The following is a 122266-nucleotide window of genomic DNA, read 5'->3' on the forward strand; positions in this document are numbered from 1 at the left end:
AAGAGGGAGGCCTAAAGGTGATCCTCATGTAGGATAAAATTTGAGACTCACTGGTGTAAAGGAAAAAAGCGTATGATTTAAACTAAGAAAGATATGGTTTCAGTTCCTACCTAAGCTCTTTTAGTTTGCTTATGCTACCAGAATGCAATATATCAGAAATGGGTTGGCTTTTATAAAGGGGATTTATTAAGTCTACAGTCCTAAGGCCATAAAAATGTTCAAACTAAGGCATCCAGAGAAAGATACATTGACTCAAGAAAGGCCAATGGGGTCTGGAACACCTCTGCTAGCTGGGAAGGCACGTGGCTGGCCGTTGCTGGTCCTTTGACTTCTGGTTTCAAACAGCTTCCCTGGGGACATTTTCTTTCTGCATCTCCAAATGTCTCTGTCTATGTCAGCTCTGAGCTCTCTCCAAAATGTTCCTCTCTTAAAAGGACTCCAATAAACTAAACAAGGCCCACCTTGAATGGGTGAGGTCACATCTCTAATCAAAAGGTCACACCCATATTTGGGTGTGTCACAACTCTATGGGGACAACTTAATCAAAAGGTTACACTCCACAGTATTGAATCAGGATTAGAAGAACAAGGCTTTTCTGGGGTTACATCACTTTCAAACTAGCACATCAACCATGTGGTTTTGAACATGTCGTTTAATTTCCCAGAGCCATGGCTTCCTTATCTGGTTAATAACTTATGCTCTTAGTTAGTCTTATGAGTATTAAAAAACTACCTGTGTCACTTGTTAATTTATTTATTGGCCATCTGCCATCTCCAAACAATCCAGATGCATGCTTAAGAGAATCACTGGTCTAGAGGATATCACAATTTTGCAGGGCCAAGTGTGAAGTGAAAATGCAGGGACCCTTGTTCAAAAATTGAGAATTTCTAGGTGGTGATAAAAGCACTAAACCAAGTGCAGGGTGCTACTACACATGGAGCTCTATATGACTGCACAGATCGAGGAGATCTACAACATACAATCTTGTACGTACATCTCGTAGTACAATTTTGTACTACAAAAGCGGAACGAGTGATTTCTGCCTGCATCAACCCACAACTTTTCTTTAGATGGAATTTAATAGATAAAGCCATACAAGTAGGCTAAAAGCAGCTCTAACCACCCACCCAGATTACCAATCTAGCCATTGCCCACCATAGATAGACCATGCTCAAAATGCCTTACAGGCAAATTAATTCACTTTGGAGCCAGAATGTTCACTGGAAAAAATGGATAGTAAGATCTAGCTTATTGGGTTACTGTGAGGATGAAATGAAATAATATATGTAAAGCCCTGGCATATATAGGCACTTATGAAATATTAGTTCTTACATTCCCCTCTCCTTGACACACATGATTTTTGCTTCAGAAAACAGACCAGTGCTGAATACAAAGGCAATATTCAATAAATAATTAGTGGTTGATGGAAAAATTCATCAGAAGATGTACAAATTTTATTTTTAACACATTTACATGTACCCAGAAAGTAAAACAATCCTTTGTTGAATATTTTACAAAATGTTAACTATCATCCCTGACTGGTTTGTAAATTCTTATATTTCCATGCTGACTTTTTAAAGTATAATTTGGTAGAATACTTGGTATTTTCAAAGCATTTCACATCTATTAGGCTATTAAAGTCACTAATAAGGTTGAAAGAACAAATATTCTTATTCCCAATGAAGAGATGGGGTAGACTGGGCCAGATAGATTAAGAGACTGCTCTGAATTACACACCAGGGTAATTTAGTATACACAAAGCTGGGTCTGACATTCAGATCTGCAGACTTCTTGTTCAACATCTTTCCATTAAACCAAACTACCTCAAACAAGCAAAAGTATACCTGTAATATATATACAGGAACTTTTTTTTTTAATTGACTACAATAGTATGAATGAGGCTATTTCTTTCCACGCCGAGCTACAGTGAGCTCTGGAAGTTTGCTGAATGGAAAAAATACAAGATGCTTATGACAGCTCCTGGCTCATAATAATAGCTGCTTAGCAATGAATGAGTTTTTTTTTTTAAATAAACATTTTAAAGGAGCCACTTCCTCCCAATGAAAAATTAAGGACGAGGACAAGGTTCATTATTTTTAGGACTGTTTCCATTTGGGGCCTAGCACATCATGCTGAAACTACTGCCTCCCGTGGTGCAAACCACACTTTGCCTGCCAAACTTATGACTCAAAGGCCCTTTAGGGAGTTTTCACAGGATCGCAGCCACAGCCCGGGAACCCAAAGCTGTCCCCACGAGAGGCAACCAACCAGCCCCCTAAACCTGAGGTCCGCTACGCGAAGCGCTCCTTATAAAAGGCGAACGAGCAGGCAGCGCCCCCTTCTGCTCCCACCCCTTTACGTCTGCGACACCCAATCGCTTTACGGTGTCGCCGCGATCGGCTCCTGGGATTGGCCAGGAACCGGACTGGCGGGGGACCGATATACGCGGGTCCAGCGCTGAGACTTGTCCGTCACGTGTGGCAGCCGGGCCTCCCCGCGCGCCTGCCGCGGCCGGCAGTGGGTGGGGGAGGGGGCGGGGCCCGCGCGCCGCTGCGCCTGCGTGGTGGGCGTTCTCGGCGAGCAGCTGCCGCTGCCGCCGCCGCGTTCGGGGCTAGAATTCGGAATCCCTGCGCCTCGTTAACAATGAAGCAGAGTTCGAACGTGCCGGCTTTCCTCAGCAAGCTGTGGACTCTCGTAGAGGAGGCCCACACCAACGAGTTCATCACCTGGAGCCAGGTACGGGCCGGGGCACGGCGGCCTCGGGGACCCCTGAACGGCCGCCTCCTCTCTTCTCCCTCACCTCGGGTTTGTCTCCCGCGGCCTGCGGCCCGACGCGCTCTGCGAGGCCTGGGGCGGCGCGGCGCCTGGGCGTTCGCCCGCGAGGGGGACCCCTGGCATTGTTCGCGCGGGGTGCCGCGGAGGCAGGGCCGGGCTCCGCCGCCTCAGGCCGCGGTGGGGGAGGGGCGGCCCGCGCGGGGCCCGGTAACGGTCCGGCCGGGGGCGCGTTCGGAACCGGCGCGGGAGGCGGCGGCCGGGAGCGCAGGAGCACGTTCCTGCCCACGCACCCTGCGTGCGCCCGCGTGGCTCGCCGAGAGCCCGGGGTCGCCCGCGCGGGGCTCTGTCGGGGGGGATCTTCGCCTCGGCACCTGATTCTCCTCGCAGAAGCGCGCACGGCGCTTTACGCCCGGCGTCTGCGGAAAGGAGGCAAATGTTCAAACCGAGGTTACTGCGTTCCAGTAGGTTTTTGAAATATTACGTTGAAAGTGAAAAATGATTCTTTGAGGACTCTCGGCCTTTTGTACAGCTTTTTAATGATTGTTTTAATAGAAGTGTGACTAGACGGGTGATTCAGTAACTTAGGAGCTAAAATGAATCACCAAATTTCACTCCACTTTACGAGCTGAGTGATACATGAATGTCTTGATTACTGATTTGATCCCAGCTCTGCCACTGAACAAGGATGACCGGAGTCGAGCCCCCAGGCCTGCCTCTTATCAGGATGAGTGGGTTGCCTAGGAGAGATGGAAAGCCCCTTCCAGTTCCAAATACTGAGATTCTAAGAGTGGGTAGATATTTACATCAACCGTGCATTTACGTTAGGATCCACTCCTAGGCTGTTGGGATCAGTTTGTACTGGGAAGTAGATTTCTCCTATTGTGAATAATCAGTTTGGGATATTTTCCTGTGTCGAGTTCTGGAGAAAAGTAAGTGAAAAACTACCTGCACAGTGCCTGGCACTTGTTATGCTGAGTCAATGTTATATCCCTTCCTCCCTTTTCCCCCCATCAGGAAACACAATATTTAGTACATGTAGTTTGGGATACTGTAGCACCACGTTTTGCCTTGTATTTCTGTCATTTGTCCATTTTTTATCTCACTCCTAGGATTTAATTTTCTTGAGGTCAGTATGGTCACCTGGGTCATCATTTTAGCCCCGGGGGACCTAACGTTATATCCTATGTTCTGTTCTTAAACATTTGATGAATTCTGTACAATTCTACAAAGAAAGATGGAAGTAAGGAAGCCAGGAGCCAGCATGTACTTAAAAATAAGCAGATGTCTCATGCTTCTCATCAGTCAGAAGGATTAAAAGTTGACAAGAATGGATCAGCACAGGCTGCTGTTATTCAACCATGTGTTCATGATAGAGATTGGACTGAGATTCTCCACCACACTCCACCCTCCCCCAACTAACTTGATCATACCGTTTTGGTTTGTATAAGCCTTATTTTTGCTGCCTAGAAATGTTTCCCAAATGCGTTGGTTTTATTTAAAGGATATTATGTCAGTGGCAGGTCTAATATATTCTCATTAACCAAAATATCTTGATAGTATTCTTATTTTATGGAAAATGTCAAATGTGGAGAGTTTCATACTAATTCATAAATACATCATTTATGAATAAACAGTCACGTAAAATCATTCTTGTTTGTCCTGTTACTAAGTCTAAACTTAGCTTTAACTATGCATTTTCTAATACACCAATGGGATAATTAAAATTTGAACTCCATGAGGGAAGGAACGGTGTCTATCCCCGTGATAAAATAGGTGCTTAGTAAATGTTTGATGCATGGATGAAATCCCCATAGTAGATGTAATGGAAGTGGTAAGAATGATAAAGATAGAATTATCCCTGAAAAGAATCTAAGAGATCATCTTGTTTAGCATTATCCTTAACGTAGATGAGGATTTGAGGCTTTTTACAGTGTTTCGATTACTTATCCATTACACAGCCAACCAAGATTGGAGGTAAGACTCTAACATAGATGTCCTAGCTTCCAAATAGGCTTTCCATCAGCAGCACTACACGTAATGCCTGTTGGTAGGATATCTAGGTTTATACCAAAATGTTGTTCCTCCACTTTCACAAGTCTGTGGACAACTCTGGATAAATCCTATCTAGGACTAAACTAGTTACTTAGGGCTGCGATCTCTCACTGTTGCTCTTGGATGCGTTTTTCTAAAACCCATGTTAACACTGAAAGGTAAAATTTGAATTAAATAGTGATGTTAGATGGAAGAACAAATTAAGCTGCTCCCATTTTTTAGAAGTTGCTATTTATGGTTGCTTCTGGATTTCTTCAGACTCGTTTTGCTAAACTTACTGTTGAGGTAATTTAACATTTATACTATCTAAGAGAAAATATATTAAGTTTTTTTTAGACGCAGCAGATGTTTTGGAAACCAGGCAATCAATCGTCTATGTAAATTTTTTCTAGTCATGAAAAATAATTTACTTGTCTAGCTTGAGTGCAAGTCAAGGGGAGTAAACTACTAACTGAAGTTTTGAAAGCTTAGCTTAGTATTTCTGAAAACTTTAAGATAACTTTAGTTTTCCTTGAAACATATAATGGGACAGAATTGAAAAGTGAATTTCTCATCATTAAATGTAGAAATATATCCTGAGCAACCAAAATTATTATACTACATGTTTTGACCCTAAAATAATAGAAACATCTATATATTCAGAATGCCTTTAAGAAAACATATACTGTGCATATTTCACTCATTCCCATAGTCTTCCCATGGAAGTTGCTTTTTTTTTTTTCCTTTTTTCTTTTGGGACATTTTCTATAGCTTCAAAATTTTACATAGCTATTTTTGGCTCTGATTAGGAAGTCTACTGCGAAAATCAAGGGCAGAAATAGTACCGTCAGACAAAAGTAAATCTTTTAGATATAACAGAGTCCTAAAGAAAGGGTAGGGATTTAGATTTGAAGCAACTGTGGAAACTTGATAGGGGAAGAGGTTGTAAAGATTAAATGGAAGTTCTTGCCATTGATAGTGAAGAACAGGCTTTACTGTTAACTGAAATTTGATACTCCATATATGTTGAAGTTAAGCGGTTTATAGGGAAAGAAATGGAAGGTCTTTGCCAGTTTTCTTACTTCTGTCCTTGCTGTTCAGATTGCTTTAGAAGAACAAGTGATTTCCTCTAGAAACCTTTATCCATATGTTTTACCTTTTATGTGCCCTTTCCGTCCTCAACTTTCCTGTCCCTCTCAAATTTAGTGAAGGTAATCCGGAAATAGGTGTGAGGGAAAGGGAAAAAATCAGAATTAGCCATTGTTTTCTGTCTTGGGTTAATTTGAGCATTAGGCCCTTTAGATTTCCAAGTGCTAACACTGCATTATTACAATATTCCTACTCAAAAACAAGAAAGGCCACAAAATGTATCAAGATAGAGGTAAAAATCCAACTTAGTTGGGCCTGCAGAAAAGTTGAAAGATTCAGTGGCAAGTACTTTTTACTTACGTGTATTAGAGAGAGAGAAGTTATAGACTTGTTATAGAAGTGTTACAAATTTCTCTTGCTAAAGTGTTTCAAGGTGATAGGTTTGAAGTATTAGACTACTAGTAATAAGAATATTTGTGGTGTTTTAAACCAGGAGTGCCAAATGGTTAATTTGGGCAGTAATGAATGTTAGAGCACTTTAAAAGCATGCCAGCATTTGTTGATAAGGCTTAAGGAGAAACTGACCATCTCTTCCACCCCACCCAGTGATCTGCTCCTGGTAAAATGTTTAAGGACCAGGGAGAATTCTGTTGTGTATTGCTTGAACCTCACAGGTTTAAGTGGCAATACAGTGAAATTTTACACTCCAAGAAGTTATTTACTAGTTTTATCGTGGAGACTGAAGAAGTACATGAACAGAGACTCAGAATATGAGTGAAGGAGGGGTATATGTGTATACAACAGAGAGAGCAGATATGAGTGAGACACATTTCACTTCGCTTGATATAATCCAAAAGTTGAAAATTCTAAAAGTGTAATTCTGTCCATTATGACCGACAATTCATTCTTTCAGTCAGTCACAAATATTGCAACTCTTTTATAACTAAGCAGTGTGCTAGGTACTGGGAATTCATTCAGTAGTAAACCAGAGTCCTTGCCTTCATGGTTCCGTTTTACTGGAGAATATTGATAATTAAAAAGAGAGAAAACACAAATAGTATAATTTCAGTTAGTGATAAGTACCACGAAGAAAATAAAGCAAGATAAAGAGAGAGTGTAGCAGTCAGGGTCCAAACAGAAAATAAAAACCACCCAGTATTTTTAACTGCAAAAAGTTAAAGAATTTCTAACTATAATGGGGGAATTGGAGTAAAGAAAACTTGGAAGGATATAGGAATGAGAGATTTAAGGAGCAGTTACTACTGCTAGGGCTGAGATAGAGCACCCTGCTAACACCCCTCCCCCACTCTCCACCTAGCTAAGATTCAGAACTTGTTGGAGAGGGTATGGTCATTTCTCACTGAATGGCAGAGAAGACACTGGTGCCGCTCTGGTGAAACTTAATGAAAATTGTCCTTCGGAACTTGTCTAGAAATATGACCTCTAGGGTAGGGGTTTGCAAACCACTGTGCCATCTGTTTTGTAAAGAAACTTTAACTGTAACACAGCCATGCCATTTGTTTACGTATTGTCTATAGCTGGTTTCCTGCCTCAAAGGTAGACCTTATGACCCACAAGCTTAAAATATTTACTGTCTGGCCTTGTAAGGAAAAGTTTGTCGACACTTTCTCTAAGAGTGTCATAGAAAACCATTCATGGGGAGATGTCTTGCCAAAAGCATTCTCCTTTGAACCCCCCCCCCCCCCAAGGAAGTAAGGAGGGTGCCAGGGGAAGCTGTTGGCCGTTGGATACTTCGAATTTACCATATGCTATCAGAGCTAGGTACTGGATGAGCTGCCTGTGCTATAGAAGCCTGCCAAAAACACACTGGAACCAAGAAGGAAAACGCCTTCCTCTTACCGTATCTTTCTAGTACCCTATACTGACAAAGGTTTAGCCCTAGAAAAGGAAAGATATTTAAAGGACCTATCACCATTTTTGCAAAACAGACAAGGAAGAATGAGTTTGGAGCAATAAATTGATAACTGGCACATAAACAGATTGGGAGTTCTAGGTATTTTAAATAGGTTGACAAGGAAGTCCTCTTTGAGGAAGTGACAATTAGGCAGATACGTGAATGATTAGAAAGAATGGATATGGGGAATGGCAAATATAAAGGCACAAACATAGCATGTTCAAGGAAGCAAAAAGGCTCATGTTGTTGGAGTATCTTTCAAGAATGAAAAAGTAGTACACAGTAAGGTTAAGGATATAGGCGGGAGCAGATAGCATAGGACAGGCCTGTGATAAGGAGATTGGAGATAAGAGAACCAGTTAGAAGACCACAGTTTCCCAGTATGGTATTGAAAATAATGGTGGCTGTGACTAGGATAGCGGTACTGGAAGTGGTGAGAAATAGTTGGATTTTATATCTACTTTACAAGGAGTGACGTTAGGACTAGCCAATAAATTGGTTGTATTTGAAGGGGGACGGAGAAGAACTAAGGATGACTTAGACTTGAGCAACAGGATGAATGATGCCATTTGCTGAGATAATTAGGACAAATACAGGTTGAGGGGTTTGTTTTGACCATATTAATTCTTAACTAAAAGTGGGTCACTGGTATTATTTGAAAATTGTTTCGTTCTGTTTCAATTTCATTGACTTCATTTAGTCATATGGCCACACCTAACTTCAAAGAAGGTGTGAAAGTGCAGAGTTAGGAAGGAGAACAGAAATATTTATGAACAACCTAAACAACTTCCACCCTTCAAGATTGGAGCTGGAAATAAATATTTGTAGGTGGAAAAGCTATGATACTGGATAAGATCATATGGGGAGACATAGAAAATAGAAGGAACTGAGAGATGGGGTATTCCAATACTGAGAAGAAACAGTGAGAAAGAAAGAAAACCAAGAGAATGACATCGTAGAAGTTAGTGGAAGAAAATGAATCAAGAAAGAGAGAATGATCAACTCTGTCAAATGCAGCTGGGTGATTGAGTTGTATGGGGTCAGAGTTGATCACATCATAAAAATCATCTTAATTTAGGTATAACCATGGATTGACTTGAATTCCATGTCATAAATTTGAACTCTGACTTATAGGTGTTGAAGAACCACTGCAGTTTTAAGGAAGAGAGGAATTTTATCCAACCTGTTTTTTTTAAACTTTTTTTATTGTATATTGTAACATATATGCAAAGCAAAGAAATAAAAAAGCAATAGTTTTCAAAGCACTCTTCAAAAAGTGGTTGCAGGGTAGATCCCAGAGTTTGTCATGGGCTACCATATGATCCTCTTGTATTTTCCCTAGCTGCTCCAGAATATAGGATGCTAGTGGGCTTAAATACTTTTTTATCATCACAATCAACTTTTTTTCCCTCTTTTTTTTTTCGTGAACAATAATATATATACAGAAAATTATAAATTTCCAAGTCCAGCACCACTGTTAGTTGTAGAACATATTTTAGACTTTGACATGGGTTACAGTTTCATAATTTTAGGTTTTTACTTCTAGTTGCTCTAAAATACTGGAGACTAAAAGAGATATCAACTTAATGATTCTGCATTCATTTTTATTTGTTAAGTCCTATCTTCTATGTTTAATTCCACCATCACCTTTGATCTTTCCATACCTCTCATTGGGGTTGTTTGGGCTATGACAATTCTAAATTTTTGATATTGGAAGGGTCTGTCACTAATATGAGGTAGGGAAATGGAACTATCTGATGTTCTGGAGAGACGGGTTAGGTTTTAGGACTTATCTGGGCCTCCCATCTGGAGGTTGTAGGTTTCTGGCAAATTACTCTAGTGCCTAGAAACCTTATGGAATCCAATCTATTTTTAATTTATTAAGTTAATCTTGTCTGGATTGCAAAGATGAGATACTAGCTTCTAGGAGTCCACTTACCAGGTATTGACAAGTCCTGGCAAGTGGTGATTGAACTCAGTGGCAGTGAAACTTACAAGAAGAAAGGATGGCAAACAGGGCTTTTATGATCGGTTGGGTATTGTGGAGAGAAAGGAGAAGAGTCAAGAATGACCCTAAAGTGTTTGACTTGAGTAAATTTGGGGAGGGGAGATGTTTAAAATTGGTGCTGTTTACTGAGTTAAAAAAGAAAGTAACACAAAAGAAGTGAAATTCATTTCAGGGCAAGTTGAATGTGAGGTCTCCATGAGACATCCTAAAATAAATTTCGCAAGAGTAGTATGGGGAGTAGAATTTTGGAAAATATCAACATTTAAAGGATAAAAAAAAAAAACTTCTAGAAATCAGTGTCATGAAAACCAAAGAGTATTTTATGGAGGAAGTATCAACTATGACAGTGAAATGAACTGCCTCAAAACATCTATTAAACATGGCTATTATGATGCCATTTTCTTTATTTTATAAAATATATTTTATAGAGCCAGAAGAATAATGACACACGTGTCATAATGCATAATATAACAAACATCTGTTCATCTACCAACTCTGGAAGGAGAATATTCTCTGTTGATGAAATTTTAGTTGTTTTCAGAGAGCTGCTATGAATGTTCTTGTTCACCTCCCCAGGTGTATATACCTACATGTAAGAGCGGAATTGCTGGAAGATAGGGTATGAAATGTTGAACCTCAGGATAGTAACATTTGTTTTCCAAAGAGATCAAACCAGCTTATACTCCCACTATCCTTGGATGAGATTTTTCGTTAGTCCAGATATTCTTTAAAGCCTGCTATCATTTTTCTTAATTTTTAACGATCTAGTGAGTGCAAAGTGTTATGTCACTGAGGACTTACATTTCCCTTAATATTAATGGGCTTGAACAACTACATGTTTATGGGCCATTTGTGTTTCCTGTTCTGTGGAATGTTTATCTTTCGCTCATTTTTCTGTTGGGTGGTTTGTTTTTATTATTTATAGGAGTTCTTTCTGTATTCTGGATATCTTTTTTTTTTTGTTATGTGTTACGTGTATCTTCTCCCAGTTTGTGGCTTGATTTTTTTACTTTCTTTTGATGAGTAGAAATTTTAAATCTCAGTTATAGTTTAATAGAAAAGTCTTTTTGTAATTTATCCTTTTTTATTTCTTCAAGATAGTTTCCTCTACTTTCTCTCCAAGGAGAGAAAGATTATATTCCATCTTTCTTATTTTTTTTTTTGTAAGTTTTAAAAGTTTGCATTTCATATGTAAGTCTTTAATCCACCTGGCATTGATTTTGGTGGGTGGTATGAGTGACCCAACTTCATTGTTTTTCATATAAGTATTTAGCTGTCCTATACACTTTTTCAAATAGTTCCTCTTTTCCCCAGTGATCTGTATTGCCATCTTTGTCTTATATCAAAATTACATGTAGATATTATGGGTTTTTTCCCTTGGTTCTCCATTGGAAAATTTATCCTTGTGTCAGTTTCATATTATCTTATAAGTACCATATGTTCACTGTTTGTGCAATGTCATACTATCTTAATTACTAAAGTTTTCTAAAAAGTCTTGATTTTTGTAAGACAGATCCAGAATGCTTTGACTATTGTTGGTCTCTGCGCTTTCATATACATTTTAAAATCCAAGTTCCCAGTTTTAAAAACCACTGTTGGAATTTTTGTTGGAATGGCCCTGAAATTTTTAATTAAATTATGGAAAATGAATACCTATGATATTGAGTATTCCCATGAATAAGTCATACTGCTAAATTCATTTTGTTTTGAAATAGTTTTATTTTTGCAATTAGGTCTTACACATCTTCATTAGATTTCATCCTGGTTATCTTCTAGATATTGTAAATAATGTGCTCCTCCTTTTTAAAATTTACATTTTCTAGCTGTTGCTGGTAAATAGAAATGCAAGTGACTTTTGTATATATTGATCATAAACCAATGAGCTAATCACTTTACTGATTTGGTTTCTCTGTATGTGCAACCATAGCACCTATGAATGACAGCTTTGTTCCTTCTTTCAGGACCTTATGCCTTCAATTTTTCTTTTTTGCAGTGGCTCAGATCTCAGTTGTGGTATAAATAGAAGCAATAATATGAGATTCTTGCCTTGTACTCAATTGTAAAGGGAATGTTTTTAATGCTTCTTTCCCACGTACATTACTAGGCATTCAAATTTAGAATTTTACATATATCATCTTGATAATAACGTCAAACTTCACTGGATGGGGGAGGGGTTTGCTAGGATAGAAAAGGCTGGCTTTAGGGGTCTAGGAAATGAATTTGAAATAGACAGTGGGTTTGGAACATACTGAGATAAAGAACATTGTGTAAAAAAATGTTAACAATGGTAAACTCAAGTTTGAAATTTGAGGAGGTCAGGAACATAAATAAATGTGATAATCCTCGTGCATAATAAAATCAGTAATCCAATACACGGTACGAATGAGAGTCCTTGAGGAAAGCGTGTAAAAGGTGTCATGATCGCGGATAGGACCCTGGAAAACATACCTACCTTTTATTGATGGGTGAAGAAAATTGAAGGGGATAGGCAACCCAATGGAGTATAGTACCAAAGCCAAGAAAGAGAGTATTTTACTCTACTCAGGATTTAGAGGAAAGTAAGGGAGAGGGAAAGTCCTTTTGAGATAGGACAGACTAGAGCATATATCCCATGTATTCTGAGAGGAAAGGACTCAGTAGACAAAGTGGAAGAGAAGCATGAAATTAAAGGAAAAGAGAAATGGATGAAATTTTGTAGAAAATTTGAGACAGTGATATAGGAATTCTGCTAAGCTATTCAAATACAAAACTGATATGTACCTGAAGTTAACTTGCTGAGAGTAAAGGATCAAAGTGGATTTTGAGGCCTTGAGATGTATGTGCATGTCATTTAGTTGCTGAGTAAAAATATGACCAACAGTATTGAAGGCCCAGCTCAGGAGTAAAGTAGCCTTACTCCAACACAAAGATTGGTTACACTTGTTCACAAAAATAGACAGACTAAATGTAACTACTTAACTGTGACCTGTTGTGATCTCTTAAGGGTTTTGAAATCAAAGGGTGACATTTTGATATATTGGCTAGTCTTTTCATAGAAAAGTAACTAAAATGATCAAGGAAGAAGTTCCAGAAATCACACAAAGGCTTAATGGAGTTATGATTAATATCACAAATTGTGGTATCATAAAGCAGTGGAATTAGAAGGAACTTAGAGGCCTTTTTCCTTATGTAACAACTAGGGATACTAAGGCATAGAGAAGCAACTAATTATTCAATATCTCAGAACTAGTAGTAGATCTGATTTCCTGAGATTCATCCCAGACTCTTAGCCATATTGTACTGCTGCTGATTTCTGGGTTCTAGTGCTGAAAAGCAACTTATATAGAAAGTAGTCACTTTCATAGTTCTTGCTAAATTTAATGAAACATTCCAGAGGCTAAAATTGCAAATAATTTTAAAAGTGGCTTTGATATAAACAGTGGACTCTTGAGTGAGACCATAGTGTTATCATGTGTATTTCTAAAGTAAAGCATGGTGATGACTAACAATTCAAACAGTACTTCAGGGCACAAGGAAGAATGTAGAAATGCTCCTTTTCCCTATGTGCCATTTCCACTTGTCAAAGGATTTGTTTTTTTGTTGATTGTTTTTTTCTTAAGTGTGTGTGGATTCTTTTCTGGGAACTATCCACAATAATGAATAGCTTGTGAGAAATATATGTATATGCACCACGGTCATTTTAATTCAGATGTGTTGATTTTTGTTTGGTGGTTTCTGGTGTTTGTATTGTTACTGTTAAAAAATAGGGCTAGAGTGAATTTCCTTGTGCCCTTTTTTTTTTTTTTTTTTTTGATTTGTGCAGATATATCCTATGGATTAACTTCTTTGCAGTGGAATTACTTGGGCAAAGATGTATGCATTTTTAATTTTGGTAGTTATTCCCTAGTTGCCAGTAAATAAATGTTAAATTTTGCAGTCTAATATGTGAAAATGATTGTTTTGGCGTACATTTCTTCAATTATGAATGAGATTGGTCTCTTCTAAAATTTCCATTAGGTTTTCTTTCTTAATGATTGGGAGGTTTTAGTTAATATAATTAACCCTTTGTCATTAGTGTTTAAAATGTATTCATTATGCCAGTGTCTTTCTACTCTATTGAATGATTTTTATTTTTATACTCTTATCACAGTTATGATTAGGCTTAGACATAGGTAATAGAAATCCAGGCAACAGTGGCTTAAATAAGATAGAAGTGTATTTCTCTGACCTGTTTACCTGGACTTATTTACTCCATCTCACAAAGTGGTTGTTGGAGCCATAGCCATTAGCACCAAGTTCCAGGTGGGAAAATAGGATGTGGGAATTTGACATTTTGATCTTTTCTCCTTTTAGGAGCTTTTCAGTAAGTCTTAGCCAGTATATTCTACTTATATCTCAACTGCCAGTCATGTTATTTGGCCACCCCTGTTTGCAAGGAATACTGAGAAATATAGTTGAAGTACAAGAATGTGCTTCTGTTAGTAAGGAAATAGAGGAGACTGGAGATTGGGTAGATAGCTAGCAGTCACCATAAATAGATTTATTCATTTTTATCTGTATGCCTTCTAAGTTTAGTTTATAATGTTTCCAAAAGCTTATTTTGTAAAGAGTGAAATAACAGTGAGTTAGCATTGAGCCTTTGTATTTTTCCTCCAAAATGGAAAGTTTATTAAATAATCTCCCTTAATGATTTTCCCTCCTGAGCCAGCTTTACTTACTAACAATTAAGTTTTCTAACGTATTTGCTGCTTTTTATGACCTCTCTAGCCTGTGCATTCGTCTTACTATCCTTTCTTTAGTGTAAAACTCTTGTAAATACTATGATTTTATAATCTGTATAGGGCAGGGTTAAACAATTTCCCTCACCCCACTCCCTGCCAATCTTTTTCAATATTTTCTTGGTTGCTATTACATAATTACTTTTTAAATAAGCTTTAGTATCTAATTGGTCATGTTAGGTTCTCTTTATTTCCTCTCAAAAACAATTTTTTTTAATTGTGCAAGAGTTGAATATATTGATTAATTTAAGAGAATTGTCAACATTACTATGTATTTATTTTGTCCCTTTGTAGTGTTAAGGTTTTCTTAACAATTCTTTCTATTTTTTAAGACTTATTGTTAGATACTTAATCTTTTTCTATTATGGATGGGGTCTTTGGTACCATTTTAGTTTCAAACTTTTTTTGTTTGTTTAGAGGAACACTGGTGACTTAGTTTAAATACCAGCTATCTTACCGAATTATTTTCTAGTTTTTCAGTAGATTATATGGCTATGGTTATATCTCCTGCAAATAACGATGAAATGCTGCTTTCCTTTCCAAATTTATTTTATTTGTTTTTGTCTAATTGCATTGGCTATACTTTAAAACAGTGTTAATTATGCTGGCTACGTAGTGTTTGTTTGTTTGTTTTTCTTGTTTCTGATTTAATGATAAGTCTTCTAATATTTTACCATGGAATAAAGTCCTGGCTTTTGATTTGAAACATACTTCTAAGCTTTTGAGATAGACATCGGAAAGCTTATTTGCAGTTTGACATTGACTCTTGTTGCCATTAATGGTAATGGAAGCTTGGTCTGAAGGTATCGTGGAATGACAGCCCATGACCACTAGAGTTTTTGAGTTTGCCCGCAACAGTTTTTAAGTTCGTTATGTACCACCATGTGTCAGAAGACCTTAAATAATTGACATTTTGTTTTGTTTTAGAATGGCCAAAGTTTTCTGGTTTTGGATGAACAAAGATTTGCAAAAGAAATTCTTCCCAAGTACTTCAAGCACAATAACATGGCAAGCTTTGTGAGGCAACTGAATATGTGTGAGTATAAATATCAGTTTATGTGGAGTCTGCTTTTAACCACTTATTAAACGATTTTTCCCCATAAGACCGATAAACGGCATTCCATATAAGAAACACTAAATTTAACTTTTGTCCATTTTAGTCATTTGAATTTTGAATCTTTTTCAGATGGCTTCCGTAAAGTAGTACATATCGACTCTGGAATTGTAAAGCAGGAACGAGATGGTCCTGTTGAATTTCAGCATCCTTACTTCAAGCAAGGCCAGGATGATTTGCTGGAAAACATTAAAAGGAAGGTGAGCTATTGTTAACATGAATTAATTAATTAGGGCATAGCCATATTGTATGGTTGGCCAAGATTTTAATTTCACCTGTTGTAATAAGATTGTATAAAAATAAACGGATTTTCTTTATTGGGATGACTTAGACTTAATAAATCTTTAAATTGCTTCTCTTCATTTTGTTCTTTCCCTGAGCTCAGCTATACTGAAAACTCAGTCTTCAAACACTTTCTATAGGGAAGGCAAATGTTTACATTCTGAGAGAAGAGTTATTGGCTATAATGGGATGACTCACTCCTAATTTTGCTAAAAAATACGTAAGCACCTACTAGATTTAGAATGTCAGCTCCCTTGGGAACTTTATATTTACTGCTGTATATCCAGTACACAGAATGTCCCTGGCACAAAGTAGGCACTTAGTAATGCATTTTTGAATGAATGATATATTTTGTTGAAATAAGATATTTTTACCATATCCATAAAAATGGGAGGTAAAAAGGGTGGTGGACCATGAAAGCCAGTGGTGTAGCATGCATCTATTGCAGTGTGAATTTAATTAAATGTGGAATGTGGTAATAAAGAGGCTTGGGAAAATTACTGAGAGTTTGGCAGAAGCAAAAAAAAAAGAAAAAACTCCTAAGATATTCCTGTTCATGGAAACCTCCCCACATTTTAAAAACAAACTTAAAACCCTGATTATTCCTTGCCTTCTCTCCTTTTTATACATGAATTTTATTCTTTCCCTAGAATCCTATCCTAGGATTTTGAAACCAAATCTCTCTTCCTGAGCATACTATAAAACCTCTTATAATAGGGAAGCTTTAAATTATAATCATGGCAGTTAGTATTTGTTTTTGGTTTTGTTTTTATTCCTAAATTTGCTCTTTGAAAAGGTTTCCTCTTCAAAACCAGAAGAAAATAAAATTCGTCAAGAAGATTTAACAAAAATTATAAGCAGTGCTCAGAAGGTTCAAATAAAACAAGAGACTATTGAGTCTAGGCTTTCTGAATTGAAAAGGTAAAGTATTATTTCCAAACATAATTTTAATGTGGGGATTGGGGTGTGGGTGTGTGTATGTGTGAAGAATTGGAGGTTTTCTGGTGTTTTATGTACTTGTATCACATTGCTGAAGCCAAGATTATAAGTTGTTTCTCTGCAAGGATTGACTCCTTTTATTTTGATTTGTGTAGACAAATTTGCGTAGACAAAATTGTGTGGACATTACCCCAATATTACATTTTAATGATATTGGTTAAAAGAATGTATAAACTTAAGGCATATCGAAATACTTTGATACACAAGTCTTACTGATAGAAACAGTAAGTCTTTAAATTGATATAGAAAATAGGATTCTACTTAGGTAAGCTCTCATAGGAATGTCACACACAATTGAGGCTGCACAAGCCATAAAATACTGCAAATGTTACCCATCCATTCTTTTTGGAGATTTTTTAAAGACTACCCTGTGTCCGCAAGAGGCTTGTTCCACAAGAGGCTTGCCCTACTTGATTATTTTTTTTATATAGACTTCAGAAAGTGCAGTTCAAACCCTTTATTAACAGGAGGATGCTTTTTTTTGTTTGTTGTACTACAAGTCTGGGCATCCTTATTTTAATTTGCCACAGTAAAGCACTTAATATGTAGGTTGTCTTTGATGCCTTCTCATCATTATCAGTGTGCTAACATTTTCTAACACATTGTACTTTCAATAAAAAATGGAGAATGAAGAGAAACTGTTACATAAATTGTTGGTTTGAAATACTACTAGATATGCTTTTGTAAAATATAAAGCATTTTTGACATTTGCATATGCTTTTGTTTGAAACAGATCTCAAGATGGTTTTAGTATCTGACAACTACAGATACTAAACTACAACACTTAGTTGGCTTTGATGCATACCAAATTATCTGTGTGATCTTGTGTGAGTCCTAATATCTGAGCCTGAATATCCTAAACTATAAAATAGAGATGATGATAATTCCTTTCTTAAAACATTTCAGAGAAATTTAAATTAAATAGTATACATAAAAGTCTTAAGATAATGCCTGGAGCAAAGGAGGTACTGGGTAGGTGTCACTTAAATTTAAAAAGTGTTACCTAAGGTGTTCCACAAAGCCTGAATTCACTTTAGCCATAGTTAAAAGGTTAGTTTATCTTTCACCCATAAAGTAATGAACCAACAATGTATCTTGCAGTGGATTTTTAGCCTTGACAACAAAACACAAGTCACAAAAGAAAAAAAATGATAAATTAGACTTCATCAAAATTTTGAATAATCTACGCATCAAAGGACATTATCAAAAAAGTGAAAAGACAACCTATAGAATGGGAGAACATACTAGGAAACCATATATCTGATAAGTATTTAATATTGAGAATACAGAGAATGCCTACAACTCAATAACAAAAAAAAAAAAAACCAAGCCAATTTAACAGTGGGCAAAGAATTAGAATAGACATATCTCCAGAGAAGATAGACATAGAGCAAATAAACACAGGACAAGATACTCAAAAGCATTAGCCGTTACGGAAATGCAACTCAGAAGTATGGTGAGTTCCAGGAACATAACAGAATAGGAGAGGTCAAGTTCACTACTGCTCCAAGTAACATCTAGAGAAGTGAGGGGAAGGCTACTGGGACAGCAATTCCAGGGTGTAGGTGACCTGGGAGAGTCTTCTGCACCACGTAGGGAGGCCTTGCTTGCAAAAGCTGCAGAATTGAGACATGGAGAACCAGAGGTTGTCCAGCTGGTGCAAACAGCCTAACGCACCCCTTTCAAAATGGAAGCCCAGAGCCCTCATGAGGTGCATGGACAGGGAGATGGGGACAAGGAAGCAAGCTGAGCCACATTCCTTGAACCTGCTGTCTTCATGCATGCTGCCCCACCCCGTGATTCTCTCCATGCACCTGAACCCCATCACCAACCCCACCGTGCCTGCCTGCCCTAGCCCGACCTTACAATCTTGCCCCACCACTCTGAAGACCTGTGTCCAGCCCCTCGACCACCACCTTCCCCTCCCTGTCCCCTGCAGACAGTTGTCTGCACATTCGGGCTGTGGGCGCTCACCCATCCCCAGCCCAGACAGTCACATAAGCTTGACCTACCCACTCTGAGCTTTGCACGTGTATATCGGCGTCCAGACCCCGGATATGCAGACACATACACACATACTCCCACCATGTCCCCCCAGCTCTGGGCAAGTACTGACCTGTGTATCCAGTCCACACTCACCCCCAGCCCATGCAGACACAACCCCACCCTTTTGCACCTAAATTCTATAGATGTGGACACCGGGGTCCTAGCCTCCAGTCCAGGCCTGTGCACAGCCACATCATCCCCTCTGGGCAACCACGCATGCATGCACTGACCTCTTGATCCCTTACTCCACTAACCCTGCCCTGCGCATTTGCACACCCTTGCCCCACCCTCTGGCACAACTGCCCCTGACCCACGTTCCACAACCTCCATGACCTGTGCCCCTCCCCTACACACACACATCCACATCCCAGCCCCCTTGGACCTCTCCCCTTGTGCTAGGACATACTCATGCCCTGCCCTCCCTGTATCCCAACCTCTGTACTCTGTACCCCACACCCAGATGTCCACAATCCCCACATTCCAAGCTTCTATCCGCATCCTGCCTGCACACCAGCCCCCATGCACCCACACAATCCCCCATCCGGCTCCCTATATGCCCTACCTCCGTGTTTCCCACACTACACCCTGCTTCTGTATTCCAAGGCCTGCCTGAGCTGTGCCCCACTCCCACAGCCCCTGCATTGCACCTCTATGGCCCTGCACCCCATACCCCACACTCAACAGGCACCAGGTTAGCATCTCCAACCCATGCCTATACCTGCGCCACAACCTATTAGTTCACTGTTCCCCACCCCACACCCAGCATCCTGCTCCAAATCCATCCGTAAGTACAAAGCTCTAGGCTACTGAATGAAATCAACTTCCAGAGTAACCCTATCAAGATATGTACATGACTCAAAGGCAAGAGAAGATCTCTAAGCGTATGAAGATTCAGAGAGATATAGCCCAGCTTAATGAGCAAATTAAAATATCAATGGAGATAAACAGACTTTGGAACACTAATCAAAAATGTTCGTATGACTCTACTAAATAAAATGAAAACAAGACCAAGAAAACACTAGAAGATAAAGAGGAATTTGAAAGAATAAATTAAAAAATAGCAGGTAGATTGAAGATGCTGTAGACCACATCAAAAATGAACCATAAAACAGCAGAATTGAAGAGGCAAAAGAAAGAATATGCAAACTAGAGGACAGAATAACTGATTTCAAACATGCAAAAGGCAAAAAAGATGGAAAAAATTGAATTGGATCTCAGAGAAATGATAGAAAAAACAAAGTGCAGAAATAAAAAAAAAAAAAATCAGTGTCCCAGAAGAAGAAGAGAAAAGGACTAGGAACATTAATTGAGAATATAATGAGGGAGAACTTCCCAACCATTATAAAAGACATAAATAAGCAAATCAAAGAAGCCCAACAAACTCCAAATAGAATAAATCCAACTAGGCAGGACACATACTATTCAGTCTGTCGGATATTGAAGAGAAGCAGAAAATCCTGAAAGCAGCAAGAGAAAATCTACTACATACAAGGGAAACCACATATGATTGAGTTTGAACTAGTAAACTGGCACTATGGAGGCGAGAAGGCAGTGGTATGATATATTTAAGATCCTGAAGGAGACAGGCTTCCAGCCAAGAATTGTATACCCAACCAAACAGTCCTTCAAAACTGAGGGAGAGATTAAAAATTTCACAGACAAATGCTAAGAGAATTTGTCAACAAGAGACTGACTGTACAAGAAATACTAAAGGGAGTTCTGCCAGCTGAAAAAAAAAAAAGAAAAAAAAACAGGAGAGGGAGGTCTGGAGAAGGGCATAGCATTGAAGAGTACCAGTAAGGTTAAAAAAGAGAAAGATGGAGAAGAATTTATAGATCTGACAAATAAAATCCAAAAGATAAGGTGGTGGATTCAAGAAATGCCTTTACAGTAATAACTTTGAATGTTAACAGACTAAATTTACCAATTAAAACATGCAGATGGGCAGAATGGATTAAGAAATATAATCCAGCTATGTGCTGTTTGCAAGTGACTCATCTTAGGCACAAGGATGCAAATACATTGAAAGTGAAGGGATGGAAAGATAAGTTCCATGCAGGCTGTAACCTAAAGAAAGCCAAAGTAGCTATACTAACATCAGAGCAAATAGACTTTAAATATAAAGACATCATAACAGACAAAGAAGGATATTGCTAAAAGGATCAGTACACCTAGAAGAAATAACAATCATAAATGTCTGTGCTCCCAATCAAGGAGCTCCAAAGTACATGAGACAAACATTGGCAAAACTGAAGGGAGCATTAAGACGTTTTAACAATAATAGTAGGAGACTTCAGTAACCACTCTCCTCTGTAGATAGAACAACCAGACAGAGGATCAAGAAAGAAATAGAGAACTTAAACAATTTGATAAACGTGTTAGACCTTACAGTTAATATATAGGGTGTTACACCGCAGAACATCAGGATGTGCATTCTTCTCTAGTGCTCATGAAACATTGTCCAGGATAGAGCATATGCTGCAGCACAAAATGGGTTTTTGTAAATTTAAAAACATTGAAATTATTCAAAGCAGTTCCTCTGATGGCAGTGGAATGAAGTTGGAAATCAATAACCATCAAAAAATGAGAACTTTCACAGATACATGGAGATTAAATAAGACATTCTTAAACAATCAGTGGGTCAAAAAAGAAATTCCTAGAGAAATTGGTAGCTATCTGGAAATGAATAAAAATGAGAATACAGCAAAAGATGTGCTGAGAGAGAAATTATTGCCTTAAATGTTTATATTAAGAAACAAGAAAGAGCAAAAATTGAAGACTTAACTACTTAACTGGAGGAACTCAAGAAAGAACAGCCAACTAACCCTAAAGCAAGTAAAAGAAGAGAAATAACAAAGATTAAAGATAAATTGGAAAATAAAAGAATAATGGAAAGAATTAATAAAAGCAAAAGATGTTTTTTGAGAAAATCAGTAAAATCGATGGGCAGCTGGCAAGGCTGACAAAGAAAAGAAGCAAGAGGATACAAATAAACAAAATCAGAAATAAGAGCAGGGTCATTACTAGGGACCCTGAAGAAATTAAAAAATTCATAAGCGGGTACTATGAATAACTATATGCCAGCAAATGAGAAAACTTAGATGAAATGGACAAATTACTGGAAACACATGAACAACCTACACTAACACAAGAAAAAGTGGAACATCCCAGCAAACCAGTCACAAGTAAAGAGATTTAAGCAGTCATCAAAAATCTTCCTACAAAGAAAAGTGCAGGGCCAGATGACTTCACGGGAATTTTATCAAACATTCCAAAAAGGACTCCAGTCCTGCTCAAACTTTTCCCAAAAATTGAGGGAAAAGGAACACTACCTGATTCGTTTTACGAAGCTAGCTAGCATCACTTTAATACCAAAACTGGTTAAAGAGGTTATAAGAAAGGAAACTAAGGCTGATCTCCCTAATAAACATAGATTTAAAAAATTCTCAACAAAAAACAAATCGAATCCAACAACTCATTAAAAGAATTAAACTCATTAAAATTGATCCAACAACTCATTAAAAGAATTATAACCATGACCAAGTGGGATTTATACTAGGAATGCAAGGATGGTTCAACACAGGAAAATCAATTGATGTAATACTGCGCATTAACAAATAGAAGGGAAAAAATAACATAATCATGTTGATTGATGCTGAAAAAAGCATTTGACAAAATTCAACCTCCTTTTCTGATAAAAACACTTCAAAGGTAGGAATCAAAGGTAACTTCCTCAATATGGTAAAGGGCATATATGACAAACCCATAACTAGCACTGTACTCAATGGTGAGAGACTGAAAGCTTTCTCCCTGATATTGGAAATGAAACGAGGATGTGCTGTGCCACCACTATTATTTAGCATTGTACTAGAAGTTCTAGCTGGAGCAATAAGTCAGGAAAAAGAAACTAAGGACATCCAAATTGGAAAGGATAAGTAAAGCTTCCATTTGCAGATGACATGATACTATACTTGGAAAATTCTGAGAAATCTACAGCAGAGTTACTTGAGCTAATAAATTCAACATGAAGGGATATATAATTAATGTACAAAAGTCAGTAATGTTTCTGTACACAAGCAATGACCTAATGAGTGAATTAAGGAAAAAATTCCATTCAAAATAACAACTAAAAGAATCAAGTATCTAGGAAGGAACTTAACTAGGGATGTAAGGGGCTTGTACACAGAGAACTAAATTACACTGTTGTTTAAAGAAATCAAAGAAAATCCAAATAGGTAGAAAGATATTCCCTGATCATGTATATGAATATTAAATGTAGTTAAGATGTCATTTCTACCCAAATTGATCTATAGATTCAATGCAGTAACAATCATAATTCCAACAATCTATTTTGAAGACTTAGAAAAGCTAGTTTGCCAAATTCATCTGGAAGGGAAAGAGACCCAAACAGCTAAAAGCATCCTAAAAAGAAGAACAAAGTAGGAGGATTAACAGTTCCTGATTTTAAAACTTATTATAAATCCACAGTGATCAAAACAACATGGTACTGGCACAAAGATATACATATTGACCAATGGAATCAAATTGAGAACGCAGAAATAGACCACTTAATCTATAGTTAACTGATCTTCCACAAGGCCCCAAATCCACTAAACTGGGACAAAATAGTCTTTTCAATAAATGGACGTGGGAGAACTAGGTATCAATAGCCAGAAGAATAAAAGAGGACCCTTACCTTACAACCTATACAAAAATTAACTCAAAGTGGATGAAACAACTAAATATAAGAATCAATACCATAAAGCTCCTAGCAGAAAATGTAGGGAAACATCTTCATGACCTAGTAATAGGAGGTAGCTTCCTAAACTTTACACACAAAGCACAAGCAACAAAAGAAAAAATAGATAAATGGGAACTCCTCAAAATCAAATGCTTTTGTGCCTCCAAAGACTGTCAAAAAAGGTGAAGAGGCAGCCAACTCAATAGGAGAAAATATTTGAAGTCACACATTGGATAAAGGTTTGATAGTCTGTATCATAAAGAAATGATACAACTCAACAACAAATGAACAAAACCTCAATTATAAAATGGACTAAAGATATGAATAGGTTTTTTTCTGAAGAGCAAGTACAGATGGCTAAAAAGCATGTGAAGAGATGTTCATTCTCATTAGCTATAAGGGAGATGCAGATCAAGACTACAGTGAGACGCCATCTCTCAGCTATAAGAATGCTGCTACTAAACAGGAGACTACAAATGTTGGAGAGGATGTGGAGAAATTGAGACACTTGTACACCACTCTGCAAGACAGTCTGGCAGTTCCTTAGGAAGCTAATTATTGAGTTGCTGTATGACTCAGCAGTAATGCTACTCAGTATATACCCAGAAGAGCTGAAAGCAGTCACACAATCAGACATTTGCATACTAATGTTCATAGCAGCATTATTCCAAAAGATGGAAACAGTCCAAGTGCCCATGAACAGGCTAGTGTATTTAAAAAATGTGGCATATACACCCAGTGGAATATTATGTACCAGTATGATGAAATGACATACTGAAGTACATGACAAAATGGATGAGCCTTTGAGGACATAATGCTGAGTGAAATAAGCCAGAAACAAAAGGATAGATACTGTATGATTCCCCTTTTATGACTGTGGTAAAGGTAAAATCACAGGTTTATAATACAAATTATAGGGGACCTCAAGATACACAGAAGCTAGGGCTGGGTGAACAGTTAGCTAGTGACTTTGAATTGAAAGTAAGGGAATAGATAGAAGTGAAGCGGTTCACTAATGGATCTATAAGTAGTGTTGCCATAGTGAAGGTGAACGTGATTGAAAGTGATTGTACAGACCCATGTATCCCACAGGTTAACACTCAATGTAAATAAGTTCTTGCATGAATTATAAAGTTTCACTCTTGTACAAAGAGTGTATCAGTTCCTGGTGTAGTGAGAAAATTCTTACATGCTATGGGCTATGTTTAACAGGAAAACAGCAGTACCACAGCAACACTAGGGGTAAATAATAGGGGAAGGGACCAGACTTAAGGGAGTTTTGGATTTTCTGTTTGGCGAGGATGTATTTATATTGGTTATCTTTGTCTTGGTAACAATGAAATTATCTAAAATTGAGAGTGTTGGTGGACTTTTGACTTTGGACACCATGCATGATGCCCAATGAATGAAGGTGGCTGAAGGATGCACTGACGGAGAAGTAGACTGGCAAATGATGTATACATATGATTGAATATTGTGCTGCTACAAAAATAAGTGAAGTTGTGAGGCATGCAACATTGTGCATGAACCTCTGGAACATTTGGTGAGACAAAATAAGCTAGAAACAAAAGAGTAAATAGTATATGGTCTCATTTAGAAAATATTTATAAGAAAACAGGGTCCTGAATTGTAATTTCTTATAGCAGTCACAATTAATCTGACAGTTATTATTTCTGGAACTTGAGAGGCTGTTTTATATATTTATTAACCTAGTATTTAGAGATGCATGAAGCTGATCAGGTCAGGCTTAAGATAATTCAATATACAAGGGTAAGAAAGACATTGTCTATATTTTAGAATCTCATCTACTCTTTGAGACCAAAGGAAGAAGGGATTATTTTGCCCAGAACCTAAATTTTCTGTAGCATATAATCTTAATCAGCCTGTCTGGAGAGATCATTTAAACAATCCGAACACAGGGAGCCCAGATTAAGAATAAGAATCTTTAATCCTGTATATCTTAATGTAACGCCTGGACAATTCCAGAGTATATTAAGCAGATAAAAAGTATTGGCAAAATCTCTTGGGGAAGGGAGAAAAAATATGAAACTACTAAATGTTACTACCAAGGAAACCCCTGATACTGTGTCAAACATTAGGGAAACCCAAATCAGTAGGCCAAGCTCTTGATCTTGAGGCTTGCTCTTGTGAAGCTTATGTATGTCAAGGAGAAGCTTAGCCTACCTATGGGTATGCCTAAGAGTTATTTCTGGAGGACCGCTTTTGTTGCTCAGATGTGGCCTCTCTCTCTAAGCCCAACTCTGCAAGTGAAATCATCCCCTCCCCACTGTGTGAGACATAACATCCGGGGGTGAATATCCCCTTCATGGTGGGGGAGATGACTCCCAGGGATGAAACCTGGCCCTGACACTATAGCATCAACAATGCCATCATCACCAAAAGGGGTAAGTGAAGTGTAACAAATAAGGTATCAGTGGCTAAGAGAGTTCAAATAGAGTCAAGAGTCTACTCTGGAGGTCATTCTTACACAAGCTTCAGTTAGTCTTTGCTACCTATCATAGCCTGCCAAACCCCAAACAAAATCATTCCTGCCAATCCTAAAGAATACCTAGGGCGTTATATAGGATTCTTCAAAGGATCCATGCACTAGAGTAACTTTCCAGAAACCTGCAAATTCCAGGTTTTCTGGACCAGATAAGTCCTGAAATGCAGAGTAGCCATCCTCTCCAAAACATCAACTAGTTCCGCTCCTCTATCCCATATTATCGACAGCTCCTTCCAACATGAAAAAGTTAGAATGGCCATAGCCCAGATACCCCTAAAGAGTGGGAGAAAGATCAAAGGTGATTGTGGAGTTATATAGAGAAGGTCCGGTTTAACAAATAAGTATGATTGTTGAATCATTATATTAATATTTCTTTTTGTCTCCAGCATCTTAGAGCAGTTAGAGGTAAAAACCTTGAATTGTGGAATTGTAACTGATAACCAAACTCTGAAATGTGTTCTACAGCGAATTACTGTGATGGGCATTAAAATTTATTGCTTTTTTTATGTTATTTTTCACAAAAAGAAAAAAAAGTTGATTATGATTATCAATGCACAGCTCTTTGATTATATTGTGAACCATTGATTGTTCACTTTGGATGGTTACATGGTATGGGAAAATAAAGTATCTATCAATAAAAAAAAATTCAAAAAATAACCCACAGTGAGATACCACTTCACACCATCACTAGGATGATGGCCATTATTTAAAACAAACAAACAGAAACAGAAATTAAGTTTTGCAAGGTATCAAGAAATAAGAACCGTCATAAATGGTGGCAGTTTTCAGTGGAAAAGTTTGATGGTTCCTCAAAAAAGTGAAACATAAAACTACTGTCAAGACAATTCCACTTCTAGGTATATACTCAAAAGAATTGAAAGCAGAGTCACAAAAAGATAATTTGCACACCAATGTTCATAGCAGCATTATTCACAATTGCCAAAAGTGATGTGTTCATCAAGAGATGAATGAATTTTGAAAATGTGGTATATACGTACAGTGGAATATTATTCAGCTGTAAAATGGAATGAAGTTTTATATGTGCCATAATATGGATTAATCTTGAGGACACACATGCAAAGGGACAAATATTGTGTGATTTCGCTTATTTGAAATCACCAGCATATGCAAATTCATGGAGGCAGAAAGTAGATTACAGTTTACAGGAGTGGGGATGGGAAAGTGCTTAATATGGTATAGAGTTTTTGTTTGTATTGCTGGAAAAGTTTTGGTAACAAATGGTGGAATTGGTAGCTTAGCAGTATGATTGTAATTAATGCCCCTGAATTGTGTGCTTGAAAGGGGTTAAAATAAAGAAATTGTGTGTTGTTTATATGTAACCAAAATAACAAAAAGTAAATAAAATGTAACAGTGGTCCAAATGGCCACAAGGCATAAAATCACCTGTACTGTTTGAATATAGATATGTCTTAAATTTTTGTGTATGGCCATGATTAGTAGATGCTTTGATTATCAATAGATGATTCTGGAGTTTTATCAACAACTGCAAACATAATGTAATTTAACCAAAGTATTCCTAGTCTCATAAAACTAAATAGTAATAAGTATATTTAAATTGTATTCTTGGAGGATATTGAGGCCTGGTTTCCAGATTCAGTTTTGGTTGTTTTTTGTTGTTGTTTTTTTAATAAATGATAACACAGTGAGAATGAGTCACTTTGGAAGGAGGTGTCGGAATTACGAGCAAAACATGCACAACAGCAACAAGTTATTCGAAAGGTAAGACGCTTTCCCCCCATTTGTGTAGTAACATCTGTGACCCAACAAATTTTCTACTTGGTAACTAGTGATCAATCTTAAAATCTTAAGTTTCTTATGTGTTGGATACACAGATACAAGTGAAAAGTGAAATAAAGCCAAACGTTATATACCATTTTTAATGAAATGATTTTTTTCATTAGCTAAGGATCATCATTTTGTACTCTCAGTAACTTTTAGTAAAAGACCTTTTGCCTCATTTGAGATATTTTGTTCCTAGGGACATAATTAATACACTAGCTGTGTCCTAACGTTTTTGCTATAAAAGACATAGAAACATTTTGTTTTTAACATTTTTTGCCACACAAGACATGGTTAATATCTTGGGAAATAAAGAACTAATATTTTCAAACTGTTTTCAAAAAATGATTGAATCAATGTGTGCCATTATTAGTCTACTCAGAAAAGCAGTTAATATAATGTTGTGAAATGACATCTAAATTTATTTCTGAGTTAAAAATTACAGAAAGATTTGAAAATCCCTCTGTTATCTTGTGTCTTTCTGATTTAATCTTTGCATATCAGCTTTCATGTGCTGATTATTTACCTGGTTATTTTTTGCATGAGTAGACCAGACTTTAAGTTTGAGCAACAGATTTTTTTAGTTTGTTTTGTTTTATTTTTTTGAGCATAGGAGGGATGGAGGGAATCACCAGGCTGTTCCTACTCAGAAGACCTTTGAGCTAAAAATATAGTTGTGACTGACAGGCTCTGGCAGTGGAGCAGGTTTTAGAGCAGAAATGAATGGCATTTGCTCTCCTTGTCCTAGGCCAAAATAGATATGCTGTTTTTTTAAAAATTAGGATGCAAATTAGAATTGCATGTAGTAGAACTTGATTCTAAATATTTAATCCACATACATATAGTTTCAAAACTTCTGTAACTTGATTTGGTGTGCAACCCTGTTAAGAATATCTTCTTTAAAATGATAGATGTTCCTTGACCTGTACTTTATAAAATATCTATTAATCTTTTTTCTGAAAACAATGTTTTGGTTGAATATTAACTTTTGATGTGTAGAATTTTGTAGTTTTTTTTTTCCCCTGAAAGGAAGGATAGTTGGTATATAGTTATATTACGTTGAGGTTTCAGTTTTTCATGAAAATTAATGTACTTTCTATTCAAATTTAAATTTGAATCAAGGTGTTTTGTTTTGGGTGGGGAGTTTGTATAGTGCCTGGTGATAGCCAGTAATTTTTAATCTAAAATGAATTGGTTGCTAGCTCTGTCATTTGCTGTTTAGTCTTGATTAATTGAGAATGATATGTGTGAGGTATCTGTGATAAGACTTGTCAGGTATAGAGGTTAGGTACTATAAATGTTAGATGTCTCATCTTCTCCCTTAGGAAAAAAAATTGCAACTTGAAGCAAAAGTATCAAAAAAGTACTGAGATGTAAAATCAGTTTCAAAAGAGACTTAGCCAGTGATTCATGTTTTTATAAATTCAACGTGAATGTTTTTAGGAGTTTCCCATACCACTTATTTATAAATTAACAGAAATAAAGTTGAATTGTTCCATAGAAATCTTTAAGCCTTTTCACTACCTGTTAGTATTTTCTTTGTATAAGCTATTTAGTGGCTAACCCTCTTTTTATAGACTCAGTGCTGTCTAATTCTTGAGTTAAAATGCCCATATTTTTCTCCATTGAAAGTTTATGTTTATTGTGAGTCACATAGCTTAATAATACTCGGTTGTGGGTCAAGCACAAATTAAAGCTACATGTTTAATTGACACTACCCAATTTCTTTTTTTTTTCTTTTTTTTTTTTTTTGCATGGGCTGGTACTGGGAATCGAACCTGCGTCTCTGGCATGGCAGGCAAGAACTCTGCCACTACGCCACCATTGCCCACCCAGTACCCTATTTTAATTGAGTAATTATACTTCACAAAGTTTACAAATATGTTTTCATAGTCCATATAATCCTCCAGTCACTTTGGCCTTATTCATATCCTCTCATGACATGCTACTTTCATAGCTTACCCATATCCTTACAATTTTAAGTGGTTGACCATATGGTTTCAAGACATTCCCTATACCAGTTATTCTCACAGTTTAGCTCACATCAGTATATCCTATAGAGCTTGCTAAAACATGCATGTTGGGCCTCATCCTCAGATTTTCAAATTTAGCATATCTGGAGTACAGCCAAGAATTTGCATGTCTACTAAGTTACTAGGCCATTGCTGCTGGTCTATGAACTACACTTTAAGAAAACAGTGCCATAGAATATGAAGGTTTGTTTGCATGTCTTGATATGTTTAAATATTAGTTTTTCCTCTGAATCATAATCATATTTTGAAGATTAAACCGGCTTCATTTGACTGTCAACAGAAAGCTTTGACTGACTGATCTTGAGTGCCCCAACAAAAATCTTTCATGAATCAGCCAGTCAACTTTTCCTAACTTTGAAAATTTTATGATCTATTTTGAGAAAGTTAGCAATTTTATGATCTACTCTTAGATAGTTTTTTCACCTTTAATCTTATTCCTAGTATAAGAAAAATGTGGGTGGGCCACGGTGGCTCAGCAGGTAAGAATGCTTGCCTGCCATGCCCGAGGACCCGGGTTCGATTTCCGGTGCTTGCCCGTGTAAAAAATAAAAATAAAAAATAAATAAATAAAAATGTTACCTGTCAAACGCTGTTTTTCTCTTTTACATTATCATGCAATCTTATTTAAAGCAGTTTAAGTAAAAAGTTGGGATATACGTGCAAGCAAGTTTTAGTACTAAAGTGAAAATTGAATAAATAGATGCTCTGACGTCACTGTGTCCATGCTCAGGTAGCATTATTCTTCTGCCTGGAAGCTGGCATGTTTCTTTAGACACAGATTGTGAGATGCATCCAAATTTCAAAAATGCATCCAAATTTCAAAAAAATATGAGAATTTAAGGGATTTAGAATAACTAACATATAGTATCTGAATTCGTTTATTAGACTTGGTAATATGAACTAAAGACATAAGCACTATCTTGGAAGAAATTTTATTTATTTATATTTTCCTTTTAGATTGTCCAGTTTATTGTGACATTGGTTCAGAATAACCAACTTGTGAGTTTAAAACGTAAAAGGTAAGATTTCTGAGAAAACATTTTAGCCTATACGTAAACAATCACACATACAGTGTTTAACCATTAATGAGCCTACATTTGCTGAATTTGCCTTCTGTCCCAGACAAAAAGCTTCTTTCTTATTAAATTGTGCTTTCAAGATCTCGGGAGTGGAACTATTTTCTACTGTTGTCATTCTGCTGGTATTTTTTAGAGCTAAAGATAACTTTAATGGTCTTTTTACAGACACATATACAGTTAGTAAAGAATTCATTTTTAATTCAGATTAACAATTTAATGTAACAAGGTCTGAGTGAAGAAAATTTTTTAAAAAATGAGGTTGCATATTGAAAAAGTTTAAAAAAGAAAATTTTATTTTACCCCCTCTCTTATGTTTAATCCATCATAAAAGTATGTTGAAATCCATGTATCAACTGTGGATCATAAAACCTTTAAATATCAGTAGGAGCCATTGTCACTCTTAAAGCACAGAAAGAATAAAGGGCAAAAGGAGTAGGTGAAAGGAAACGAAGATAACTATAAGGCTAAGATTTTGGCAAAACTTGAATGTGAACAGAATTCTGTGACCTTTACTCTGTTCCCACTAACTAGTTCTTATGGTATGACCTATTTATTTTACTGTGTAAGTACAATTCATAAGGAGTTGTGCAATTTAATTTTCAGTGAAATATAACTGAGGGAATATTTTATTATATTTATCATAACAAAAACAGTATAAAAAGAATGGAGAAATAGAAGTCCTAGACATACTCATCTTCATATTTCTTCTCCTAGGATGTAATTTTAAGATATCCTTGTGTATCCTTATTGAATTTTTTAATTCCTTATTAAAGTGAGTGTGTTTGTGTGTAGATAAGTTAGCAGTAGTAGTTTAGTTTAAATTTGTTTTTGTTTGCTCCACTGAACTGCATGGAGATTGTTCTGATTTTCAGGCCTCTACTTCTAAACACGAATGGAGCCCAAAAGAAGAATCTGTTTCAGCACATAGTCAAAGAACCAGCTGATAATCACCATCATAAAGTAATTTTAAGTTAAATACTATTTTATATTTGTTATTGTGTCAAACTAAATTTTATTGTCGCAGTATTGCATGCTCATCCCCAAGTTTTATCAAATCATGACTTTTTTCATTACTTGTTTTTAGATTACATTAAGAAATAAACTATTACAGATATAGCCTCCCTGTTGTTCCCTTTCAAACCCATTCCTCTCTCTTCACCTTTCTTCCTTTTCTGCCTTCCTCTATCTGTTTTCCCATCTCCCCTACAGGTAGTCACTATTTTGAATTTACTATTTGCCATTCCCAAGGCTGTTTTATATGTGTGTACCCATTAAATAAATAATATGTTTGATACTAGTTTTGCATATATCTAAGCTTTGTTCATATAAATGATACTTTATATGTTCTGCATTATGGCTTTTGCCACTTGGTATTGCTTTTAAGATTTATTTAAGAGCATATACATCTAGTTAATTTATTTTTTTAATAAATATTTTTTATTTTTATTGTCAAACTTAAACATTCTTGACATACAAACAGCTTATACATGGTGTACAATCAAAGGCTCACAATATCATCACATAGTTGTGTATTCATTAATTCATTCATTTTAACCACTCCATAATATCAACCTAATATTATGATAATGTAATTACACACTCTCCTGTTGGGTATTTTGTTTCTTACTTTCTTTATAAATGTAAACCAAGTAAGCTGATTTTTCTTTACTAATTTTTAATAAACCTGTTTTTGTATACCTTCATTTTTGACACAGACTCTGGATTAATTTGTCAAGTTCATTCCCAGTGGCAAATCAGTTCATTGTTTCAGACCTCTTGTAAGGTCTGATTATCATAGTTACTTTCAAATCTTACAGTTCTAAATACTGCAACAGATTTACTGAAGTATCAAGATTTCAGTTCACAGACAAATCAGAGTTAACCTAACATAATACATCTAATTCCTTTTCCTTCTGCTATTCCTCAGTATTCAGTCACACTTAACTATTTTGTTTTTAGGATTGAAGGTCCACATAAATTGATAGTTTTTAAACATAAGTGTTTATGTATTTTAAAGTACATCACTATTATCTAGTGTTGAAATTTATATATTTTTACACTGCAATAATGAATTGAATTTGCTTTAGCAAATGAAAAGCTTTTTTATTAATGTATCTGTGGCCTGAACATATCTGTAGCTTTGAAAAAATATTACTGCTGTAAAGTCAGGATGGCATTTAACCAGAGATTACTTAAAGGTGTGCTGTTTCTATTAATGAAACTATTTAACATATGGGAATAGAACATGTCCAGAAACAGATTAGCTTGAGGTGAAATCATCTTTGTCAGCATAATGGCCATCAAGTTATGCTTGAAATTCCTGCTGATGATCTGGAAATTTTTGTCCTTTGAGGATTAAAAAATATCCTAGAATTTGAAGATCTTTCCACAGAAATTGAGTCATATTATTTTGAAGGAGTCCTTGCAATAAGAATAGTAGTTATCTGTACAGATAATGCACTTCATACCTCTGTGAATTGGTAATAGTAATACCAGTTAGCATATACATATCATAAGGACAGAGAATCTGTCTGTTTCAATCAGCTTTATATCCTCAACATTTAGTTTAGGTGCTCAGCTAATGATTTTTTGAATGAGATGTTGTTTAGAAATTGTTAATATGATTTAGATTTTTTTATGTATTTTTATCCCACATTTTTTTAGGTTCCACACAACAGGACTGAAGGCTTAAAGCCAAGGGAGCGAATTTCTGATGACATCATTATTTATGATGTCACTGATGATAATACAGATGAAGAAAATATTCCAGTTATTCCAGAAACTAATGAGGATGTTATATCTGATCCCTCTAGGTGAGGAGATTGTGAGATAAAATTTATGAAAATATTGGTTGTCTTATCAAAAAGCTAAATTTAAAACAGCTTTGTTCTTTGATAAATGAGTAATACCTAATATATCTAGAGTTTTAAATGAACAATTAAGCAAAGTATTCAACCAAATTAAAGACCTTCCAATGAAAAAGTAATGAGAATTCTGATTTTTTGGGGGGGATGGAGGTGGTTCAATACTTCTCATTGATTCTTTGTGGCCTTGTATCCTATGAAGTATCAATGTTTGGAATTAAGCTGCTTATCCAAGAAATTTAAGCCTTTTAATATGTGGTTTGGTAAATGAGTTATCATGAAGAATGAATGGATAGAATAAATATTGAATTTTTTTGAAAATATAATCATTTCCTCTTGCTCTTATTAACGAATCCAGCTGTAGCCAGTACCCTGATATTGTCATTGTTGAAGACGACAATGAAGATGAGTATGCACCTGTTATTCAGAGTGGGGATCAGAGTGAACCACCCAGTGAGTCCCTAAGTTCAGAAAATGATGGCACCAACCCACTCATGTCTAGTGCTGTCCAGCTAAATGGCTCTTCCAGTCTGACCACAGATGATCCTGTGACCATGATGGATTCCATTTTGAATGATAACATCAATCTTTTGGGAAAGTGAGTGCTCATCTAGATACTGTCTAAAAGTATTTGCTTTCTTTGGTCGTTTCACATAGTTCATTTCTTTTTTGGGTGAACTTCCTTTTGATGATAAGCCCATCTAGTCCACCTTCCTTTGTTTTGGTCTGGATCACATTCTGCAAATGATATTTTGAGAGGGATTAGATCATTCCAGAGCAGTCTTTGAATTTTCTTGGAGTTCCTCAGATTCTTTAAATGAAGTGTTTGTTCTGATTGTTCGTAAAATGTGTGTGCTTGCATATATTTATGTTTGTACCAGAATTATAGCGACTAATCAGAGTTAGTCTCTATTAAGAGACTAATCATTTTATAGTATAAATAAAGAAAACCAGTACTTTAGTAGTAATAATTAGGAATAAGAGGTTAAACGTTATATATTTTATAGGACAGAGGAAGAAGGTAAATCAGACTGTGGTGTTGTAGAACCTTTTCTCTAATAAATACTGATGTTTTTTGTAAAGGCTTTGGTTACTCAGCAACCAAATTTTCAGAAATTCTGAATATTAAATAGGATCTCTTAAGAATAAAAATTGGTAGTGTCAGCACTTACTAGAAATATTTTGTCTAGTGAGGTTACAATGTGATTTTAAATATAAAAACAAGAAAATGTAATATTTGAATTTGTTTTTAATCTTTTTTCCTTAGGGTTGAACTGTTGGATTATCTTGACAGTATTGATTGCAGTTTAGAGGACTTCCAAGCCATGCTGTCAGGAAGACAGTTTAGCATAGACCCAGATCTGCTGGTTGATGTAGGTACTTTGCATAGTCCTTGCTGTCTTGATAGTTTGTGTATTTATGTATATAATTTATAAGTTAAAACAGCATTTTCTTGCATTCTACATGGTTGTTTTGTATTTCCTTTTTATTTCAGTTATCAGAAAGAATTAACAGCTGTGTTCAGGACATTGAAGGAAGATAACCAGTAACATTCTCTGAGTAGCAGTTTAGTTGATCCCCTCTGTCAACTCTGTTCAGCAATACTATTTAATCTAGGTGTTGTCTGAACTTGTTGCAGTATCCTGTTTTGCCTTCAAATAAACTGCTCCTAGTAGAAATGGGCAATAGAGGTACTTAGCCAGAAAATGTTATAGAGAAACTTTTTAATAGTTTGAGAATTAGCTTTTTCCCTCTAATGAATTATTTTTAATATTTTGTGTATTTATATTTTTAATGTTCTGAGATCTAAGGTTCCTTTTTTTTCAATTCCATCCACCGCCTCTTTGAACTTGACTCCACTATTGTCTGGACTGTCAGTCCATATCTACCCTTTCTGACACTAATCACACTTTGTACTCTTTTCCCTCTTGTTCCTACCACTCCTTTTACCTAAAACCTGAGAATTGTTCTCTCATTTCCATATTCTGCTGTGAACAGGTTTCTTTCTTTATCCTTGTTCTTTGTTTCTTGCCTTAAGATGCAACTTCTCTTCATATGGAAAGATTCTGCAGTCTTATCTTTTTAAGAGCCTCTCAGTGATATCAAAAAGCATTAGTCTTTTCTTACTCTTCAATAAATTACTTTACCAGTCCATTGATTTAACGTGATTCCCCTCTGTTACTTCTCAGTCTTTGTCATTGTCACATGACTTTATACCCTTTCCAAATTATCAATGTCTCACAGAATATGTTTCACTTTTTAATTGAACTCAGCATCCATACTCAGGACCTCTTCAGAGGGTTAACAGTTGACACGTCTTTTTTATTGTAATCGCTCTTTGTCTCCACTTTAAATCCAGAGACTTTTCAGAATATCTGTTCCATAGATCACTTAGAAAGAATAGAATGAAGTAAACTCCCTTAATTCTGTCCCTCTAAAATCTTTGCAGTCTTCAAGTGTGTCATTACACTTGCTATTTGTTAATTAAACCTTAGAACATTTACTATACTTTTTTATCCTCAAGACCTCTCACCAAGCCAACGCCTCTCTTTTCACAGTGACTAACATATCCTGCCCTGGTTCTCTCATAAGCTGTAGCTCTATTTTCAAACTCTTATCCTTCTGTCTTGGAGGAAGTAATTACTTCTTCTTTAAAACCAATTTGTCCTCTTGTCCTCTACCTCTCTAGTTTTTCTATCTTTGCCCCTTAAGTTTTCCAAAACAATATAGAACTTCCCCATCTTTAAAAAAAAAAAAAAGAAAGAAAAGCATTTTGATATGTTGTTCTGTTTATTACCATTCTTCTTTCATTACAGAGCTCTAGAAATGAGTGATTATATTTGTTGCTTCTTTTTTACTCTATTATTTCTTCTGAAACTGTATTATCTTGGTTTTAACTTTAACTCTGTGCTGCCTGTGCTGTCTTGGTTTATCCATAATAAGTAAGCCAAGTTTTTTTTTACTAAATCTTGTCACTGGGCTAGTGAAAGGTTTGCTTTGAGTTGGGCAGGTATTGGTTTTGATATTGGCTCATGTTACTTCCTAAGTATGATACTAACCTTGAGAAAGTTAACCTCTCTTACACAGTTTCCCCTTCTTTCACATGTGACCAGTGCCTAACATGAAATGCTGTTAAGAAGATTATAATTAACACTATTATTATCTACACCGTTAGGTATTTGACGACAGGAATTGTTCTGTTGATTTTAGAGACATTGAACCTCCTTATTCTCTCCCTTTCTTCTTAAATGTTCTGTATTTCTTTTAAGGGATTTTCTTTTCCTGCCGTCTTCTGCGTGTGGGTATTCCAAAGCACCAATCTCTTATCCACTGTTTTTTTCTTCCTCTCTTCTTTTTCCTCTCTTCCTATATGAAGAATTCTGGCTTGCATGATTGTTCTGAAATGTATTTCTGTAGCTTTTAACATTTTAAAAGTAAATTTGCCTAAATTTTAATTCCGTGTCCTTGGGATCATCAGTTACATCTTGCCTCAGCTTATTTATGTTTAACCCAAACTTTTCTTTGTTCCCTAAACTTAGCTACCTTTTTAGGTTTCTTATTTTCTTTTTTATAATACTTCTGTTTATTCACCCAGGATAGTTAGCACAGAATCACCTTGGTTTCCTCATCTTCTTTATCTCATCACTCACCATGACATGTATATTCTCCAGAATAGCACTCACAAGCCGTCCCTGGTTTCTGCTTCCACTGTTGCCTCTCTCATTGAAGATCCTCATCATGACTCTGAATTACACTGTAATATTATAACTAAGAAATCTACCTGTAATTCTTTGAGACAGCAAAGATGGTAAGAATATGAAAAAGTGGGCTAAGGAGTTCATGGGTTCTTTCTGCAGAGTTCAGTTCTGGAGGACCTAAGGTAGAGTCAGCAGGAAGGGACAGGTCTAGAATTGAACCAGCTGTTTCAGCCTTTCATAGATGATCAATTTTTTTTTTTTTACTTCACACCATGTGTCTGCTGGAAATACATATAAGGTGTTCCTCAGTCATTGGGTAGGGTGTGAAGTAGTGAAGGGGAAGAAGAGCTCACACTGCTGGCCCTCCTCAGAAATAATCTCAGTGGGAATAATATTTGGTCAGGCTTCTGACTGGCACACTGACTACCTAAGATGGGTAGTGAGTGTAGATATCAAGGACCTGAGCTTTCTTCCTCTTCATGGATGAGTAAATGGTATAGAGGGAGAAAGAAAGGAAAGAAAAGGAATAGCTGGGGATATTTATAGAATTGCCAGGAATGTGGAACTTTAAAAAAACAGTAGGTGTCTAGAGAATAAGGAAGAGAACTCTACCTCTGGCCACACAGCATTTCATTCTTTCCTGTGAATCATTTGGTGTGCTTGTTACCTTAAAATGCTGAATTTATCACTCTATTTCACCACTCTAGCCATTCCCAAAGCTGTTATTGTTGATAGAATGCACTCCAAGTGCTCATCTACTTGCTACCTTATGTATAAAACTTACTATCCTTTGTAAGAACTTCTTTGTTATTTGGACTGGACTTACCTATTTCTAAAATATACTTCACAACCATTCCTTCTTGTTGCTATGCTATACTGATGCCCATTTCTCTTTAACTTCTCCTTTATAAGTCCTAACCATTTTCCTGGGACTGGCATGTTGTATAACTTCATCAAGGTCTTTCTTTTCCAAACCATGTTTTTGAGTGTCACACATGCATACATGTGTGTATATAGTGTATGTGTATTCCTCCTTTTTCTTAACTCCTTAGTACTTTCAAACCCTGCCACCCATTGTTATAATCCTGGATTGTACCTGATTGTATGTTGCTGTTTAACGTTGGTCTTATCTAGTCTTTTAGATTGTAAGCTCCTGGAGGGCAGGAATAGTGTCTTCATCTTGTATTCTTCATGATACCATTTATTTCTGAGATGCTCAGTAAATCCCTGTGGAGTGAATGACAATTTATGTAAATTGGCTGAACCGAGAAGTGCAATAAGCAGTGGTTTTAGCACTTATGATTTCCCTTGCTAGGTGAGGTGACACAAATCCACAAGTAGGTTTGCCATCTTGTCGGAGAGCTCCCTTTGAGGTATAGTTTAGGAGTTATTGCCATGGAGTAGATTCTGTAAATTTTTTGCCAAATTGACAGATGTTCAGTAAAGACTTAGTATCAGGGTAACCATCTTAGCTGTACTCCTTTGGGTACCACTTAAGAACAATTTAGGAAGAAGGAAATGAAGGTGAATGGAGAAAATGAAGGAGAGAAGAGAGAAAGAGAGAATCACCATTTGTCTCAAGTGACTTACCCCACTGTTTCATAGAGAAATTCTTACAGTGAAATTCCATCTAATGCATGGGCTAGCTTGCTCAGCTTTTGTTTGTTTTTCTTTCTGTTTTCCTCTTCCAAACTTGTTTTACTGTGTGGAAACTTCCCTAGTGTAGGGGCTACATCTTTTCACCCAACATGGCTGTATGAAAGTTGTGAACACACAATTAATTCTTTTTTTCATAATTTTTAAACTTATGATCTTTCTTGTTTGGTCTTTCAGCTTTTCACTAGTTCTGTGCAGATGAATCCCACAGATTACATCAATAATACAAAAGTAAGTTTTAATTCATGTTGCTTAGGACCCAAAGCTGTGAAAATCTGAAAAGAAAAAAACCCCTAGTAAGCAGAGAGCAGTATCACCTCAAGTTACAAAAAGCATTTCACTTTCTTACTTAATATATGTGATCAAACTAGTAAAATTATGGATGAAAACTTAGTTTTTGGTTATGGGGTGAATCATTGTCCAGTTCTGTTGACACTATGGGATTAACTAACACTATGAAATCAGCCCTTTTTGGGTGCTGCAGGTTCACCTGACTAAACTTGGAGTGTTTAGGTATAACATTACACTAAATTATTAAAATACAATTTCTTCATGTTTTATGTTGCTGCATTTTTACATTCTTCTGTAAACAACTTTTCAGCATTGTTTTTGAAAATTTACTAGTAACTGTATTCTTCAGTTTTTTTTTTCTTATTAGGGTAAATAAAAACTCAAGAATTTGTACTGATTAGAAATAAGGCAAGTTGAAACAATGAAGTTTGGAGTTTGGCCTTTTTTTTAAATATGGTTTTGGGTTGTCTTTTTGTTTGTTTTTGTTTTTTGGGAGTGCATGGTCCAGGAATCGAACCTGAATCTCCCACATGAAAGGAGGACGTTCTAACCACTGAACTACCTGTGCACTGGGTTTTTGGTTGTCTTTTAAATATATAGGATCTCCAGTTGGGCTTGCTGAGTGATGGCAAGAGATTCTTTAGAACTGGGTGGGGTTTTTGGTTTGTTTTTTGGCATGAGCAGGCTCCAGGAATCGAACCTGGGTCTCTGGCATGGCAGGCGAGATAGAACTGGTTTTTAATGAGTACTGAGGCCAAGTTGAAGTTTTTATTTTAGAGCAGATGTTCATAAATCATTCTATTATATTATGCGATATATTGTCTTTTATCTTGTGTTTATACCAAATTCTTTAGTGGCCCTTGTTTTTCATTGATACAAAGGTAAATCGAGTCCTCCAAAATTTGTAAAAGTTCAGATTAGTACAGTATGAATTTTATTTTGATTCTTGTTCTGTGTAGTCTAAAAATTAGTGCAATCTGAAATATTAAGTTTATAGGAAAGGAGGGTGGTCTGGCTGTTGTCATGTGTAAGTATAGCCTGACCATATTTTCTACATTTTCTGAGTTATAGCCAGGGTAACTTAGGGCTTAAAGAATTTGTGAAGTAGGTAGTTGGTTATACATTCAGTTTTTGGATGAGTTATTTCAAGGTCGGCTTACCTTTTCTGTAAAGACTAACTTATAAACATTTTCTAGCTTAAGACTATGTGTTCTCTATCACACTACTCAACTCTTTGTAGTATAAAAGCAGTCAGAGATAGTCCATAAAAGAATGAGTATGGCTGGTTCAATAAAACTTTATTTATGAAAATAAGCACTGTGCAAAATATGACTTGCAGACTTTAGTTTGCCCAAGTTTCTATTATAAAAGTATTTGGACCACCCTAACTCTTTGTTTTAGTAAATATGATCATACTCTTGTTATTAAGTCAGGACCCTAATTTGAAAGGACCATGTCAGTATTCATTTAGTGAATATGTTTTCCTATTTATGTATTGCTAGACATTGAACCATCCTTTATTTTCGTGTCATCTTCCCTGCTCCAAAAAATCAGTAGTAATTAAAACAGTAAATTGCATATTGCTCTATCATGGTATGGAAAAATTAAATTTGATAGGACTTTTCAGAATAGGTTATTCTAGAATCTAAATTAACAATTTCAAGTAATTAGCACATCAGTTATTGTTCCCTTGCCTATGATAGATACCTCTAATGATAAGATTCTTCCCTCATAAATTAGGAAGGCTTAAACTCTTCAGTATAACAATCCAGATAGCCACTACTAATGAATTGTAATTTGTGTGGGAAATTAAGCCCATTTGTCATCCTTGTTCCTGTCTATTTTAGAACAATAGTGGCTTTCTTGGAAATTACCTATTTTAGGAAGCTTAAAAATAAAGGCAATAATGCATTAATGCTTATTTATTATGGATACTAAGTAAGAAAACATTCTTATGTAAATATGTGTGGTGTTCTTTTTTTCCTTAAAGATTTGTTTTAAGTAATTTTTATTATATCTTAGCACCATTGTGTTTTCTGAGGCCTGGTAACTTGTACTGCTTCATTTTATGATAAATATATTGGCAGTTATAGGAATTAATATACAAATGTTTGTTATAACACATATACTTAACCAACATGCAGAATTCTGGGACTTAAATAACCAGCATGCAGATATCCAGGAAAAAATGTGAACCTCTACACCTTGGTTGAAGCTTGATCATCACTGAAAAAAGTACCGAAGAACTTAACAGCATTAAAGTTTTAATTCCCCTACCACAACATATGTCAGGAGAGAAGACAGTGGTTGAAAGAAGTGATTTAAATTTGAAAACATTTGAAAGAGCCACAAAAAGGAAAAGAAGACACAGCAGCTCAACTTTGAGGCTTCTAGTAGAGTGATAGTTTTAAGGATGTCACCATATAGCTAATCCTGAGCTATTCCAAATATATTCACTTATGTTAAACATTCTGTTTATGATTAAAGGGAAATGTGTAATACATTTTTAATCAAAAAATGTTTAAAATTAGTTTAATTGCTTAAAGAGTTCTTTTAATTAGCATTTGGGCCATTTTTAATTCATTTTCATCTTTTATTGTTGACAAATTTCTGTCTGTTCTATAATGGAATACTCCCTCCTTTTGATACTTACCTTTATCATCCTAATTTAGCTTGTCTCATTCCCTTGATGACAGCGGTAGTATGTTAACCAGTTTCTGTATCTTATTCAAATCTTTTTCTCAATCTATCCTTCTTGGTATATTTCCCATATTTTAGATGACTACCAATATTTAATGCTGTACCTTTTTATTTTTTTTGCTATTTTTCAGTAACATAGAAAATGTGAAAATGCAGGTATTTTTATAATTTTATTCTCTTTTAGCCAGAGAATAAGGGATTAGAAACTACCAAGAACAATGTAATGCAGCCAGTTACAGAAGAAGTAAGAAAATCTAAACCCAAACCAGGTATGTATAGATATGGCATTAGTTTCTATAGATTTGTTAAGGTTAGAGTTCTACATACAAACTAATGTAAGCCATAGAAAATCTTACCATACTTAACAATTAAGCACAGAATATACTGGCCTCAGTTTTGTGTACAGCATGTCAAAGTTCCAGCATATAGAGAAAATTGAATTGGTTAGGTAACAGTCCTTAAAATTTAAGTTGTGACTCTTTTTATATTTGATTTTAGAAGAACTTAAAGAACTTTCATTTCTTAATTGTTGAATAAAGACTAACTCTTTCAACTTGCACATTTTTAATTTTCTAATACAAACTATCATATAATATCCTATCCTTATTTGACATATACTACACGTGGTGATATATAAATATGCATTTCTCTTTCCATTTTTTTCCCCTTCAGTTTGAGCTCTGTATAAACTGGTATAAAACTGTTTTTTCTAATCTTTGTAGATAAACAGCTTGTCCAGTACACTGCCTTTCCACTTCTTGCATTCCTTGATGGGAACCCCACTTCTACTGTTGAACAGGGGAGCACAGGATCATCAGAAGTTATGTCTTCTGTAGATAAACCCATAGAAGTGGATGAGCTTCTGGACAGCAGCCTGGACCCAGAACCAACCCAAAGTAAGCTTGTTCGTCTGGAGCCATTGACTGAAGCTGAAGCTAGTGAAGCCACACTGTTTTATTTATGTGAACTTGCTCCTGCACCTCTGGATAGTGATATGCCACTTTTAGATAGTTAAATCCCCCAAAACTGGACTATACGTGTATATATTCATCAAAATGATGAAATATTTATTTTTAAGTATCATTTGGTACTTTTTTGTAAATTGCTTTGTTTTGTTTAGTCAGATACTGTGGAATCTAAAGCACCTTTTGCTTTTCTCACTAACTGCACATTAAGCTCTCAGATGTTATTTAAATGCATAGCTATGTGAGATTTAATGCACATTATTGGCATAAATTTAAGTTGGATTCAAATGACCATTTTTCTCCATTTGCAGCAGATTGGAATTCTTTTTTACCTATATACCTTTTACCCCAGTTTAACTTTTGTTTGTTTGTTTTACTTGTTTGATGCTGTCTGATTGCATTGAGTGTAAATCTCTAGAAGTAATGGTTAGTACTCCTAAAGCTTTCTGTTCCAGTTACTTTTATTAAATATTTTTCACTTGGCTTATTTTTAAAACTGGGAACATAAAGTGCCTGTATCTTGTAAAACTTCGTTTGTCTCTCTTGGTTCAAAGAAGTCATTCATGCTCAAAAGGAAAGGCAAAATGTTCATTAGTGCTCACTGTCTGATATGGTTCCAACTCCATATACATGGTAAAAAGGATGGGATGGAATCAGCCCCATCCATTCAGTTGGACTCATTTTAGGTAGAAGTTTTCTGGTTTGTGTTTTTTTCGAACCTACTATTTAGTAAAATAAATATAATGAATATTGAGTACCATTGTCTGTTGTGCGTCTTCTTTGGAGGTGACACCCACGTGCAACAATTTTTCCTTTTCATAAGGAGTAGATGGACTTAGATGAACTTAACTGTGCCTGTTGCCCATTATTAACGTGAGATGCATCAAGATCTTTGTGCTTCATCTCAAAAGATAGACTATTTCAACAAGAGAGGGATATAGAATATCTTAAAGTTCGGTTTTTTTTTTTTTAATTGCACTGGCTTGCTTTCTGTGTTTCCAGTAAAGAACTGAGAGAAGTATGCCTCTGTTTGTCCCAAATGAGCTAAGAACATTACCACTGGATACTGCCAATGGCCTACAGTTTTTGCCCTGGGAGATTAGAGAAACAGTCAAATTAGCACTTCTCTTTAGAAGTGTTCCTCATGAGGACTACAAAGCCAGGGCACCTCGTCTATCACTTGAAGAATTTCACCCTTAGACAGAAGATTGAAAGAATTGCAGTTAATATCTGAATGTTGTAGTAGGGCTGTTTGATAAGAAATTACAAGGCCTTCCTGTTGGCCGTACTCTGTCTCTTGATGTCTTGGAATTTCTCTTACTGTGACGTAAAGATTCAAAATAGTGCAGAGGAACAGACACTCCTCCTTAACACATCCTAAACATTTGGCTGTGACAGTTGGATCTTTGGTGAGTGAATGCAGAATCCCAGCACTTTTTTACATGAGCTGTAAAGGTCACTTTCTTAGAGATTAATGTGAAAATGAAGAGAAGAGGAGTATATTGTCTGAGAAGAGAGAAAACTTTAGGAGTGTTTTCTCTTTTCCTTCCCTTTATCGCTGTGGGATATGATCAAATTTCTTCTCTTTGGGGACATTTTGGAGCTCTAAGGGATTGTACTTCTACTAGCTTGGTGCTTGAAAAATACTCAAAGTAATTTTGAAAAGCCTTAAATACCCCCTGCCAATTTTTAAGTTGACATTAAAATTTTTCTTCCTAAATATAAATAGTTGGAAGGAACTTAGGATAGTTAGGATATTGTCAATACTGTTTTAAAACACAATTTTAGGCAGTTCATTTAAATATATCTAAAGGAATCTAGACACCATATTGATTTGATATCCATCATGATTCATTCCACTTCCCCCAAACAATTTTGTTATTATGCAAGAAAATATATATTGTTGATCTTCCCACAATTCTGTGACTGAATTTGAAATTGTTACCTGTAGCCTTAAGATTTTGAGTATTAAAGATCTTCTCCAATTATAAATATCAAATTGATCAAAACAGTACAAGTAATTAGCAGAGACTGTAAACCAATTGCTAAACCATTTCTTCTTCCCATCACACAAGTTAGACTTCTTTCTGCATACCTTGCCATTAAGATGGCCACATGACTTGAGTTCTGGCAATTAAAACAGAAGTGATGTACTGCACTTTCAGGTCTGGTCTGTGAAAAAGAAACCAGCAATCGTTGGTGCACTTTACCTCTCCACTAGCTTGATGTAGAATATATGTGGCTTCTGAGTATATAATCAAGATGGAAGAAACTTGACTTCCTGAATCACTGTTTAGAGGAGAGTCAAGCATCAATCCTAGACACCTATTTTAGATTTCAGGTGAGGGACAACAAACTGTTATGTTTCCCCTCAGATTTTTGGGATTGCTCTGTTAACAGCTTTTCTTTTTCATTAATACAATAAAGTTGTATTAAGTATAAATTTTGATAAGTTGTTATTAAACATAAAAAGTGAAATTCTATCAGAAAATCATCTTTTGTTGGAATAAATAGGGCCTGGTTCTTATTTGCTATTTTTTTATATCTGGTTGAATATTATATTGCTTTAATAAGGGTTATTCTGCATCAGTTTTGTCTTTTTTTCCTCAGTCTTTATCATCTAGCTTTCCTTCTGACTTCATTTGTGTCCCCAGCCCTCCTCTCTGTCATTCTCACATTCAGTATACTAACATTATTGTATTATAATTAGGTAGTATTGTGCTATCCATTTCTGAATTTTTACAGTCATTCCTATTGCACAATCTATATCCCTTCAGCTCCAGTTGCCCAATATCTACCCTATTTCTATCTCCTGAAGTTCTCAGTTCTTAACTGAAATCCTCCAAGTTCATTCATTAATGTTAGTTCATATCAGTAAGATCATACAGTGTTTGTCGTTTTGTTTCTGACTAATCTGACTGCATAATGTCCTCAAGGTCCATCCATGTTGTTACATACTTTGTGACTTTATTCTTAGAGCTGCATGATATTCCATCATATGTATATACCACAGCTTGTTTAGCCACTCATGTTCATAGACATTTGGGCTGTTTCCATCTCTTGGCAATTGTAAGTAATGCAGCTATAAACAGTGGTGCAAATGACCATTTGTGTCCTTGCCCTCGTGTCCTCTGAGTAAATACCTAACAGTGGTATTGCCGGATCATATGGCAGTTCTATACTTAAGCTTCCTGAGGAACCACCAGTCTGCCTTCCAGAGCAGTTGTACCACTTCACATTCCCACTAATAGTGGATAAGTGTACCTCTTTCTCCACATCCTCTCCAGCCCTTGTCGTTTTCTGTTTTATTGATAATGGCCTTCTGGTAAGTATGACATGATACCTCATTGTGGTTTTGATTTGCGTTTCCCTAATAGCCAGTGAAATTGAGCATCTTTTCACATGCCTTTTGGCCATTTGTATTCTCTCTTCTGAGAAGTGTCTTTTGCCCATTTTGTAATTGGGTTCTTTGTCTTTTTGTTGTTGAGTTGAACAGTCTCTTTATATATTTGGATACTAGACCCTTACCTCATATATATTGTCCAAATATTGTCTCCCATTGTGTAAGCTATCTTTTTACTTCTTTGACAAAGTTCTTTGATGCACAAAAGTGTTTAATTTTGAGGAGTTCCCATTTATCTATTTCTTTCTTCAGTGTTCATGCTTTGGGTGTAAGATCTAGGAAACTGCCTCCTGTTACAAGATTTATAAGATATTTCCCTACATTTTCTTCTAAAAGTTTTATGGTCTTAGACCTAATGTTTAAGTCTTTGATCCATTTTGAGTCAATTTTTGTATAAAGTGTGAGATATGGATCCTCTTTGCATCAATTTTAATTCCATATTTTTTTACAGAGGTGATGGCCTAATAATTGGATGAGAATGGAACTTTTGTTACAGTAGTGCTACTCGGTTATTTGAATTCCTTCAGAATTATATACCAGAATTCACTCCTTTCAAGTTATTTTTTTTAATGATATGTTCAGTTAGACTATTCTTCAGTTTTGCTAAAAGCAAAAAATTAGAAGCCATCTGAATTGCAAAGGACTTTTTACTCTGTCAGTGACATTCTCTTTCTCATCAGAATTTAAAATTGTCCCTTCTCTTGATGTCTGTAGCAATTTAATCCAAAGTGCCTTGGTAAGATTCAGAATGAATGAGAGGTTTAACTTTGTTTTGTAAAGTATGAGAGCAATGATTATGGAAAAGGCTGAAGCCTTGTCCTAAGGCACCTTTTCAGGCAGATATTTTTATGAAATTGTATGCATTGAAATTGAAGATCTGGAAACTAATTCCTTAAGATAATCTAGCATATATTTACAAGAGCAAGTCTCTTTGTTCTTACTACCTGAGAAACAAGACAGTGCGAAGACCATTAATTTATATAAGAATATATCCATCTTCCTCCCACCTCTAGTTTTCTTTTGCCTCAGAAGACTACATGTAGGGTCATAGAAGATAGTTTTTGATCTATAGAGATCCAAAAATTTCTTTTTAAGAGTGTGGGTAGACACTTGAGTTCAGAGGCTGAAGTGTAATAACAAAAAGTGCAGACTAGGAAAATGCCTCAGTGGCATCCATTATAATGAACATATATTGAATGGTACATCCAATAGAGACATTACCCTTCTTTTCTTTTCACACATGAAATGTTTTTTGAGAATTGGCTGCAAGTCAACAAATGTCAAGGAATTGGTATCAGATGTACAAATAAGCTAGAAGCCAGTATTGTTTAGAGATGCCTTAAACATTTTGGAAATTGAAAAAGACTTTCTAAATGAATTTTAGACCAAAGAAGAAATAGTAATGGAAATCCTGAAATTAATGATTTAAAAGTCTTTGTACCAAGACCCGTGAGATATAAATTAATAGGAAAAAAATTGTCTTAAATACTTTTGTTAGAAAAGAATAAAAAATGAAATAAGCATCCAGATTAAGTCAGACAATAGAATATAGCCAAATGAATGGGAGGATATGGAAAAAAATAGAGTGAAAATTAAAGACAAAATGCAATTGAGACTGTAAAACCAGATTTTGTTTATTTTAAAAGACTATAAAAACTGAAAAATGTCTCATAAGATCATTTAGGAAATAACAAATAATAAAAAATGGGGACGAGGAAGTAAGCCAAGCCGTGTTCCTTAAACATGCTACCCTCACCAGTGCAGCCCTGCAAACCACAGCTCGAACCCCATCACCCACCCCCAATCTGTGCACTCCAAGTGCCCTCGCCCCACCAAACCCTGAGGTGCATACCCGCCTCAGACCCACCCCAGGTATGTGCACACCTGCCCCAACCCACCTTTCCTGTGCAAGGGTAGTCTCACCCTGCCCCACCTATCCCGAGCCCTACTTCCCAGTCTCTGTCCCCTGTAAGCAGTTGCCAGTGCATGAAAGCTGTGGGTACTTATCTCTGTACTCAGGCTATACTCACCTTGAGGCCATACAGTCATGCAGCCCCACCCCACCTTCTGAGTCCCCCCCCCCACCCATGTGCATATATCAGTTTACAGCACTCCCAGATCTGTGAATGTGTACGGCCCGCAGTCATTCCCCCACCCCCACCCCAGCTGTGGGAAAGTGCTGTCCTGCACAGTCAGGCCACATCTGGCCCCTGCCCATGCAGGCACAATGCCTACCCACTGTCGTAACTCTGCATATGTGCACAAAAGGCCCCATGCCCTAGATCAGCACACATCAGGGCCCCACCCCACAGATCCGTGCACCTGCACAGCCACAACCCCTTCCACCACTGGGTGCCCACACAGACACCAGGATAGCATCCCCACCTTGTGCCTATACTTGTGCTGCAAGGCATCCCTACAATGTTTGCCCTGCTCCATGCCCTGCATCCTGCTCCACATCCATCCAGCAAATACAAGGCTTTAGACTACTGAAGGAAATCAATTTCCAAAGTAAACCAATTGTCATGGTCAGGTTCATATGTCAACTTGGCCAGGTGGTGGTACTTGTTTGACTAGTTGGGCAAGTGCTGGCCTGTCTGTTGCTATGAGGACATTTCATAGAATTAAATCATGATCATGTCGACTGCATCCACAGCTGATTCCATTTGTAGTCAGCCAAGGGGAGTGTCTTTTGCAATAGTGATGTTTAATCTAATCACTGGAAGCCTTTTAAGGAGGATTCAGAAGAAACAGTCTCTATTCCTGCTTCGGCTGGTGAGCCTCTCCTGTGGAGTTCATCGAGACCCCCCATCAGAGTCATCACTTCACAGGCTGCCCTACAAATTTTGGGCTCTACAGTCCCACAGTTATGTGAGACACTTCTATAAATTTTATATTTATGAATATTTCCTGTTGGTTCTGTTTCTCTAGAAAACCCTAACTAATACAACTTGGTACCAGAAGTGGGGTCTTAAGAAACAGAATCTTAAAAATGGGTTTTCATGAATGGTTTTCTACTCTGACTGGACTCAAAGGCACTAAGGACTCTGATTCCCATAATCAATGACACATCCAATCCATAGAGTGAGTTGGCAAAAGAGATAGTCAAAATATCACCATTCGATTCTTCTAATTCATCGCTTGTATGAAGCCAGGCTCTGGGGGATAATGTTTTTGACACCTTTATGGAGTTTTGTGGAAATAGGAGGTATGGAGATGGTGGCTGGTTGTTGTTAGATACACTGTATACATCAGTGACTGAAAGGGATGGGTTTAAGGCTTCAAATGAGAAGCTTGCATGCCATCTGACTGATATAAATGCTTCTGTGAGTGTCTTGAAGGAAAATCTTGTTTCGTGTGGCCGTAGACTTGAGATCTCTGAAAATCAGACTCAGAATCTTATTGTTAGAGTAGCAACTTTACAACATAAACTGAAATCTCAATTTTGCATGGTGTCTACTGTTAAAATGAGAGCATTGATTGGAAAGGAGTGGGACCCTGAAAGATGGGATGGTGACATATGGATTGATAATGATATTGGTGGGGAAGTTGAAACCCTAGGTCGTGCTGAGTCATCTCTAGATAACCCTGTGATAGTCTGCCCTGAGGACATAGCTGCCCCACCTCCAGCCTGCCTTAAGGAGTTGGCCACTCAACCTCCACCTGAAGGGATTAGCCCTGATTAATCCTGTTTCACCAGATGAAACTGCAAATGAATGAATACCCTGAAGCAAATAGCTTGGAAGATACTTCTAATTCTTTTCATGACCCACCCGCACCACTCCTCATTTCTTCCAGACCTATAACTAGACTAAAGTCCCAACAGACCCCTAAAGGTGAGTACAAAGTATAATACATGAGGATGTATGCTATACTGCAAAAGAACTGTGTGAGTTTTCCAATTTATATAAACAGAAATTTGGAATATGTGTGGCAATGGATTTTGAGGGTGTGGGATAATGGTGGGAGGAATATAAGGCTGGATCAGGCTGAATTTATTGAAATGGGCCCCCTAAGCAGAGATTATACATTCAGTGTTATAGCTTGAGGGGCTAGAAAAGGCATTGATAGTTTGTTTGGATGGTTGGCTGAAACATGGATCAAAAGGTGGCCGACATTACCTGAGGTTGAAATGCCAGAACTGCCCTGGTATAATGTAGATAAGGGGATCCAGAGGCTTAGAGAGATTGGAATGTTAGAGTGGATTTATCATTTAAAGCCCTGCTCTTACACCCCAGGAATATCTAGAGGATGCATCTTTTACCAGAACAGTGAAAAATAAATTTGTGAGACTAGTGCCATTATCCCTGAAGAACTCTTTAGTTGCATTTCTCTGTAGGTCAGACTGGAAACTGCTGTCACTGAGCTGAAATCCTTAAACACAACCAGATCCCGAGTTGGCAGAAGCCAGGTGGCAGCACTTAATTGCCAAAGACAGGGTGGATGTGGCTATCATAATAGAGAGCAGACTTAAAGCAGGAGTCAAAATAATCTGACTCGCGGAGATTTGTGGCATTGGCTAGTAAATCTTGGGATACCTAGAAAGACCATAGATGGGCAGTCTACTAAATTCTTTTTTGAGCTATATAAACAAAAGAGTTCTAGGTCAAGTGAACAGAAGTCTAACTTGAATTACAAAAACACGGAGTCACAGCCCCTTAATCAATTTCCAGACTTGAGACAGTTTACAGACCCAGAGCCCCTTGAATGAAGGGGAGGCCAGGTCCCTTTAGGGGTGAACCCTGTTACACTGCCACAGATATATACTGCTAATCTTCCTCCAAGCCTTCCCCAAGGAGGTCAAAGGCCTTTTACCAGGGTAACTGTGCTTTGGGGAAAAGGAAATAATCAGATATTTTGGGTATTATTGAACACTAGTTCAGAAGTTACATTAATTCCAGAGGGCCCAAAACATCACTCTGGTCCACCAGTGAGAGTAGGGGCTTATGGAGGTCAGGTGATTGATGGAATTTTAGCTCAGGTCTGTCTCAAAGTGGGTCCAGTGGGCCCCTGGACCAATTCTGTTATTTTCCCAGTTCCAGAATGCATAATTGGAATAGACATACTGAGCAACTGGCAGCATCCCCACATTGGCTCTCTAACTTGTGGAATGAGGGCTGTTATGGTGGAAAATGCTAAGTGGAAGCCACTAGAACTGCCCCTATCTAGCAAAATAGTAACTCAGAAGCAGTACTGGATACCTGGAGGAATTATAGAGATTACTGCCACGTTTAAGGACTTGAAGGATGCAGGGGTAATAATTCCCACCACATGGGGTTCAACTCTCCTGTTTGACCTGTGCAGAAAACAGATTCATCTTGGAAGACAGTGGATTATTGTAAGCTCAACAGGTGGTAACTCCAATTGCAGCTGCTGTTCCAGATGTGGCATCATTGCTTGAGCAAATCAGTACATCCCCTGGTACCTGGTATGCAGCTATTGATCTGGCAAATGCTTTTTTCTCAATAGCTGTTAGTAAAGACCACCAGAAACAGTTTGCTTTCAGCCAGCAAGGTCAGCAATATACTTTGACTGTCGTACCTCAGGGGTATATCAACTCTCCAGCCCTATGTCATAATATTGTCTGCAGGGACTCCCACAAGACACCACACTGGCCCATTATATTGATGATATGTTGATTGGAGCTAGTCAGCAATAAGTAGCAATGACTCTAGACTTATTGGTAAGGCATTTGCATGTCAGAATATGGGAGATGAATCCAACAAAAATACAGGGGCCTTCCATGTCAGTGAAATTTCTAGGTGTCCAGTGGTGTGGGGCATGTCAAGATATCCCTTCTAAGGTGAAGGATTAAGTTGCTGCATCTCTTTCCCAGACCAGAGCTATGGCCTCTTGGGGAGTTCCTTACAGTGAATTGACTGAGGAAGAGAAAACTCGGGCTTTGTTTACAGATGGTTCTGCATAATATGTAAGTACTACCCAAAAGTGGACAGCTACACCACGACAGCCCCTTCCTGGGGTATCCTTGAAGGATATTGGTGAGGGTAAATCCTCCCAGTGGGCAGAACTTTGAGCAGAGCACCTGGTTGTTCATTTTACTTGGAAGGAGAACTGACTGGAAGTGTGTTTGTGTACTGACTCATGGGCTGTTGCTAATTGTTTGGCTGGATAGTCAGGGACTTGGAAAGACCATAGTTGGAAAATTAGTGACAGACAAAGAGGTCTGGGGAAAGAGGTATGTGGATAGACATTTCTAAGTGGGCTAAAAATACGAAGATAGTTGTGTCCCATGTGAATGCGCACCAGAGGATGACTTCAGCAGAGGAAGGTTTCAATAATCATGTGGATAAAATGATCTGTTCTGTGAATACCAGTCAGCCTCTTTCCCTAGCCACTTCTGTCATTGTCCAATGGGCTCATGAAGAAGGTGGTCATGGTGGTAGGGATGGAGGTTATGTATGGACTCAGCAACGTGGACTTCCACTCACCAAGGCTGACCTGGCTACAGCCACTGTTGAGTGCCCAGTCTGCTAGCAACAGAGACCCACACTCAGCCCCCAATATGGCACCATTCCCTGATGTGACCAGCCAGCTACATGGTGGCAGGTTGATTACATTGGACCACTCCTTTCATGGACGGGGGCAGCAATTTATTCTACCTGGAATAGACACATACTCTGGATATGGGTTTGCTTTCCTTGCATGCAGAGCTTCTACCAAAACTACCATTCGTGGGTTTATAGAATGCCTTATCCATCACCATGGTACTCCACGCAGCATTGCATCTGATCAAGGAACACACTTCACAGCAAATGAAGTGCAGGAATGGGCTCATGCTCATGGAATTCTCTGGTCTTACCATGTTCCCTGTCATCCAGAAGCAGCTGGATTGATAGAACAGTGGAATGACCTTTTGAAAACTTAATTACTGTGCCAACTAGGTGACAATACCTTGAAGACCTGGGGTAATGATCTGCAGGAAGCTGTGTATGCTCTGAATCAGTGTCCACTGTATGGTGATTTTTCCCCAATAGCCAGGATCCATGGGTCCAGGAACCAAAGGGTGGAAATGGGAGTGGCACCACTAAGTATTACCCCTAGTGATCCACGAGGAAAATTTTTGCTTCCTGTCCCTGCAACTCTGAGCTCTACTGGTCTACAGGTTTTAGTTCCCAAAGGGGGAGTGCTTCCACCAGGAGAAACAATGATTCCATTGAACTGGAATCTAAGACTGCCACCTAGTACCTTTGGGCTACTCATGCCCCTGGATCAACAAGCCAAGAAGGGGATTACATTACTGGCTGGGATGTTTGACCCTGACTGTCAGGGGGAAATAGGACTGCAACTACACAATGAAGGTAAAGAAGAGTTTTCCTGGAGTATAGGAGATCCCCTAGGGTGTCTTTTAGTACTACCTTGCCCTGTGACTAATATCAATGGAAAACTAACAACCCAATCTGGGCAGGACTACCAATGGCTCTGAAGCTTCAGGAATGAAGGTTTGGGTCACCCCACCAGACAAAGAACCACGGCCAGCTGAAGTGCTTGCTGAGGTAAAGGGAACATGGAATGGGTAGTGGAAGAAGGTAGTGATAAATATGAACTACGACCACGTGATCGGTTACAGAAACGAGGATGATGATGCTGTTTTGTTCATGTTATACTGTTTAAGTTGTACGATATCAAGTTTAAGAATGAATATTACCCAAGGACTTACATCCTATTCTGGAGAAATTTAATGTGTTTCCAGTTATATGCAGGACAGTTGAGTATTGTTAGATAAGGAAAAAAAATGTGTTTTACTGTTTTCTATTTAGAAATTAGGTATGGTTTAAAGTGATGAGTATAGCTGCCAAGTTGACAAGGGGTGGACTGTCATGGTCAGGTTCAAGTGTCAGTTTGGCCAGGTGGTGGTACCTATTTGTCTGGTTGGGCAAGTGCTGGCCTGTCTGTTGCTATGAGGACATTTCACAGAATTAGATCATGATCATGTCCGCTGCATCCACAGCTGATTCCATTTGTAGTCAGCCAAGGGGAGTGTCTTTTGCAATGAGAGATGCTTAATCTAATCACTGGAAGCCTTTTAAGGAGGATTCAGAAGAGACAGTCTCTCTTCCTGCTTCATCTGGTGAGCCTCTCCTGCGGTGTTCATTGAGACCCTCCATTGGAGTCATCACTTCACAGCCTGCCCTATGAATTTTGAACTCTATATTCCCACAGTTATGTGAGACACTTTTATAAATTTTATATTTATGAATATTTCCTTTTGATTATGTTTCTCTAGAGAACCTAACTAATACACCAATCAAGATATTTACATGCCATGAAGACAGCAGATTATTAGACATATCATGATGTGGACAGATACAACCCAGCTTAACAACCAAATTAAAATGCCAGAAGCAGACACAGACATTGGAACAACTAATCAAAGATGTTCATATAACTCTACTAAATAAAATAAATTTGATGGCTAATGACATAAAGGAGATCAAGAAGACACTAGAAGAGCATAAAGAGAAATTTGAAAGGATAGAAAAATAGCAGATATCATAGAGAGTAAAGATTCTGTAGACCAAATAAAAAATATGCTAGAGATGCACAACAGTATATTTGAAAAGGCAAAAGAAAGAATAAGCGACAGGATGACTGGTTTTGAACACTTAAAGCAGCAAATGGCACAAGAGATGGAAGAATTTCAATTGGATCTCAGGGAAATGATGTACAGAACAAAGCACACAAATATAAGAACCATTGGGGTACCAGAAGGAGAAGAGAAGAGTAAAGGGCTAGGAAGATTAGTTGAGGATATAATGGGAGAAAACTTCCAACCCTTATAAATGACATAAATGTACAAGTCAAAGAAATTCAACAAACTCCAAACAGAAAAAATCCAAATAGGCCTTCCCCAAGACACGTGGTAATCAGTCTGTCAAATGTTGAAGAGAAGCAGAAAGTCCTGAAAGCAGCAAGAGAAAAAAAGTCTACTATATACAAGGGAAACCTCGTAAGACCAAGTTCAGACTACTTAACTGGCACCATGGAAGTGGTCAGCAGTGGTATGGTATATTTAAGATTCTGAAAGACAAAGACTTCCAGCCAAGAATTCTGTACCCAGCCAAATTGTCCTTTAAAACAGAGGGATATCCAGATGGGTCTCCGGTCCAGGTAAGTTCTGAAACCTAGCCCAGCCTCTCCAGGACATCAGATAGTTCCAACTCCCTACCCCATATTAGTGACAGACCCTTCCAATAAGAAAAATTTAAGATTGCCATAGCCCAAACATCCCTAAAGAGAGGGATGGAAAGATCAAAGGTAATGGTGGAGTTATACAGAGAAGAAAGGATGTAACAAATGGATATGAATGCTGAATCATTAAATTGATATCTCTTTTAGTCTCCAGTATTTTAAAGCAACTAGAAGTAAAAACAAAAATTGTGAAGCTATAATCCATGTCAAAATGAGATATGTTCTACAACTAATTGTGGTGAGTGCTTTGAAATTTATAGCTTTTTTCATATATATCTTATTTTCACATAAAAAGAAGGAAAAAAAGTCAATTGTGATGATAAAAAAAAAATCTAAGCCCTCTAGCCTCCTATATTCTGGAGCAGCTAGAAGGAAAAATGTGAAAGGATAATATGGTAGTCCATGACAAACTCTGGAATCTGTCCTTTATCTACTTGTAAAGAGTGCTTTGGACACTATTGCTTTTTTATTTCTTTGCTTTGTTTATTTGTTATTGTTTATTTCTTTTTGCTTTTATACTATACAATAAAAAAAAAGTTAAAAATAAAAAAAAAACTGAGGGAGAGATTAAAATTTTCACAAACAAACCCTGAAAAAATTTGTCAACAAGAGACCAGCCCTACAAGAAATACAAGGGAGTTCTGCCAGTTGAAAAAAAAAGACAAGAGAGGGAGGTCTGGAGAAGGGCACAGAATTGAAGAGTACTAGTAATGGTAACTTAAAGGGTAAAAAGAGTATAAAGATCTCACAAATAAAATTCAAAAAATAAGATGGTAGATTCAAGAAATGCCTTTACAGTAATAACTTTGAATGTTAATGGACTAAACTTACCAATTAAAAGATACAGACTGGCAGAATGGATTAAGAAATATAATCCAGCTATATGTTGCTTACAACAGACTCATCTTAGACACAAGGATACAAATAGGTTGAAAGTGAAAGGATGGAAAAAGACGTTCCATGCAAGCTGTAATCAAAAGAAAGCATAGTAGCTATACTAATATCAGGCGAAGAGGACTTTAAATATAAAGACATCATAAGAGACAAAGAAGGACACTATATATTTATAAAAGGGACAGTTCACCAAGAAAAATAACAATAATAAAAATCTATCCTCATAATCAAGGAGCTCCAAAGTACATGAGACAGACATTGACAAAACTGAAGGGAGTGATAGATATGTCAGCAGTAATAGTAGGAGACTTCAAATATACCACTCTCTATAGATAGAACAACCAGACAGAAGATCATCAAGGAAATAGAGAAGTTAAACAACTTGATGAATGAATTAGATCTAACAGACATATAAGGTCATTACACCCTAAAACACCAGGATATACACTCTTCTCTAATGCTCATGGGGCATTCTCTAGGACGGATCATATACTGGGGTTCAAAACAGGTCTTTAAATTTAAAAACATTGAAATTATTCAAAGCACTTTCTCTGATCACAGTGGAATTAAGCTGAATCTCAATAACCACCAAAGAATGAGGACATTCACAAATATATGAAGATTAAATAACACACTCTTAAACAACCAGTAAGTCAAAGAAGAAATTGCTGGAGAAATCAGTAGCTATATGGAGACAAATGAAAATGAGAATACAGCATATCAGAACTTATGAGATGCAACAAAGGCTGTGCTGAGAGGGAAATTATTGACTTAAATGCCTATATTAAAAAACAAGAAAGAGCAAAAGTCAAGGACTTAGCTGCTCACCTGGAAGAACTCAAGTAAGAACAGCAAACTAAACCCAAGGCAAATAAAGGAAGAGAAATAACAAAGATTAAAGCAGGGTTAAATGAATTGGAGAACAAAAGAACAATAGAAAGAATCAATAAAACCAAAAGCTGATTCTTTGAGAAAATCAATAAAATTGATGGGCCTATAGCAAGACTGACAAAAAAAGAGAGGTTGCAAGTAAACAAAATCAGAAATGAGAAGGGGTGTGTTACCACAGACCCTGAAGAAATAAAAGAAATCATAAGAGGATACTATGAACAACTATACGCCAACAAACTAGACAACTTAGATGACATGAACAAATTTCTGGAAACACACAAACGCTACATTGACTCAGGAAGAAATAGACGATCTCAACAAACTAATCACAAATAGAGATTCAGTCAGTCATCAGAAATACCCCTACAAAGAAAAGCCCCAGGATCAGATAGTTTCATAGGGGAATTTTATCAAACATTCCATAAAGAACTAATACAAAATACTCCTCAAACTTTTACAAAAAGCTGAGGAAAAGGGAATGCTACCTCACTCATTTTATGAAGCTAATATTTTAATTCTAAAACCAGGTAAAGATGCTATACAAAAGAAAAGCTATAGGTCAATCTCCCTAATGAACATAGATGCAAAACTTTCAACAAAATACTAGCAAATCAAATCCAACAACACACTTAAGGAATTATACAACATGACCAAGTGGGGTTTGTACTAGGAATGCAAGGATGGCTCAACCAAAAAAATCAATTAATGTAAAACAGCACATTAACAAAATAACAGCACATTAACAAAATAAAAGGGAAAAATCACATGATCATATTGATGCTGAAAAAACATTTGACAAAATTTGGCATCCTTTTCTGATAAAAAAAAACACTTCAAAAGATAGGAAGCAAAGATAACTTCCTCAATGTGATAAAGGGCATATATGAAAAACCAATAGCTAGCATCATACTCAATGGAGAGAGACTGAAAGCTTTCCCCCTAAGATCATCAATGAGACAAGGATGCCCACTGTCACCACTATTATTCAGCATTGTACTGGAAGTTCTAGCTAGAGCAATCAGGCAGGACAAAGAAAAAAAGGCATCCAAACTGGTAAGTAAGAAGTAAAACCTTCATTATCTGCAGATGATATGTTACTGTTCTTGGAAAATCCTGAGAACTCTACAACAAAGTTACTTTAGCTAATAAACAAATTCAGCAAGTGGCAGGATATAAAATTAATGTGCAAAAATCAGTAATGTTTCTCTACACAAACAGTGACCTTACTGAGGAGTCAATTAACGAAAAAATTTTATTCAAAATAACAAGTAAAAGAACCAAGTACTTAGAAATGAACTTAACTAGGGATGTAAAGCAGTTATACACAGAGAACTACATAATATTGCTAAAAAAAAATCAAAGAAGATCTAAATAGGTGGAAAGACATTCTCTGCTCATGGACAGGAAGGTTAAATGTAGTTAAGATGTCAATTCTACCCAAATTGATCTACAGATTCAACGTAGTACCAATCAAAATTCCAAATACCTTCTTTGAAGAGTTGGAAAAGCTAGTTACCCAATTCATCTGGAAGAGAAAGAGACCCCTAATAGGTAAAAAAAAAATCCTAAAATAAGAAGAACAAAGTGGGAGGATTAACACTTCCTGACTTTAGAACTTATTATGAAGCGACAGTGGTCAAAACAGCATGGTACTAGCATAAGATAGAAGTATTGTCCAATGGAATAGAATTGAGATTGCAGAAGTAGACCACTGAATTATGGTCAACTGATTTTTGACAAGGCCCCCAAATCCACTGAACTGGGACAAAATAGTCTTTTCAATAAATGGGCATGGGAGAACTTGGACATCAATAGGCAAAAGAATGAAAGAGGACCCTTATCTTATACCCTAAACAAAAATTAACTCAACGTGGATCAAACAAAGGGGTTGTGTAGACCTAAATATGACAATTAGCATTATAAGCCTTCTAGAATAAAATATAGGAAAACATCTTCAAGACTTAGTTATGAGGTAGCTTCCTAAACTTTACACCCAAAGCGTAAACAACAAAAGAAAAAATAGATAAATGGGAACTCCTCAAAATCTAATGCTTCTGTACCTCATAACAGTTTGTCAGAAGGTCAAGAGGCAGCCAACTCAATAGGAAAAAAATATTTGGATATCACATATCAGACAAAGGTTTGATTTCCTGCATATACAAAAAATCATATAACTCAACAATGAAAGAACAATCTAATTATAAAATGTGCTAAAGGTTTGAATAGGCATTTTTCTGAAGAGCAAATGCAGATGGCTCAAAAGCACATGAAGAGATGCTGTAAAGGAGATGCAGATCAATACTACAATAAGATACCACCTCACACCTATAACAATGGCTGCCATTAAACAAACAGGTAGCTATAAATATTGGAGAGGATGTGGAGAAATTGGGACACTTATACACTGCTGATGGGAATGTATAATGGTACAGCCACTATGGAAAACCGTTTGGCAGTTTCTTAGGAAACTAAATATCGAGTTGCCCTATGACCCAGCAATAGCACTACTTAGTATATACCCAGAAGAACTGAAAGCAATGACGCAGACATTTGCACACTGATGTTCAGAGCAGAATTATTCACAATCACCGAAAGATGGAAACAAACCAAATGCCCATCAACAGATGTGAGTGGGTTAACAAAATGGGATATATACATATTATGCAGCAGTAATACAAAATGATGTCCTGAAGCACATGACAAGATGGATGAGCCTTGACATAATGCTGAGTGAAATAAACCAGACACAAAAGGATAGATACTGTGTGATTTCACTTTTATGACCAGCATAAAGGTATAATCAGAGGCTTATAATACAGAATATAGGGGACTTAGAGATACGTAGAAGCTAGAGATTGGTGAACCATTAGCTAATGAGGTTGAAGTCCAACATAAAGTAATAGACAGGAGCAAAGGTGATTCTCTAGTGGGTCTATACTATCCATATTGATGCTACCATATTGAAAATGAATAAGATTGAAAGGGGTTGTATAGATCTACATGTCCCACTGATTAACATAGAAATATGAATTAGTTCTTGCAAGAATTACTTCAAAGATATGATTCATGTATAAAGAATATTTAAGCCCAGTGTACAGGGGGAAAACTGCTATTGCATGCTATGGGCTATGTTCAAAACAGAAACATCAGCACCACCACAGCAACAGCACAGGGAAAGGACAAGAGTTAAGAGAAGGTTTAGATTTCCTGTTTGATGAGGGAAAGGACAAGAGTTAAGAGAAGGTTTAGATTTCCTGTTTGATGAAGGTATGTTTATTGGTTATCCTCCTCTTGGGAACAATGAAAGTATCTACAATTGAGAGTATTGATGGACTGTGGACTCTGGGCATTATATATGATGCCTAATGAATGCAGGTGGCTGAAGGATGCACTAACTGGGAAGAAGATTGGGTGAATGATGGTGTATATTTATGAATGAAGGTCATGCTGCTACAAAATGGAACAAAGTCGTGAGGCATGAAACAACATGAATGAACATGTGGGACATTGGTGATGCAAAATAAGCCAGAAACAAAAGAACAACAATGGCATGGTCTTCTTTAGAAATGCTTATAAGAAGACCAGGGCCTAGATTGTAAGCTTTTAGAGCAGACACATTGTCTGGAGTGATGATGATTATTTATGGATTTTGAGAGGCTGTTTTATATATATATATATATACTGATCAAGAGAGATAAGAATGAAGCCAATCAGGTTGGGGTAAATATAATTCAGAACATAGGGGTAAGGAAGACAGTGTCTATATTTCAGAACCACACATACTCTTTGAGATCAAAGAAAGAAAGGTTTAATTGACCTGGAACTGAAATTTTCTTTAGTGCATAATTTAACTCAACCTATTTGTGTAGCTCATTTGAACAACTGAAACACAGGGAGCCCAGAATAAGAAAGAGCTGCTTTAATCTTGTATAGATTATTGTAATGCCTGGAAAAATCCTAGAGAATATTAAGCAGATAATCAAAAAGTATTGGCAAAGTCCCTTGAGAGATGGGAGAAAGAATATGGAACTATTAAAACTTACCATCAGGGAATCCCCTGATACTGTGTCAAACTTTAGAAACACCCAAATCAGTAGGCCATGCTCACCATCCTGAGACTTACTCAGTGAAGCTTATGTGGTAATGGAGAAGCTTAGACTACCTATAATCATGCCTAAGAATTACTTCTGGAGAACCCCTTTTGTGGCTCAAATGTGGCCTCACTTTCTCTAAGCCCAGCTCTGCAAGTGAAATCATTGCCCTCCCCCCTACATGGGGCATGACATCCAGGGGTGAAAGTCTCCCTGATGACATTGATATGACTCCCAGGGATGAATGTGGCCCTGGCACCATGGGATCAACAATTCCATCCTGATCAAAAGGGGGAAAAGAAGTGTAACTAATAAAGTATCAGTGGCAGTGAGAATTCAAATAGTTGAGAGGCTACTCTGGAGGTTACCTTGCCACCTATCATAACCTGCAAAACCCTAACCAGCCCCATCCCAGCCAATCCTAAAGTACACCTAGGGCACTAAGATTCTAGAAAGGTTCCATGAACTAGAGTAACTTTCCAGAGATCTACAACCTCCAAATGGGTCCCTGGTCCAGATAAGTCGTGAAAACTTACTCAGTCTCTCCAGAACATCAGATAGTTGCATCTCCCTACCCCATATTAGTGACAGACCTTCCAACATGAAAAATTTAGGATAACCATAGCCCAAACATCCCTAAAAAGAGGGATGGGAAGTTCAAAGGTGGTGATGGGGTTATACAGTGAAGATAGGACTTAAATGAATATGAATGCTGAATCCTTAAATTGATATCTCTTTTAATTTCTAGTATCTTAGAGCAGCTAGAAGTAAAAACCTAAAATTGTGGAATTGTAATCCATATCAAACTCTGAAATATATTCTAAAACAAATTGTGGTGCAGTGCTTTGAAATTTATTGCTTTTTGTGTATGTTATTTTTCACCAAAAAGAAGGAAAAAAGGTTGATTGTGTTGATAAAAAAATGTTTAAGCCTTCTAAACCTCCTATGTTCTGGAGCAGCTAGAAAGAAAAAAATCTGAGAGGATCATATGGTAGCCCACAACAAACTTTGGGATCTGCCCTGTAACTACTTGTTGTTGCAACTACTTTTTAAATTGCCTTTTTATTTCTTTGCTTTGTATATATGTTATATTATACAATAAAAAAGTTGAAAAACTAAAAAAAAAAACCACAACACATGAAGAGATGATACATTTTCACTAGCTATAAGTGAAATGTACATCAAGACTACAATGAGATTACACCTTACACCTATAAGAATGGCTGCTATTAAACAGGGAACTATAAATGTTGGAGAGGATGTGGAGAAATTGGGAAACTTATGCACTGCTGGTGGGAATGTATAGTGGTGCAGCCACTGTGGAAGATAGTTTGGCAGTTCCTTGGAAGAATAAATATCGTGTTGTCCTGTGACCCAGCAATAGCACTAATTGGTAAATACCCAGAAGAGCTAAGAGCAATGACACAAACAGACATTTGCACACTGATGTTCATAGCATCATTATTTACAATCATCAAAAGATAGAAACAATCCAAATGCCTATCAACAGATGAGTGGATTAAGAAAACGTGGTATATATATATATATACGATGAAATATTATGCAGCAGCAATACAAAATGACATCCTGAAGCAGATGACAAGACGTATGAGCCTTGAGAACATAATGCTGAGTGAAATAAGCCAGACACAAAATGATAGGTACTGTATGATTCCCCTTCTATGACCATTGTAAAGGCAAAATCAGAGGTTTATGATGTAGAATATAGGGGACTGGAGATACTCAGAAGCTAGAGCTTGGTGAATGATTAACTAATGAGGTTGAACTTAATTGAAAGGGAATAGACAAGTGAAGACAGCTCACTAGTGGGTCTATAGGTAATTTACCATGTCGAATGTGAACATGATTGAAAGGAGTTGTATAGACCCAAATGTCCCACTGATTAACAGTGCAAATATAAATATATTCTTGCAGGAACTACTGCAAAGGTATGAGTCTTGGAACAGAGTGTATAATTTTGTGGTATAGTGGAAAAACTGCTATTGCATCTCTGAGCTGTATTTAACAGGAAAACATCAACAGTACCACAGCAACACCAGGGATAAATAATGGGGGGAGGGACAAGAGTTAAGGGGAGGTTTGGATTTTCTATTTGGTGAAGGTGTGTTAATTTGTTATCTTTCTCTTGGGAACACAGAAATTATCTACAACTTACAGTGTTGATGAACTGTTGACTTTTAATATAATGCATGATCCCCAATGAATGAAGGTGTCTGAAGGAGGCACTGACCGAGAAGTCAGATTGGCGAGCTACGGTGTATACATATGATCGAATATTGGGATGGTAAAAAAAGGAGTGAAGTTGTGAGGCATGCAGCATTGTGAATGAATGTGTGGGACATTTGGTGAAGCAAAATAAGCTAGTAACAAAAGAGCAAATGTTGTATGGTCTCATTTAGAAAATACTTATAAGAATACAGAACCTAGATGTAAGCTTTTATAATATTCACATATAGTCTAGAGCAGTAATTGTTACTCCTGGATTTTGAGAGGTTGTTTTGTAGATGTATAACCTGGTATTTAGAGATAAGAACAAAGCTGATCAGGTCAGAATTAAGATAATTGAGAATACAGGGGTAAGGAAGACATTGTATTTTAGAACTTCATCTACTCTTTGAGATCAAAGGAAGAAAGATTTATTTTGTCCAGGACCTAAATTTTCTGTAGCACATAATTTAATTGTCTGGATTGATCATTTAAACAATCCAAACATTGGGACCCCAAAATAAGAATGAGGACCTTTAATCCTATACAGCTTAATGTAATGCTTGGATAAATCCCAGAGTATATTAAGCAGATAATCAAAAAATATTGGCAAAGTCCCTTCAGGGATGGGAGAAAAAATATGGAGCAATTGAACTTTACCACCATGGAACCCCCTGATACTGTCCGACATTAGGGACAATCATTAGGGACACCCAAATCAGTAGGCCCAGTGATCTTGAGGCTTGCTCTTGTGAAGCTTATGTATGTAATGGAGAAGCTTATTTTAACTATAGGTATTGCCTAAGAGTTACTTCCAGAGGATCTGTTTTGTGGCTTAGATGTGGCCGCTCTCTCTCTAAGCCCAACTCTGCAAGTGAAATCATTGCCCGCCCCCCTACATGGGACATGACATCCAGTGGTGAAAACTTCCTTAATGGCATGGGAGTTGACTCCCATGGATGAGTCTGGTCCTGGCACTATAAGATCAACAATGCCATCCTAACCAAAAGAGGAAAAGAAGTGTAACAAATAAGGTATCAATGGCCGAGAGAGTTCAAATCGAGTCCAGAGGCTACTCTGGAGGTCACTCTAACACAAGCTTCAGTTAGACTTTTCTACCTATCATAGCTTGCCAAACCTTTTCCTGCCAATTGTAAAGAACACTTAGGGCACTATATAAGATTGTACAAAGGTTCTGTGCACTAAGGTAACTTTCCAGAAACCTACATCCTCCAGATGTGTCCCCAGACCAAATAAGTCCTGAATGCAGAGAGGCCAGCCTCTTCAGAACATCAACTAGTTTCATCCCCCTCACCCCTATTAACAGCCACTTCCAACATGAATAAGTTAGAATGGGCATAGCCCAAATACCCCTAAAGGAAGGAGAAATATCAAAGACAATGACAGTTATACAGAGTAAATCGAGTTTAACAAATGGGTATTATTGCTGAATCATTATGTTGATATTTGTTTTATTGTCCAGTACCTTAGAACAGCTAGAAGTAAAAACCTAAAAATTGTGGAATTGTAACCCATACCAAACTCTAAAATGTGTTCTACAACTAATTGTTATGATGTGCATTGAAATTTATTGCTTCTTATGTATATGTTATTTTTCATAAAAAAAGATGTGATAATAAATGCGCTATATGGTGATATTTTGAACAATTGATTATACACTTCGGATGATTACATGGTATATGAATATATAGTATATATCAATTTTTAAAAAGGGAGAAAGAAAAAAGAGGAAAAAAATTCATAGAATTCTATACCAAATATAAGTGCACGTAAAAACTGATGAAATTCAGATAAAGTTTGTGCATGAGTTAACAGTGTTGTACCAATGTCAGTTTCCTTGTTTTGATGATGTGCTCTGGTGAGGGAAGATATTATCACTGGGGGAATTGGTGTGAAGGGTACATTGAAAGTGTACTGGTTTTCCAAACACTTGTGAGTCTTAAACTATTTCAAATTTTAAAATATATATGTAAAAAAGAAATTAATCATTGTACCAACCAGAGAAAAACAATAAGATGAAAAACCATTATAGGTACATTCATGAACACATACACAAAACATCCGAAACAAATTATTTGCAAATAGAATTTGTGTGTGTATATATATATATATATATATATATATATATATATATATATATATATATATATATATATATATATATGTTTATTGCAATGAATTTCTCTCTCTCTCTCTCTCTGTCCATATATATGTATATATATAAGTTTATTGCAATGAATTTGTGTTTAAAATAGTTTACTGTTGACTGAAGACTTGAAACATGTATGACTGAAATCTACCACCATGTTAATAGGCCATAAGGAAAAAACATGATTTTCTCAGTATATATGGAAAAAAGTTTGCTAAAATTTTATAACCATACTTGAAAAAACTTGGTAAACTACGAATATAAGAAAACTCCTTAATTACATTAATATTTACAGAAACAACTTCAGCATCATTTTCAAATGTGAAAATTAAAAGTATTCCTTTTTAAGTCAGGAATAAGACAAAAATGCCCTCTTCCATGGGTATTTTCAATATACTACTAGGACCTCACCAATTTAAAAACTTTGAGCATTAAAGTATTTTATTATGGGAGTAAAAAGACAATCTATTCAATGGGTGAATATAATTGGAAGCCACATATCCAATAAGGGTTCAATATCCAGAATATATACAGAAATCTTACAACACAAGAAAAAGACGCCATTAAAAAATTGACAAGAGACTTGGACAGACATTTCTGCAAAAATGACAGAGAAATAGCCTAAAAGTACATAAAATGAAGCTCAACATCATTAACCATTAGGGCAAAGCAAATAAAAACAACAGTGTGATGCCATTTCACACCCACTAGATGGCTCCTACTATTAAAAAAATCTTCAAGTGTTGGATTATGTGGAAAATAGAAATGTAAAATGGTACAGCCACTGTGGAAGACACTTTGGCAGTTTTCAGAAAGTTAGGTATAAAATTACCATGTACCCAACAATCCCACTTTTATGTACATACTCAAAAGAATTGAAAGCAAGGACTTAACAGATATTTACATGCCAGTGTTCATAGCAGCAACATTCACAATTGCCAAAAAGTGGGAACAACCCAAATGTCCATCAATCAGTGAATGAACAAAATGTGGTATATACATACAATGGAACATAATTTATCTGTAGAATGGAATAAAGGTCTGATATATGTGATAACATGGATGAAACTTGAAGACATGCATTAGTTACTTTAATACATAGGCATTTATATTTATTTATTTAATATATAGGCATCATGTATTAAAGCTGCTGGAATGCAACATACCAGAAACGGAATGGTTTTAAAAAGGAAATTTAATAAATTATAAGTTTATAGTTCTAAAGCCATAAATATGTCCTAACTAAGGCATCCAGAGAAAGATACCTTGACTCAAGGGAGGGTGATCTGAGAAGGCATGTGGTTGGTGTCTGGTGGGGTCTTGTTCTGCAGCTCCATTGCCTTCGACCTCTATTCCTGTGGGGGTTCCTCACTTTGCTTCTCTGGGGATGACTTTCATCTCTTTTCTTCCCTTGGCGCTCTCCAGGTTCTGGCTTGCTTAATATCTCATGGTAAGGTACATGGCGACATCTGCTGACCTCCAAACATCTATGTCTCTGTTCTCCAAGTGTCTGCATCTGCTCACCTCTGAGTTCTCTCCAAAATTTTTCCTCTTTTAAAGGACTCCAATAAACTAATTAAGATCCACATTTGAATAGATGAAGTCACAGCTCCATCTAATCAAAAGGTCATGCCCACAGTTGGGCATGACACATCTCTGTGAAGATAATCTACTCAAAACTTTCCCTGCTAGTCAAGTAAAAAGGGCTTCTGTCGTGAGTGGCACACGTAGGGCGCCTCGGTTGCTCTTCGTGCAGAATCGACATCAAGAGATTTCGGAAGCATAATTTTTGTTGCCAGGGCAGCTGGTGATCGTTGGTCCTGGCGCCCATTAAAAAAAAAAAAAAAAAAAAAAATCTTTCCCTGCTACACTATTGAATCAAGATTAAAAGAAAAGCCTGGACATTTGCCTACCTGGTAAGGGGAGAGAGAGCCCAAGGAAACAACTGAACAGATAAAAGCCCTCCAGCCTCTTTGTTTCAGCTGTTTTCCCTAAAGGAAATACTCAGGATTACAAAGAAACAAAGTCATATTTTCAACCAGCAACACATCCCAGGATGTCCAAAAGTATCAGCACCCATTTACACAAAAAATTTCCAGAAGATTACTACGTGTGAAACACCTGAAACTACCACAACTATTTTGAGAGGACCAAATCATACTGTGTCAAGTGTTTCCTGTCTTAAGAAAGCAAGAATCACATGGTGTATGGAGTAGAAGAGGCTGCAGTGAATTACAGGAAGATATTCCAGGAGATATTGAACACACTGAAGGAGAAACTGGAAGTAGTTAAATGGATATTGTCTGATGAGCAAGAAAGAATGATGATGATTCAGGGAAAGGAGAAGGATTTCGAAGAAATGACTGAATCATTAGGTTAGATTCTGGTTGTTGAATGAAAATAATGAGATGAACCTCTCAAGATTGCAAGGATTCATATTCAACCTGATTATGAGAGAAGCCAGTCTGAATCACCTGATCACTTTGCCAGAAAGCTAGATAAGTTCCTGGAGATGCTACAGAAAGTAAACAGATTGGGAAAAGAGAATATGAATAGCCTGAAAGAGAGTGAAGTCAGGGTCTCTGAACAGATCAACAGCCTCCAAAGGTTCCACAGAGCTAGAGAAGAAGTGTGGGGAATCTGCCTTAGCATTGCTCCAGAATGCAAGATATTCTTTAGAAAGGAGAGGATCACTACTTCTTCAATGTCTAGAGCCTGCCCATATCCCAAACCTGAATTGTGGCCAAATAACAAGAATGAGTGAAATGCTGCGTATTCCAAAGATACATAACTTTGGATCCTAAAACAACTCATCCCTTTCTAGTTTTATCTAATGATCTGAGAAGTGTGAGTTTTGGAAATATCCTCCAGGATGTATGTGATAATCCAAAGAGATTTGACTTCAGTGCCACTGTGTTGGGTATGGAGAGCTTCACCTCCGGCAGGCATTCCTGGAAGGTAAATGAAGAAAAGGCTACTAAGTGGCAGTTGAGCATATACAAGGACTCTGTAAGTCAAAAGTGTGTCAGACCCAAAGTTTCTGGAGATAAAACCTTACTCATAGGATTCATTATAGGGATGTTGGCACAGGCCTTACCTGGCCAGTAGTCCTGGTCCTTGACTGTCCAAGACAAAGAACTGAAACTCATGTCGAAGTTGAGAGTGCAAGGTGATTTATTAAAAGCACTGAGTAAAGAGAGGAAGAAATACATCCTAAAGAAGGATAGGCTCAGTTTGTGAAGAGCCAGGCTGGCCCTGATTACAGTTTAGTTCAGGGTTTTATGGGGCCAGCTGATGATAATATTATGCCCACATTACTAGGGAACTTTCTTGGGGCTTTTCCTTTGTGGCTTTGTTTCTTGCTTTAACAGGGTGTTCTGATGCAGTTTGCTTAATTTAACCATTTAACCATCCATTAAAGGTGGGTGTAGCCTCATGGGGGCAGCCTTGGAGTGGTCCTTTTTTTCCATGTGGCGGGCTCATGACTTTCTAACTACCTAACATTCCCTCTCTGAGTGATTTCCCTCTGAATTCTTTGGGAAGTAAGATAATGACCATTCTGACTACTTCCTGCTGACTAGGGGCACTGTGCATTTCAGAGGAACTGTATCACTCTTGTATGTCCTGTTTTTATAGATTGGGAAATGGCTGTTGATGGCTGTCCAAAGGACTGGTGGTGGGAACAGTGGGGTAGTCACCACAGAGGAACATGTTCGGGAATAAAGCATGCAGCTGGTCAGTTATGAATTTTCTTATTAACCTAAGGAGGAGAGGAGAAAATAACAATATTAGAATAAAGGGTATTACCAGGGTGAGGAGTATATGCCTGAATGGGAGCACCAAGTGAGAGTTTAAGGGCCTCCTTTATCAATAGTGCTAAACCTCCCAAGGCCCTCAGCAGGATGGCCACCCTTTAGCAGTGGGGTCCAAGTGCTTGAACAGATAAGCTACCAACTGAGAGGGGATGCCCCACTTCTGAACTAATACACCCAAGGCTGCAACCTCTTTTTCTTGGCTAAATATTTGGAAGGGTTTAGATAGGTCAGGTATCACCAAAGCAGGAGCTTGACATAGCAGGGTTTTTATCTGATTGATTGCTCTTTCTTGTGGCTCTTTCCATATTAGGGGGCAGTGTTCATAAAGAAGTTTTGCTATGATGATAAAGTTGGGAATCCAGATTCTGCAGTAGTTAGCTAGCCCCAGAAAGGCTCTGAGCTGTTTTCAGGTTTGGGGAGCCCTTGTTGCTGTGATGGCCTGGATGCACTCAGCCAAGGATGCCCTTTTCCCTGGAGGTTAGAATTGCCCCCAAATAAGACACTTCCTGCTGTACTAGTTGCACTTTCATTCAAGAGACTTTGTAGCCTCTTTCAGCCAAGAAATTAAGAACCTAAATGGTATACTCTATGGCTTGCTCCTTGGTGGGGAAGCAGATTAATCTTACATATTGCAACAGAATTCCCTGTTCTAAAGACAAGTCTTGTAAATCCTGTGCTAGAGCTTGTCCAAATAAGTGAGGGCTGTCCCTGAAGCCTTGGGGAAGAATTGTCCAGTTAGCTGTTGTGTCCTGTTCCCAGGGAATTCCCATTCAAAAGCAAAAAGAAATTGAGAGGTTGGGACCAAGGGAATGCAGAAGACAACTTTTAAATCTAAGACTGTATGTCATTCTGTAGTAGATGGGATCTGTCCTGATAAAACGTAGGGATTTGAGACCACTGGATGAAGGGGGACTACAGTCTCTTTGTTAATTCACAAGTCTTGGACCATGTGATAGCTGCTGTCCTTCTTCTTTACAGGTATGATAGGAGTATTACACGGAGACCTGGTTGAAACCAGTAGTCCATGCTGAACGAATTTAGAGATTATGAACTGTAACCCTTGTTTGGCCTCTGGAGACAGTGTGTACCGTCCTCTCCAGGGAAATTTGGTGGGGTCCTTGAGCCTCCTTTCAACTGGAGTTGCCCCAGTAGCCCTGCCTGGAATTCTTATAACCCATACTTTTGGATCAACTTGTGTTGTCCATAGGCCTTTATTGTCAGGCTCTCCGATAGGTGAGAGTAATACCTCTATTGTGTCCCAGAGAAGATGTCCTGGAGGGTTCAGGATTATTTCTTTTAAATAGTAATGTTGTTTTCTATTTTTGTAAAATGTCTCACCCTAGAAGAGGGGTTGGGCATCTGGGCATGAGGAGAAATTGATGATTAAATCCCATTCCATTCCACACATGGTTAGGGACACAGTAAAAGATTGTTTGGAAATTCCACCTGAGTCATCAGTGATGACACTGTTTTTGGACAACTGTCCCTTGTCACTTGTTAAAACAGAATAAGTGGCCCCTGTATCTAGGATAAAGTCAACTATCTTACCTGCTACTTCTATTTGCACCCTAGACTCTAGCCCAATTATTGGGATGTCAGTGGGATCAGCCAGAGTGGGTGCCCCCAGTCTTGCAGGTCTTGCATTACCATTTGGGGCTCAAGGGCCTCCAACCTCCTCACCTTGGGGCATGAGGGGCAAAGAACTATGCAATAGCCCACCTGTTTACAGTGCCAGCAAAGATCGTTAGGCTGTTTGTCCTGACTGGGACAAGAGGATGACCAATGATCGGGTTTACAGCATATGCAACATTTGTTGCTGGATCCTTTTTGGCCTTTCGAGCCTGACATCATTGCCAACATCTGAAAGTGTCTAATTTCCTTTTTCCTCTCTTTTTCCTGAGCTGCCTGTTCAAGCACCAGGTTGCAATCGTAAAAGACCATGATTGTACGGTAGACCATCTCATCTAGGGTCACACCTGGTTTTGCATTAATCTTTGTAACTTTCTCCTGATATCTGGGATGATTGGGTAAAGAACTTATGTTTTAGAACAATCTTGCCTTCCTCAGAGTCTGTGTCTGTATGAGTATGTTTTTTTATTAGGTTCCTTTAGCTGGTGTAGAAACTTGAGTGGGGCTCTCTTCAGGACCCTGAGATATGCTGGCAATTACCAAATAATTAATAGCCTTAAATGACGCTGCATTTAAACCCTGCCTTGATGCAATTTACAAAGTGACTTCCTGACTCCCTGTCTTCTTCACTAATTATACCACTCTGGCTCTACAGTGGGGACAGCCACATCCCCCAAAGGAGATTTGGCCTCATCAGTCATAAGACTTTCATCTGCCCATTCTGCGCTTCCCTAATTACTCTCTTTTGATCCTTACCAGTCATGGTCTGCCTTAAAATTATCATAATATCCTTCCTGTAAAGATCAAAGGCACTGTAAGATTATTAAATTCCTCTATGTATTTAGTTGGATTGTCTAAGAAATCTCCCAATTCTACCTTGATCTGTTTAAGTTCTGCTAGGGCAAAGGCTTGGTGCACCACAAGCATCTTGGGTCCCCTATTTCTTTTATTCCCAAGGACTTCCACCAGTGGCATCTGGTGGATGGTCTGTGGGTATACTGGGGTGGATTTTCAAGTGCCCAGGAAGGAGAGGAAGGTGCTGGATGAGTGAGAGCTGCTGGCACCAATGGTTTAGGTCCAGGCACCTCTACTTTATATTTGGTGCATAAGTCCTTGGATTCCCTTAGAGCAAAGAAAGTTGTAAATAGGGGATTTCTGACCATTTGCCCTCCAACTTGCAACACAGATTGAATTGTAAAATGGTTTTAAAATTTAGGGTCCCATCCTTTGGCCATTTTTCTTAGTCCTCTAGAGGGTATAGGGGCCAGAACATATTACAAGTGAATATTAGCCTCCTCTGCTAGAGATTGTTTGGATCAAAACTGTCCCAATTTCTAAGGAGACAACCAAAGGGGCTGTTGAAGCTGAGGACTCCTGACTGTATGTTTTCCATCTGGAACCAAAAGGAAAGGCATTACCCTCTGCACCTCGGGTGTGTCTGATGAAGCCTCAGAGAGGGCGCACCTCTGAGGGTTCAGTGATCCCAGTAGTCGGGCTGGGATCCAACTACAGTTTTCCAGAGGGCCATGACTTGTTAGGCCTTCCCAGGCTGAGGGGAAGTATGATTCCAAGACTTTATCATTAAGAAGCCTTTGCCCATGATGGTGAGCTGGTAGATGAGGTGGGGCTGAGATGCAAGAACAAGACACTCTACTGCAATAGACACAGAAGGAACAGGAGAGCAGAGGAACAGACCTTTAGTTCCAGAGTTTGTGTTTCACAATCAGCTTCCCCTCAGACTGACTCCCCATCAGGAGTCAATCAGCTAGAAGCCTGAGTGTATGTCTCCAGCCCTGGTATCAATGAATGCCTGGCACCTAAGACACAGAAAACTGAGGTCTCAGACCAGTATTTGGAGTAACTTCTGAGTACACAGACAGACCAAGGTGGGTAAAGCCCTCCAGATCACCCACTTCTCAGTCCAGAGGGATTCAACAAAGTTCCAGAGGGGAAGGGATGACTGGCAGAGAGAGATGAAAGAGAACAGCTGGGAAGACATTCCAGGGTGACTTCTCAGATTGGAACATGGGCAAACAAACTGAACAAGGCAAGGGGGAGGAGAGCAAGGAAAGAAAGGCCCAAAAAGTTGTTGGAGATAGCTTCCTGGGTGGGGAACTCCATATTTCAAGTGGAGACTGACAAGGCAGGTTTGAATAGTAAGATTTTCAGCCATGATGAGGAATGAGACTTGGAGTAAGCTTACCAAAGAAACCAAAGTCCTTAAAACAGAGAGTGCAACCAGATCAAAGAAAAGTTGCAAACAGGGCACAGAAGGGGGCAAACTGGTTCAAGGACAGAGAGACAGACGAGGTGGAGAAGAAAAGAAATATCAAAAGGAAAAACCACACAGGCCAAGACATGACAAACAACAGGGAGAGCTATAGATTTGAGAATAGCTCCTGGGTTTCAGCACCAAATTATATTGACCCTAGCTTTACCTGCTGACAGTTCTGGTCCTTGACTCATGGAGACAAGGAATTGAAACTTAAGTCAAAATTGGGAGAGCAAGGTGATTTACTAAAAGCAGAGGGTAAAAAGGGGGAAGAAATATGCCCTAAAGGATGGGCTCAGTTGTTGAAGAACCAGACTGGCCCCAATTACAGTTTAGTTCAGGATTTTATGGAGCCAACTGATGGTATTATTATGCATACATTACTAGAGGACTTTCTTGGGTTTTCCTTTGTGGCTTTGTTTCTTGTTTTAGCAGGTGTTTTGATGCACTTTGCGCAATTTAACCATTTAACCATCTGCTAAAAGTGGAATATTCTGACTGCAGTTTGCTCAACTGCTAAAAGTGGAATGTTCTGACTGCAGTTTGCTCAACTTAACCATCCATTAAAGGTGGTTCTAGCCTCCTGGGGGAAGCCTTGGGGTGGTCCACTTTTTCCCATGTGGTGGGCTCATGACTTCCTAACTACCTAACAGGGAGTGATTTTACCTTCAGGGTCCTTCCTCTTTTGGGTTTCCCTGAGAGAATGAAAGTACAAAGTTGGAGTTTTCCTTCACTATAAATATGGGCAAATATCATCTATAATGTGACAGAGAGACCTCTCATTTACAATTTCTCTTATCCTACCTTCCAAGGAGCTCTCAGCCTATATTTTCTCTTTGTATCCCTAATGAAAGCATAAATTCAGAATGTCTCACCATCTGTACCACTCATGCTCTTTCTTTCTTGTGGTATTACTGTTAACCCTCAATCTTTCTTAGTGTGAAATTTAAGGCCAAGAGAGACCAGAAAGCATGACTTTGTGAAAGCATTTCTATAAAAGACATTTTGTAATTGAGTTTGAACCTAGTTCAATACCCCCAGAGACTTTGCATTCCTGTGGCTTTTGGTCTCCATTTAGCGGCAGAGGTTGCATTTAAACTGAATCATGAATAACAAAAGGGCTCTATGCTGATGAGAATAGCAAGCAAACGCCTATGCAACATGGTATTGTGAAATTAGAATAGAAATATAATCTGACCTCCAGATTAACTGGAGTCCTTAGGTCTAGATTAAGGACTTCAGACATAGTTCTCAAAAACTCTGGCAGATTCATTTGTTAGCTCTAGGAGCTTTATTATGGATTTTTCATAATTTCCTGTATGTAGGGACATGTCATATGCAAATAGGCAGGGGGTTGCGCCTTCTTTTCCAATTTGGATGCTTTTGTGTTTCTTGCCTGGCTGTTTGGCAACAACTTCCAGTGCAATCTTGAATGGCAATGGTGACAGTGGGCATCCTTGTCTTGTTTCTTATCTTGAAGGGAAATTTTAAGTCTTTCACCAGTAGTAGGATGTTGACTGTGGATTTTTTATATATGCTGTTTGTCATGTTGAGGAAGTTTCCTTCTATTCTTCGTGTTCTGAGTGTTTTTATCAAGAGTGCTGGATTTTTTTGTCAAATGCCTTTTGTGCATCAATTAATAATATCATATGGTTTTTGTCCTTCACTCTATTAATGTGATGTATTGAATTAATTGATTTTTAAAAAATAAAATTAAAAAAGTAATGTGCCCCTGTGAAATTGGATCAGGATTAAAATATGGCTTTTCTGGGGTATGTAATAACTTCAAACTGGCACAACCATAAATGCCATGCATGTGGGAAAGCCTTCATTTTTCTGACCTCAGATGACATGAGAGAATTCACACTGGAGAGAAACCCTATGAATGCCATACATGTGGAAAAGCCTTCAGTCAATATTCTTATGTTAAACAGCATGAGACAGTACACATGGGAGAGAAGCCCTATGAATGTCATCTATGTGAGAAAACCTTCAGTCAATATTCTTATCTTAGGCAACATGAGAGAACACACACTGGAGAGAAACTCTATCAATACCGTACCTGTGGGAAAGCCTTCATTCAGTGCTCTGCACTCAGATGATATGAGAGAACCCATACTGGAGGGAGACCCCATGAATATCATCTATGTGAGAAAGCGTCCACTTATAGTTCTGCCCTCAGGCAACATGAGAGAATGCACAGTGGACAAAAGCCATAGAAGGTTATCTATATGGAAAAACCTTAATTTTTCTATCTTTAGACAACATGAAATTATTCAAACTTGAGAGAACACTATTAGTGTCATCATTGTGGAAATATTTCAGTCAATATTCTGACATTGGATGGAATGAGAAAAAAACTCAAATTACACTTATTTTGAATATGTTAGAGATTTCAGCTGTAGGTTTAACCTTTAAATTACACCAAAGAACTCACATACTGCAGATACACTATATTTGTATTCAGTATGGTAGTGCCTTTAGCCCTCTGTACTGGTTCTATTTATATAAGGAAATTCATAGAGGAGAGAATCCATATGAATGTCATCTATGTAGCAAAAACCTTAGCAGATGGTCTGATGATCTATCATATGAGAGAACTCACAATATAAATCTGATGGAAGAGGAGAGTCCTCATCTACCACTCAGGTAGCAAGCCAGAGAAATTACACATGAGCAATTCTATGTACTAAATGTGGGATTGTCTTAGTTTGAAATTTACCTTTTAAATGCATGCATGCCATAGGAATGGAACATCAAGTTTGTAATGACTGCGTATTTAGTGGCTACCTTCAATAGGGAATAATATTTGGGGTTCACAGGCAAGGAAATCATCTTCCTTATCTGTGTCATTATTCTCACAGTTGGAATTGTCTTCCTCACTGTCCCAGTAGGGGCACAGGGAACACTTAGCAACCTATCATCCCTCTTAGTACTCAGGACTTAAGGGTAGCTGTGCAGTATTTCCAGCCCTGCGATTCCTCTTCCTCCTGCTCTTTTATTGGCTCCTATCATGGCTTCAACCTCTAACTTCATAATGTTGGCATTAGTGGTGTTCTTCTGAAGGGATCACATCATTTTCTGTATCTCTTATTCTGTTTAGTAACCAAAGTTGCAGTGCCTTGGAAGTGGGTCTCCCCCCTTCTTTACTCTTTCCTTGATCTTTCTTGGTCTTCCCTCTATGGCCCTTCAATGCATCTTCTTGTTGCCTGGCTTTCATCCTTCCAGGCCTGCCTCCATGCTGCTGCTTCCATACCAAAATAGGGTGTGATAGTAGATATTTTCCAACACTTTGCCCACCATCATCTCAAGAGAGAACAAAAGGGGCAGAGGTATCTTCCACAAGAGAGAACTTTGTCTCATGAATGCCCCCAATGATGTTTGAGGCAGGACTGTCTCATCCATATCCTGTCCAGGGATATATAGCCATGTCTATCACCTTAATCTAAAGGGCAGTTATGGCCTTATAAACAACTTCCCATGGGGTTTTTGTTAAGAAGTTCTCCCCAGTTGGGAACAATGCTATTATGCTCCAAGGACCCAGACTAAAAGTGTCATGGGTTTGTGTCTCTGTCCTATTGATTGTGCTGTTCAGTGTGGACAAAAATGTGTTTTAGCAGGGGCTCAGTAAGTAATTTCCCCAGTGTGCCATTTAGCTCAAGACATTCCAGTTTATAATAGTTTCTTATTGACCAGTTAGGTGGCTAACTGAGCCACCTAATACATCCCTGGCTCTTGTTCAGAATTTTTTAAAATATAATTTTATGGAGATATATTCATATAGCATAGAAACCATCCAAAGTATACAATCACTTGTTCACAGTATCATCACATAGTTGTGCATACAGCCCCATGATCAAATGTAGAATATTTTCATTACTCCAGCAAAGAAATAAAATAAAAAATAAAACCTAACCCTTCCACACTACTTATCCCATTTAAGTGGCTCATAGTATTGGTGTGGTACATTTGTTACTGTTGATAAGAGTATTAAAATATTATCGTCAATTATACTCCATAGTTGGTGATAGGTACACCATATACTCCTATTCTTTCCTTATAATATGACATGTATCTGCTCGAGTTCATGAGTGAATTTTTTTATATTTGTACAGTTAGTCACAGACATTGTCCAATATAAGATTCACTATGTTATATGTTCCTATGTTTTAATGATCACCTTTCTTTCTGGTGATATACATGACTCTAAAATTCCTCTTCCATTGCATTTATACACCATAGGGTACTGTTAATCATTCTTTCCATAGCATGCTACTGTCACCTTATTTCCATACGATCAAGTTTAACCTAGTTAAATGTAAAAGTTCCTTCATGAACTATAGCAGATGTATGACACTTTTAAGGTGTCCATATCTGTCTTTTAAGTTTTTCATTTCACTTGTGGAAAAATATCTCATTTTAATAGTTTGATTTTCAGCAGCACCATCCCTGGCTCTGCATTGAGTACAAACTGATCTAATATGGGGCCAACAAACAACCTGAACTGGATGGAGCTCCTGCATGAGCCTTAGTTTACCCTTGAGAGACAATTGAGATCCTTGGAGATACTATGGTGGTTCATTGGTATTTGGGGAAATGTGCAATGAGGAGTCTGGTTTCCCTACTCTTTCTAGGACCCACTTCTCATATATCCATCCTCAGCCATCATACCAGCTTATCCTTTTTAAGAGGAATGTTTCTCACATTCCAATTGTCCATATGCAGCTAGAGGGAGGCAAGTAACTGTCACCCTGTCATCTCACAGAGTGCCAAAACCAGTCTAGGATTACTGAACTGAAGTTCCTTATGCCTCCACCATGCCATGGAGTGCTTTATTGGTGATTATGTTCACTTCACCAAATCCTTTATGGAAGAGACACCTAGTACCAACTCCAGGATAGGAGCCCTACCTAAGAGATGTCAACCCATTCCATTGAGATGTTGGATTTTCCAACAAAAGACCTGACATGGGCAGTGGATGGAGTGCCGCTTAATTATAGAGAAAAGGGAAAGCGTGATCAGCCTTACTAATGGGTCTCAGTTCCCTATTGCCAGCAAGTCCCTTCTGAAGACATAGGAAGATACTGTAACATGATTACCTCCTTTCTGTGTGTTGTAGGCAAAGGAGCTCACTCCCTCCCTGTTGGGCCAAGTCATAAAATGCACATACTTAACCAAGAAGTCTCCTGTGAATGTTTACATATTCTCTGAGCAAAAGGGGAAGGAATAAGCCAGCAAGCCATTCATTTTCAACACTTGAACATTTTCAATGTGAGAATGGGAAGCACCAATAAAGAACTTGCAGTTATAAAATACAAGATAAATTGCCCTGGCATTCATTGGAGTATGGAGATAACTGAAAACCAGCACCAAGTGGAGATGAAATTCAAAATTTCATCCCTTGGACATTGTGCCTGTTTGAAAGGATTTATGTACCTTAGAAAAGCCATCTAGGCTTTAGTCCTAATCTTGTGGGAACAACTGTTTCTTTTAATCCTTATTCAATAATGTAGTTGAAAACTTGATTAAATTATCCCCATGGAGATATAAATCTAATTGTGGGTACCAATCAGAGGGAGATGTGTCTCCACCCTTTCCAGGTGGGTTTTGATTAGTTTACTGGAATCCTTTAAAAGAGGAAGCATTTTGGAGAAAGCTTTAGAATGACAAGAATGCCATGAGAACCCACGTAGCCAGAGACCTTTGGAGAAACCTCTGGAGGAGATTCACGAACACAAGAAGCCTGGAGAGAAAGCTAGTAGATGTTGACATGTTTGCCATGTGTCTTTTCAGTTGAGAGAGAAACCCTGAACCTTGTTAGCCTTCTTGAACTGAGTTATCTTTCCCTGATGCCTTAGATTGGACATTCTTATAGCCCGGCTTTAATTGGAACTTTTTTTTGTGGGCTTAGTCCTATAAACTAGGAATTTAACAAATTCCCCTTTTTAAAAGCCATACCATTTCTGGCATATTGCATTCCAGCAGCTAGCAAACTGGAAGAGACATCCAACACTCAGCAGTATTGAGCAGCATAGATCATGTCCCAGTAGTTTACATCTCTGAATACGTAGACCATCCCCAGTTCAATTATGGTCTTTTGTTTTCATATAACATGATTCAGAATTCTTATGGAATATAGCTTTAAGAATAATTGTTTATTGAGGGTGATTGCATTTATAGGATTTACCCCTCATTTTATGTTGAGTGGTATTACATTTTCCATGCTGTGTCCCAGACCATCATAACCAGCTACATTGCCAGACTGTTTCCTCCATGGAAGCCCTTGCCCTCATGCAAGTGGAGTGGTTAGAGTTCTTCCTTAATTCTTAAAAACCCCAAAGTTGGTGTTATAATACCCATTCATGAGAAAATGCCATCTTCCTTACTAACCAAATTTGAAATATCATTATGTATTATTTACAGTTCTGAGTACTTTATACATATTAAAAATTTTAACTTTTTTTTAAAGACACCAGCAAAACCCAAAGATTTTTAAGTTACAAAATCCTTGGCTTAGTGCTCACCATTACTGAACAACTTTAACTGATTTTCAGAGTTGTCCTGGTTTGAAAGGATGTGTGTTCCCTAGAAAAGCCATGTTTTAATCTAAATCCCATTTTGTAAAGGCAGAATAATCCCTGTTCAATACTGTATGCTTGAAACTATAATCCTATCATCTCCCTGGAGATGTGATTTAATCAAGTGTGGTTGTTAAACTGGATTAGGTGATGACATGTCTCCACCCATTTAGGTGGGTCTTGATAAGTTTCTGAGTCCTATAAAAGAGGAAACATTTTTGAGAATGAGATTGATTCAGAGAGAGTCAGAGAAGAATGACATAGCCACGGGAGCCCACAAGCCAGTGACCTTTGGAGATGAAGAAGGAAAATGCCTCCTGGGAAGCTTCATGAAACAGGAAGCCAGGAGAGAAAGCTAGCAGATGACACCATGTTCGCCATGTGCCCTTCCAGATGAGAGAGAAACTCTGACTGTGTTCACCACGTGCCCTTCTACTTGAGAGAGAAACTCTGAACTTCATCAGCCTTCTTGAACCAAGGTATCTTTCCCTGAATGCCTTAGATTAGACATTTCAATAGACTTGCTTTGATTGGGAAATTTTCTCAGCCTTAGAACTATAAGTTACCAACTTATTAAATTCCCCTTTTAAAAAGCCATTCCGTTTCTGGTATGTTGCATTCTGGCAGCTAGCAAACTTGAACAAGAGTTTAAACTGTTTTCAGTTCTTTGCTGCTTAAATCTTCAGTGGGGGAACAGCCCCCTGGAGTGTCTCACTCCACTATCTTCATCAAGGTGAGCTCCACGCCAGTTATGCTTTCTTTCTGTTCATATAAATGGTAAGTGTTCACAAACAAATTAGGACATCTGCTGTGTGTGTGTGTGTCCAGATAATCTTCCTTTGTTAGACAACTAGCTCATGAACAAGTTCAACACAGGAGGTATTCACCAACAAGAATGGCTATGGCAAATTTGCTATGGCAAAGAATGGTCATGTAACTAGAGTTATCTGGAATGGCATCCTCTTTCAGTAGTAATGTGAATCTTTTTGAAATTTAGTAGCTGTCTGAAATATAAACTGTCAACTCACAGAAATCCCGACAATGACATTTTCTTCAAGTTATCATATTTATATAACACCTAGATTAACCTCATTGAAAGATTCAAAAATGCCTTTGAGGTGAAATCCTGCATTAATAACAGTTGTGAGCTGCTCAATTTAACATCCAGGTGTTCCTGTTCCTTCAGAGATAAAATCTGAAGCCTTAACCCATCACTATTTACGTGTGTAAATGGTGTGTTAGCTTGTTGGGAGGCATGCTTAGAAATAAGGGAGTCCTCTCCGGGGAAGAAAAAACACCAGTTCTTTACTGAGGAACTCCTCCTTTGACATCCATCAATCAAATGCTATTCAATATTAAGAGACTTAGTGAATTATAAGTTAGTAGCAACTCTTCTTAAATGATTATATTTTTTCAGTGACCTTAAATTATTTCAACACAAGAAAGTCTTGCTGACAGTTTTATAAAAACAGTGTGGTACAGGTGGGCGCTAGTGTAGTTCAGTGGTAGAATTCTCACCTGCCATGTGGGAGACCTGGGTTCAGTTCCCAGCTCATGCGCTCCTGCCCCCCCCCCCCAAAAAGCAAATAGAAAACCAAACAAACAAAAATTCAACAAATGGTGTATCAAAAACAAGATATTCACATGGAAAAAGAATGAAATGGGACCACTCCATACAGCATAAAAAAAAAAAAAAGACCACACACACACACACACACAAAAAACTAGTGTGGTACAAATGAATATGACTGCTGAATCATTTTATTGATATTTATTTTAGTCTCCGGTATCTTAGAGCAGTTTTAAGTGAAGACCCAAAATGTGGAATTGTAATCCATACCAAACGCTGAACTCTGTTCTGTAACTAACTGTTGTGATATGCTTTGAAATTTATTGCTTTTGTGTATATATGTTATTTTTCACAAAAAGAAAAAAAGGTCAAATTGTGATGATAAATGCACAGCTATATGATGATTATGAACCATTGATTGTATACTTCGGATGATTACATGATATGTGAATATATAACATATATCAATAAAAATAATTTTTAAAAACTGTGATACAAAACTGTTTTCTATTTGGTGTAGAAATGTGAACTCTTATTACTTTGAGTTAATAAATTAGTCATCTTTATGTTTAATAGGGAGAAATCACTCCAAGGAAACTTAATAATAACACATTTTAAGACATAATTTTAATGCAAGGTTTTTAACCGGTAGGATATCTGTCCCCAAAATGCTTATGATGAAAACTTTGAGATATTCAGTTGATTATTAGTTCATTAGTGAGGCACAATAGCAAGTGTAGTTTTGCAAAAGTCTGATTTTAGCCTCTGTGGCAGTTAGTTGCCTAGAACAATAACTATTGTTTTCTTCTTTGCTAGTAGAATCTAATTGTGTTCATGGTTGTGGTATGCTGGATTGAAAATATGTATCTTTCCAGATTGTGTGTGAATGTGGTTGACTCAGACCTAGCTGTGGGCAATGAGATAGTAAAAGCTGAATGGCTGGGGCTTTCTCGAAAGCTGATTTTTCTCCATGGAATGTTTGCCCTTCACCTTTTACCCATCCATCCTGCCTCGAAGGAACTGAAGGGTGACCTGCTGGAGCAGGTCTTTGAGGGGACTGGGAGAGCCCAAGCAGAGAGGCCTGACCTTCCCCAACCCTAACCTCAGCCCTTTCTCCATGGAGCTGGGTTCTTTTTTACTAGAAAATCGTATTTAGAAAACAAGATCTGGGTGCTTTGTTCATTCCTTTTGGTGGTACTGCTGCTCCAATGCCCTCTTGGTGGCCAAAGCTCAGGAACACACGCACATGCACACATACACTTGTGTTTATTTCTCCATGTATCTTTATATTTTGAAAACCCTGAGTTTACATAAAATGCTCATAAGTCTTTCAGGTTTGTTTTAGGTATTTAATCTAATTGGAATTGATTTTAATATAGGATATGAGCTAGGGACTCAATTTCAATTTTTTTTCCAGCATGAATTAGCCACTATTACCTCAGCACTATTTCTGAATTATAATTTTCCCTACTAGCTAATATTCCACTTCTGCCAAGTAATAATTTTCTGTACATGGGTGTGTATTTTTGCAGCTAACTTTATTGTCTACCGTTATGACTATACCTACCGTTATTACTTTGTAATGAATTTGATATCTGATAAATCTGTATACCAGTCTCTGTATCTTTTTATGCACAAGTTTCCCAACTGTTTCTGGCTCATCATTTTTCATATAAAATTTATAATCAAATGGTTAAGTTCCCTAAAAAGTCCATGATAGTATTTTTTAAACAATGTTTTTTATTCAAGAAGTTGTAAGTATACAGGAAAATTGTGACGAAAATAAAAAGTTCCCATATACCACCCTATTATTAACACTTTGCATTAATGGAGTACCTTTGTTTACAGTTGAGGAAACAACATTATAATTGTACTATCAACTGTAGTCCATAGTTTACATTAGGTGGTAGGGTGTATTTTTTCCATGTACCACCCATTTATTGACATCTTGCACTAGTGTGGTACATTTGTTATAATTACTGAAAGAATATTTTTATAACTGTATTATTAACTATTGCCCATCATTTATGATAGAATTCACTGTTTTTTATAGTCCTATGCTTTTTTCTTTTAACTTTTATTCTAGTAACACATATACAACTTCAAATTTCCCCTATTGACAACATTCACATATATAATTCAGGACTATTATTTACATTCACAATGATATGCTACCATCACCACATACATTTCCAAAACTTCACAATCACCCAAATTGAAATTCTGTACAATTTAGGCATTAATTCCTCAATTTCTACCCCGACCCAGCCCCTGGTAACCTATATTCTAGATTCTGTCTCTATTAATTTGCTTTTTCTAGTTATTTCATATCAGTGAGATCATACAGTATTTCCCCTTTTGTGCCTGGCTTATTTGACTCAACATAATGTCTGTAAGTTCATCCATGTTGTCACATGTAACAGATCTTTATTCCTTTTTATAGATGAATAATATTCCATTGTATGTATATGCCATATTTTTGTTTATCCATTCACCAGGTGATGGACACTTCATCCATCTTTTGACAATTGTAAATAATGCTGCTTTGAACATCAGTTTGAAATTATCTGATTTCCTGCTTTCAATTATTTGGGGTGTATACCTAGTAGTGGTATTGCCAGGCCATGTATTATTTCTATACTTAGCTTTCTGAGGAATGACCAAACTGCCTTCCAAAGTGGCTGCAACATTTTACATTCCCACCAACAATGAATGAGCATTCCTATTTCCCCACATCCTCTCCAATGCTTGTAACTTTTCTGTTTTTTTGAATAATAGCCATTCTAGTGGGTATGAAATGATATCTTATTGTAGTTTTGATTTACATTTCCCTAATAGGTAATTGTGCCAGTTTGAAACTATTATGTACCCCCAAAAAAGCCATGCCCTTTAATCTTCATTCAATATTACAGGGTGGGACCTTTCTGATTGTTTCTCTGGAGATGTGACCCACCCAATTGTGGGTGGTAACTTTTGAACTTTTGAATGAGCTGTTCAGCTTTCAGAATTATGAATGTAACCTGGATGTCAAAGGGAGGGTGACTGGCAGAGATACTCCTGTACTTCCTGACTCTTCCTTCTCTCCTCTCTCATTGTTCATCCACTTAAAAAAAACAAAACAACTTTTGATTAGACGCATTTCCATGGAAATTTGTCTCTACCCTTTCAAGGTGGGGTTGCTTAATGGGGCCCTTTAAGGGGGAACCATTTTTTAAAAAGTTTTGGAGCCACCAGAAATGATAGAGCTGATAGAAACTTCAGAGCAGAGCTGACACAGATGCTGAAATTTGGAGAACAGAGACACAGATGTTGGGAGATGCTTGGAGCCCTGCAGAAGTCACCATGAGATGTTAAGCAAGCCAGAACCTGGAGAGAGCCAAGGGAAGCCAAGAGATGAAGGCCAGCCCTGCAGAAGCAAAATGAAAAACCTGCACAAGAACAGAAGCTGAAGGCAATGGAGCCCAGGAGCAAGGGAACAGCAGATGCCAGCCACATGACTTCCCAGCTGACAGAAGTGTTCCTAACCCGTCAGCCTTTCTTGAGTAAAGGTAACTTCTTTTTGGTGCCTAAATTTGGATACTTTCACTTCCTTATAACTGTAAAATTGTAAAATTTAAAATTCTCCTTTTTAAAGCCATTCCAGTTCTGGTATATCACATTCCAGCAGCTCGCAAACTAACACACTAATGATGTTGGGCATCTTTTCATGTGCTTTTAAGCCATGTGTATAACTTCTTTGGAGAAATGTCAACTCAAGTTGGTTGCCTATTTTTAAATTGGGTTGTTTGTGTTTTTATTGTTCAGTTGTGGGATTTCTTTATATATTCTGGATATTAAATTTTTAGTGCATATTGGCTTCCAAATATTTTCTCCCATTGAGTAAGTTGTCTTTCCACTTTCATGATTAAATCCATCGGTGTACAAAAGTTTTAAATTTTGATGAGGTCCCATTTATCTATTTGTGTTGATTTGAAACTGTTATGTACCCCAGAAAATCCATGTTCTTTTAATCCTAATTCAATCTTCAGGAGACAGCCATATTCTTTTAATCCTGATCCAATATTGTAGGGTGGAACCTCTTGATTAGATTGTTTCCATGGAGATGTAGCACACCCAGTTGTGGGACCTTTTAATTAGATGGAGTTGTGATTCTACCCATTCAAGGTGGGTCTTAGTTAGTTTACTGGAGTCTTTAAGAGAGCTCATGAAGACAGAAACAGTTCAGAGTGGACAGAGGCACAGACATTTGGAGATTGAGACAGAAAAAGCTTGGATGCTAATCAAGAACTTATGGACATAGCCAGAACCTGAAGAGAAGAAATCTCCAGCCCTGGGAGATGCTAAGCTAAGAGAAGAAGCCCGAGAATTTTGCTCTGATATAGCTAAGTGAAGGACTGCAGATTCTTAGAGAGGAAGCCACCAGAATCAGTAGTTAGAGACAATGGAACTGGGAACAAGGTTCCACTAGCCACATGCCTTCCCATGTGACAGAAATTGGCCATTTTTGGAGACAAGGTATTTTTATCTGGATCCCATAGTTTGGACATTTTTAAGGTCTTAGAACTGTAAATTTGTATTTTAGCAAATTCCCTTTATGAAAGTGAATTTCTGATATATTGCATTCCAGCAGCTTTAGCAAACTAAAACACTGCATTTTTCTTTTGTTTCTTGTGCTTTGGGTGTAGAGAATAACAAAGTATTGCCAAACACAAGATCCTGAAGATGTTTCCCTACATTTTCTTCTAGAAGTTTTATAGTCCTGCTTCTTAGAATGGGTCTTTGATCCATTTTGAGTTAATTTTTATATGTGGTGTGAGATTGGGATTCTCCTACATTCTTTTGGATATGGCTATCGAGTTTTTCCAGCACCATTTGTGGAACATTATATTCTTTCCCAATTGACTGCATTTGGAAGCCTTGCCAAAAGTTAATTGGGATCATGGTGATGAATGCACAACTATGTGATGCTGTTGTGAGTCAATGATTAGAATGCATGAGTGTGAAGATTTTGCAGTAAAAATATTAAAAAAAAAGAAAGAAAGAAAGCTAATCTAGAAACCAGACCGTAACAGCAACCCTTTTTCACCCTCTTTAACTCCCTGCCATCCTCCCCCCCTTTGTAGTAAGCTTGGCAACTTTCCCATAGTTTAGTGACTGTCCACTTTCAAAGGAGAGGGACTGTGGCAATCAAAGTTATAGGGGATTTGCCACATGTTTTTGGAGATCCCTTTTTGAAAGCTAAATCAGTTTTGGAAATATTTTATAATATACAATGTTTAAGATATGATTTTTATATCTTAATCTGATATGACAAGAAGCCATTAAATGAAAGACTAGTGGAAAAAAATAGATGCATCACTGATTTCCCAGATGAGGAAGTATTATAGCATGGTAGAAAGAACATGAAATTTGTAATCACAGATTTGGGGTTTGAATCGTAGCTCCACCTCCTAGCAATTTTTCTCACTTAAAAACTTTCCATCCTAAGAAAACAAAAACAAACAAACAAAAATCCTTCCATTCTGGGCAGTGCAATGGTGGCTTAGTGGCAGAATTTTTGCCTGCAATGCCAGAGACCGGGTTCAATGCCCATGCCAAAAACAACAACAACAACAACAAACGTCCATCCTGATTCTTCTTTTTTTAAAAAAAAACAATTGGGGAGTTCTGGGAAGATGGTGGAATAGGATATGTTGAGTTCACCCCTGCTCCCAGAAATAGGTAGAGAAGTGGCAGAAAAAACAGCTGGGACAGCAATTCTAGTGTGTAAGTGAACCCAGAGGGTCTTCTGCACACATAGGGAGGCCCTGGTTGCAAAACTGAAGAGCCAAGATGCAGATAACCGGAGACCATCCAGCTACTGCAACGAGCCGAAAACGCCCCTTTCCAAATGGAGGCCCAGAGACTAGGGATTGGGAAGTAAGCCAATGCACTACAGCCACACACTCTGCCCCTGCCCTGAAACTCGTGACTCCCCTACACTCCACACACTTGAACCCCATCACACACCACCCACACCAGTCACCCTCCTGTATCTCCCCACCCCACACCCCCACCCTGAGCACACACTCACTTGCCCCAGCTCAACTCCCCTCTCCCATGCAAGTGAACACTTTCCCCCCACCCCTCTCGAGATCCACCCACCAGTACTCAGCCCCTTAACCCCCACTTTTCCCTACCTGCCCCCTGCAAGTGGTTGCCAGCACATCAAGGCTACAGGCATGCACCTTCATACCTGGGCCATGCCCCCCCACCCCACCCCCACACAGGTACAATCCAGGCTGCTGCTCCTGAGCTCTGTGCATATACACACCAGGACCTTGCCCCCTAGACCAGAGTACACCAGGTGTCTGCCCCCTCAGACCCACACACCCACACAGCAACATCCTTCCCACTGCTGGGTACTCAGGCATTCATGTACCAAACTCTTGATGCCTGCACCCCAACACCTTGCCCCTCACACTTTTGTCCCACCCCGACACCTGGCACAAATGCCCCGCTCCCACACCTGGCAGGTGCTCACGTGTGCATCTGTGCTACATAGCCCCCATCCTGCACACACGTGCACAACTGCTCCAACACCCCTGCACCTGCGCACTCATGCTAAAGCCCTGCCCACCCAGCACCACCCACACCTGACCCACATCCCACGAGCCCCATGATCTGTGCCAGCCCCTAAACACTCCCCCATCTGCATCCTGGCTCGCTTGGACCCCTCCCCCTGCACAAGGACATACCTGCACCTTGCCCCCCCCCCCCGCCCCAATCTGTGTGCCACCTACCATACACCCTGATACCCACGACCCCCATGCTCCATAAACCCACCCACATCCTGCCTGCACACCAGTCCCTGTGCATCCACAGAGCACACCCCCATCCACCTCCCGCCATGCCCTACATCCATGTTCCCTGCACCACACCCTGCTCCTGTGCTCCAAGATGTGCCTGAGCTGCAACCTGTCCCCATGACCCCCTCATTGCATCTCCACAACCCAGTGCCTGGTACCCCATGCTCACAGGCACCAGCGTATGTTCCTATATCTGTGCTACAACCCATCACCACACTGTTGTGGCCTGCCCCAGGCCCCGCATCCCGCCCCATATCCATCCCACAAATATGAAGCTTTAGACTACTGAGGGAAATTAACTTCCAAAGTAACGCTAGCAAGACATTTACATGCCTCAAAGACAACAGATCACTAAGCATATCAAGATGCAGACAGATATAGCCCAGCCTAACGACCAAATTAAAATGCCAGAAGGAGACACAGATGTTGGAACAAGTAATCAAAGATGTTCATATAACTCTACTAAATAAAATCAATGTGATGGCTCGTGATCTAAGTGAGACCAAGAAGACACTAGAAGTATATAAAGAGGAATTTGGAAGAATAAATAGAAAAATAGCAGATATCACAGAGATTGAAGATATTATAGATTAAGTAAAAATATATATACTAGCGACACATAACAGAGGTTTGAAGAGGCAGAAGAAAGAATAAGCAAAGTAGAGGACAGGGCAACTGATTTTGAACACTCAAAACAGCAAATGGCAAAAATGATGGGAAAATTTGAATTGGATCTCAGGGAAATGATGGATAAAACAAAGCCACAAATATAAGAATCACTGGTGTCCCAGAAAGAGAAGAGAAGAGTAAAGGGCTAGGAAGATTAGTTGAGGAAATAATGGAGGAAATCTTCCCAACCCTTTCAAAAGACATAAATATGAAAATCAAAGAAGTTCAGTGAACTCTAAATAGAATCAATTCAAATAGGCCTTCCCAAAGACACATACTAATCAGTCTGTCAAATAGTGAAGAGAAGCAGAAAGTCCTGAAAACAGCAAGAGGAAAACAATCTGCTGCATACAAGGGAAACCACATAAGACTGATTCAGACTACTCAACTGGCACCATGGAGTCAAGAAGGCAGTGGTATGATATATTTAAGATCTTGAAAGAGAAAGACTTCCAGCCAAGAATTTTGTACCCAGCCAAATTATCCTTCAAAACTGAGGTATAGATTAACATTTTCACACACACATCCTGAAAGAATTTGTCAACAAGTGACCAGCGCTACAAGAATTACTAAAGGAAGTTCTGCCATCAGAAAAAAAAGACAAGGGAGGGAGCTCTGAAGGAGGGCACAGAATTGAAGGGTACCAGTAAGGGTAACTTAAAGGATAAAAAGAGAAAAAAGGAAAAGAATATATAGATCTGGCAAATAACATCTGATATATAAAATCCAAAGGATAAGATGGTTGGATTCAAGAAATGTCTTTACAGTAAGAACTTTAAAGGTTAATGGGCTAAATTTACCAATTAAAAGATACAGATTGGCAGAATGGATTAAGAAATATAATCCAGCTATATGCTACTTTACAAGACGTCCAGATTAGACACAAGGATACAAATAGATTAAAAGTGAAAGGATGGAAAAAGATGTTCCATGAAAGTTGTAACCAAAAGAAAGCAGGGGTAGCTATACTAATACCAGACAAAATAGGATTTCAACATAAAGACATCATAAGAGCAAAGAAGGACACTATATATTAATAGAAGGGACAGTTCACCAAGAAGAAATAACAATCATACATGTCTGTGCTCCCAATCAAGGAGCTCCAAAGTACATGAGACAGACATTGGCAAGACTGAAGGGAGGAAAGATGTTTCAACAATAATAGTAGGAGACTTTGATACATCACTCTCCTCTATAGATAGAAGAACCAGACAGAAGATCAAAAGGAAATAGAGAACTTAAATATTTAACAGAAATATATAGGTTGTTATACCCCAAAACAACAGGATATAAATTCTTCTCTTGTGCTCATGAAACATTCTCCAGGATAGACCATATGCTGGGCACAAAGCATGTCTTTATAAATTTAAAAACCAGGTTGGAAAACATTATGTGTTGGGTATTTGGTGCTTTTGCTCTACTGTGGCTTCTAGGCCTGACCCAGTCGTTTGGGTCACTTTTTATTAGTGAGGGACACTATTGTGATGGCATATCTATCTCTTCACCATCTCTAATGCTTTCCATGGAGTGTTCATTTTCATTTTCCACTGTGCTCTCCAAAAGAAACAACAGCAGTATGGAAAGTGCCTCATACACTCATATTTCTGTGATGACCTCCCACCTGAGCACCCTGGACCCCCCACCACACACACGCACAGTTCAGCAAAGGTATCATCCAGCAGAACCAGTGCACAGTGCTCCTCTGGCACAGAGCCGTGTAAGAAGGATGTGGAATGACACTGTGAGAAAACAACCTGAATCTTTTATGTCAGTTGACATCAGTAGCCTTTCAACACTTAAGCAAGGTCATTCACTGAACAATGCCAGGGGTACAAGTGCCACGGAAACTACTGCTAACTGGTCATTTCAACAGCAGCTGCTCACTGCTCCAGGAGGTCTATAATGACAGCAGGCAAGTGGTAGACTGTGGACTAAGTCCGAATGATACTGCTTTTGAGAAAATGATCATTTCAGAATTAGTGCACAGCAACCTATGTGGCAGCAGCAAGACTCCCAGCCTCAAGCTTACACTCCCAGTCAGGCCTGTCATTGGAGCCAGCAGAGTGAAGTTGCTGCTACTGTGGCAGACGCTTCATCTATAATGCACAGTGACGACCCACGGCTGGAGCTCCAGATCAAAGAACTCTAACCCCGTTCATTTCTCAACAGGCTCACTCCCTTCTGTAACAACCCAAGAAGAAAGTTAAACCAAGGGAACTGAGAGCTAAGGCTGAGGACCACCTACAGCCCCCCAGTAGAGACACTCTATACAGGCATGTCCGGTCTTGGAGACTCTATCAAGAGAGCAGTTCCGATGTGGAAGCAGAGGACATTCATGATAAAAGCATACCAAATCTTGGAGCTGGCCATCGGCTTCAGATGTACCACCAGATCGGCAGGGCCAATAGTGATCGCTATATAATCCCCATTATCAAAGAAAAGTAAGTGTATTCCAGAAGGACATGTTAGGGAAGGACAAATGCAGCTGGTAGCAAGCCTTTAATAGTGCAGCTAAGGAATTCCAACGGCCACATGCAAGTATTAATAAAGACCCCAATGGCCCTGTGCAGAGCCTCAGAATCTGCCTGAAGAGACAATTTGGTTGGCCTGTGGTTCTTCATTGTAAAAAGATGACTAAACTTTGCAGTTCTGTGAATTTTTAGAAAATGTATAAAAAACTTAGTATATACATCACACATACTAAATTAATTATTTGTTACAAAGGAAAGAGAAGCCAACCAGGTATTTTAAGCTTCTTGTGCTATTTAGAAAAATTGTGAAACAAGTTTCCAGCGATTTTATTGCAGCAGTTTGAAAACTATATGTGTAAATGTGGCTGTACCATTTTTATAGGCCTGTATTGTACTATATACAACACGTGGGCTTTGAAATCCTGTGGGACGGATTTATTGTACCTTTCTATTTCTGACAAGACTTGGAAAAGCAGGAGAGATATTCTGCATCAGTTTGCACTTCACTGGAAATCTTTTACATTGAGGCAAAAACTGAAAACATGTTTAACCACTAGCAATCAAGCCACAGGCCTTATTTCATACTTCTTTAGGTGTACAATGATTATTCTCATGAAAAAATGGCTAAGGAAATTATACTTTGTTCTATTGCTAGGGTAAAATAAATACATTTGTGTCCAATTGAAATATAATTGTCATTAAAGTAATTTTAAAGAGTTTGAAGAAAATATTGTGAAAAACTTTTTGTTGCACATATTTTATGAAATGCTTTTTTTCCTTTCTCTTTGTCATGGTAAGTTCTACCCATTTTCACTTATTTTCCACTGTATACAGTGTTCTGCTTTGACAAGTTAGTCTTTATGACATTTAAATTTCTTAGTGCCAAAAGAACATGTTTTATGGGGGGAACATTTGAAGCAGTTATGCTATGCCTTGCACAAATGTGGTGAAATCCAGAAAAGATTGTGTATCACCCCTCAATTTATTCTTGAACAGAGGGCAATGAGGGCACTTGGTGCTCCTCACAAATTTTCTAGTGAATAAAAAGATGCCTGTTCTATTTTTGTAATAAAGCATAAATATTACTCTCCCATATTCTTTCTGCCTATATTTAGTAATTAATTTATTTTATGATAATGTTCTAATGAAATGTAATTGTTGCAGCAAAATTCTGCTTTTCTTTTCATTCCTTTGGGTAAACCTGTTAATAATGAGTCCGTCACTCATATCTAATGTGAAGTTTAACACAGTTTGACAGTAAATAAATGTGAATTTTTTAAAAATATATAAAAGACCCCACCCATAGTAAGTCTTAGCCACAAGACTGGATTAAAAGAGTATGGCTTCTCTGGGGTACATACCAGTTTCAAACCAGCCTATCTCTTGTAACAGCTTTTGACTTGAAATCTGTTTTGTACAATATTAGTGTAACTACCCCAGCTAGTTTTTGTAACTATTTGCATGGATTATCTTTTTCCATCTTTCACTTTCAAAATATTTGTGTCTTTAGGCCTAAGGTGAGTCCTTGTAAACAACATAGAATGATATCGTCCTTTTTTTTTTTTTTTATCCATTCTGCCAATGTGTGTATTTTGATTGGGGAGTTTAATCCATTTCATTCAGTTTTATTACCATAAAATCAGTACTTCATCAGTTGTTTTGTCCTTTGGTTTTTATGTGTCATATTTTCGTCTTTTCCTTTAATGCACCCACATTTCATTCTTTTTTCATGTGAGTGTCCTGTTTTTTGCAGCACCATTTGTTGAATTTTTGTTTATTTGTTTGTTTTTGCAAAATGTATGGGCCAGGTATCAAACCCAGGTCTCCCGCATGGCAGGCAAGAATTCTACCACTGAAAGACTCTTGCACCCCCGTTTTTGTAAGTTTTAAAAATATTTTATTTGTGGTTACCCTGGGGTTTGGTTATACAACCTATATTATAACCTAATAATTTAAAAAGATACCAACTTAGCTTCAACAGCAAACACATTCTTTCCTCCTGTATCCCTGTTTCCACTCTTTAAGTTGTGCTCCACATTAGGTCCTTACATTCGGAGTGTCAATTATCAGGAAATATGGCTTTTTCTTGTTCAATTGTATTCTGACTCTTACAGGAGTTAAAGAGTAGAGTCACTTATTGAGGATACATGGTACTATTGAGTTTCGCATTTACCCTTTTAGTTCTTCACTTTGTTTGCACTACTCCAAGCCACTCTCCTGTGTTTTCCTTTCAACCCAAAGAACTCCTTTTAGCAATTCTTGCAGGGCACGTTTTTTATTGGTCAACTCTTACAGTTTTGGTTTATCTGTGAATATTTTAACTCCCCCTCATTTTATGAAGGACAGTTTTGCCAGATAAAGAATTTGGGGCTGACAGTTTTTCTCTTTCAGAACCTCAAATATATCATACTGCTACTGCCCTCTTGCCTCCATGGTTTCTGATGAGAAATCGGCACTTAGTCTTATTGATGATTCCTTGTATGTGACGAAATTGCTTTTCTCTTTCTGTTTTCAGAATTATCTTTTTATCTTTGGCATTTGACATTCTGATTAGTATGTGTCTCAGAGTCATCAATTAGGGTTTATTCTGTTTGGAGTATGCTGCACTTCTTTGACGTATATATTTAAGTCTTTCATCAGAGTTGGGAAATTTTTGGCCATTATTTCCTCAAATATTCTTTCTGTCCCTTTCCTCTTCTCTTCTTCTGGACACCCACAATGTGCACATTTGTATGCTCCATGCTGTGAGTCCCTGAGACATTGCTCAATTTTCTCTATTTCTTGTCTGTTCTTCTGATTGTATGCTTGCAATTGTCCTGTATTTTTTCAATGATTCTTTCTTCTGGCTGTTCAAACCTGCTGTTGTATGCATACAACATTGTGCCTCTCATCCCATAATTTCTGTTATGTTTTTTTTTAAGATTTCAAATTCTTCTTTATGTTCGCAGATTGTTTTAATATCCATGTCCACCATTATTTTATTTCTATTCATATTTTCCCTCATTTCCTTGAATTGACTTAGAGTTGTTTGAATTTCTTTGATTAATTGCTCCTAATTCTGTCTTGTCTGAAATTTTAATTTGTTCCCTTGACTGAGCCATATATTCCTGTTTCTAGTATGGCTTGTAATTTTTTGCTGATGTCTGAGTATCTGATTATTTTGATGTATTCACCCTGAAGGTCAGTTTTTCCTTCTTGCCTAAGGTTTTATTGTTGATTGGCTTTGTGTTAAGGCTCTTCTTTGACGCTTGGTCCGTCTTATTCTGTATCTTTAGGTTAGCCTATGTTGAACAGTTCAGGTTTTCTCAGCTCTCCGACACTTGATTCTTGCCTTGTATATGCATTACAATTTTTAAGATTGCCCTTTTGTGTGCAATTGTTTCACCTCCAGGAGAAAGTTTCCTTTCCTCTGTTCCTTGTCCATGAATCTTAATCTGTTCTGTTTGTTTTGGTGCATCATTTTCTCCCTACCCCCTATTATTTGTTTAATTTCTTTCCCTCACTCACTATTCCCTTTTCATTATACTTCGCAGTTCTGGAATGATCCTATTTTATAGCCATTTAGTTCCCACCCACCCCCACCACCACCCTCTTTTTTTTTCCTCTCCTGTAAGGCTTTCTGCCTCTGGTTTCTTCCCTGTTAGGATATCCAGGCCTGGGGAGCCAGATGGAGCCAATCCAGAAAGGTCTGCTTTGTATTTAAGTCATCCAGCAAATAGAGACTGGATTGAGTGTGTGCACTTCTTCCCCACAGTCCTACTGTGGCCTTTTTTTCCCTGGGGGCACTATTGAATGTGCCACTTGTGTTCCACCCTGAGTCTCTGCAGACGTGGGTCCCCATGACTCTATATGTAGGCTCTAACTCCCTGTGGGTGGCTCTGTGGTCTGTACCTGGGGCAGGATGGCCTGGGCCATGCTTCCTCTGTGTGACTCTGGGGCTGCATTGGCCCCATGAGAGGGAGGGGTCCCAACTGGTGGGTCAGAACATAAATCTCCTAATGGATTTCGGTGTTTTAGTCTTTTTTTTATCTTTTTCTTTGATTCAACATTTGTAGAGTCCTTCTTTGGTCTGTCATACTCCAGAGATCCAAACCTGTGGGATTTGTCTTTTTATTAGTTGATTCTGAGAGGAGGGTCTTACGTTGCCTGGTTGATGATGTTTCCTTGATAGGATTTGTTTTTCTGAGTTAAAAGTTTTATTCATTGAACATCTCACATTGGCCCCATGAGAGGGAGGGGTCCCAACTGGTGGGTCTGAACACAAATCTCCTAATGGATTTTGGTGGGTTTTTTTTTTTCCTTTTTCTTTGATTCAGCATTTGTGGAGTTCCTTGGTCTCTGTCATACTCCAGAGATCCAAACTGTCTTTGGATTTGTCTTTTTATTAGTTGATTCTGAGAGGAGAGCCTTACATTGCCTGGTTGATGATGTCCCCTTGATAGGATTTGTTTTTCTGAGCTAAAAGTTTTATTCATTCAACATCTCACATTACAAATATTTAAAAATTATATGCAAGTTGGTATAAATAGTCATTTGCAAGCTATTTAATAACACTAATTTTCCACCAGCACTTCAATAAATGAACTCTTAAAAAAGGAACTATGTTATATAGCTTAAAGAGTAGAACATACAAAAATAGGAACTTAACGTGAAAATAACTTTAATAAAAAATGAATTATCCTTATTTAAAATGCTATAATAAATACTACAACCTCCCCATACACAGTAAAAGCTATATGAAAATTCAGCCAAGTAGTACAATTACTGACATACTTAAATAACTTTTCCTTCTGATAATATGAACAATACACTGGAAAAAAAACAATTAGGGCTTAGACATCCACTTGCTAAAAGTTTCACGTCCAAAAAATACAATAAAAATCTGATGAAAATTATGAAAAACAAATTTTAAAAATATAAAAAATAAAACAGTTGAATACAATATTGTCCCAATTCTTATAGTGGTATCAATCACAGTAGCTTTAAAATAAGGTAATAAAATCAAGCAAATAACTAAAGCCTCTTTTATTTCATTTTTTAAAATAATCTCAAATTTATGTAAATAGAAAGATTGATTCATGATTCTTTTCTTAAGAAACACCAGCAAGAAAGAGGATTACTCTTAACAGTAGAAAATGACATTTTTAAATGTCTGCAATTAAAAACAAAGAATTACACTGCAAAGATCTTTTAAAAATTTGAAATAAGTATTGCACATAACTTGAAGCTAACTTGCCACAATTGAAGTTTTAAATCACCTTTTAATAAAAGATTCAACTCTTCAAAACAAAAGGGACGGCATTATCAATTCTTTCCAACAGCATTCTCATAAAATGCTGAATTCATTCACTACTAGTTTTATTTTGCATTCTGCAGAGGTCTGTGTATGGAGAAGTAGATATATTATACCAAAGCGTGGGGACCAGAAGGGGCCAGGGGAGGGTTCCTTGACGGAAAATAATCAGGAACACTCTGTTTAATATTACAAAAATAACCATGCAATTACCCTGTAACTACATTGTAAGTACATGGCCGGTGCCATGCTAGTACACTGGAGCTACATGCTTGGTAAATTGATGTGATACCCTATAATCTGTAAACTAATTACATGATAATTATTTTTTAGGGGCATGGTAACTCCCAACTATAATCCCATGTAATCTGAAGGACATGAAATCAAGAAAGTTCAGAGTAATAGTTAATAATTCTTTATGCCCTATAAATTGAAGTGTAACCAAATAATGTATAAACACGCTGTTACACAATCACAAGTATTAGTAGAATAACAGTTTCTGACATTAGTAATGCATACCAATATCACACACCTGACCCACGGCAGGCTATTTTCTTTTCTTTATATATAATTTAAAAGAGCAGACATCTCTGAATCAAACCCTTAACATTGATTTATTAACATTAAAAATGGCTAAACATTCACCAGAAATGTCTGCATTATGAATACTTTTAAAAACTTAATAAGAAGTTGTAGACAATTTTGTTATTTTAAATTTCTACCATTTATTTATTTAATATTTTTTAGGAACTATGGTGTTATCTGTATTTTCATGAGAATTTTTTTCATTGATTTGTGATTTTACATAGGCTATTTCTTAAATTATAGGTACACCAATAGCTGGTGCAGTCTTCTCTGCAGACTCTAAGACAGCATTGCCAAGCCAGGTTCATTTCCCAGTGCCTGCCCATGTCAAAAAAAAGAAATAGCATTGCCAGTGCACAATATTCAAAATTTAAAATGTAAGCAGAGCACTGAAATGTATAAAAAGCAGAATATAAGAAAATAAAATTTATTGAAATTACTTGTATTAAAAAATGAAGTATATGAAGATCTCTCCAGTAATAAAAGTACAAAAAGCTACTCTGTGGAGAGCCGCCTCCCGGGTCTGGCCTAGTGGACACGCTGCGGCCTGCTCTAGAGTTCCCCCTCCCCATCGAGTGAGTCAAGATGGCGCCCGCATCCTGTTTCCGCGTATGACGCACGCGCCCACCAACCCTGTCTTCCAATCACCTCTGTATACGTGGCACTAACCTATTGGGTTTGGGCACAGTATATAAGAGGTTACCCGGACAGGGTGGGTGGAGACGACCCATAGGGAGCCGTACCTGACGGCCGCATAGAGGTTGTTCCCCCGCGGGGTATTTCGCCCGCGCGGAATTTGTAACAGAGCTTGCAAGCTTAGCTCCAGTAAAGGTCTGTGCTCACAACTGCAACGTGTCTCGAACCCGTGTCTGTCACTTGAGTCGGTTTGTCTGCGTCTGTCTCTCTCTCCCTCCTGTTCCCTCCGCCAGCCGGGGACCAGAAGCTGAGCGAGACGGCACCGGACAAGTGGTGGCCCGTACGGGGAACCTCCTCGAACCTCCCTCCTGCGAGGAGCGCTGTGCTGTCCTTTCTCGAGCTGGTGAGGACGCGCATCCTGAGTTCGCGGCGGACTTTCCACGCCTGATCACCGTGGGAAGGTGAGTGCTTCTTGTTACGTGAGAGCTAAGGGCCGCGGGCTTTCAGGTAGCCCCGGTGACTCGGGAGAGCTCCCCGAGTGGTTAAGGTACAGTGCCGACTGCAAGCATGGGGCAGTCAGGAGTTCACCTTTATTACCCCCTTTAAAAACCCTTTTGAAGCAGCGGGGCATCTCGGTTAGGAAGAGTTCCCTCCTGCGGTTCTTAGACGATGTTGCTGCTTTTGCACCTTGGTTCGCCCACTCCGGGAGCCTTAGTCTGCCTTCTTGGTTAAAACTTGGTAATGACATAGAACGAGCGTGCCGGACGGGCCTTTGTATGGACCCGATCCTGGTCCCTATCTGGGAGACCGTTCGTGCTTGCCTTGAGGCAAAGTCTACTTCAGGCCTCAGTCCGTCTCCCGCCCTGCTACAGGCACGGCACGCGCTCCAAGAAACTCAGTCAGTTTCGTCTGCGGACGGCTCCCGTAAAGGCAAGCCGCCAGAGTCAAGCGATAATTCAGACAGCTCTGACTCAGAGTCAGATGGCGATGAAGACGAGGGGGCGGAAGCGCCTCCGCTGATCGATTGGGGGAGGCCCCCTGTCTCACCCACGCAGCCTTCCGCCCCGCCAGCGCCTGCTGCAGGGGCGCGGCGGCTTCCGGTGAATGGTTTTGGTGATCTCGCCAAAAACCCTCACCACGGGCTCCCTCTGGTGGCCGAATCAGGTAATTACAGTGGCTGCTCTCCAACTTCTAAGCGCTTGTTAAAAGGAATGGGATATGTCCCTGGCAAAGGCTTAAGAGCCTCATTGCAGGGGCGCACAACACCTATACAGGCTGTCTCCAATTCTGATAAACGAGGCCTGGGTTTTTCCTAGGGGCCACTGAGGAGAGACTCCCACCCACACCTATAAAACTAAAGTAGAAGACCAGTACCCCGGTGTGGGTGCCTCAGTGGCCCTTACCAAAAGAAAAGCTGTCAGCATTGCATACTCTAGTGTCTATACAGCTAAAAGAGAGCCATATCATTCCCTCCACATCGCCTTGGAACACACCCGTATTCGTCATAAAAAAGAAATCAGGCAGATGGAGATTGTTACATGATTTAAGAGCCGTTAATAATTGCATGGAGTCCTTAGGACCTGTTCAGATGGGGTTGCCCCTTCTCTCAGCTCTGCCAGAGCATTAGTCTATTTTCATCTTAGACATCAAAGACTTACTAAAGAAACAGAAAGGGGGAATAGGTCACGGCCTGTCCCCAAAGGCTCAACTGTCTATAGCCTTGTTTACGTACAATTTTTTAAATGAAAATTCACAAGGAATGACACCTGCCCTTCAACACACCACTCCGAGTCCTCCACATAGAGGTCTAGTCCGTTGGAAGGATGTCCTGTCAGGACAATGGCAAGGCCCTGACCCAGTGCTCAGCTGGGCCAGAAGCTCTGTTTGTGTTTTTCCCCAGGAGCCAGGACGTCAACCAGTGTGGGTTCCGGAAAGACTGGTGAGAACCGTGACATCGCCCGAGGAGGCCAAGGAGCTGTTGCCCAAAAAACCAACAAGCCTTCAACCTGAACCATCAGATCAGGCCTCCAACTCTGCTGATGACGGCGGCGACTGACGAGATGGCAACGAAAACGCTGGTCACCCTTCGATTGTTTAGAAGGGGGACCAGTTTTAATACCCCCCGCTCTCCCAACAGGTGGAATCAGACCTTAAAGTGCTTGGGAAGATCAAGTTAACCCCCGTTGCCTTCGACCTTTCCAAACTGGGCGAGACTGTACAAAGTCTGTGGAACTGAGTCACCTCTTGGTTCTCTTGGCCCAATTTGACTACTTAGATTCTCGTAGCGGTGGGACTATTAGTGGGATTAGTCACTGTTAAATGCTTGTTAGAACGCTTGTTCCAGACACAGCAGCAATTACGTGTTACTACCATGTTGGCTATGTCACTCGCCCCTGGTGCTCCTGACAACGACCGCCCTGCTGCCCAGTCCCCCATTTCACCGTATGATCCATCCCGGCCACTCAGGGCGGGACGCTCGAAAGCAAGACCCGCTGCAAGGCCCATGGCTGTGTCCCGGGTATAAAAGGCGGCGCCAGGAGTCATAATTTTAGTCTCAGGATAATCTCTACGGCGGAGTAACAGTCCTGGCCAGACTAGGCTCCAGCCATTGCACAGAGATGCCTAGTGACACTTTCGACCCTGGTTGCCGCTCTCCTGCCCCCCCCCCTCCTAACCCAGTTGCGAGGCGAAGCACTGCAGGGAGAGTCACGTGGTTTCCAGCTCACGGGCTCTCCGGTCTCTATATGAGGTGGCATTCTGGTTGGTGCCTAGCAAGCCTAGTCCAGACTCCCCAAAGCACCAAAACATGTAGTGAGCCGCTCAGGTCCACAGAAGCACACTCATCAATGGAGACACTGAGTCAAAATAAATAAAAAAGGGGGAGATGTGGAGAGCCGCCTCCCGGGTCTGGCCTAGTGGACACGCTGCGGCCTGCTCTAGAGTTCCCCCCGCCCATCGAGTGAGTCAAGATGGCGCCCACATCCTGTTTCCGCGTATGACGCACGCGCCCACCAACCCTGTCTTCCAATCACCTCTGTATACGTGGCACTAACCTATTGGGTTTGGGCACAGTATATAAGAGGTTACCCGGACAGGGTGGGTGGAGACGACCCATAGGGAGCCGTACCTGACGGCCGCATAGAGGTTGTTCCCCCGCGGGGTATTTCGCCCGCGCGGAATTTGTAACAGAGCTTGCAAGCTTAGCTCCAGTAAAGGTCTGTGCTCACAACTGCAACGTGTCTCGAACCCGTGTCTGTCACTTGAGTCGGTTTGTCTGCGTCTGTCTCTCTCTCCCTCCTGTTCCCTCCGCCGGCCGGGGACCAGAAGCTGAGTGAGACGGCGCCGGACAAGTGGTGGCCCGTACGGGGAACCTCCTCGAACCTCCCTCCTGCGAGGAGCGCTGTGCTGTCCTTTCTCGAGCTGGTGAGGACGCGCATCCTGAGTTCGCGGCGGACTTTCCACGCCTGATCACCGTGGGAAAGTGAGTGCTTCTTGTTACGTGAGAGCTAAGGGCCGCGGGCTTTCAGGTAGCCCCGGTGACTCGGGAGAGCTCCCCGAGTGGTTAAGGTACAGTGCCGACTGCAAGCATGGGGCAGTCAGGAGTTCACCTTTATTACCCCCTTTAAAAACCCTTTTGAAGCAGCGGGGCATCTCGGTTAGGAAGAGTTCCCTCCTGCGGTTCTTAGACGATGTTGCTGCTTTTGCACCTTGGTTCGCCCACTCCGGGAGCCTTAGTCTGCCTTCTTGGTTAAAACTTGGTAATGACATAGAACGAGCGTGCCGGACGGGCCTTTGTATGGACCCGATCCTGGTCCCTATCTGGGAGACCGTTCGTGCTTGCCTTGAGGCAAAGTCTACTTCAGGCCTCAGTCCGTCTCCCGCCCTGCTACAGGCACGGCACGCGCTCCAAGAAACTCAGTCAGTTTCGTCTGCGGACGGCTCCCGTAAAGGCAAGCCGCCAGAGTCAAGCGATAATTCAGACAGCTCTGACTCAGAGTCAGATGGCGATGAAGACGAGGGGGCGGAAGCGCCTCCGCTGATCGATTGGGGGAGGCCCCCTGTCTCACCCACGCAGCCTTCCGCCCCGCCAGCGCCTGCTGCAGGGGCGCGGCGGCTTCCGGTGAATGGTTTTGGTGATCTCGCCAAAAACCCTCACCACGGGCTCCCTCTGGTGGCCGAATCAGGTAATTACAGTGGCTGCTCTCCAACTTCTAAGCGCTTGTTAAAAGGAATGGTATAGGCGGGCCGCGGTGGCTCAGCGGGCAAAGTGCTTGCCTGCTATGCCGGAGGACCTCGGTTCGATTCCCGGCCCCAGCCCATGTAACAAAAACGGAGAAACAGAATACAATAAAACAAGAAAATGTTTAAAAATGTTTCCCTTTCTTCCTTCCTTCCTTCCTTCTATCCTTCCTTCCTTCTCTCTGTCTTTCCTTTAAAAAAAAAAAAAAAAAAAAAAAAAAAAAAGGAATGGGATATGTCCCTGGCAAAGGCTTAAGAGCCTCATTGCAGGGGCGCACAACACCTATACAGGCTGTCTCCAATTCTGATAAACGAGGCCTGGGTTTTTCCTAGGGGCCACTGAGGAGAGACTCCCACCCACACCTATAAAACTAAAGTAGAAGACCAGTACCCCGGTGTGGGTGCCTCAGTGGCCCTTACCAAAAGAAAAGCTGTCAGCATTGCATACTCTAGTGTCTATACAGCTAAAAGAGAGCCATATCATTCCCTCCACATCGCCTTGGAACACACCCGTATTCGTCATAAAAAAGAAATCAGGCAGATGGAGATTGTTACATGATTTAAGAGCCGTTAATAATTGCATGGAGTCCTTAGGACCTGTTCAGATGGGGTTGCCCCTTCTCTCAGCTCTGCCAGAGCATTAGTCTATTTTCATCTTAGACATCAAAGACTTACTAAAGAAACAGAAAGGGGGAATAGGTCACGGCCTGTCCCCAAAGGCTCAACTGTCTATAGCCTTGTTTACGTACAATTTTTTAAATGAAAATTCACAAGGAATGACACCTGCCCTTCAACACACCACTCCGAGTCCTCCACATAGAGGTCTAGTCCGTTGGAAGGATGTCCTGTCAGGACAATGGCAAGGCCCTGACCCAGTGCTCAGCTGGGCCAGAAGCTCTGTTTGTGTTTTTCCCCAGGAGCCAGGACGTCAACCAGTGTGGGTTCCGGAAAGACTGGTGAGAACCGTGACATCGCCCGAGGAGGCCAAGGAGCTGTTGCCCAAAAAACCAACAAGCCTTCAACCTGAACCATCAGATCAGGCCTCCAACTCTGCTGATGACGGCGGCGACTGACGAGATGGCAACGAAAACGCTGGTCACCCTTCGATTGTTTAGAAGGGGGACCAGTTTTAATACCCCCCGCTCTCCCAACAGGTGGAATCAGACCTTAAAGTGCTTGGGAAGATCAAGTTAACCCCCGTTGCCTTCGACCTTTCCAAACTGGGCGAGACTGTACAAAGTCTGTGGAACTGAGTCACCTCTTGGTTCTCTTGGCCCAATTTGACTACTTAGATTCTCGTAGCGGTGGGACTATTAGTGGGATTAGTCACTGTTAAATGCTTGTTAGAACGCTTGTTCCAGACACAGCAGCAATTACGTGTTACTACCATGTTGGCTATGTCACTCGCCCCTGGTGCTCCTGACAACGACCGCCCTGCTGCCCAGTCCCCCATTTCACCGTATGATCCATCCCGGCCACTCAGGGCGGGACGCTCGAAAGCAAGACCCGCTGCAAGGCCCATGGCTGTGTCCCGGGTATAAAAGGCGGCGCCAGGAGTCATAATTTTAGTCTCAGGATAATCTCTACGGCGGAGTAACAGTCCTGGCCAGACTAGGCTCCAGCCATTGCACAGAGATGCCTAGTGACACTTTCGACCCTGGTTGCCGCTCTCCTGCCCCCCCCCCTCCTAACCCAGTTGCGAGGCGAAGCACTGCAGGGAGAGTCACGTGGTTTCCAGCTCACGGGCTCTCCGGTCTCTATATGAGGTGGCATTCTGGTTGGTGCCTAGCAAGCCTAGTCCAGACTCCCCAAAGCACCAAAACATGTAGTGAGCCGCTCAGGTCCACAGAAGCACACTCATCAATGGAGACACTGAGTCAAAATAAATAAAAAAGGGGGAGATGTGGAGAGCCGCCTCCCGGGTCTGGCCTAGTGGACACGCTGCGGCCTGCTCTAGAGTTCCCCCCGCCCATCGAGTGAGTCAAGATGGCGCCCACATCCTGTTTCCGCGTATGACGCACGCGCCCACCAACCCTGTCTTCCAATCACCTCTGTATACGTGGCACTAACCTATTGGGTTTGGGCACAGTATATAAGAGGTTACCCGGACAGGGTGGGTGGAGACGACCCATAGGGAGCCGTACCTGACGGCCGCATAGAGGTTGTTCCCCCGCGGGGTATTTCGCCCGCGCGGAATTTGTAACAGAGCTTGCAAGCTTAGCTCCAGTAAAGGTCTGTGCTCACAACTGCAACGTGTCTCGAACCCGTGTCTGTCACTTGAGTCGGTTTGTCTGCGTCTGTCTCTCTCTCCCTCCTGTTCCCTCCGCCGGCCGGGGACCAGAAGCTGAGTGAGACGGCGCCGGACAAGTGGTGGCCCGTACGGGGAACCTCCTCGAACCTCCCTCCTGCGAGGAGCGCTGTGCTGTCCTTTCTCGAGCTGGTGAGGACGCGCATCCTGAGTTCGCGGCGGACTTTCCACGCCTGATCACCGTGGGAAAGTGAGTGCTTCTTGTTACGTGAGAGCTAAGGGCCGCGGGCTTTCAGGTAGCCCCGGTGACTCGGGAGAGCTCCCCGAGTGGTTAAGGTACAGTGCCGACTGCAAGCATGGGGCAGTCAGGAGTTCACCTTTATTACCCCCTTTAAAAACCCTTTTGAAGCAGCGGGGCATCTCGGTTAGGAAGAGTTCCCTCCTGCGGTTCTTAGACGATGTTGCTGCTTTTGCACCTTGGTTCGCCCACTCCGGGAGCCTTAGTCTGCCTTCTTGGTTAAAACTTGGTAATGACATAGAACGAGCGTGCCGGACGGGCCTTTGTATGGACCCGATCCTGGTCCCTATCTGGGAGACCGTTCGTGCTTGCCTTGAGGCAAAGTCTACTTCAGGCCTCAGTCCGTCTCCCGCCCTGCTACAGGCACGGCACGCGCTCCAAGAAACTCAGTCAGTTTCGTCTGCGGACGGCTCCCGTAAAGGCAAGCCGCCAGAGTCAAGCGATAATTCAGACAGCTCTGACTCAGAGTCAGATGGCGATGAAGACGAGGGGGCGGAAGCGCCTCCGCTGATCGATTGGGGGAGGCCCCCTGTCTCACCCACGCAGCCTTCCGCCCCGCCAGCGCCTGCTGCAGGGGCGCGGCGGCTTCCGGTGAATGGTTTTGGTGATCTCGCCAAAAACCCTCACCACGGGCTCCCTCTGGTGGCCGAATCAGGTAATTACAGTGGCTGCTCTCCAACTTCTAAGCGCTTGTTAAAAGGAATGGTATAGGCGGGCCGTGGTGGCTCAGCGGGCAAAGTGCTTGCCTGCTATGCCGGAGGACCTCGGTTCGATTCCCGGCCCCAGCCCATGTAACAAAAACGGAGAAACAGAATACAATAAAACAAGAAAATGTTTAAAAATGTTTCCCTTTCTTCCTTCCTTCCTTCCTTCTATCCTTCCTTCCTTCTCTCTGTCTTTCCTTTAAAAAAAAAAAAAAAAAAAAAAAAAAAAAAAGGAATGGGATATGTCCCTGGCAAAGGCTTAAGAGCCTCATTGCAGGGGCGCACAACACCTATACAGGCTGTCTCCAATTCTGATAAACGAGGCCTGGGTTTTTCCTAGGGGCCACTGAGGAGAGACTCCCACCCACACCTATAAAACTAAAGTAGAAGACCAGTACCCCGGTGTGGGTGCCTCAGTGGCCCTTACCAAAAGAAAAGCTGTCAGCATTGCATACTCTAGTGTCTATACAGCTAAAAGAGAGCCATATCATTCCCTCCACATCGCCTTGGAACACACCCGTATTCGTCATAAAAAAGAAATCAGGCAGATGGAGATTGTTACATGATTTAAGAGCCGTTAATAATTGCATGGAGTCCTTAGGACCTGTTCAGATGGGGTTGCCCCTTCTCTCAGCTCTGCCAGAGCATTAGTCTATTTTCATCTTAGACATCAAAGACTTACTAAAGAAACAGAAAGGGGGAATAGGTCACGGCCTGTCCCCAAAGGCTCAACTGTCTATAGCCTTGTTTACGTACAATTTTTTAAATGAAAATTCACAAGGAATGACACCTGCCCTTCAACACACCACTCCGAGTCCTCCACATAGAGGTCTAGTCCGTTGGAAGGATGTCCTGTCAGGACAATGGCAAGGCCCTGACCCAGTGCTCAGCTGGGCCAGAAGCTCTGTTTGTGTTTTTCCCCAGGAGCCAGGACGTCAACCAGTGTGGGTTCCGGAAAGACTGGTGAGAACCGTGACATCGCCCGAGGAGGCCAAGGAGCTGTTGCCCAAAAAACCAACAAGCCTTCAACCTGAACCATCAGATCAGGCCTCCAACTCTGCTGATGACGGCGGCGACTGACGAGATGGCAACGAAAACGCTGGTCACCCTTCGATTGTTTAGAAGGGGGACCAGTTTTAATACCCCCCGCTCTCCCAACAGGTGGAATCAGACCTTAAAGTGCTTGGGAAGATCAAGTTAACCCCCGTTGCCTTCGACCTTTCCAAACTGGGCGAGACTGTACAAAGTCTGTGGAACTGAGTCACCTCTTGGTTCTCTTGGCCCAATTTGACTACTTAGATTCTCGTAGCGGTGGGACTATTAGTGGGATTAGTCACTGTTAAATGCTTGTTAGAACGCTTGTTCCAGACACAGCAGCAATTACGTGTTACTACCATGTTGGCTATGTCACTCGCCCCTGGTGCTCCTGACAACGACCGCCCTGCTGCCCAGTCCCCCATTTCACCGTATGATCCATCCCGGCCACTCAGGGCGGGACGCTCGAAAGCAAGACCCGCTGCAAGGCCCATGGCTGTGTCCCGGGTATAAAAGGCGGCGCCAGGAGTCATAATTTTAGTCTCAGGATAATCTCTACGGCGGAGTAACAGTCCTGGCCAGACTAGGCTCCAGCCATTGCACAGAGATGCCTAGTGACACTTTCGACCCTGGTTGCCGCTCTCCTGCCCCCCCCCTCCTAACCCAGTTGCGAGGCGAAGCACTGCAGGGAGAGTCACGTGGTTTCCAGCTCACGGGCTCTCCGGTCTCTATATGAGGTGGCATTCTGGTTGGTGCCTAGCAAGCCTAGTCCAGACTCCCCAAAGCACCAAAACATGTAGTGAGCCGCTCAGGTCCACAGAAGCACACTCATCAATGGAGACACTGAGTCAAAATAAATAAAAAAGGGGGAGATGTGGAGAGCCGCCTCCCGGGTCTGGCCTAGTGGACACGCTGCGGCCTGCTCTAGAGTTCCCCCCGCCCATCGAGTGAGTCAAGATGGCGCCCGCATCCTGTTTCCGCGTATGACGCACGCGCCCACCAACCCTGTCTTCCAATCACCTCTGTATACGTGGCACTAACCTATTGGGTTTGGGCACAGTATATAAGAGGTTACCCGGACAGGGTGGGTGGAGACGACCCATAGGGAGCCGTACCTGACGGCCGCATAGAGGTTGTTCCCCCGCGGGGTATTTCGCCCGCGCGGAATTTGTAACAGAGCTTGCAAGCTTAGCTCCAGTAAAGGTCTGTGCTCACAACTGCAACGTGTCTCGAACCCGTGTCTGTTACTTGAGTCGGTTTGTCTGCGTCTGTCTCTCTCTCCCTCCTGTTCCCTCCGCCGGCCGGGGACCAGAAGCTGAGCGAGACGGCGCCGGACAAGTGGTGGCCCGTACGGGGAACCTCCTCGAACCTCCCTCCTGCGAGGAGCGCTGTGCTGTCCTTTCTCGAGCTGGTGAGGACGCGCATCCTGAGTTCGCGGCGGACTTTCCACGCCTGATCACCGTGGGAAGGTGAGTGCTTCTTGTTACGTGAGAGCTAAGGGCCGCGGGCTTTCAGGTAGCCCCGGTGACTCGGGAGAGCTCCCCGAGTGGTTAAGGTACAGTGCCGACTGCAAGCATGGGGCAGTCAGGAGTTCACCTTTATTACCCCCTTTAAAAACCCTTTTGAAGCAGCGGGGCATCTCGGTTAGGAAGAGTTCCCTCCTGCGGTTCTTAGACGATGTTGCTGCTTTTGCACCTTGGTTCGCCCACTCCGGGAGCCTTAGTCTGCCTTCTTGGTTAAAACTTGGTAATGACATAGAACGAGCGCGCCGGACGGGCCTTTGTATGGACCCGATCCTGGTCCCTATCTGGGAGACCGTTCGTGCTTGCCTTGAGGCAAAGTCTACTTCAGGCCTCAGTCCGTCTCCCGCCCTGCTACAGGCACGGCACGCGCTCCAAGAAACTCAGTCAGTTTCGTCTGCGGACGGCTCCCGTAAAGGCAAGCCGCCAGAGTCAAGCGATAATTCAGACAGCTCTGACTCAGAGTCAGATGGCGATGAAGACGAGGGGGCGGAAGCGCCTCCGCTGATCGATTGGGGGAGGCCCCCTGTCTCACCCACGCAGCCTTCCGCCCCGCCAGCGCCTGCTGCAGGGGCGCGGCGGCTTCCGGTGAATGGTTTTGGTGATCTCGCCAAAAACCCTCACCACGGGCTCCCTCTGGTGGCCGAATCAGGTAATTACAGTGGCTGCTCTCCAACTTCTAAGCGCTTGTTAAAAGGAATGGGATATGTCCCTGGCAAAGGCTTAAGAGCCTCATTGCAGGGGCGCACAACACCTATACAGGCTGTCTCCAATTCTGATAAACGAGGCCTGGGTTTTTCCTAGGGGCCACTGAGGAGAGACTCCCACCCACACCTATAAAACTAAAGTAGAAGACCAGTACCCCGGTGTGGGTGCCTCAGTGGCCCTTACCAAAAGAAAAGCTGTCAGCATTGCATACTCTAGTGTCTATACAGCTAAAAGAGAGCCATATCATTCCCTCCACATCGCCTTGGAACACACCCGTATTCGTCATAAAAAAGAAATCAGGCAGATGGAGATTGTTACATGATTTAAGAGCCGTTAATAATTGCATGGAGTCCTTAGGACCTGTTCAGATGGGGTTGCCCCTTCTCTCAGCTCTGCCAGAGCATTAGTCTATTTTCATCTTAGACATCAAAGACTTACTAAAGAAACAGAAAGGGGGAATAGGTCACGGCCTGTCCCCAAAGGCTCAACTGTCTATAGCCTTGTTTACGTACAATTTTTTAAATGAAAATTCACAAGGAATGACACCTGCCCTTCAACACACCACTCCGAGTCCTCCACATAGAGGTCTAGTCCGTTGGAAGGATGTCCTGTCAGGACAATGGCAAGGCCCTGACCCAGTGCTCAGCTGGGCCAGAAGCTCTGTTTGTGTTTTTCCCCAGGAGCCAGGACGTCAACCAGTGTGGGTTCCGGAAAGACTGGTGAGAACCGTGACATCGCCCGAGGAGGCCAAGGAGCTGTTGCCCAAAAAACCAACAAGCCTTCAACCTGAACCATCAGATCAGGCCTCCAACTCTGCTGATGACGGCGGCGACTGACGAGATGGCAACGAAAACGCTGGTCACCCTTCGATTGTTTAGAAGGGGGACCAGTTTTAATACCCCCCGCTCTCCCAACAGGTGGAATCAGACCTTAAAGTGCTTGGGAAGATCAAGTTAACCCCCGTTGCCTTCGACCTTTCCAAACTGGGCGAGACTGTACAAAGTCTGTGGAACTGAGTCACCTCTTGGTTCTCTTGGCCCAATTTGACTACTTAGATTCTCGTAGCGGTGGGACTATTAGTGGGATTAGTCACTGTTAAATGCTTGTTAGAACGCTTGTTCCAGACACAGCAGCAATTACGTGTTACTACCATGTTGGCTATGTCACTCGCCCCTGGTGCTCCTGACAACGACCGCCCTGCTGCCCAGTCCCCCATTTCACCGTATGATCCATCCCGGCCACTCAGGGCGGGACGCTCGAAAGCAAGACCCGCTGCAAGGCCCATGGCTGTGTCCCGGGTATAAAAGGCGGCGCCAGGAGTCATAATTTTAGTCTCAGGATAATCTCTACGGCGGAGTAACAGTCCTGGCCAGACTAGGCTCCAGCCATTGCACAGAGATGCCTAGTGACACTTTCGACCCTGGTTGCCGCTCTCCTGCCCCCCCCCTCCTAACCCAGTTGCGAGGCGAAGCACTGCAGGGAGAGTCACGTGGTTTCCAGCTCACGGGCTCTCCGGTCTCTATATGAGGTGGCATTCTGGTTGGTGCCTAGCAAGCCTAGTCCAGACTCCCCAAAGCACCAAAACATGTAGTGAGCCGCTCAGGTCCACAGAAGCACACTCATCAATGGAGACACTGAGTCAAAATAAATAAAAAAGGGGGAGATGTGGAGAGCCGCCTCCCGGGTCTGGCCTAGTGGACACGCTGCGGCCTGCTCTAGAGTTCCCCCCGCCCATCGAGTGAGTCAAGATGGCGCCCGCATCCTGTTTCCGCGTATGACGCACGCGCCCACCAACCCTGTCTTCCAATCACCTCTGTATACGTGGCACTAACCTATTGGGTTTGGGCACAGTATATAAGAGGTTACCCGGACAGGGTGGGTGGAGACGACCCATAGGGAGCCGTACCTGACGGCCGCATAGAGGTTGTTCCCCCGCGGGGTATTTCGCCCGCGCGGAATTTGTAACAGAGCTTGCAAGCTTAGCTCCAGTAAAGGTCTGTGCTCACAACTGCAACGTGTCTCGAACCCGTGTCTGTCACTTGAGTCGGTTTGTCTGCATCTGTCTCTCTCTCCCTCCTGTTCCCTCCGCCGGCCGGGGACCAGAAGCTGAGCGAGACGGCGCCGGACACTACTCCTTGCAATATGGAAAATTGAGGTATTGCATTAAGAGATATCCCGTCAGTGAAAAGTGTGCCTAAAAACGTTCACAGTTGGAAAAACAAGATATACAAAAGTAGTGCGTAACAAATATACATTATGTGCATGACGAAATAAGTTAGCTACAAAAACACTGTACAGCAGGTCATGTACAAAGGGAAAAATCATTATTCAAAGCTAATTCTCAAATGGTGTTATTTTGGTAATGTTAACTCTTCACACCTGTTTACTGAGTAGGACCAGCACAATAACACAGCCCAAGCCACCTACAAGCATTTAAAAGAATAAAAGAGGCAAAAGAACATTCCAATTAGAATTATGTAGTTCAGGAGAAAAGAAAACAGAAGTCCCTGCCCAGCTACACTAGAGTTTCCTCTGCATGACTGCTTGATATCCGCAGGAACTCTTAAAGCAGCTCCCTTCCCGTGTTTGGCTATTAGACAGCAAATGTTCCATTTTGAAACCTTTGTAACTTAGCAAGTATAGTTCATTAAAGCCTGTATTAAAAATAAAGGACTGGGGATGCGAGGCTAGTGCTCAGTGGTAGAATTCTCGCCTGCCATGCAGGAGACCTGGGTTCGATTCCCAGTTCATGTACTTCCCAAACAAACAAACAAACAGAAAATTCACCCAAGGAAAAACTTCAACAAATGGTGCTGCAGTAACGGGACACTCACATGGAAAAAGAATGAAATGTGACCCCTGCCAAACAGTGGCATACAAATAAATAAATAAATAAATAAAAAGTAAAATAAAAGAGGACTGCTGTTCTTAAAGAGGATCAGTAGGGGTTGTCAGCCAGGTGGCTCCATGCCGCCGTGTTTGGGCAAGTCTGGTTTTGAAGGATTCAAGATGGTACTGTTAGGTAGCACAACTGGCAAGACTGCCATTGGCTTTTTCTTTCTTTTTTTTTCATGTTCTGCACACTGATAATAATCCTTTCAATGATGAGCAGGGCATTTAATAAGAGAATGTTAATTAAAATAAAAGTTACTCCCATGGCCAGGGTTTCAAGAGAGTATTTTAAATTTACCCTTGAAGCATACTGTTCGACACATAGTAACGCCTTTCAGAGCTAGAATTTTATTTGTAATAAAGCAAGCATTTTACTTGATGAAGTTGCACTTCAAACACTATGTCCCATGCTAAGTTCTGAATCTGTAATGTTATTTTATTGTATAGGAAGAGTAAGATAAACATACATACCTTTGCACAGATTTACACAGTTACTTAGTTCAACAGTGCAAAACACTTTGCAACTACTTAATGTTTTTTAAACTTTTCTTCTTTTCATCATTTTCTATGTTACAACTAAATTATAAGATGCCCAAAGTAATTTTAAATTTAAAAGTAAGCCAATCAGCAGTCAATTGGCATATTAGTTTTGTCTTCCTGCTTTGGCTCAAGTGTACTATGTTGCAAAATAAAAGATGATATCCTTGAGGTATTTCTAGATGTGCTGTTTGTTTTTTAATGTCAAAATGGAGAGCAAAGTGACACTTGATGAGCATTAGTAAATTAGGGTATAGAGTTTATATAGAAAATCAAAAATAAAATTCATACATTTGTTCTTCAAGAAAGGAAATGCTAGTTTTTGACCTTAATTCTAACTTTGGCAGGTTTCCTGGGGCTGTGACCAGATAAGTCTAAAAATAAATAAGCGCGCTCCCTCAGTCTTAACTTTACCCAATTTTTACATTGTAGGTTTTTAAAATTGCTTAAAAGAAAGTAAAATCAGCTCTGCCTGTTTCACTGTTTCTTTTTCTCTGATGTGGTAGTATCTTTGAGGCGAAATGAAGAAATATTCAGCCTCAAAACCCTTAAATTTAATTATAATGCTGCTTCAACCTGCTCATGCATTTATTCACTTTGACATGCTCTTTTCTGTCAATAATTGTTAACTTCCTCTGCTGCTGTTAAAAGAATAAAAAGAGGATGGGAAAAAAGAGGAACAAAAAGAAAGAAAAAGGAAGAGTCAAAAACACTTCCCTGAGGAAAAATCTGTCAGGATGGGCTAATAAGTGTTATTGCTATGGTGGCATGATTATTTTAACAAAAGCATTCTTATATGTTATCTTATTAATAATAATTTAATTAAAAATCCAAAATACTCTATTATTCCATTTCTTTTTTTTTTTTTTTTTAACCAATGACATATTCCAAGTTTATTCTCCAGTGTCGATTCACATCATTGGGACCATACAGTATTTGTCTTTTAGTTTTTGGCTAGACTCACTCAGCATAATGTTCTCTAGGTCCATCCACGTTATTACATGCTTCATAAGTTTATCCTGTCTTAAAGCTGCATAATATTCCATCGTATGTATATACCACAGTTTGTTTAGCCACTCGTCTGTTGATGGACATTTTGGCTGTTTCCATCTCTTTGCAATTGTAAATAACGCTGCTATAAACATTGGTGTGCATCCATTTCTCTTTTAATATTTCTCTCTCTCCTCTAAGAAAATGTTGTAGGAAGTTTGGATCCTTTTGGTCTCCAGCACAACAAGAGAATAAAAGTTCCATGCAAACATGATGAAAATACAAAAGGAGTACATATATTGTTTTCAGTGACACAAGAATCTATAAAACCCCTATATTATGGTCATTTTTTCATTTTATTATCATTAAGTTACAGACTGCTACAAAAGGACATGCCAGCGTGAAGAGGTTGAGGAAGGGGTCCAAGTTAACAGAATGGTGCACTTAGTCTGAGGCGTGAAAATGAACACTGTAGGTCTCCTTTAGTTCCAGCGGAATGAAATATGCCAAGGACAGTCGCTGCCTTCCTTCACCAAGAGTTTGTGGAATTCACAAACTCTTGCCAGCAAGAGAATGGCTAGCAGCCCAGCAATATTCACAGTAATACTGCAGACAGGTAACATTAACACAGAAAAATGGAGCAAAATTTCCCCCACAATGGGCACCCTGACATTCATCACAGAACTGATCATCCAAGACATATGGCTTAACTGCCACCCATTCATCTATCTCTCCATGCTGCAGTTGAACAAAGCGGGCCTTGATTGTAGCTATGTAACTGTTGATTAGAGAATGCAACTTGCCCAGCTCCTTTTGGATATTTTAGCTCAGGGTCAGTATCAATCCCAGCATAGCACACCCCCTATACAGTTGATCCATTACCATTGCAAGCTCCACAGCTCATAATGGTCAAGGAACACCACCAATAAATACAGGTTTTCATGGATCAAGTGGCTGTGAACCATCCATCACAAAGTCACTGTCACTGAGATGCCAAGGCCAAATCTCTACTGGCTTAGCCTTGATAGTGGGGCTTGATACACACAGAAAGTTTTACATCTTCTTCTATGCATGCATCAATGAGAGCCTGAACAGAGCTTTCATCTTGAAATAACAGGAATACTTAGTCTTTAGGAGGAAAATAGGATTGTCTCTCTGGTTTATGAGGCCAATTCACAATCAAAGGGCTGAAGTGACAAAAACTAGCTGTGATTTCATCTTCATCAATGTCAGGAGGCAGTCCACCCACAAACACCGAGTGAGAGTACTGTTCCACTCTTGCTCCATTCTGGTGAGTGAAGCAGTGAGGTGAACCCAGGCCACTATGAACAGGTTGATCCCCACAGCCATCATCCAAAAATCCATTTTCCATTGGAAACAGTGAAGACTGACCACTAATGAGCAGAGAGCTATCAGATCCTGGGTATGAATAGTTCAGATGACTCCACAACTCTGCCTTCCTCACAAAAGGAATTACCTCAACACAGAAACCCAGGTCCCACCATCCCCTTGATAATATTTTGATTGGAATTGTACTGAATTTAAAGATTAATTTGGGGAGCATTGAATATTGTATACTCCAATTCATAACCATGGCAGATGTCTTTATTTATAAAGGTTTTTCTTAATGACTTCCAATACAATTTTATAAAATTTTCCATAAAGGTCCTTCCTATTTTTTAATATTATTTCATTGTTATTGACACTATTTTGCTTTGGTCTGGTGACCCCTGTGTTCCTTCTAATTTCTCCCCATGGAAATGGGTATATGTATCCTATGACTGTCCCTCCTAAGTATGTTGGCAGCAAATGACTTGTTCTGAGTTTTACAGGTCCAGAGCCAGAGGAGAGTTTTGCTTTAGGACAGACCATGCCCGTAGCTGAATTTGATGAGACTGTACTGGCTTTATCTGTGTATTGCATTTGTATTGTTACTGAAATGCTTTAAGGCTTTCTGATATTGTATGGGTTGAATGTATTTTGCATATGGGAAAAACATGTCTTTTTTAGGCTCTAGAGTGTGGAATGTGCTGGTTTGAAAGGATTTATGTGCCCTAGAAAAGCCATTTTTTAATCCTAATCAATCTTGTGGGAGCAACCTTTTAATTTCTTCAATACTGTAGGTTGGAAACTTGATTAGGCTATCTCCACAGAGCTGTGACTCACCAGTTTGTGTATATTAGCCTTTCATTAGAGGGAGATGTAACCCCACCCATTCCAGCTGTGGCTTGATTAGTTTACTAGAATCCTTTAAAAGAGGAAGTGTTTTGGAGAAAGTCTGAAAATGCCACAGAGCCATGTAACAGAGTCCACCAGCCAGAGAATAGAAATGAAGAAGGAAAATGCCCCAGGGAGAGCTTCATGAAACAAGCCTGGGGAGAAAGCTAGTAGATGTCACCATGTTCGCCAGGTGCCCTGCCCGCTGAGAAACCCTGAACTTCATCAGCCTTTCTTGAGTGAAGGTAACCTCTTGTTGGTGCCTTAATTTGAACATTTCTATAGACTTGCTTTAATTTGGACAATTTCACGGCCTTTAAAACTGTAAATTTGCAACTTTAATAAATTCCCCCTTTTAAAAGCTGTTCTATTTCTGGTATATCACATTCTAGCAGCTAGCAAACCAGAACAATGGTTACCTTTATTCCAGCCAGTGTGATGAACTCTTATTAATTCTAATAATTTGACAATAGTAGTGCATTTGGATTTTTATGCAGGCAATCATATTTTCTTGAATTTCAGTTTTGTTTTTTCCTTCTCTATCTTATACTTACTACCTTTTTAAAAAAATTATTTTGCTGGCTAGACCTATAGTACTAAATTCACAAGAAGCATATCAAACATTCTTGTTACATTTCTGATTGTAAGTTAATTTCAGATACATATTTTCAGTTTTGTTTAAGCAATTCAATCTCTCAGTGGAACTACTCCAAACTTTTACCCATTTTGTTCCTCTTTTTTTCTTTATATTTTTCATAGATATTTTGAAGGCATTTTCTCCTAAACCTATTATCTGAGTTATCTATGGAACTGTTTTTATTCAGTTTTTTTTACTTCCCTTCATAATTATGGATAACATTTTCATGACTGAAATAAATTATTTTCTCCCAGAGAAGGCAAATCCTTTCCTCTGAGGATGCTGAGGTGAGGTGTTGGTTGTTTTGATCCCACTGGGAAATGAGCTGAATTCCAGTTTAGTTTCAGTTTGACTCTGCTTTCAATGTCTTGATAAGCAATACCAGTGTTGTTAATGGCTGGCCCCTCCCTCTAGCAAGACTGTCAGACACATTAAGTCTGCAAAAGTTGTTTTTCCAACCATTAATCACCCTTCGAAACCCCGTCTAGTATTCAGCAAGCATTCTAATGGGGAAAACTAATGGGCAGAAAAATCCAATGTACTTTGGTCTTTCCTCCAGATTCCAATCCTTTTGCAAGGTCATATGAACTTCAAACGCCAAGCTGGTTTCTTCTACTCCCAGCTCAATCCTGCTGTCTTTGGCAAGTCAAATTCTCTATCTGCTCATGCCCAGATTCAGCAGCCACCCCCATGCCTTCCAGAGGAATGTGGCTTCTGGTCTGCACCTACTTATGAAGGTACTTTTAGAAATTATTTCCTTTAGACTTCCACAGCTTTCTGGTCATCTTTTTATTTCTTTTTTTTTTTTTTTTTTAGCTTTCTGGTCATCTTTTAAAAAATGATTTTTAAAAAATTACCCAGTTTTTTTTTTAACTTTTTACTATAGGAACAATAGTCTGCTTGATCTTCTACATTCAGAAACGAAACTCTGGTTGCTTTTAAGGTATTCCCTTTGGTTTGGTGTTTCAGGTCAGCTATTCTAAGAGTAAATATGGATTTATTTGATCTGCTTGTGACTCCTAAATCTGAAAATATATTTTAACATTCCTTTTCTTTATCTAACCACTTTTATATTACACATTTAATAATTATGTTTCGGGGGTTCTTCTTTTACTGATTTCTCTTGACTCATAGTAGTTTGGTTTTAAAATTTGTGTTTTTCCCCCCTAATGTATATCCATTTGTGAAAATTTGGATTGCAAGCTAGAGATTGGGTGTGACCCAGGTTGAGAGTATGGAGTCCCCCTAATCTATTTTGATTCTACTAGAGTGTTTGTTACCACATTTTCCCAGTCAATATCTCAACTTGGAAGTACTTGGATCATTCAGGTATTATTTATAAATTCAAACCCCAAATCCGGGTGAGGGGAGTCTGTGTTGAAATTCACAGTGGAGGTTTATTTTCTAACTGAGAAGAGCTAGACAATCTTCTACGTTTCGCCTCTGCTGCTTTTGCAGTTAATTTCTAGTGTACCCTTTCACTGGAAGATGTAAGCCCTCTCAGTCCTTACTTTTTCACTACTTGCCACCTCACATGGCATGCCTCGTTTTCTGTTCTATGCTTTTTTAAAAGCCAAAGGCCCTTTGATTACTGAAACGAGGAAATACCCCTCAGGAAGTCAAATTATCAATTTCCATGTGACTGTTTTGGTTTTTTCTTTTCAATTTTGACCCTTGGTCTGTTACTTTCTTGCAAGTATGGCATGCATTTTTTAAAAATTTGGGTTTTTTTTTTCAGGATTTCTAGTTCTTCCTCCCACTTGCCTGAATTAAATACTTTAATATTTCCATTGCTTAGCTCTTGTGGTGCCTTTTCTTTATAATTTGCTCAGGTCCCTCCCATTCCAGTTGTTTAAATCTATAGTTTAGGCACTTCCACGAAATATTTTTAAATTTCACAGATCAGAAGTGATTTTTCTTACTATTGTTACCTTATCTCATTATATCCCCCCCTTTTTTTCACAAAACATTTTATTATTCATAATTGCTATTTTACTTAGATTTTTTGGCAACTTATGAAATAACATTTATCTGGAATAACAAGCAAGCAAAACAGATGAGGAAATTCACAAAGAAGAGTAATAACAAAGTAGTACTCTTGACAAATATTCAGTATACTTGTAACCAAATGAAGTAACATTGCCTAAAATAAATATAGAGATATCGATAGAAAAACAGAAAGCCCCTGAAAGGACTCACTATATTAATTTCCTTTTGGTTGCATGCATGGAGATTGACTCAAGCTACCTGAGTTCTAAGAGGGAAGCAAAAGGCTTGATGATGATCTCTTCCCAGCTTTTTGTAAAAAAAGGGCCATGCAGCCCTAGGGGAGGGGTATTTTCTAACAAAGCAAACAGCGTGTGCGAAATCTCTGAATCCAGAAGTGTGATCTGTTTAGGAAAAAGCTATCAGTAATAGTGCATCAGTGGAGAGAACTAGAGAAACATGGCAAAGAATGAAGAGAGGAGGTAGGCAAACCCTATGTTTCTTAAGGATGGCGACTGTTCTATCCCTCGTTCATGTAGTATATACATTGGACAGTTACATCCAGAAGCTCATAATATGAGATTATTCCTGTGACAACAGGTTATGACAAGGGTAGCAATGGGTCCTATCCTAAATGTACTGTATTTAGTCCACCACACAAAGGTTGACATATATAAACTAGTAAACAAGAAGTACTAGATTCCAAGAAGTCTAAGGTATCATATTCTTCTAATACTCTCACTTATATCTGACATATCTACTAATTTTTACTTGAAGGGTATTATAGCCAGCTATTTTAATTTTTTCTAAACTGGAATATAAAACTACTCCAAGAATGAATTAGGAATGAATGAGGCAAAATGAAAAACATTTAGGTTGCATTAGAGTTTTCATGAAATCACATTTTTTCCTCTGCAGCTATCCCCAGCATTAATATCCTTGAGTTGCTACTAATATTACACATGTAAATCTATTTTGGTATAGTCATTTTCAAATACATGGGAGTTGTAGAACTTGTATTTTTTGGAGCTTAAATTTTTCAAATGAATTATTGGATAAAATGTAGTATGACTTGGTGTATCTTACTTGGGGTAGAATATTTAATCAATAGAATTACTTTTTTTTAATAGGGGGAAAACTTTCATACTATCTTATGTGTCAGAAAAAGAAGAAAAGCATCAATTAAAAAACCAAAAAGAAAACTGCCTAGAAGACACAGTAGGTGCACATCTATTGAATGGGTGAAAAATATTCTTCAAACTAAACTGGCCCATTTACTGAGGCTCTTATTTTCATTCTGCACGTTGCTTTTCTTTTTTCTTCAATCTTGAGATCACGTGTTAGCTGAATATATACATCCTCTTCATTCCTTTCTACAGCTGCATTGTACTCTCCTGATGTACCATATAACATATCAGTTCCTTATCCATAAACATACAGGTTGTTTTCGGGTGTGTGCTTTAACAAATAGAGCTTTATAACTTGATGCATTTTCCGCTTTTTGTTATCAATATCTGAGAAAAATGTCTAGAAGTAGGATTACTGGGCTAAATGGTAAAGGCATGTGATTTTGCTATATGAGTTGTCAAATTCTTCTAAGTCTGTACCACTTTGCATTCCTCCCATTATTGAATGGAAAGTGCAGGTTTCTGCTTCCCCACAGCACTGCCATCAGAGCACACTGTCAACTTCAGGTTATTTGCAAATCTGAAAGGTGAGAAATAGTATCTCAGTTTAATTTTAATGTACATTTCTCTTACTATGAGGGAGGTTGAGCATCTTTTTATGTTTGAGAGTCATTTGCATTACTGTTTCTAGTTGCATTTTGTTTACATCTTTTTCTCATTGGATTATCGGTCTTTTTTCCCTGAAATTTTAAAAGCTCCTTAATAATAGTTATATTTGCCCTGTATCTGTGACAGTTTGCATATATTTACCCCAACTTATACTTTTATTATGATTTTTAAATGCAAATTAATTATGCAGTCTAGTATCAATCTTTTCCCTTATTTGCTTCTGAATTGAGTCAGAATTAGAAAATTCTTCCCTACTCCCATTTTATAAAATTAATCTTGTTTTTACTAGTGTAATTTATTATTTTTAATCATAAGTAATTTCTGGCCCATTTGGAATTTGTGTAGCTATAGGGTATAAGGGATGCATCCAATTTTATCTTTTTTCCACACGCCTATCTAGTTGCCCCAATTACCCTAACTAAAAAGGCTTCCTTTACAAAAATAAATTCTACCTGGACTCTAAATGAGAAAGGTAAAACAATAAACCTCCTAGAATTAACACAGGACAATACTTCATAACTTTGAAATAGGTAAACAATATGGTAAATGGTACGTAAAAGAGTATTAACCACAAAGGAATCATCCCCTGAAATTTTTTTTTTACACTATCCTAAGTTTTTAAAAAAACAAGGTTAAAGACATTTTTTCTGACCAAAAAAAGGTTTACTTTTCCTTTACTATCTGTGACAATCTTGGGTCTCTGACTCAGTTTCCAATTTGTAAAACTGGAGCTGGGTAGATAACTATTTGAAGGCAGTTGAGAATTAACTGAGAAATTTGTTCTAAAAACAGAAACACTGAAGAACTATCATACAAATAATGATTAACAAAAACTAGTTTATCTCTAATTATGCCAAGGTTTGCATGTATAAAGAAGATTGGCTGGGTCTGGAGAGTCTTACCTAGCTCTAGAAACTGGCACTCGTGTCCTGACAGACTTAACGAAGGCAGACAATCAGGGTAACATTAGCTGTTACCTGGCCCTAGAAACTGGCATCCTTGAACCCTGACAGCAGCCCACGGACTAGCAGATAATTGCTGAAAGTTCAGATGCTGTAATATTAGTTTTGCAACAATTCTTTCTCCAAGTGAATGGGCTGCTCACACGGCTCTTAAACGACCTTCTTCCTCCAACAACTGACAGTTTATGGGTGTCATCAGTTTCCTTTGCACTGGTGGGCTCAGGACACTCTGGTTCAAACTAGCTATACCTTTCCTACACTCTGGTTTTAAGTAGAGTGAAAAATCCTCTGTATTTCTTTGCAACCTCATAATGCATGCTCTCACCTGGATTACTTAATCACCTATGAGCTCTTACCTGGGCTCCAACTAACTGGAGAAGTGCGAAGTTGATGGCCGTTTGATCAAAAGGACAAGCTTTTCGGAGAAATTTATTCAAGCAAGTCTTTGCAAACTGTGTGAACAACCTAAACTGATGGCTGTGTGCACATACTCATCAAACCATTATAGAGATTGGACAGGACAGAAATTCTGTCCTTTGACCTGCCTTGTGGAAGTGCAGTATAGCTGATTATTATTTTGCTGTGTAGTGTTTTGTAGGCTGAGGGGGCCTGGGTGGGGTTGCTAAGGGCCCCTCCCTGGAGGGAGGTGACAGAAGCGCCTTCTGCCCAGGGGAGAGCTTGGTAGTGGCTTCATGAGCTCAGGCTCGATCTGGAGCTACAGGGTCAGCCCTGCTGTGTGTGGCGTTAAGTGCAATGGGACCTCCTCCTTCACCTCCTCCACACCCTACTGAAGGCTCTTTAGGAGAACATTAATAATCTTTGGGATCCAGCCTCAGGGTTTACTTACAGATGACTACATGGGTAAAGATTACCTTCAAAATAATTCAACTTTTAGGA

At 39.3% G+C, this 122266-nt stretch overlaps 1 protein-coding gene, 1 non-coding gene and 1 pseudogene across 7 annotated transcripts; 2 read left to right on the forward strand and 1 right to left on the reverse strand.

Annotated features, from left to right (window-relative positions):
- The first annotated feature begins 2556 nt into the window (after positions 1 to 2556).
- HSF2 (heat shock transcription factor 2) lies at positions 2557 to 117390 on the forward strand. Of its 6 annotated transcripts, none has more exons than XM_077162781.1 (14): positions 2557 to 2736; positions 15503 to 15611; positions 15762 to 15889; positions 16768 to 16892; positions 27928 to 28003; positions 31054 to 31115; positions 32048 to 32135; positions 33840 to 33988; positions 34398 to 34637; positions 35307 to 35412; positions 39571 to 39624; positions 42569 to 42653; positions 43107 to 43280; positions 117185 to 117390. In XM_077162781.1, the coding sequence occupies exons 1-14, from the start codon at positions 2644 to 2646 to the stop codon at positions 117358 to 117360; spliced, it is 1665 nt and encodes a 554-aa protein (XP_077018896.1). In that variant the 5' UTR covers positions 2557 to 2643; the 3' UTR covers positions 117361 to 117390. The 6 variants fall into 6 exon arrangements, with proteins under 6 accessions (XP_077018896.1, XP_077018899.1, XP_077018901.1 ...); XM_077162784.1 differs by lacking the exon at positions 117185 to 117390 and adding an exon at positions 54998 to 55276; XM_077162786.1 differs by lacking the exon at positions 117185 to 117390 and adding an exon at positions 52589 to 52731.
- On the forward strand, positions 67933 to 68065 carry LOC143685446 (U11 spliceosomal RNA). Its single transcript, XR_013176670.1, has one exon. It is a non-coding gene; the product is annotated as a U11 spliceosomal RNA (small nuclear RNA).
- On the reverse strand, positions 114254 to 115335 carry LOC143682514 (cytoplasmic polyadenylation element-binding protein 4 pseudogene; annotated as a pseudogene).
- Positions 117391 to 122266: the final 4876 nt, after the last annotated feature.

This window comes from Tamandua tetradactyla, chromosome 5, assembly GCF_023851605.1.
Source record: "Tamandua tetradactyla isolate mTamTet1 chromosome 5, mTamTet1.pri, whole genome shotgun sequence".
Lineage (NCBI taxonomy): Eukaryota > Metazoa > Chordata > Mammalia > Pilosa > Myrmecophagidae > Tamandua > Tamandua tetradactyla.

Excerpts from the sequence above, each read along its gene's own strand:
- HSF2 (XM_077162781.1), top strand. The coding sequence starts at position 2,644 with ATGAAGCAGAGTTCGAACGTGCCGGCTTTCCTCAGCAAGCTGTGGACT. Across the intron at positions 32,136-33,839 it reads CTGATAATCACCATCATAAA|GTTCCACACAACAGGACTGA; the intron begins GTAATTTTAAGT and ends ACATTTTTTTAG. Across the intron at positions 34,638-35,306 it reads AACATCAATCTTTTGGGAAA|GGTTGAACTGTTGGATTATC; the intron begins GTGAGTGCTCAT and ends TTTTTTCCTTAG.